The sequence below is a fragment of the Megachile rotundata genome, chromosome 2, assembly GCF_050947335.1.
Source record: "Megachile rotundata isolate GNS110a chromosome 2, iyMegRotu1, whole genome shotgun sequence".
NCBI lineage: Eukaryota > Metazoa > Arthropoda > Insecta > Hymenoptera > Megachilidae > Megachile > Megachile rotundata.
In genome coordinates, this window is record NC_134984.1 from 16,804,243 (window position 1) to 16,948,421 (window position 144,179).

Here is a 144,179-nt window from a genome sequence, read left to right on the forward strand (position 1 = left end):
TCTTCGTTCAATTTTAATTTGTACAAAGAGCTACGTATCTGTTAATGAAAATCATTTGGGGATAAACAAATGTATTACCCTTTTCTAGTTATCTTAGTCAAAATTTTTTATGTAATAAATATTTTCTTCTTTTATATTTTTGAAATTTTTTTTGTGATTGGATAGGATTTAAAAGATTTTTTTGTGTGCAATAATTTCAGATTTCTGAGATTTCATAGATTTCTTATATTTTTCAAAGTTTCTAAATTTCTTAGATATTTAAAATTTTCTAAATTTCATAAATTAACAACTTTCTCATACCTTATCTTTCTCAAATTCTTAATTTTCTGTACTTTGAATTTTCCACCCCTTAAGTTCACAAATTCCTAAACACCCAAATTCACACATCCAAAAATTTCAAAATCCAACTGTTCCCACCTTCCCAAATTTCCCAGTTCCTAAATCCACAGATCCCCAAATCCCAAACTCCTGAATGTGCAAACAAGCAAATTTGTATATTATCGAATTGCCGAATCCGCATACAGGCCGATAGCGTGTGGTCATATTTCAAGGTTAAAAATTGATGAACCCTTAGTCCGAGTAATTACCAAAGGAAATTAAAAGAGATATATGCATATTACGTTCTGGTATCGGGTTCAGGATGAAGTATTGTTCCCTCCTCCCTTTCACCCTTTCGCAGCACAACCGCCATAGCGATGTTTCCCGATATTTCGACGATTCTCACGGTGGAGTTCGTACTGGCAGGTTATCCGAAGGTGTGATTTACACTTGCCGCGATTCGTGGTGCGTACGCACGTCGCGTTTCGTCGGCCGATTCGTATGAATATTCAGCGTCGCACCCCTAACGGTGCGCATGCGCGCAACATCGGCGCGACGAAATCCACCGAAGACCGTCAGTAGTGTTCCGACACCGACGTCGTCGAGATCGTTTCTCCGTTACCGAAATCTTCCCCGTGATCGCCATGTGACTTCCGTTCACCACACGACTCTCCACACACCCCATCACAATGCACTAAATCCATAACAATCTCTGCGTTCATGTAAACAATTTAAAAGCATCGATTTTTAATGTTATTTATAAGAAGATTCGAATTATTCGGTGAGACGTCACGTGGGTGAACGATGATTCTGAACGCGGGGGAAAGGAGAGCGTCGGTTGACACGGGGAAAATTCAGAGGACTGTCTCGTGGTTTTTATCGTTGTCACGTGGTTAGGGAAAAGTGGCGGGTTTACGCGCATGATTACAACGGTGCGTGATGTTGTTATGCGAGACAATGCGGTGGGGTGATGAATTGTGCGATCTGTTGAGATGCAGGCTGATGGTACTTCTGGTGCTGGTCGGATGCAGCGACGGATACTTGAACATCTTCATCAGCCAGTCCCAGGTTATGAAGCTGATGGGTAAGTTATTTTTAAATTTTAATCCAGTCTGGCTGTAATAAAGTGTACATAAAACTGTTACGTAAAAAACTATTTATTCAGAGCGCGGTTGTAATTTTCAAGTGAAAATGGTTAGGTACATGGTACATATACTTGTATGTACATATTAAGTATACACAGAAATTATTTATTTATGTTCTTTAGATAATTGTTAATTATTAATTATTTACCAGCATGGGATAAATAATTAAGACCTTTTTTGTTGAAATACACTATGAATCAAAAAATTAATATCGGGAGCGTAATTCAAATTATATACACATGGTGGTGGAAGCTTTTTGTAAATAATTATTATTATTATAATTAATAATACAGTGAATGTGTATGCAAGATTACGTTTTCTAAAACGTGAAAACAAAATGAATTACATACATGCTAAAAAATTGAATAAATTACTTATATTCTATAAGATATTTGAAATGTGAGGTTAATCCTCGAACGGCGGGAAATTTAAAATTCATTTAAGACACCCGTTCATTGTCCCTTCTTTTCTGATATTATTTGCAATATATAAGTAAGATTTTGCTAAAATTATGAGTGTTGCTAAAACCATTAATTGTAGTTGAAGTACTTTTGTAAATGTCACATGATTCTTGTAAAAATTGTTAACTAAAAATTACAATAACAGTGTTACAATTAAAAAACAATTTTTAAGTAAAAATTGTTCCCTACAATAAAAACTGTAATATTACTATTGCATTTTGTAATAAATATTTAATAAATGTCCAATCTAGTTCTACTTCTAACCCATAAGGAAACGAACAAATAAAAGTAGCATATTTCAGTGTCCTTTAAAGGTTAATGGCTTAAACTTTCGGCCATTATAAACTTTGGTCATATCATAAATGACCTTTCAAGTTAGTAATGAAGTTTGAAGTTTTTTATTGAAAGTTATACGCATTTTGCAAATAAAAGTTTTGCATTGAAAGAAGTAGTGACACAAATTTAATTAAGTGGACAAGATAAAAATCTTATGTATTATAAAATAACAGGTTTAATGTTTCAAAATTTCTGTTTTATCCATGATAGGACAAAATAGGTGAAAATCCTTTGAACAATCGGAAATGTCTCTCTGTTGAAAGTTTTGGTTTGTACAGAACCGTCGAGAGGTGATTCACCCGCATTGATCAACTATCTCGAACGAAACTTCCTTCGTCCGAGAAATTAGTTTCTATTAACTTTTCCTTCTCCTTGTCAAATTTAAGAACACACGAATCACTTAATTAGTAAGAGGTTATGGCTAACGTAATTATTATTTCAATTATAATTTAGAAATATGGGGTGCAATCAAGTTTTAAGCATCTAAGTTTTTTGTTCTTTTTATATTTCAACAAAAAATATTAATACTTATTTATAATTGTTAGAATCTTTGATATTAAACTTTAGAATGTAAGGAGAATTATTGAGGAGTCAGTAACATGTCATTAATGAGGTAGTCTCGCTATATGGCACTGTATAAGGTTGCAGGAGTGGAAAGAATTAAAATAGATCGCACCAGTGCAAATTCCTTCATTGAACTGATTTCTTATTTTGAAATAACAAAATTTTCAACTACCTCAAATGATAAATTTTACAACTTGAAAATGTTGAAGATTGTAAGTTTCAAAATCTGACAATTTGCAAATTAAAAAATTTCTGAGTCTACAAATATGACTTAAAAATTTGCAAATTCTGAAACTTGAAAATTTTCAAATTTGTCCAAGTATAAAAATATGAAAAAAAAAATAGTAAATAACTATTTTACAAAAACCACAGTGCAATCACTGAAACAAAAGAGATGAAGTTTGAGATGAATCGCAGTCAATTTTTTCAAAAGGAACTAAAATCTGTGAAGCTTCGTAATAAAAACTTAAAAGTACGTTCATGGAAGTAACATTTGAAAAATGCAAGAGTACAATCGATTTTTCGAAATATAACGACTGGAGTGACCCATTGAAATGGCCGGCGTAGCAAATTGCTGAGTAGGCTTGGACGATAAAATGAAATGGGTGTCGACGTATCGTAGACTTTTAATTAGTAACGTTGGCGTGATTGTGTATGACCAGTTAGTAACGAGTCACGACCGCGTAGTCGCGTCACCGTATAATTGTCGAATTAACAATGACCATGATGAACGAGGTTGAATTTAACAAGGCGCACCTGTGCTAATCATATTGATCTCCTCTCGTTTGTCGCTTTCAATGGAATATCAAATAGCGTCCCCAAAAAAAGGGAAAAAATTACGAAGGATTCGTCCCAACTAATATTGTACAGATTGTAATTAAATTGGAATTGGCACCGACGTCGTTTGCACGGCAAATAATTAGTAAATTAATAACTTTGTTTACGTATTCTGTTTGAGATACGGATGCGAATTTTACTTTGATGAATTGAACTTGGGTTATGCTTTTTATTGGTAGCTCTTGGGTTTTGGTGTGGTTAGGAATTTTTAAGATTTTCAGCTGTTGGAATTTTAGGTTTTGAGTTTTTTAAGTTTTGGAATTTTTTAATTTTTTAGTTTTCCATTTTTTAGGTTTTTAGGTTTCCAATTTTTCAAGTTTTTAATTTTACCAGTTTTCAATTTTTCAGGTCTTCAATTTTCCAAGTTTTCAATTTTTCAGGTTTTCAATTTTTCAATTTTTCAAGTTTTCAATTTTTCAATTTTTCAAGTTTTCAATTTTTCAATTTCTCAATTTCTGAATTTTTCAATTTCTCAATTTTTCCAGTTTTCAATTTTTCAGGTCTTCAGTTTTCCAAGTTTTCAATTTTTCAGGTTTTCAATTTTTCAATTTTTCAATTTCTCAATTTCTGAATTTTTCAATTTCTCAATTTTTCCAGTTTTCAATTTTTCAGGTCTTCAGTTTTCCAAGTTTTCAATTTTTCAGGTTTTCAATTTTTCAATTTTTCAAGTTTTCAAGTTTTCAATTTTTCAATTTTTCAATTTCTCAATTTCTGAATTTTTCAATTTCTCAATTTCTCAATTTCTCAATTTCTCAATTTCTCAATTTCTCAATTTCTCAATTTTTCAATTTCTCAAATTTTGGAAACATCCTAAAAATTGCAATGGTTCCTCTTTATCATAAACGTATAACATCTAAAAGTCTCCAAAGCACATAAATTTTTAGGTTATGCAAAATCCAAATGAATCCACATCTCACAAAATGGCGACTACCCACGTGATACTCAAAGAACGCTCTAAAACTACCCCAAAACTATTCCATGAATATACTACAATATAATCTAGATAATTCAGATAATCTCCCTAAAAAAAAATAACAACACCCTAAAAATGACAACAACTTCATCATAAAAATAATCTAAAAGTCTGCAAAGCGCACACAAATTTTTAGGTTATAAACTCCGAACGATTGCACATAAAATGTCGACTAAATGATTGATTTAATTTATACACGATGTCCATGTAACGGTCATTACCACCGAAAACCATAGGAAATCGCATAGATATCCATCCGTAAGACCACTGACACCAGAAAACGAGCGGTGAAGCCATTCCAGCCGGCGTTACGCCGAGATTAGCTCGATTTTCGAAAAGTCACGAACGACCGTTCGCTCGTAAATACAGCTATTCCGCTTTTTTCTACTCTCTCCTTTTTTTCCCGCCAGCAGAAAACTGACGGATCCGAGTCGCGCGCACACACACATATACTGCCGGTTATGTACGGACAGACGGAAGCGTATGAATCATGGAACCGTAAAGTGATATCGAATGGAATAGAGACTAAGTACATATACGGGTGCGTAAACGACACTCCGTGTGCAGAGCTGTTGACCGTTAAAAATGGACTACCCGTTTCTGTCAGTTGACTTTGAAAGTGTGAGAAAAAGGTTCGAAATTGTGTGTTAAGGGAGGTCTACAAATTCAAATTTACTGCCAAAAGGAACTAGTTAGGTAGATAGGTAGATAGACTTTAGAGGGAGTAAAATTTAATGACTTCATGTGTGCCATAGAGGGTTGAAAGCTGAAGTTCTATCTCCTTTCATATGAGGTGAAGTCATATAATTTTTATTATAAAATTTCATGGTTATTTGTTAGTGTACAGTATTTAATTACTATGAGGTGTATCATATGTACTTGAGGATACAATAAAATATCTTTCATCAAACATCATATGTAGATTCTATGTATAGATCACATCATAATCATCACATGAATTATTTCTTAACCCATCGAAAACTTCAGTTCCACATCATCAACCCCAAAGACCCCCAAATTATGGTATTCATAAAAATCTATCGGAACAAAGGTAGTAAAGTTTGATACGTTCTCGACTATTATATCCTTCATTAACAGGTTTCCATCTCGCATTCATAATGAAACAAATGAGAGTCACTCGATCTATAGAATCCACCCCTTATCGAATAACAAAAGTGTAGGTTCGGCGTTAAAACGTGAAAGCTTGTGCTGTCACGTTGAAAAATGTTCGACAAGAGTCGATGCAACTAAAAACCGTTAGTCTTCGTTCTCCCGCAGGTCCAGAATGATCCCAAGACATCTTAGGAGAGTGACGTGTAACCGTGGAGCCGTCGCCGGAAAGAATGGTGGCTTTAGAGTCGATTTCTCAGCTAGCTAAGCACCCGTGGAACCTAACGGACGACGTAATTCTCGTTAGATCTCGAATCCGTGACCCCTCTATCCGTCGCTAAACTTCCCACCCTACCAGAAATGAGCGGGAACCGGTGCCGGGAGAGAGAGAGAAGGCTAAAGGGTTGATCGCATCGTGCGAGAAGCGAGCCACCGCAGGCGAGTTTAGTCGTCCGGGGCTCTCGAAAGTCACTTAACTTAGATTGCACGAGCGAAATGACTTTAGTTCCCCTGGAAAACTTCGTTTCGCTGGCAGAGCGTTGCTTGAAAGCACCGGCAAAAAAAGGGGATGAGCTCGGGTTCGGGGAAGAATGCAACGGCGACAGAGAGCGAAAGGTAACCCCCGGGAGAAAGAGGCGGGTCCGACGGTGACCTACGAATTAAAAATTTACCTAAACAATTAACCCGTTAGGACCTTCGTCGCTGGCGATTTAACGAAGAATGGCGACGATTAAATATTAAATTGAAAAGTGGGAATATACGTGGTAAGTGGAAGAATTATAACAACTTTCTAGGTTGCTCTAACTATATCTGGGTTCTCTGAGGAAAATATGACGATCTCACGCTCGTTGGCTTTTAAGGATTTTGGAAGATTTTAATATTTGGGAATGAGGATTGGGATCAAGAATTTGGGGTTTTAGTGAGGATTTTCAGAATTTGAAGATATGAGTATTACTATTTCTATGTTATATTTCTAAACCAGCTCTAAATTCCTGAATTAAAAAATTTGAAATTTCGATCACTACATCGATCTCACCCCACCCTAACCCTCTCTGATGCACCCTAACCCTCCCCACGATCAAATGTAGTCCTCCAATGCTCTATCATTTCATAAATATTTCACTTCCCAACTGGAAATAACGTTCGAATCGTTTTGCATCCCTCCGTCTACGAAGCACATAAAAACCGTCGCTTGAGTTTGTGACACGCGTTCTTCCGGAATAAATAATTTCCCCCCTGTCGTTTCCAGCGGCACAGGTCTCGGCGAACTATCGACGGGAGTTGTTTTACGAGCTGACTTCAACCATCGAACACGGTATCGTCTGTTTGCCGGCCCGTTTCGCGGTCCAGACGAGACAAACACACGCGAACCGATTGCGTTGCACGCATACGCCATCTCTGCGAGTAAATTAAACATTCAGGCGGCGGTAATTCGAAAGTGTTCGAGCGACTGTTGTTTCTCTGAACGGAGAATGAGTTTTAGTCGGAACGTAATTTGCTAAAAGTTTGAATACAGTTCAGCCGTCCTCGTTCTACGCTGGTTCGAATGCCGTTGCGGAAATACCTGTACATGACACAGAAATAATACGCAGGCAAGTGGGGTGAGAAATGGAAATCACGCGGGGTGAGATATGGAATTAGACCGGGTGCAATTTGTCAAAAAATTTGAGACATTTTTATAATTTATTGTTGTGTGAAATTTTCTTTTTATTTTGTTAGGGAGTACATTTAGTTTCACCTAAAAAAATTATAGTTTCAAATGTAGTTTTAACCCTTTGCACTCGAAGATAATTTTATTGTTACTGCAACTTTAAAATATTAATTAAAATGTTAAATGATTTCTTTTGAAATTATTATTTCTCTACTATGTCCATTATTGGATGTCCACTACTGTTTATTTCACTATGTTTATACATCACATGAACACTATTACAGAATTAATTAAATAATGCTTATTTTAAATTATTGTATTAAATCGAATGGTGCCTGAGAAGCACCTCTCGAACGTAAGAGGTCAAAAAATTTCCTACAAAGAGTACAGTATTCTTCCCATCAGATGTCGATGTAACACATGTGTACAGTAGAGTATTAATTTTGTCTGCAGAACATAATCCTCGCCGTGCGTCATTAGACGTCACAAATCCTCCTTGAATATCAGCCGCCATCAATTTCCCCGCGACAGATTCTGCATATTTATCAATTACATATGGCACAGCAAACATCGAAATGTTGGCAAACATTTGATCTTCCCGTGCGTTGCTCATAGATTATTTAAGACACCGATGCAACCGGTACGTGTGCACACACGCGAGGTCCACATGTCCGAGGGTAGTTGTATCAACACGTAATATATTTGCGTTCGCGTCTACGCATGCCCCGTATTTATGCGAATATCGGCGGAATATGTGAGTCGCGAATATAAACGGGCGTTCATACGTATTCAACCGTGCGTGTGCACAAACACTAGACAGGGCAGATCACTCGGCCATAAACCATGGCGGTTTACGTTATCGTCTGGCCGGATCTACCCGTCGGCAAACTGCAGCAATTTGGCTAACGTTCCTTGCAGTTCGTGTGCCCGTGGAAATTGATAGGGCAGAAACGACGATCTTCCATCCAGATCTCATCCGCCAGACACCAAGTGTTTTTGTCAATATTCTTTCCGACGCGTTCGGATGATAAATCACCGCGGAAGATGTCCCCGTTGTCGAACTCCCGCGTTATCTACTGGGTGTATCGCTAACATGGTTGTTGGTAACTCGGTTACAACCTGCTATGTCCTTTTTAGTTCTAGAAAAAAATATCTAAAGCGTAAATGATTTGGAGGATCAAATATTGTGTTGGAGAATAATTTCTCCTCGGGGTCACTTTTCGAAATTTTTAGTTGATCGATGGTTTATTAAATAATAGCCTAGTAGTTTAGATAAATAGTAGCCTGGCACAGAACTTCTCAAGGTCGTATTTTTGGAGATTTTTAATTTAAAAATTGTTCTTTAAATGGGATTATATGTCATCGCCGAATAGTAGCTTGACAAATATTGCTGTGAAGAACTTCTCAAGGTTAAATGATGAACTACAACACCATGGTGCATCATACGAGATTTTTCATACTACAAAAGCAGAATAATAGTGACCAATAAGAACATCAAATTTTGCACACCCTTTTTTACTTTCAGACTTTGTAAAAATATACAAAATTACATTATAGATCGATAAAATATGTGCATCCAATATTAAAAATTAGTTACGCAGATACAAAATTATACTCGAAAAATGATATTTTAATTAATAATTCAGTAACTTGATTCATGGGAATACATTGAAAGGACCGACCGCCTACCCGTATAAATAGAGATAAAAATTCGTTGAAAGCGCGGCAATATTTTAGAACGGTTGACCATTTTCTCATTGTCTGTCGAGGAACGGTACAGAATGGAAAGAATTAATTTGACATGGTCTGGATCGTTATTTATCGTGACAATTCCATTGCACGGTAGCAATCCTCTAGTAATAAATAACAGCATCGGTCCGGGTTCCCTAAGACTGGAAAATCGTCGGCTGTCAAAAATGCAGAATGAAAAACTTGCAAACGTCAGAGGCGAAGAGTGAGCGGATATCCGAACAGTCGCTTGCCAAGGAGCTCCGATTTTATGGAATCCTCGTGATCGATGGAGTACATGTACAGTCGGGGGAGAATCTCTCGATTTCCCTAGGGACAATATGACAATCAACGGAGAACAGACTGCGGTTTTTATCGCTTGATTTTTAGGGATTTTTAGATGTCGGTATTTGGGAATGGGAAAATTTAAGGATGGGGGTATTTTTGGAGATATGGGAATTTTTGGGTTTTGGGGTTTGGAGATATAGGAATTATGGGAGGGACGTATTTGGGGAGATAGGGATCTGGGGATGTGGGGATTTGGGGATGTAGGGATTTGGAGATGTAGGGATTTGGGGATGTAGGGATTTGGGGATGTAGGGATTGGGGGATGTAGGGATTTGGGGATGTAGGGATTTGGGGATGTAGGGATATAGAGCAATGTAGATTTCCAAAAATCCCCAAATTCCCCAATCCCTAAATTCCCCAATTCCCCAATTCCCCAATTCCCAAATTCCCAAATTCCCAAATTCCCAAATTCCCAAATTCCTAAATTCCCAAATTCCCAAATTCCCAAATTCCCAAATTCCCAAATTCCTAAATTCCCAAATTCCCAAATCCCCAAATCCCCAAATTCCCAAATTCCCAAATTTCCAAATTCCCAAATTCCTAAATTCCCAAATTCCCAAATTCCCAAATTCCCAAATTCCTAAATTCTCAAATTCCCAAATCCCCAAATCCCCAAATCCCCAAATTCCCAAATTCCCAAATTCCTAAATTCCCAAATTCCCAAATTCCCAAATTCCTAAATTCCCAAATCCCCAAATCCCCAAATCCCCAAATCCCCAAATTCCCAAATTCCCAAATTCCTAAATTCCCAAATTCCCAAATTCCCAATTTCCCAAATTCCCAAATTCCCAAATTCCCAAATTCCCAAATTCCCAATTTCCCAAATTCCCAAATTCCCAAATTCCCAAATTCCCAAATTCCCAATTTCTCCAGAATCCTCAAATCCTCAAATCCCCCAATTCCCCCAAATCCCCAAAATTCCCAAATTCTCCAAATTTCCCAAACTCGCAAAACTCCCCAGAATCCCCAAATTCCCCCGAAATCTCCAAATTCCCAAAATTCCCCCAAATCCCCCAAATCCCCAAATTCCCAAATTTCCCAAAATTCTCAAAATTCCAAAAATTCCAAAAATTCCAAATTTGACGACCTCGAAAATTGAAAATGGTCCTTCGTACCAGATCGTATAACGGGCGTCGCGACGCGTCGCTCAGTGAAAACACGATTAATACGTCGGTCAGCAAGTATGCAGGTGATTTGCAATCCAATCGACGAACGTCGGTGGTCGGTTTGCACGGGAAATTTATATAGGAACAAACACGAACACCCTCCGTTCCGTATCTATGATTCCGTACATATTTACACGTGTCTTGCATCGACGGACGTGCGTGATTTACGCAAACACATACGCGGGCGTGCGGAAGACGCGTGAAAATTTATTCTCTCCTCGATATGTCGATGAAACTGGTTAAGCTTAGCGATCCTGTGTTTGTATGGTAAATTCATAATACGTTCGTCAGTCGGTGATGTATTTACAGGAACAATTTCCTTGTTTGCTGTATGTTGTAATGGTACATCTGTATTTATGTGCAATGATGTCAACATTGATACGCATTTTAATATTTATAACATGTGCATATAAATTCGAGTAAATAAAATTTTGTTTTAATAATACTGGTAAGTAATAAGATTTATTTTTAGTACAGTTGACAAGTTAGGTTTTATAATTGTTTGAGAGAAGTTGATAAAAAAATATACTAAACTATATGGAAAATATAAACAGCGAAATGGATAATTGTTTATGAAAGAAATATTAGTTTAAACAATTTTGTGGTTCATTTGAAATATTATGTCCTCCTATTTTTTAATCATTCTTTTTAGATTTGTGAATGAAATAATAGAAGAATGAGTAGTGAAAGAGTAAAAGTGAAAAACTTCTTATGAATTTTCAGGTTTATTTGATCAGAGTTTTATTTGCAAGTACATTTTGTTCGATGTACTTGGAGGGTTTGATTTTGTCGTGGTTAGGTGCTTGAAAGGGGCTTTTTTCTGAAATGCTCATACAGTATTTGGTTGGACAATGGGTGAACCTATTTGCGAAGCACTTGAACCCATCAGTAGCCATGTGACAAAGTACTGATGTAGAGTGCTCGCGAGTGTCTCTCTAAGATCTTCTAGTGACATTTTTCTTTGTCCACTCTAAATGGGGATCAAAAATCGGACAATAGGTTTTGTCGAATTAATGCGAAGATATTTACCAAATTTTAGAGGTTCAAATTTTTAGAGGTGACTTTTGAAAGATGAAATTTTGTGATAGTCAAATTTTATAATTGTCAAATCTTAAATTCCTAAAATTTTGAAAATTATTAAGACACTTAGTAAATATGTACATATAAAATTAGTACCCACAACAATAACCTTGTAGTTAATAACAATAACAACTAACAACAACAACCTATCTTGACAGTAACTAATGTATTATATTTAATGTACTTGATTCTATTTAAAAAATTTTCTCCAGAAAATTTTCTACAGTACAGAAATTTTTCTACAAAATAATATTGTCTCAACAAAAACAAATAAACTGAAAATTGTTTGGATATGTTTGATAATATAAAATCAATTATAATCATACAGTTGACAGTTCAATTGATAAAAGTATTGCTAAACCGACACGACATGTGTCGGTGAACGAATAGTGTCAGCGAAATCCAATCGACGCGCCACACCGCGTCCCTTTGAAACATGAATTGTTATATACTATCGTTCGAAAGGGTCTTACAAAGAGTTCACCAATTGCTGGGAATTTGCGTCCACCCACTGTAACGTTTGCGTGGAAAAATACGTTTTATCTGATTCGGAGGACCTAGTTCGATCGAGATGTACACTCGGATGCAGTCCTCCTTCCGATTGGGGTGCAAACGCTACAATTCTCCAATTTTTAAATTTATACATTTTTCAAATTCCTATATGTCGAATTTTTCAGATATTTTTAACCAGTTTAGATTACTGTACTTTTATAGTTTTTTAAATTTTCCAAGTTTTCTAGTTTTCAAATGTAAGATCTTCTAATTTCTCAAATTTCTCAAATTCTATATTTCCAAATTCTTATTTTCCCAAATTTAAATCCCTAAATCTTCAAATTCTCATATTTCCAAATTCATACACTCCCAAATCTCTACATTTCCCTATCAGTACATCTCCAATTCCTAAAATCACCCAAATCCCAAATCACTCAAATCTCAAATCACCCAAATCCCAAATCACCCAAATCCCAAATCACCCAAATCCCAAATCACCCAAATCCCAAATCACCCAAATCCCAAATCACCCAAATCCCAAATCACCCAAATCCCAAATCACCCAAATTCCAAATCACCCAAATCCGAAATCACAAAAATCCCAAATCACCCAAATCCCAAATCACCCAAATCCCAAATCACCCAAATCCCAAATCACCCAAATCCCAAATCACCCAAATCCCAAATCACCAAAATCTCAAATCACCCAAATCCCAAATCACTCAAATCTCAAATCACCCAAATCCCAAATCACCCAAATTCCAAATCACCCAAATCCCAAATCACCCAAATTCCAAATCACCCAAATCCCAAATCACCCAAATACAAAAATCCCAAAATCCTAAAATCTCCAACTCCTGAACTCCCCAAAGTCTCCACTCACCCAAAAATATCCAGACTCTCAAAACTCCTTAAAAATCAATTCGTGACAGACATCGTCCATCTTGATGGTCATATTTCCTCTACAAAATCTATATTTGGTGGCGACTGTACCTATAGGTTCATAGCGCCGTTCTCGGTCGAATACATTAAGATCCTAGGACCCATAAACCCTCTAATGGCAAGGAAAATGATATTAGGGATCTCCCTTTAACCCGCAAACCTCACCTCATCGCTATTAGAATACGCGAGTTATAGCGCATCGTTTTCATCTAATAGCCTCAGATATTTAATTTAATTGCTTTTGCTGATTTGAGTGTTGCGAATCATTCGGGAGATGGACTCTGTATAAATTAATTTTCAAACTTTGCAACAGCTTCTCTGTAATTAAAAAGGAAAATTGTGCAATGATGCAGTAAAAAGTAAACACCTTATAAAATAATATAAAATTGTTAGTAATATAAAAAAATAAAAAATTGTGACTAAAGAAAAAAAATATAAAATTGTTACTAATATAAAAAAATAAAAAATTGTGACTAAAGAAAAAAATATAAAATTGTTACTAATATAAAAAAATAAAAAATTGTGACTAAAGAAAAAAATATAAAATTGTTACTAATATAAAAAAATAAAAAATTGTGACTAAAGAAAAAAATATAAAATTGTTACTAATATAAAAAAATAAAAAATTGTGACTAAAGAAAAAGATATAAAATTGTTACTAAAATAAAAAAAAAATATAAAATCGCTGTTAATATAAAAAAATATAAAATCGTTACCAATATAAAAAAATATAAAATCCTTACCAATATAAAAACATATAAAATTGTTACTAATATAAAAAAAAATATGATCAATGGTTAATTTGTTTAAAAAAGCCCTTCCAGTGAAATTTCCCGTAAAATTCATTACGGAGAAATATTGGAATGTTCATTTGAGAGAAAGGTTCTTTTGACTAATTCGTTAAGAGGAAGATATGATATAATTCCGGTGCTTCAACAATTTGATTGGACCTCTCAGTTAACTTCTCGTCTCGTTTCTTCTTATCCCTCTCGATTCGAGCGGGAAGAAATTGTTCCGGACGAGTATATATCCCAATTAAAAATTCCGACCGGCTGAGCTCGCCTAATTATCGCCAGTTCCGCGGATGGTAGGTTGGGCTTCTTAATCAGCGGCCGTTAATTAAGAAGCGGTGGTAATCATTGGTGAATTTCAACGACGAAACGGACTATCTGAAAAAGGAAGCTTTTGTACACACTCCCACCGTTGTTTCATTGTTCTTCCGTTCATCGATGTTCAACAACTTTCTTCCCGCCATTTTTATGGGTTTCCGCTGGAACGATGTGACAATTAACTGTGGGGGAATTAGTAGGCTGAGAAGTTTAATTTTTAAGAATTTGGTGAGTTGGGAAATTAAAAAGTTAGGAATCTGGAAATTTGTTGGTTGAATAATTTAAAACTTACAAAATTTGAATTGTTACGTTTATTTTGAAGGGACAATTTTACCCAAAAAGTTTGAAGAATGAATTTTTTTTTATTTCGAAGAATTGCGATCTACTATTCTGCAAAATCACTATAATTTACATATACAATAACCATATTAAATTTGGTCCAAATTGATGAGTCAAAAGTCATAACTCATCCTTCCTTCTTATCATAAATAAATATTTAAATTATTCAAAATTCCACATATTACCTACATACTTAATCTTAACTACAACTTCATACTTAATCCTAACTACACGAAACATCAAAGAAATCCTTAACATTCTCTTTCTAATTGTCTACATCAAATCAACCACGGGTCCACGAATGACCCCAGCAGTTAACAGTTCATATTAAACCGTGTCGCAGAACACACAGCAATTTCCACAGTGACAGTCATCGTGTTAAATATGTATAAATCTTCCCTTTTTCTCCCCCTATTTTCTTTCCGCACATGTGTGCGTGCAAATGTGCTAAACCACTTTGAGCGTCATGCGTGTACTGTGCGTTTGGCACGTACCATATGTCACATGGAAATCGATGGCACCACCATGCTCCTAAAAACTTGATATTCCAGCTTGAATCAATTATAATCCCTAATATTAACTCTACTATCATCTTTTAAATCTGCATTTCTGTTGTAGTAGAAATGTCTATCGTTCGATTGTTACTAACGTAAATATTTATATGTTGTCTCGCGCATCGACGTATGTTAAACAAACTATTTACATTGCAAATTGCCGGGGCTCGTGCATAACATTTGATGTTTGGTATTTCTGTTTTTTGTACGGTGTACCTTGGTTGCGTAACATTGGATAAACTAGAATGGAGTGTGTAATGTAAGCGTGTGTGGAACGTGGTGCTACATGTGGGGATTTTTTGCAAGGTTACTTTAAATTAGGTACACTATCGGTGTGATTGGCATGAATTTATAAGATTATAAATAGTGACATTAAACTAGGAGTTGGAGAGTGAAGAGGCTGTCATAGGTGTTTAGAGCTATGGCTCATCAAGTGTTCATATACTTGAGTTCACATATGGCCAAACTTCCACATATGTAGACGTATAGTTAAATAGCTATATACCTGAGTTACATTCCCGAATCCCTACATTTCTAAATCTCTACATTTTCGAATCTCTCCACTCCCAAATCCCTATATTTCTAGATTCTTATACGTCCAAATTGCTACATCTCCAAATCGGTGCATCCCCAAATCAGTATATCTCCAAATCGGTACATCCCCAAATTACTATATCCTCCAATTCCTACATCCCCAAATTCTCACATTCCCAAATTAGTACATCTCCAGATCGATACACCCCCAAATTACCATATCCCCAAATCGATACACCCCCAAATTACCATATCCCCAAATCGGTACGTCCCCAAATCGCTACATCCCCAAATTCCTACATCTCCAAATCGATATGTCCCCAAATTGCTATATCCCCAAATTCCAACATCTCCAAATCGATATGTCCCCAAATTGCTATATCCCCAAATTCCAACATCTCCAAATCGGTGCGTCCCTAAATCGCTATATCCCCAAATTCCTACCTCTCCAAATCTCTACATCCCCAAATCTCTATCTCTCCAAATCAATACGTCCCCAAATTGCTATGTCCCCAAATCAACACATCCCCAAATCTCCACATCTCCAAATCTCCACATCCCTAACTACTTCCACTCCCAATTCATCTCACTACAAAAATGGCCGCCTAGCGTCAACCTTGTTTATCCACACTAAACCCCAACTAGCACCCACAGCCAACAGCTCCAAAGTCAGAGAAGAACGCTCTAGGTTAAAGCACCTCGGTTGAGATGAAGCGTGAAGGACACAGTATTCGCAAACTCGAAGATTTCGCACGGGGGCTGTTCAGGATCGTGTTTAGCTGGTGTGTATCCATAAGCGAGACAGATGTGTTCCTGGACGATAAATCCAACGTCAAAAGTCAGACGCTGGTAGCAGAGGAGTATCGTCAGGAGGATTGTACGCGGTGTAGGTGCATCGTCGGCTGCAGTTGGCAGGATAACGACGTGCCGGATGAAGAAGGACGAGAAGTTCTTGACGTCTGCGAGAGGATCCTTTCGACGCAAATCCAATTCGACAAGTCTCGTACATAAGCTCCGAGGCGTCGTCGGGGAAATAAATCCACTGACGAATGTCTGAAGCAGGACCGTGCTTAGAACAGTCGGAGAACAGACTTATGAGTAGGCATCTATTGTCGTTTAATTCTGAAAAACGATTTCGATGAAAATGGATCTGTGCTTTTCATTTTGATCGACAGATATTAGAACAGTACTTTTAAGCATAGGACAGTACTTTCAACCTCTGAAGGTATTTTGTACTGTATTATATTTTTAACAACGTATATTATTAAGGTACTTTCAACCATATTAGAAAAATACTTTCAATTAAATATATTAGAAAGGTAATTTCAACTGAATCTACTGATCTATGCTTTAAAATAAAAAATTATAAATGGAGTTTGCTATTAAAATAAACGGAGGGAAGTTGTACATTTTATGAAAAAAAGTAATCATCAGATATTGAATATTCATTCGAAAGCGAGCAATTATTTCTTTTCCGAATGCGTCGCATTTTTCGGCAGTGGGTACAATTTCAAGCAGGAAAGTCCATTCGATATTAACGATTTATGGAAAGTCATCGAGTTTCGCGTAATTACATTTCATGTTCACAGAAGGTATCGATGCAAATTTCAGTCATTTCGGTATCGCTTTTTCACACAACCGACGGCAATATTTATCGACACCGGGAGGAATTAAAATAATTTTTCGGTACCTTTTAACGCGATCGCTGCAGAACTCGGTTGAAAATATTATTAACGGAGCGTCGAAATATAGGAATTTATTGCAACACGTTAATCGAAACCTTGTTATACTTTTTAATAATTTGAACGAATTTACTGCCGGTTTATTCACTGCTTATCCGATTTATAATGTAAAGGATTTTTTATTTACTTGGTTGGTCGTTTATAAATTATTTTATTACTTTGTTACTTTGTAACTTTGTAACTTTGTACTTTGTACTTTGTGCTTTGTACTTTATTACTTTGTTACTTTGTACCTCACAGATTTATAAGTTTTTTAAGATTTTTGAGGTTAGAAAGTTTTTTACTGGGTTTGTCAAATGTATGAGTTTGTCAATTGTTAAATTTTTTAGTTTAGAAATTTTTTATTCAGGTATTTGTTTACACAAATTCTCTACCTTTCAAATTTTACTGAAAAGTGCTATTAAACCTAAACTTGCGGCCATCTTAAGACTGTGCGTCCTACGAGCACAAAATGGACGTCACTCTGCTCCAAAAGCGAGCTCTGATTGAAAAGAGGTTAGGAAGCTACACAATTACCTTATGGTATAAATTCCACAAAACCCCATTATAAAATAAAAAATTTCAACCATGCTAAGAATGTATCAAATTAAAAATTACAATCATCCTAAAATTATTTCTCGACAAACAGAAAACATATGTATGTTCATTCTCTATCATAAAAGTGACTTAAAAGAGGTTAGAAAAGTACATAATTATATCATGCTATAAATTCACAACTTCACTAAAATCATTACAAAATAAAAAGTTGCAAAAGTTCCTAAGAATCTCGACAAACAAACCTCCTATCACAAAAGTGTGAAAAGAGGTTGGGAAACACTGCGTTATAACAGAGTTCGACAGGTTTAGCAATATGTGCAGCTGCTGGTCATTCCACGATTTTCTACGCATTCTGATTTCCGTTCCAGCCGGGAAAGTAGCGCTTTTTCGACAACGCGGTTCTCTGTCATGGTCGCGTTCTCTCTATCCTCTCTGCAGCCTCTATCGTCCGCCATCAGCTGTGTTTATACGAACATTATAGCGCCACCACTTTGTGCACGGCAAGTCTAATATTTTACCAGCGAGAGCACTTCGGCGTTCCATTTGTATGGGCTACGCTAGTTTGCACCGTGCACACTGAAATACCCGCCGGGAAATAGAAGGAAAAAAAATGTTTCGCGTAAAAATTCGTCGCTCGAAACGTTATTTGCTCTATCGCGCGTTCTTTTCTCGCCCGGGGTTTTTTTCTCTCGTTTTTGCTTACGGCACTGTTTACGACCGGAATGACAAGGATTCGCAATTTTTACCGATCGATGGATATCTCATATTTTGCGTAGCTTCCTTTTTTTTAACTGGAATTTATCAACGGCTTTGTTGTAACTTTTGGGTGTTTTTTAAAGACACCCAAGGAAAAATTATTTATTTTCGAAACAGTCGATGATGACTGATATTTGATGGTTAGGTTAGGTTCGACGTGTTCGCATTCGGGGGGAACCATCTAGAGTTTCTTTGTGATAATTTAATGTACGAATAATTTTTGCACCACTAATTGGTCTTTAAGTCCATTTGAGGTTATGCAACAACTATATTTTTTTTTAATTTTTAAGTGTTTACAGATAAATTCTTCGAACACAAAAATTGTAATTTGCTCTACCTTTCTACTATTTTATATAACAACACATTTTTGAAAATAAATTATTACAAAAATTATTTGGAAATAAATTAGAAACTTTCCATACGAAAGTTGTAATCCGAAGAACTTTTTAACTAAACTGTTTGAAAAATATTTAAATGTTCAGAACTAAAGTAGACACATTCCAACAATTTAAAGTGATGAAAAATACCAGAAGTAAGTTTTTTCTAACAAGAAATACGAGAAGTTTCATTACACCCGAGAGAAAATTATTTCATGGCACTGCAGCTGTGCGCAGACATACACGTATGTGCTTCACTAAAAATCCAATAATAACGGAGACACGTGATTCGTTTCAATTAAAAGTTAATTTGCCAGCTGGGAAATATTCGTTACATAATGGAGTTCAAATGAAAATATTAATGTTTACGTTCTGGACATGCAATTGTGCGTCGAGTAACGAAGTTATGTGCCATCAGACATTCGTTTTTATTTCATTTGTATTTTAGAAACGAAGGTAATTAATATTATTTAACTGTTTTATTATTAAACTGTATTAGGTGTAATTTTAGTAAACACTTTTCATGATGTTATTAAAATAGTAAATTTATTTATTTGCTTTTTTTGAAAGATTTAAGTTTTAAGTTTTTCTTCCTCAGGAAATAAATTGTGACATAGGTAACAATATTAAACAGGAAAATGATTAATAATTATTCAGTAACATTTATAATTATATTTATTAATTTATACATTCACTCTTGAACTGATGAAATAATTATTAAAACTGTCTCCTTTTTTTTCTAATAAAAAAATAATCTTATTATCATCTTAAAAGATGCTGCATTTTAATTTTCTCAAAAATGAAGCTTGATGAACAAAAATATAATTTTATATTTTTAACAAATTTTTATTTATAGAATTTCTTTTTTGTACAATTAATAGCCTGTATATTACTCTGTATACACATTTTATCAGCACTTATTTATAATCAATTCTAAAACAAGATTAATAAATAATTTGTCTTTTCGAATCATTTTTGACTTTCAAAAAAAAAATAATCATAATGGAATGTTTGTTCACCAAGAACCTAATTGGATAATTCTTGCGAGTCGTTTCTATTTACACCCCGCGTTGAAACGATAAAAAAGATCCTCTTTTCATCTTTTATCCGGAATTAAACAAAAGCCGTTGGTTTTTCTTGTTGTCCGTGTTTACAACCGCCAGTATCGAACAGTAACCGATTGTTGTTCCCAACAATGAATAGCAACGGTTTTATCATACAGCCAGGCGACAAGAAAGACCCCAGGCACCGCGTGGAAAACGAGGTTCGAGCACACGCAAGCTTGTGTTAAAGCTTGCTGCAAGCGATGAACGTGACTAATTGAGAAACTTGAGGGAAATGTTCCACGATACAGCGACTCCTTTGTAACAGGATTGCTTTCTATCGCTGTTATGTAGCTGCGCGTTAATGTAAGAGAAAATTTTGTAACCGTCGACGACTATGATGCTGGCTGAATGGCTGTTGAATTAAGAACACGTAGGCGAATTGTGTCTGTTTCTATGCGAAGCGAAAGCGCTTTGTACGGATGAAAGTTTAACGAACTGACGTATTTTCAAATGGACCATGGATTCTGCTTGTATTGTGTTAAATAGTATGGTGTACGACTGTGATATCGGTTCTGAGGAACGGAATAATGGTTTATGGTTGTTGATTTGTAAGGAGTTTGGGAGTAGGGTTGGGAAATTCGGAATTTTGGGATTTTGGGAATTTTGGGAATTTTGGGAATTTGGGGTTTTTGGAATTTTGGGATTTTTGGAATTTTTCGAATTTTGGGATTTTGGGGATTTTTCGAATTTTGGGACTTTGAGCTATTGGAACTTTGGGATTTGTGCACTAAGGGATTTTGGGACTTTGAGAGTTTGGGACCCTGGGAGTTTGGGACTCTGGGAGTTTGGGACCTTGGGAGTTTGAGATCTTGGGAGTTTGGGACTTTGGGAGTATGGGACTTTGGGAGTTTGGAATTATGAGAGTTTGGGACCTTGGGATTTTGGGACTTTGAGAGTTTGGGACCCTGGGAGTTTGGGACTCTGGGAGTTTGGGACCTTGAGAGTTTGGGACCTTGGGAGTTTGGGACTTTGGGAGTATGGGACTTTGGGAGTTTGGAATTATGGGAGTTTGGGACCTTGGGATTTTGGGACTTTGAGAGTTTGGGACCCTGGGAGTTTGGGACTCTGGGAGATTGGGACCTTGAGAGTTTGGGACCTTGGGAGTTTGAGACTTTGGAAGTATGGGACTTTGGGAGTTTGGAATTATTGGAGTTTGGGACCTTGGGAGTTTGGGACTTTGGGAATTTGGGGCTCTGGGAGTTTGAGACTTTGGGAGTTTGGGACTTTGGGAATTTGGGGCTCTGGGAGTTTGGGACTTTGGGAGTTTGGGACCTTGGGAGTTTGGGACTTCGGGAATTTGTGGCTCTGGGAGTTTGGGACTTTAGGAGTTTGGGACCTTAGGAGTTTGGGACCTTGGGAGTTTGGGATCTTGGAAGTTTGGGACTTTGGGAGTATGGGACTTTGAGCTATTGGAACTATGAGATTTGGGGACTAAGGGATTTTGGGACTTTGAGAGTTTGGGACTTTGGGAAATCGCAAAGAGTGTGATATCTTCAATTGATTCACAGTCCTTAGGATTCAAAGTGCAAAATCCCAAAGTCTCACTATCTTAAAATCCCAAAGATCCAACGTCCCAAAAACGCAATATTAAAAACCTCAAACTTCCAAAACCCCAAAACCCCCATACACCAAACCTCCAAAATCCCCCAAATCCCAAAATCTCCCAAACGAACAAAAATCACCCTCTCTTTCAACATCGAACCCATCTACCCTTAAAATCAATTTCCATCAAAACCGGTAATCGAAAGTAATTAAAAACGCGTACAAGCGAATGCGCGACAAATTAAAAGCAGCGCGGAATAATTGAATATTAAGAATTCTGGCCGACAAACCGGTAAAGTGGCTAAGCGAGATAGAGGGCTGACAGTGCAAAGGGGATGATTGTCAGAGCACGTGAAACGGGTTGCGACTGATTTTAATTAAAGACAAACATCCCTCTAACTCGACGACGCTCTTTTGTGGCCCACTCGGGGAAACAATAGTTCTCCCTTCACCAGGATGGTTTGTTCTTTCTCCTCTCTTCGTCTCTCATCCCACACTTTACCCGATTTCTCGCGGCACTTACTTCGTTTTTTTCCTCTCTCTCTCTCTCTTTTCTGCTTGTTTTTTTCACTTTTTCCACAAACGATCTCGACGTAACTGCAGCCTGTGCAACCTACTCGAACGAGAAACGGAAGAGAAAGATCTTCAGGGTGTAAAAGGTACAGAGTTGTTGATGGCTGGAAATACTGTCTGCTATGAAAATATTTAAACACTTGTGTCACTTTTTTTGTGGATAATAGACGTGTTTTTTGGAGGGGTAAATTACTATGACTTTTGAGATCTTTTTGGTACTTCATTTTGATTTTTGTGGTAATATTGTGGTGAGGGTGACGTGTAGGGTTTGTATTGCAGTTAAGGTAATATTTAGGAAGGATTTATGTTACAGTTAGGATAATATGTGGATATAGTTTATAACATAATTGCAATGATATACAGTTACAGCTTATTGAATTTCAATATTTACGTTTGGTATAATATACTTTGAGATATACAAAATTGAAGTTAATAGAGGGTCGTAAATTTATTCTAACATGTATAAAATTATTAATAGATGTTCCTAATAAATTTGCAGTATATTTTAACAAAATATTCTAACAAGTTTGTAAACAATATTGTAAGTAAATAAATATAAGACATGGCAGTAACTGCAACTGAGGTTATGTTAGCTACGATAGTTTTAGGTTATGTCACTATAAAATTTTCTATTACTGTATTCCTAATAACTTTACAGTGTATTTTAACAAAATATTCTAACAAGTCTGTAAACAATATTGTAAGTAAATAAATATAAGACATGGCAGTAACTGCAGCTGAGGTTATGTTAGCTACGTTAGTTTTAGGTTATGTCACTTTAAAATTTTCTATTACTGTGTTCCTAATAACTTAGCAGTGTATTTGAACAAAATATTCTGACAAGTTTGTAAACAATATTGTAAGTAAATAAATAAGACATGATAATAACTGCAACTTTATGAGGTTATGTTAGGTACGTTACTTTTAGGTTATGTCACTTTAAAATCTTCTATTACTATGAACATAATTATTCATTCATTTCTTTTATTAATATATAATATTTTAAATTGCATAAAGCATTTTATGAATCATACAAAAAAAATTTTATAAATCCACTTTAAATTGTTACCAAGAATACTTAAAATTACTTCAGATAAAAACGGTGGTAGATTTAACGTAAAAGATGGGTCAGTTTTCGCATACGAAAAGAAGTTGAATTAACATTCACATTCTTTTGCCCATTTTTTGACGGTATTAAAATCCACTGCTTTCATTCTCCATTTTACTAAAATTCACGCTTTCCAGTTTCTATTTTCTTAAAATTCAATCATGCCATTTTCTATTATACCGAAATTCACTCCTTCCATTTTCAGTTTCATTAAAATTCATGCCATCCACTTTTTGTTTTATCGAAATTTATTCCATCAGTTTTCCACTGAAATTTTACTCTTTTGATTTTCTGTTAAAATATATCTCTTCTATTTTTTACTTCACTGAAAATTTTTATTTTCTATCTCGCTGAAATACGTCACTTTCGTTTTCTGTTTTATGGAATTTCCCTTGTGTGTTCGTATTTTTTATTTTATTAAAACTCTCATTTTTTAGGTTACTGACATTTTTGGGTATTTTAGTGATATTGAAGCGTTTTCTATTTTATCAAAATTTAGCTTTTGCATTTTCTATTTTATCGGAAACCGCCCCTTTCATTTTCTATTGTGTGAACATCCAATTTTTCTAGTCTATATTTTAACAAAATCTACTCTTTGCATTTTCTATTTTAGTCTTTTCTATTTCCTATTTTATTTTATCTCATTTTGTATTTTATTAAAATTTACTTTTGTCACTTGTGGTTTTACTAAAATCCATATTTTATATTTTCTCATATTATTTGAGTGTTTAAAAAAATTATTAACTAAAGATACACTACTACATTTTTAAATACTATTATTAAAGCAAAATACATTATTTCATTACAGAACATTATTATCAAAAAATACATATTTTTTATATCGAATCAATAGTTTTGTTTAATGGTTTACAGTAAAAATTAAACGTCGAAAGAATTTGTCCATAAAACTCGATTCCGAAAGGTGTAAAGCTTACAACCATCCAAGATTATTACAGTTCCACGCCAGATATTTTTCAAACGAAGTGTTCCGACGAGATAATTTGCGAAAAGTAACAGCCAGCTTGCTGAAATGACTTCTCTCTTTGCTAGCTGGCTGAGAGTAGATACAAGCGACTAAATGGGCCACTTTGAGAGCACACTCCACGTCAAAATAGACCGGCAGCTCGTAAAAGTTTAAGAGGGATTATGAAAATATCGTGGCGAGATTATGGCGGATTAAAGAAATCTCGCGAAAGGGTGAAACCGGAGAGGAATATTGAGTACACGGGAATCTTCGCTATCCAGATACAGGCTAAAGATTTCTTCCTGCTATCTCAATTCCGTCGCTTCTTCACAATTTTTCCCAACTTTCTTGCAGTTTATGCATATTTTACTAAACTTCGATACTCGTAAATTGTGTGAGTATACTTTTGTAAAGGTGGTGGAAAAAGTTGATATCTTTTTATAGTTTGTATGCTTTTCTAGCTTTTTTGGGAAATATGGAAATTTTGGTACCTGTGTATTTTCTTTTAATTTTCGTTTTTTATTTTAAATAGGTTTTGGGAGGTTTTTTCTAATTTATTAGATAATGTTAGGTAATATTCACTAAATATTTATTAGGATTATTATTATAGGATTTATATATTATTAACACCATAATTTTCCCAGGAGAAATAAATTCTCAAGCATTTTTGGGAAAAATATGGAAACTTGGTAGCTGTATTTTTTTTTTAATTTTAGCTTTTTATTTTAACAGACTTTGGTAGTTTTTTTCTATGTTATTTTATTAGATAATATTCACTAAATATTTATTAGAATTTTTTATTATTATTGTAGAATTTATATATTATTCACAAAACCATAATTTACCCAGAAGAAATAGATACATTATAAATTTCTTTCACAAAAAAATAAATAAAAATTATCTAAGTAATACCACACATAACTACAATTTAAAATGTCCATCTAAATGTATTTTTTAAATATTTTTTTATGTGTTATAAAGTTCGTGCGAGTTGTTTAGAATATTTCAGTCTCTAAACGAGTTCCATAATTGTTTTCGGTGGGTAAATCTTAAAGCGTAATGAATTCCTTTGTAATCGCGGTTCTAATTTGATTTCGGTCCTATGAAAGCACTTTACTGTACGAGATTATGTACAGAATCCTTTGCGGAAGCTCCTGGAGAATGTAAAGAGGAGCCATTACTAATATTTCTGGGATAATATTATTAGTTTCTCTGAAATACAGCTTCAAGCCTGTTTTGTCTTTGATCGCTCTCGGAAAGATAATATATTTAATGGAATAGACTCAGTTGAAATCTGTTGAAAATCTTCAAACGATTTTCTCACACTTTTGTGCTTTTATGTTTATTTTAAATAACATTATGATTCAAATGAAATTTATATTTTGTTTAGTTAGATGAAATCTTAAAAATTCATATCAACGTAATAAATCTACTGTTGTATATAAAACATTAAAATTTTAATTCATTTTTAATGTTTCACAGGAAAGATGCTATATTTTCATACTAAGCTTCAATGTACAACAAATTGTACAAAATAATATAAACTCCATAAACATAATATAAACTTCGCGTTATTTATTGAAAGTAACAACCAATAATTTTCAACAAAAATACTGTTTGTGCACATAAAAAATTTTTTATTACACTTGTTATTTTTTCTTGAGATAAAATGTGTGAAGAAATTGCAATTTAATATTGCAGCTCAATATCACATTTTATTAGTATCAATTCGTATCACTGAGCAAAAGAAAGTAAATCAGTATTTGTTAAAATATTTGACAGAAGAAGAAAAGCATATTTGGAGAACGTATCCGAAGTCGTGTCGGTCGGAAAATCAAAATGAACATAAATGAGTAACGAATGAGAAAGGAAAATGATGAGAAACGTAGGAGTAAAATACTAGCTGGCATTCCCCTCGTTTCATTTATCTTCTTTATTGCAAATTCGACCAGTCAACAGGATGTCCTGGCCTGGACACTAAATTGCAACAAACGAGTACCTTGAAGTTCCATTCACAATAGAAACGTAAATATGAATACAAAGCAACGTGAAAAAACTATTCACTAATTTTATCAAACATTTTATTTCTTCAATAATATAATCAACTTTGAAGGAGTATAAATATACTATAAAATAAGTAGCAATATTCAGAAAGTAATTAAATCATTGAAATATTACATTGCTTGTTTAGATAACAGATCTGACTTGATGTGTACAATTGATTAAAATCGACAAATGACGAAGTGTGCAATTAATTAAACTCGACAAATTAAAGTAAACCAGTGATTAACTTTCGAAAACACGTCCCGTATTTCCAACGCTCCAATGTTCCTCAATAGCAAAGTTAATTCATATGGTACACACGGTAACGCAGATGAATCACGCGGCAAAGTTGCTCGTTGACAGAAACAAAGTTGACAAACGATAACAAGATAAACGTGAAACTCGTTGCTATCCGTTGGCAACGATTGCCGCGATAACGAGATTTTCCAGAATCGGCCCGAATGAAATTAACATCTATCGATTACATGCGACGAGGAGTTTCGTTGACTCATGAAAATGTAACGGCTATGGTTACGCGAACTCCGATAGTTTTCTCGAAACTTTGTCAGCCGTAACTAAATTTCATCGAATCAACGAAACTTTCCCACCGTATCCCGTCGTGTTCCGTCGTCGAGTGAATCGTGGAATTCCGGAAAAGTTTCGAGATCAGCGTTCGTGATCGCGTAAACGGTTACGACCGAGAAGAACCGAGCCATAGTTGAATCTGTAGTAACTACATATAGAACGGGAACTGGTGATTTCGATACTCTGATTGCTTCAAGCATTATCCTACGGATAAATTTAATCTCTGACTGTAATACCGCGGAAACGGGGATTATATTCTTGTAGTCAATAAAACTTTCGATTGAATTTTCTACGTTTTCAATTTTACTTATTGGAAAACCGATACGTTTCACAGTTCGATATCTCTGAAGATCGATATCTCGATAGTTCGATATCTCTATAGATCGATATTTTGAAAGTTCGATATCTCTATAGACCGATATTTTGAAAGTTCGATATCTCTATAGATCGATATTTTGAAAGTTCGATATCTCGAAAGTTCGATATCTCGAAAGTTCGATATCTCGAAAGTCCGATATCTCGAAAGTTCGATATCTCGAAAGTTCGATATCTCGAAAGTTCGATATCTCGAAAGTTCGATATCTCGAAAGTTCGATATCTCGAAAGTTCGATATCTCGAAAGTTCGATATCTCGAAAGTTCGATATCTCGAAAGTTCGATATCTCGAAAGTTCGATATCTCGAAAGTTCGATATTTCCAAAAGTTCGATATCTCGAAAGTTCGATATCTCCAAAAGTTCGATATCTCGAAAGTTCGATATTTCCAAAAGTTCGATATCTCGAAAGTTCGATATCTCGAAAGTTCGATATCTCGAAAGTTCGATATCTCCCAAAGTTCGATATCTCGAAAGTTCGATATCTCCAAAAGTTCGATATCTCGAAAGTTCGATATTTCCAAAAGTTCGATATCTCGAAAGTTCGATATCTCGAAAGTTCGATATCTCGAAAGTTCGATATCTCCCAAAGTTCGATATCTCGAAAGTTCGATATTTCCAAAAGTTCGATATCTCGAAAGTTCGATATCTCTATAGATCGATATCTCCAAAAGTTCGATATCTCGAAAGTTCGATATCTCGAATGTTCAATATCTCGAAATTTCGATATCTCCCAAAGTTCGATATCTCGAAAGTTCGATATCTCCCAAAGTTCGATATCTCGAAAGTTCGATATCTCGAAAGTTCGATATCTCGAAAGTTCGATATTACATCAATAGTTCAATGATTCGATACTTCGATAGTACACCAATAGTTCGATACATCGATATTTTAAAATTTCTAAATTCCCAAAAAACATAAACCATCATAATATGTCACAAAGAAATGAACACTCTATTTCTCAAGTTTATTTGTTTTTATTAACGAATACATCTCAGATTTTCATGCAAACAAATTGGAAATTTAACAAGGTTCCGGAGCGTTTCACTTTCCCCTCGGGCCAAAGAAAACGCTCGGATCCATTTACGAATGGATAAACAAAAGGAAACAGAGTTTACAGACACAAGATTAGTTCCAGAACGTGTAACGGCGCCAAAACCCCCATGGAGTTTTTCACCCTCGATTCTCAAGACTCTTCGAATTTCCGTGGTAGCCAGCCGTATCGCGATCCGTTCTCCCATTGGCCAGGATACGTTTCCTGTTAGGGATGTTATGTCCTTAATGTGTTTGCCTTGGCTCCTGACCCTGATTGAACCGCTTTCCGGAGCCGCTTTTTCGAATATACAACGAATATTGCGTGTTTACCAGACCTTTTTTGTTGCTTTGCATTTTAGATTCTGTGTATGTGTTTTTAAAATGTGCTGGATATGGAATTGATGATTAGGTTCATAATAATCGATATGGACTGTGATAGTTTGTGATTATGTATCGTTTTAAATATTCTCTTTTCTTGTTTTCTATTTTCATTGAAAGAAATGCCTTTTTCATTGAATTTTGAAAAAGTCTAATGAGGTTAAATTTTGCTTCGTTTTTTTTTTCTAAATGAAATATTTTATTTTTGAAGTTGAAACAAATTTTAAAATATACATATCATTTTCTCTTTTTAGATTTAACCCTTCAGAAATGCAATATACAGGTACAAGAATTTAAAATGTGATTATTGAACTATGACACCGATAAAATATTCGACGCATGGAAGATCAAGCTATTTTCGGTAAATTCCTGTCAACCGAACATAATTTTTGTTCTGTTACGTGAAACTAACCGATCAGCCGTTGATTCGATATCGATGATTGTTATCAATATATTGTTCGCAGATAGAGGTTCATAACGGTACCTGTCAATGTCCAGCACAATGTGTGTCAAATCCGCAGCGTTATCGCTTTTGCGCAGACAATTTATAGACAGATGTCATCTGAACCATTCCGGTTCCGCAACGACATAAACGCTAATAACTGTCAGACGTTATATTAAAAATCCTGACCTCCACCTTTGTTTATCGCCAATTTCGAAATTTTTCTTCTCAAGTTTCGGTATTTAAAATAGTTAAATACCAAAACAACCAAACAGCAAAATACTAAAATAAAATAATATTAAAATACTAAAACAAAATATTACAACAGAAACGTAATAACCCTCTAAAAATAAGTACAAGTCTCGCACATGAATTTCATGATCGCAATAACAATTGTAGCATTTACTCAGGTCGTAAAACCATGAATTAAAACCACACGAACGTCGCAAGGTACCAGAGTACGTAATAGTTTACACGGTCGCGGAGAACAGCATCAGTCAGAATTGCTAATTCGAATTAAACGGCGCCTTTGAGTTAGTTTGATGTAACTTTGAGAAACACATCGGGATCGTCTTACTTGCTTTCAGCATACATTTAAGACACCATCCACTTTCTCGACATTAGCAGTCCGATGTGAGTGCCAGTAACTACTGGCTGTTCATACGGTAGACATGATTTTCTACTTAGCACTGTCAGAAGAGCCAGCCATTGGACGATTTACCGAGAGTAACCCATAACCCATCTTCTTCGTTGCTTACCCTCCTCCTATATGCGGTTTCAAGTCTCGTGGGATCACGTGGCAAACCTTTTTACGGATTTTTTCTGCCATGATCTTACTAAATTGATAGATCGCTTTTTGATACTTCGAAATTTCCTCTTTAAGAATTCTTCGCTGATTTTATTTTCATTCGTGTCTTTTATGGAATTGTTTCAAACTTTTTTTGTTATTGCTGATGTTATAGGATTTTTATTTATTATTATTTTGTTTGAGTATTATAACATATTATTGTATCAAGTATTACAATTGTCAAATTTATTTTAGTTAATTCATTTTTTCGTCTTTTTTTTGGTGGAGCAAGTTTGAGGGTTTGTAAGTGTAAAATTTTTGTTTTAATATTTGTCAATTTGTGGTGTGGGGCATTTAGGAGTCCTGGGAAGCTCCACTGGATTTTAGATAAATTAGTGTGTGGTGTTTTGGGGGTATGGGGCACTCCACTAGCTTTTGGACAACTCTAGTGGTGTGTTAGCATTTTGGGGGTATGGGGCACCACTAGGTCTTGGGTACCTAGTGGTGTGTGGCATTTTTGGGGTATGGGGTGTGTTTAGGAGTCAGCGCACTCCAGGGTTTGGGACAGTCAGTGTGGGGCACTCAGGGGTTTGTGTACCTATTGGGTCTAGGACGGAAGCTTCCATTGGGATATCACCATGGTGAGTACCTATCAGGGCGGAGAACAAAGTGTGTATCATCGGTGGTCAGCAGCAGAATGCTTTCCATAAATGGAATCATCTATTAGAGATTCCCTTAGGGGCGCGGGTATGAAACCAACTTGCTATCCCCTAACATAAAAATGCGAGCATGCTTCCGCTTTCAACGTATAGGTAAAGACCATATACGTGAATCGGAAACATGCCGTCGCCTCTTTCTCGCGGTCCTTTAATATAGGCGCGGGGGCCTATTAGAATTGTGAGAAAAACAATTCGCGGCTGGCCACCTGGCGGTCGCGGTGCCTAGTTCGCGATTCGTGGCCCCCGCGATACGCGCGAAAAAAGGACCAGTGGGGGGGGAGCCCCCTCGCGACACCGTGAAGCTCGAGCGCCGAGATGTAACCTGATCCGCGGTTCCAGCGTATCCGTGAGACTCTACCAATGCAAATATAAAACTTTTTTATTTTTGACTTTTTCGTTGTCAAACTTTTACCAATTAATTCTTGACATTTTTCCGATTAAAATGAGACCAAACACGGTATAATTTCGACTACGTTTACTGGTTTAATTGATGGTAGGATTTGAATAGCGAATAACGAAAAGAGAAGAAAGACGCTGCGATTGAATCGGTCAAAGATGAAGAGTCTGTTGTATTATGACAAAATTAAATTATTACAAAAAGAAATTATTTAAATTATTATGAAAGAAAAAAAATTACGAGACAGAACTCTTAACCACTTAACTAATTCTTCAGTTGAACGATCGTCTTATGATCTAGAATATAATCGTATATTTTTTACTTCTTCATTTTCTTCTTTCTCTAGAAGTATAAAAATTTGTTGACTTATATATTTAATCATTTGGGAACGCAGAAATAATTCTTTCTGCAAATCCATAGTCTTAAAAACCTTAAATTACCAATGGAAAGAATGACACCCCATAAAAAGTTTATCTCCGTTCAAGCACGAAACTGCACGCGAAATGGCCACCTTTTATAATTTCATTTAGCCCCGGGGCGAATTTTACGGCTACAAGACTAACCTCGCCTGTAGACATGCCCGATGCAAAATCGTCGACATATTTACACGTCAGTTTATCAGCCCTAGCTATCCGGAAGTACCTGCTGGAATGCTGCACACGTAGAATCAAGAAACGGGGTTGGGTCTCTCTGCGTGCGTATGCAAAAACGGCTAGCATAGGGGGGTGTAAAAAGTGTAAGTGTAAAGTTGGCTGCACTCTACCAATTCCCTGGAATACGATCGTGTGTTGGTAACACCCCACGGGAAAATATTTCAGGAAGATAAATCTTGGGTTATCCCTCGAGGAACACGTGCAGCTAACTCAGGTGGATTAAGTTCCACGATGGCGACGAGGGTTGCGAGAGGCCAACAAATGGACACAATCAAAGCATCTGGCTGTTATGAAACGCTCGCTTGCATTACTGTTACAGAGATTATGGATAACCGTTCGAACCGAATTTGTCTTGTGGATGTCGCTTACAGCACTCTTATTATTTCCTCTTTTCGAGTGCTTTGAATATTTCACTTGGTGGTTGACTATTTTATTTTTTAATAATTCTAAAATTGGCTTAGAATGTAAACTTCTGTCATTAGTTTTGGGTTTTTAAAGTTATTATTTTGTACAGATATAATTTTATTATTTTATTACCACAGTGTAATTGTACTGATTCTATATTTTCACTAACAGCACTCTTTATTTCCTCTTTTTGAGCGTTTTGCATATTTTAGTAGTTGGTGCATCATTTTATTTTTCAGCAATTTTATAATAGATGTAAAATGTTACTAAACCTCTGTTATCACAATAACTAATATCTTTAATTTATTAGTTTGTATAGAAATAATATTAATATATTATTATCACAGTAATATATAAGCAGTCCTTCAGTAAAACATTGCATACTTTTCAAATTTTTATTTTTCACAACTTTCGATGGAAAAATCTGAAAAAATTCTGTAATGTGTGCCACTGTAGTGTCAATGTTTTAGAATTTTTTCAGAATTTTTAGACATCATTAAGTACGAAAAATAAAATTGGAAAAATTGGAATATTGATTGCAGCTTCTAACCACCCCATAGGTGTTGAAATTTGGTACAAAACATTATTTTTAAATATTCTATCGAATGATAATATTCAATTATGCAAGTTTAATATAGTCTTGCAAGTTTCATTTGATTCAAACACCACATTTGACCTTATACAGCCTTGACCTTACACACCCTAAAAAAATATGCAAATTTATGAATTAAAAAATTTGTAACTATACAGCCCAAAAAATTTGCAAATTCCCAAAACGAGAAACTTCCCAAACTTTCGTTTAATTCAACCAAACAGCGCCAACAAATAACAGGAATCAGTAGAACAAAAATTCAGTAGTGCAAATCAATCACCGCGTCGGCACAGTACTCGAGCAGTCGTCTGGTGCTTTTGTTTCGCTAACCGAATGCATCGTAATGGAACGGAATATAGATTGATTCCAGCAACTTGTTCCTATTAATACTCCACAAACTGTCATTATCAGTTTCTGTTCTTGATGTTGATCTTTCCTTCGTAAAAGCTTGGGCAGTGAGTAAAAAGTTAGCTAATCTTCTTACTCCTGGCGCCTTAACTTGGCGCTCAAATATTTCACCGAATATATAACCCGAAAACGTTGAGCTAATATTGAACTTCGTGTTATAAATTGAACTAAGTTATTTGGTAGTTCGAGTGGAATCTCTTCAGTTACGTTGTGCATAATTATTTTATTGACCGAAGGATATTTATAGAAATTGGTATATTAATCGTAAAATTAAATAAAAATATAATGAATCTCTGTTCTTGACATACAAAACGCAAGTCTAATTTCAGTACCATAGTTTAAGTATCATGGCGTATATCGACTGAAGGTTGTCACGAGCAGGATATTGAATCGCGTAGTCATACGTGAAGCCAGACAGATGATGCACCGATCGCCGTAGGCAATTCGGGTCTTCTTGTACCCGGCTTGTCTATGAGATTTACCGTTGAACGAGACGGTAGAGCCGGGTCTACCAAAGGAATTCGTAGATCGTGATCGGGAAGACAAGAATGGCGGAAGGAAGAAGGGAAAAGGATGAGATGCGAACATCTCCTGTGGATTCGTGTTACAAAATCCGTCCGTGAAATATCCACGGTTATTTCGCAGTATATAGCCGGCGGGATCTTATCGTGTGACAAACGTAGCGACAATAATCGTCGGATAAGTTTCCAACGGGAAGCAGATTGTTAGTGGGTCGATTCCCGTGGAATCCTTGGCACCCAACGATCCTAGCCCCGGATTAAGGAGCGAATGAAACACAGATTAAAATGAAACTCGGTATGCCGTGTTCGGGATAATTACTCTGTTCGAGGAGCGAAAATTGAGGCGAGGAAGGTACGAATTTACTCCTGTCGCGTAATTATGCGCCGTTGTATCGGGTTACAATTAGCTTCGCCGTGTCGCCGGTTAAATTATTATGATTTTCTTCGGTTTCTCGGGTAACTGAAATGATCCTCCCTTGTTTTCTTCAATGGAGAGAAGATAATTGCTCTCGTTAGGTTACACTGAAGTGACGGACTACTGTTTGTTTCAAAATTGGCTCTTGCGATTCAAAGTTGGAGGACCATGAAGTTATTCAAAGTTGGGGGACCATTATGTGATTCAAAGTTGTACAACTATTATGAAGTTTATAATGGTTTTATTAAATGATACTTCTTTTCAATTAAGACACTTGGTGTTGCGTTCTGAAACACTCTTTTGTTAGACTAGGGAGAGCCTGGGAAAGTCTAACAAGAAAAATTCAGTGAGGAAATTGAAAAGATTCTAGACAGAATCTGGTGAGAATTCAGAGGGACAGTCTTTATCTAAACGATTATAATTATACTACATAAAATATTATATCAGCAAAAAATTATTAGCTTGAAGTATTGTTTCATTAACATTTAAAATGAACATAATTTATACTGCAATAATAATATAATAAGTACATTATATAATTAAATAAATAATAGTAAAGAAATGAAGTAACAGAACCAATAATAGCAGAAAAATAATAAATAATACAAACAGTAATAGTAAAAAGTAATTAATAAGACAAATACCAACAATAAAAAATACTAATAGCAATATTACAAAAAATAATAAAAATAACAGTAAAAAAATAATTTCAGAAAAATAGTAAGTAATAGGAATAGCAATTGTACAAGTACAACAGCTGTACCTAAACCAGAATTGATGTAAGGGAAGGATGACACATGACAGAAGGGAAAGTTAGTACTGTCAGGTCGTTCGTGTCGTCGACCAACTATTGTTTCATAATTAATCGGACAAATCGATATACATCGCTACGTATTCTGCTTTCAGGACTCAAAGCTGAGTTGTACTACGTCAGAGAAGGGGTGGTCAACACGTACGCCATGAACTTTGTGGTTCCTGTTCCTCCAAACATTGCGGATCTTGAATTCTCCTGGCAGAGTCTTGCTGGGCACCCGGTAAGTAATAACTAAACATCTAACATGTTTAACGACTTGCAAACTATCTGTCATTACTGTTCTTTGTTACTGACATTGTTATCATATATCTGTCTGTTATCGTATTACCATTACCAGTGTCTATCAGTATATTGTCTATCATCATTGCTATTACATAGGCTATTACCTTTGCCTATTATCAGTTTGCAATTACTATTGGAAGTATCTGGAGCGCTTTATGGTGAAGTGTCCTTTGACATCAAATATTAGGACTGTACCATTTCATTCTACATATAGTATCTGTATATCAGATACTGTAGGCAAACCTGTCTCTGGTAGGAGGCTGACATAGGTTCAAGAGACACACCTATCCAATCTTGAACACACCCAATGTAATCATTCGTGATCATTCGAAATATTAGCCAACTGTTTGGTTCAATATTAGTCAACTAGGGTTAGTTCAATTCTATGATTCAATGTGATGTGATCACTCAAGTCAGTAATTCTTACCGCTGAAATTACGTATGAGACTAAGTGTCCACATTTCTATTCCGACCACAAGCTGTAAACTTTTCACAGTCCAGTCCTTGGTGCCGCTTCCAGGAACACAATTGTCCACATTTTCCTTCTCCTATATCCTTTTCTCGTATTACTTCGCAGAGGTCCACTCGGAGCTTATAACTGGCTTTCAGGAGTCGGTAGCGCATAACATAGCACGTATCCCCTATAGGGTCTTGGAAAATGCTTGCACCGGCCATTAGTGAGGTGCAACAATGCGGAACAAAGTAAACACGTGACCAGGGTGAAATGGTAACTCACGGCACGCTCGTTTACGTTCCCGGGACTCCTGGCACGGGTGTTAGTGTCGGACCGTCACGGTGGTTCCATGGTGTGGGACGAGTTTGTCGAACCGGAGGGGTTACAGGAGAGCTGTATCAATACTCTATCAATATGAAATACAAACAGCCAGTGTTCAAGAGGAGGAAGGCAGGGTGGCGGTTCGGTTTTGCGTTCCCTTCCGTCGCCAAGGAAACCGAACGCTCTGAAACCCTCTGCAACGGGCAACGGGCTGAGAAATCGTGAAAACTCCTGACCCTTCCATTATTCTCCCTTTTTGGTCTGGAACGTTTCGCGTCAAGGAAATCGACCCTTACCTGCTTATCGTTACGCGCTTCGATTCCCCTGAATTTCCTATTAATTTCTGACGGCATGGAATTCATTGCCAGTTTCGAGAGCAGTTATCGCTGCCCGTGGCCGTACGATATACTCGGCTATGTTATGTTACAGATTTTATGAGATATGTTGTGTAAATGCAAGGAAGTGCTTAAAAGGCATTTGGTACATTACATTGTGCATTAAAAAATTGTAGCAAACATAACATTATTGTGAGATAACGTTATTATTGTTTTCGTGTTTCTTTTTAATGGGTCCTGAAAAATATGAATGCAGAGTGAAATTCGATCGGACAAGAATTCAGTCATATATTATTTTGATATTTTTATTGTAATTTTATAATGTAATATTTACACCTTATATTTATATTTTATATTTCATATTATGTATTTCTGTTTATAGAATGCATCGACACTAAAAATGAAGCAGCCTGTACTTCAAATTTTGCAACTGAAAATATTCCTTACATATGTTCCCTGTAAAAATTCTTTTTACTTCAAGATTTTAAATTATACAAAAAATTTTGATCAATTTTATAAAATAATTTTTCTAAAATCTACTTTACTATTCAACATCATTCCACATTCAAAACGCATCCCACCTAAATTGCAAGAGATATCACTATGAATAAAGTAGTATTATCTAGAAATTTCCGTCCAATTTTATCTCTTATTGCTCACGAATCCCTGCCGTATATCATCTTAATATTAGCATAACGTCCCGTAAATGTTTCACGTAAAATAGAATTTCTTAAAATGGAATATCTAGTTCGAAGTTTGTGGAATCCTAATACGTGTAGATAAAATAATAGAATAACCCTGAGTGCACAGTTTCCACGTCTTATCCCGAGGGAGCATTTTCCATGGCTTCGTTTCATTATCCCATGGATTTCTCCATAGGTTCGTTAACCATATCATTCTCACGGTCACGAAAGCCCCGTTTCGCCTTATCTTCTTTGCCTTGGGACAATTTCTCCCTTTCTACCCGAACTTTGAATCGCGATAAAGAAAAACGGGAATTAGCGCGATGGACCTATTTTCGTAATTGATCTACCAAGAATCGTTTAATGGAAACGATCCTCGCTTATCTATATTATCCTGTAATATATTATTACTCTTGTGAAATTAAGAGGTTGAGAAATTGGAAAAATGGCAATTTCTGTATTCATGGAGTTACGATCTTGGAAATTAAAAATTTTGCAACTTTGCAAATTTAGTTTAATTTTTTAATTAAGAGGTTGAGAAATTGGAAAAATTGCAATTTCTGTATTCATGGAGTTACGATCGTGGAAATTAAAAATTTTGCAACTTTGCAAATTTAGTTTAATTTTTTTAATTTTAGTTTAATTTCTTAATTAAGAGGTTGAGAAATTGGAAAAATTGCAATTTCTGTATTCATGGAGTTACGATCTTGGAAATTTGGAATTTTGCAACTTTGCAAATTTAGTTTAATATTTTTAATTTCAGTTTAATTTTTTAATTAAGAGGTTGAGAAGTTGGAAAAATGGCAATTTCTGTATTTAGTCTAATTTCTATAATTTCTATAATTTCTGTATTTTTGGAGTTACGGTCTTGGAAATTTAGAATTTTCCATCGTTGCAAATTTAATTTAATTTTTTTTTAATTTTTGTGGAGCTGCGAAATTTGATAATTCGGTATTTATAAATTCTTGTGATCTCAAAATTATTGCATTCCCAAATAAAAAATTAGTACCAACACTAATCTGTACCCAACTCTATATTTTATAAGATTACGCTCCGCATAGTCGGTTCGGTGGCCCATTTTCAATTTCATACTAATTTCCTCCACCCACTCAGTTTGTTGACTCTTTTCAAATATTTGCCTCCTCCACCCCTCTTTTTCCTATCAAAAATATCATCTTTTCACTAAATATCTCATTTTCGAGCTCTCACCCGCCAAAACCCGTAAAAACATGCAAAACTGTTGCTTCACAGAAATTCTTGTTGCAAGAGGATAACATAATCCCGTAAAGATTTTGCAAAAATATAGCTGAAATAGGAATCCAGAACATGGAAGATGGGTGAACCGGCACGAAAGATAATTTACATGGGAATTGCTCGGCACGATGGGACGGGAAATACGATGGAATCCAAAATGCGATCGTAGAAAATTGCACGCTCGATGAAGCGAAACTCATTCGATCAACGAGAGAAATGTTACATTCGAGTCAAGATTTTCTAGCACGGTACAAAACTTATCTCGATGCTGCACTCGCGTCCATGGAAAATTGACCAATATCAGTTACATGTAATTTCATTGTAACGTTTATAGAACAGTTTCTATCGTAACTTCGTAACAGCCTTTTACTTTGATCTACAAAATAAGATAATAGGAAAAACTTGCAAGTTATATGTTTTCGTCAATGTTCAGACTTTTAGCAAATTTTTGAACGTCTTTTAATTTATGGGATTTTATGTAATTTAGGGGTTGAGTATTTGGGAAAATTTGAGTGGGAAGATTTTATTGGGAAATGTTGAAAATTTGGTGTTTCTTGTGATTTTTGTTGTTGATGGTTATTTTTATGATTTTTAGTGTTTGGTGTTTTTATAGGTTTTATTATTGTGCTATTTAAGTCATCAGTGTTATTATTTATTTTTATGACTTTTAGTGTTTGGTGCTTTTATAGGTTTTATTATTGTGCTATTTAAGTCATCACGTTGTGTTATTATTTATTTTTATGACTTTTAGTGTTTGGTGTTTTTATAGGTTTTATTATTGTGCTATTTAAGTCATCACGTAGTGTTATTATTTATTTTTATGACTTTTAGTGTTTGGTGTTTTTATAGGTTTTATTATTGTACTATTTGTATCATCATGTTGTGTTATTATTTATTTTTATGATTTTTACTATTTGCTATTTTTGTCAGTTTTATTATTGTACTACTTATATCATCATGTTGTGTTATTATTTATTTTTATGATTTTTACTATTTGCTATTTTTGTCAGTTTTATTATTGTACTACTTATATCATCATGTTGTGTTATTATTTATTTTTATGATTTTTACTATTTGCTATTTTTGTCAGTTTTATTATTGTACTACTTATATCATCATGTTGTGTTATTATTCATTTTTATGATTTTTATTATTTGATATTTTTATCAGTTTTATTACTGTACCATTTATATCATCATATTGTGCTATTATTTATTTTTACGATTTTTACTATTTGCTATTTTTATCAGTTTTATTACTGTACCATTTATATCATCATATTGTGCTATTATTTATTTTTATGATTTTTACTATTTGCTATTTTTATCAGTTCTATTATTGTCCTATTTATATCATCATGTTGTGCCACTCTTTATATCATCTTTATCGTTTTGTATTCCTACAGTCACTTTTACCATCACCCACTTTTTGTACCATTTTCACCATTTTTTAAATCACATTCTTTTTACCACCATTTTCAACAAAATTTAGCATTCTAATCATTCTTGCTAATTACACCATTAGTATTCTTAATATCATTAAGAAATCCACCCACGTTTCCAACAAATGGCAGACTAATTCAGGAAACCTTTCTTTTTCTCATTTAGTTGCAAAACTGGCAATTTTCCTACCATCGTGGTCCATTTGGTCCGTTCTGACTCATCGGAGAATTCCGAGTCATTTATGTATATCCACGTCTTGCGATCAGACCAGAGCATCTCGGAGATTGCGACTCGTTTAATTTGATCCGATCTGGAGCAGAAAGTTCGATCGCACCCCAGTGATTCACCACACTTTGTTCGTTTTATCGAACGATCAGACTCGATGCAGTGCAGGAAATTCGGTGCTTAAGCTTCGATTCCTCGATGCTTATCATAAACGTACTTCTCGTTTGTTATTAGCGGTTTTCTCGCTGATAACGCGATTAATAACGAGAAAATGTCTGACGCAGACGTTTCCTCTTAATAAAACGGTGGGTGCAACGAAAATGATTAACGAGGTGATTTTTACTGTTCATGCGCAAATATTTTTGATTTATTGTGCTCGAGTTTGATTTATTGGAATAATTTAGTGTTAAGAATTATTTGGTTGGTGAGGAAAGTGAGGATTAGTATGGACGCTTTGGAGGCTATAATTTTTTCGGCATAGTCGGTTCGGTGCTGAAATATTATTCTACTTCAATGACGTGTGGATATTTTTATATGTATGTCTTAAGATAGTTAAAATTCGTGTCTTTTATATTCTCTTACACTTCTGTTCAATTTTAAAAAAATTTTAAGAAACAGTATATCATGTATGCAAAATAGACATGCTGGGATAAGTACATAATTACTTATGTACACACTGTAAATGTATAAATATTATAGCAACTTACAGCTTGATTTTATGAGTTACAATTTATACTTTTTTATTAGAAAACCATACGTAATTGCAAAAGAAAAAAATACTATATTATTAATCAATAAATGAAGAGTTTTTTTAACATCATAAGGGAAAGTCTTCAACTTCAAAATTAATTTTGATATGTTCAAAAAAACTGCCAACAAAACGCAGCGATTCAAAATGACATAAAGAAGGGTATGACAAGGGTAGAAAAATCTTGGAAATCTATAGAAAGAGAAAGAAGCGAATTCTCTCCATAATTCTAGAGCGAAATGGCCGACAGCGAGAGTAGCACCCTCTCGTTGTCCGAAGTCCTAGCTCGAGGGGTGGCGAAAGGGGGGGTGAAAGTAGCGAAGAACTTTCGCCTAACAAGTGGATGATTCACAAATCATCCCCAATTCCACCCTGTCTCACCCCACTTCGGTGAAAAACTTCGTTTCAGTCTATAGCGACGTCTACGGCGACCAATAACTTTCTTTTCGCTCGCCTTGGCGAATTGAAAACAGACAGAGAAAGAAACGGTGGAACGAGGGGGTGGAAAAACGAAGAAAATAAAATGCCAAGACCCGATTGGCTGTTTCAAGAATCTGGAGCTTAATCGAGGGTGATATCGTTGGAAATTTAAACCTCCTCTTTTTTCTTTGATTCTTGGATGCTTGCCTTGCAACTTTCTGGCGGGGGAATATATAGTTTGTTCGGTTTTGAAATTCGGAAGTGTTCTACTGACATATTTCTTTTATTTGTGGTAATTTTTGTTATAGTGTTTAATAGGGTAAATTAAGAAGTATTTTGTATTGAAATTTGGTTCTTTTTTATTCTGCTTTAATATGTACATGTGTGTATTGCATATGTGTATAATAATTGACATGTGTGTATAATATGAATGTAGTACATCATATGTATAATTGCATATGTATATAATTATTGACATGTGTGCACAATATGAATATAATACATCATACGTATAATTACATATGTATATAATAAATCATATGTGTGATTACATATGTATATGTATAATAATTGACATGTGTGCACAATATGAATATAATACATCATATGTATAATTACATATGTATATAATAAATCATATGTGTAATTGCATTTGTATATAATAATTAACATGTGTGCATAATATGAATATAATACATCATATGTATAATTGCATATGTATATAATAATTGACACGTGTGCATGATATGAATATAATACATCATATGTATGCATAATGTGTATACAATAAATTACATACATGTGTAATATGAACAGAATAAATTATACATATGTGTGTACAATGTATGCAATAATAAATTCCATCCAAAAGAACACATACGTGTAACATGTTTTTTCTTATTATAACCAATGCACAATTATGAAATATCCGCAAATAAAAATAGATAGCAATCTATAAATATCGGTAGATACTTGAAGGGTTAAATTGTCGAACCTTCTCACTTGATGTTTGCGTCTCTCCCGTTCTTATCGTTTTGAATTGTATCTTCCGTCTCGTTTGAGGGTTGGTTAGCAGCGAGGGGATGAATAGAAGGGGGTGGAATTCAGCATGGCCACCCCAGGGCGACAATTACTTGTAATACCGTCGGTCTCTTGGGGCCGATGGGAACTCGATGGGGCGTACTTTCGGCCAGAAAAAGGATATTACTGTAGCCTAGATCGACTCCCCCCTTCGCATCGTAGGGCGCGATGTGTCGCCCTTGTCTTATCGCGCTTTCACGTGGCTGATGACCCACCAGAAGCCACCCTCCATTCGGATTCCCGTAAATTGCGCGCGTGTGTAAATACCGTGTGACGCTAATGACAATTCTTTAAAAAAGAAATATACGTATTTTAAAATACCAGTATATTCTTAATGGTCAACAAAATTCATGAATAAATTCGTTACAGATTCAGGAGTTCATTATTCGTCTGCGACGCAAAAATGAACAAAAACAGATCGCATTTACATATGTAAATACAAGGCTGTCATCCATCCGTGTTACGATTCCGTTTTTCATAAACATCCCCCCGTTAATACTATTATCTTCATTAAACCGGCACGTAAACCGGCAAATGTAAAGCGCAGAATGACATTACGGACGATTTTAATTGAACGCGTTCCACATCATATCGCGACAAATTAAATCAACGAACCAAGCCATCGTCGCGCGCTGGTAAGTACAATAAATTCTACCAATAACAAAATTATCTTGTCGCCGTGTAATTGATGCTCTTTCCTATCCCCCTAAAACAGTATGAAACCGCGTTGAATAGACATCTCATACCCGGTATTCCGATCGGCAATAACACCCGTGTCGAATCGAATTACCCTAAAACTACCAGCGTGTATCCCGCTGTTACAACAAACTCCGTATAAAGTCCACTCAAATCCTCGTTATCTAGACGGCCGTTCATTTTTCATTTTAATCACTACCTACCCCACACGGTTAGTCGGTTTACGCGAGAACCCGTTAATTAATTAAATTGAGACCACAAACAATTTATTATGTCACGCGATACGTATTCCCAGAAACGCGCGGTCGTTGTCGGCGTTCGTTTTAAGGCGCGTATTCAACTCTTTTGGTTTGTTTGACTGTATTGGGAAAAGTTTCATAACTTTGCGTACAGTGATGTGTTTTATTGCATACATTTTTTTTTTATGTTCAATTTTAGAAAAATTCTGAAAGAAGATACAACGTGTGTAATAAACTTTGTGTGGCTGTTAACAGATGTTGTTCATGAAAATAATTAAATAAATTGTTGACTGTATAGCTAAATTATCTATCTAAGTAATAGTCTAATTAAATATTGAATTTATGTAGACACGTTGACATACGTACATATAGGGCGAACTACGAATTTGAATTTCCCGCGCGCTCCTCCGAGAAATGGCAGTACATTGATTGTCAAAGGTGACTCACACTTGTACTGCAGTTTAATACAGTTTATAATACAATTATATTAACACAATTTAATACAATTTAAAACTATAGTGTCATGCATGTAATGTATATAGTAAAATAGACAATAAAAGCCATTTAGAATAAAAAGTTAACATCTTCACAAAAACTCAACTTCTCAACTAAACAGTTTCAAAGTTACCTATCAAGACTAAAATAAGGTTAAATATCTTCTAAAATATCTTCGAGTACACAGAGTTTAATTTTTTATATCAACAAACTTATCAAAATAGCACATCATGAATTTACGAATTTGAATTTCCCGCCCAGTCCCATTAATGGCAGAACGTCCCAACACGACAATTAGTTCTTTCACTTTGTCCCCTTGTCCCATAACCGTGCAATGTTGATGCAGCTGGGAATGCAGCTTTAGAGGTGTTAAAATGACAGCAATTTCGAATTAATTGCAAATTCACCGAGATCACGGCCGGTGACGTGATGTGATTAATGTCCGCCTGGCTGTTAATCCGAAGACCGACCGCACCCTTTCCTTCGGCCGTTCTTCTCCTTCTCTGTTCGTTGATTCCATGTAGTAAGTCCTGTGGGATAACAGCCCTGCGTTTCGGATAACAGGGAATATCACCCACGGGGACATCCGACACCAACGGTATACACGCACCGGCTAGCCCGTGACAAACGCACCCACCGCGGATTATACGACATAATCGCTCGAAACCCGACCATCCGATGCGATGCGTCGCGACGGATGGACAGATGGACGGACTCGGTGTATTATAATTTATTGTGACTCACTTAAGAAGCTTCTGAATTTTATTGATCGAGGAGGGAGTGTTGGCTTATTCCGCTAATCCTTCAAATTTTTTTAATTCTTCAAATCTCTCGAATTTTCCTAATTTTCCAAATTCTGCATATTCTCAAAATTCTTCAAATTCTCTAAATTTTCAAAATTCTCCAAATTCTTCAAATTCATCAAATTCATCAAATTCATCAAATTCCCTGAATTCCCCAAATTCTCTGAATTCTCTAAATCCTCCAAATTCCCTAAATCCCCAAAATACTTCAAATTCACCAAGTCCTTCAAATTCCCCAAATCCTCTAAATTCTCCAAATCTCTCAAACTCTCCAAATTCCCCGAATCTCCCAAATTCCCCAAATTCCTCAAATTCCCCGAAATTCCCAAATATTCAACTCTGCACGAAAATTTCGCACAAGTTCGTTTTAATAACAGCAGCAATATCAATATTTCCATACAGCGACGCCCTCAGAAAACGGTGCCCCGGGCTGTCGCCCGTTTTAGCCGGTGTATCTCGCCAGCGGTGAACGACGGAAAGGAAGCGGGTTTCAGGTCCTCGGGGAAGAAGCTTCGCGGGGGTTACACTGGAAAATGGGGACTCTTGACGCGACGAATGAAATTATTAAAACGTCAACGCCACGTACCTGGCGATGAAGCTATTAGTTACGCGGGCGCAAGAAAAAGAACCAAGATTCTACCGGTCTGACAGAATGCGAAAACGTGATCTCGACTTATTTCACGGGGACCAAGCCAGCAATTTCATTTTAATCTCCTGCGACTCTTAACGGATGCCTTTCAATCTTCTTTTTCTATGCCACCGTTTATGCTCGAACTTTATGGAACATAAATGTACTACATACATATTTTAGAGCAACAATATGTTTAATCTCTTTCGTTCTTAGTTTGTGAACTTGCCTTTGTTAGTGCAAGTTTATTTATTTATTTATGAATACAAATTGACGTGGCAGGAAACAAATGTAATAACAAACTGTATTTTAAGAATTTAACAAGTAGTACAACTTCATAACCTCACTTATACAGTGAGGTTAGGTTAGGTCTCACTTATTCAGTGAGGTTAAGTTAAGTCTCACTTATATAGTGAGGTTAGGTTAGGTCTCACCTATACAGTGAGGTTAGGTTGTCTCATTTATTCAGTGAGGTTAGGTTAGGACTTACTTATACAGTGAGGTTAGGTTAAGTCTCACTTATACAGTGAGGTTATGTTAGGTCTCACTTATACAGTGAGGTTAGGTTAGGCCTCACCTATACAGTGAGGTTAGGTTAGGTCTCACCTATACAGTGAGGTTAGGTTAGGTCTCACTTATACAGTGAGGTTAGGTTAAGTCTCATTTATACAGCGAGGTTATAAGGTTATGATTTATACATGTAGAGTGAAGTATACACATAAATTATTCAACAATAAATATCAAAAACGAAACACAATCGAATAATTTGTTCACATGATTTTCTTTATTTTAAATCGTTTAATAAATACATACAGTAATAATATTTCCAGCGTTCGAATAGGCGAATTTGTCGAAAACTCTCCAAACAGCGCAAGATATCGTTGCAGGGAAGTTTTCGTGTTGCCATCGCAAAGTTTCGAAACTTAAATGCTTGGCCGACAAGACCTTACGAGTCGAACGTGGACCGCGTTTAAACTGGAAATTTTGTGTATACTGTATAATGCGATCTTATTATGTTAAGGTATACGGTAGGCCGCCACGGTTTTCGAGGGTGAATGTATAATAGAGCCGGCAATCGGCGGTTCTCCTAGACAGTTCGATTCTCGATTTTGCGGCAGATGGGAAACGACGGCTGTTACCCGGTATCCGCTTTCACGATCGCCAATAATAACCCGCTTTCACGCTTTGTTTACGCTCCTGTCTCGCGCGTGTGCGAGAAAAACTGAAGATCACCGCTTTGACCACACTTTCAATTGTCAAATGACTTTATTAAATTTTTAGGGAACTTTTCAAATTTTTACATTTTTAGATTCTTTTTAATTTTTCGGATTTTTATTAAAATTTCTGGATTTTTATTTTTGAATTATAGAATTCTTTAATTTTTCATAATTTATTATCCTCAGGTGCTTAGATACCTTTATTGCTAAATATAAAGGTTATCTTGAATCTTTACATCGTCAGATTTCTAGAGTGTTAAATCCCTAGATTGATAAATTCCTAGATTGACAAATTTCAAGATTGATAAATTTCTAGATTGCCAAATTTTTAGATCATCAAATTTGTAATATAGCAAATTCCTAGATTGCCAAATTTCTACACTGCCATATCCCTAGATTACCACATTCCTTCACTGAAAAATCCCTAAATCGCCAATTTCCTAAATTGACAAATTTCTAGATTATTAAATTTGTAATATGCCAAATCCCTAGATTGCCAAATTTCTACACTGCCATATCCCTAGATTGCCACATTCCTACACTGAAAAATCCCTAGATTGTCAATTAGTCCCATATTAATCTTCAAATCTGAAAATTTCAAAAAATCCCAAATTCTCAAACCTTTCATAAAAATTCAACCCTCTATCAAAAGATAACTTTCAATCCAAATGATCCAACTTGGATGAAACAAATATATTTTCCTACCCAGGCACCGTGTCACCTACGTACATCCCTGGCTCCCCTCACATCGAGACCAAAGGTAAAGTGCACGCAGAAGGAGAAACACTGCGATTTAATTCCGAGCCGATTGTTCGGTAAGCTCGTTAATTCACCGCGGGGGTACCGAAGAAGAGTGCCGCGACAAACGTCGACTTCACCTGAAGAGTTTTTGTAATTGAACCGCGTGACAAGGTGAACGGATGAACAGGCCGAGGTGAATAAATTTCGTCGGTGACGGAAGATACACTTCGGCGAGGCTCATTAACGCCGGAGACGCCGATAGAAAACCAAGTGGATATCTGCGAAACGTTAATCGTCCTCCGGGTAAATGAACGGCCATCCACTCGAAAGAATAAATCTCGGTTACTTCGTTCGTTCTTCCATTATATTTTTTTCCTTTTTCCACCGCCGATAAATGGGATTCGGACGATTTGCTTTCATTTAATTGTCGGACCTATTGAATACGGAATTATGAACACTCTACGAATGTATGCATTTTAGTCTGAACTTTAATTAAATAGCTCGTTTCTTTCGGGATCCTGCTCATTGTTACGTGTATTTCCTTCCGAGACTCGTTATTGATAATTGTATGCATTAATTAACGAATCAGACTTCTTGTTTAATTCATTTTTGGCGCAGACGCTCAACGTTCTTGTCATCGAAGTTTCTTACATTTCGGGTTTATTTGAGGTCTATATTTTGGTTTCGTTTTGGTCTGTTTGAAGTTCATCATTCGGGTATTAATTTATAAAAGTAGACATTTAATTATATGTACAGTCACATACATATGATATATGTACATATGACATACATAACATACATATGACATACATATGACATACATATGACATACATATGACATACATATGACATACATATGACATACATATGATATACATATAACATACATATGACATATATATACATATGACATACACATATGCATATGACATACATACATACATTATTTTGTACAGTCACATACATATGACATACACATATGCATATGACATACATACATACATTATTTTGTACCGTCACATACATATGACATACACATCACATACATATTTTGAAATTTAGACGATCAGAAAGTTTAGAAATGTACAACTTGAAAATTTCAAAATATAAAAGATTAGTAACCCAGTTTTCAGAACTAGAAGTTCAAACACATTAAGTTAAAACATGAATAAATTTTGCAATATGTACATTCAGAAATTTGGAAATTCCAGTTAATGCATAAATTATGTTTCAATTCCCCGGAGGATATTAATTTACCCCCTCATCAACCTGACCGCTGTCAAAAGCAACGAGGCTCGAAAACTTTGCCCGATATCCGACATGAAAGATCCCGAACGTTTTATCGTGTATCAAGAAACCTGCTATCAGAATTTTAGAAAATTATAAAAGGAGGAGTAAAGCCTCCGCGAGCTAGCTTTTCCGAGAGTTTGCCAACTATGAGTGAACCTATCACAACGACAAATTTCCTCATCTAACTTTCTACAGTGAGATGAGATGATCGCTCAATGCCAGCATCACCGGTTCTCCTATCTTCGCTATAACTCCGCTCATCCGGCCACCTGTTCCCCTTCCCCGTTCGTCTACACCTTCGGGAAAATTAATGATGGAATCCGAGAGTTTTCTATAGGGAACTCCGCCATTAGATCCCCCACGGGACGGAAGAAATTCGCGGAGGAAACGGAATGGAAGGCAACGACAATGGATTTTTCCCGCCGCTCGATTCGTGAATGGACATTGCCTTTATCCCCCTTTCTTCCTTCCACTTTTATGTGCGATACAGGGGACGGAATACCATCGAATCGTATGGATTATGGATATGGACTGTCTGGGTTAACCGGTCAGCTGTCGAATGTGAGCTAATTGAAATTGTTTGATGAAGAATTTTGTGTAATAAGGAGGACGTGTAATATAATAGGTTTTTTATTGTTCTTTTATGGTGGAAGGTAGTACGAGAATCAAGGATAATAATTTTGGGGGTATTTTGGGATTTAGGCATTTGGCGATTTAGCGATTTGGGGATTTGGTGGTTTGGGGGTTTGGGGGTTTGGGGGTTTGGGGGTTTGGGGGTTTGGGGGTTTGAGGATTTGGGGATTTCAGGATTTGGGGGTTAGAGAATTTGGGGATTTCAGGATTTGGGGTTTTGGAAATCTAGAGATTTGGGGATTTGGAGATTTCTGGATTTGAGATTTTGAGAATCTGGAGATTTGTGGATGTGGAGATTTCAGGATTTAACAATTTAGGAACTTAGGAGTTTGGGAATTCAGGTATTTGGGAGTCTATGGATTTGGGGGCGTAGGGATTTCAGGATTTAGCTATTTCGAGCTCTAGTGATTTGGAAATGTTGGAATTTGGGAATGTAGAGATTTGGGGACATAGGGATTCAGCGATGTAGGGATTTGGGGGTGTAGGGATTTCAGGGTGTAGCTATTTGGGGGTCTAGGGATTTGGAGATGTAGGGATATCAGGATTTAACTATTTGGAGATCTAGAGATTTGGGGATGTGGAGATCTTAGGATTTAACTATTTGAGAGTCTAGAGATCTGGGGACATAGGAATTTCAGGATTCAGCTGTTTGGGAGTATTAAGATCTGGGGATATAGAGATTTGGAAATGTAAGAATTTGACGACTTAGAAATTTGGAAACATGCGAATTTGGGAATTCAGCTACTTGGGAATGTTACAATTTGAGGATGTAGGTATTTGTGGATGCACGAATTTGGAGACGTAGAGTTTGGTGTCATATGGATTTCACGATATAGTATTTTGAACAGCTATGTACCTGACAATTTACCTATTTAGAAGTCTAAAGATTTGTAGATACAGGGATTTCATGATTTATAAATGTAGGAACCTGAGAATTTAGAAATTTATCTACTTAGAAATCCACTTTAAAACATGTATATGCAGATATGAATTTTGAAGATGACCTGATATGAAGATATAAGTACTTGAAGATTTTAGCAAGAAAATTGCTTCTTCCCCTTCTTGTCTCCTTCTCCCAACAGCAGACTTAATTCTACAAAATCCAAAAACTCATACACTACATACATTACCTAGTTAAGGAAAATCAAGAAAAATGAAACTAAAAGTTAATAAGGAAGTACAAGGTACATCGAATGCTTCGCCCCAGGGTCGAAGGTGTCCAAGCCCGATGTAATTAGATCCTTGGCTCGCGGTGTACGTAATTACATTTACGACGTGCGAACGTATGGATATCGATTGAGACATCCTGCACCGTTTGCTCATTAACGCCTGCAATCGTCATGATGACGGGATGCGTGACTTGCTGTGTTCAGCCACGGTCTATTGTTACCGTTTCGGTGTTCAAAGCTTTGATAATGCAAAATTCAATTATTATTAGATGTCTGCTTGTTTATAGTTGATTGAGTTTTAATAGACATACCAGACTGGTCTGTATGTTCATATGCAATTTATTGTTAAGTGAATTTGATGATGAGAAATTTTCGGAAATTCCTCCGGTGATTCGTCATCTTGAATAGATTTAGTGGTGACTTTATTATTGTTTTTTAAATGAAACTACTGATTAGCAATTATAATAAATATTAGCTGGTTTTGAAACTTATGTAGTTGTTAAGGTTTTAAGTAACACAAAATGGCATTTGTGCTACATAAATTTGTAGCTGCAAGTTTAATGAAGATTCATTGCTGCTTTTTATGTGAAATGGCTGACAATCAATTATAATGAAAAAATGATCTATTTCAAAGTATATAATGTTTGACATAGTTTAATATACAGTTTACAGATGACTTAAAAATATCACAAAATGGCGTCGATCTAATGCATCAACTTGAAGCTTCAATTAGTAACAATGGCTACAAACATTTCATTTTAATATTCCTAACATAAATTGATAGTTTTGCATTTATAAACAACGAGTTGAAAAATAATTCATACATAATCCTTTTACAAAATGAATTTTTTACTAAATTGTTAAATCATCTCAGACAATTACGTCAATCCTAAAATCTTGCAAATTCTCACCAATAACAAAAAAGCCCAATAACAATAAAACATCCCAACAAAAGTACAACACCCATCACAGAAATAGACTTAATCCTAAAAAAGCGAAACCAACAATCCGCATTTATATTCCCATCACGATACTTCGTCGCACGATCAATCACTCTAATCATCACATTCAATCGATACATCGTTCTCTCCAATTAACGATTCCACGATTAATCAAAGCTGCTTTGTTCCTTTCAAAGTGTTGCATCACGGCTAAGATAGGAAAATCTCAGCAGATTGTCGTAACTGTTTAATCTGCGTACGGTCGATCATTATAAATGAATCAATCGACCTTCAATCACGGTGTCAAAAAACTAATCGTCGTTAATCAGCACCGACAGAATCTCCGTAATATTACGTCAGTATCAAGGGACCAGTCACTGCCGGTAGGTGGGTGCTCAATTTGGCGTAAGTCCAAAGCAGACGGATGTCCCTAATTCTTAGTTTGATAAACGACCGTCTGATCCCGATCTTTCTAGCCTGAAGTGCACCCTCCGCTCGAGGAACATCGTGTAATTCGATGTTCAAATCGCGACTGTTAATTGCGTAATTATACGCGAGATGCTGATGTGATTAAATCGATGTACACTGATGGCAATTGAATTGGTATTGAGGTTATACACAGGTTCGGATGTAAAAATTATAATAAGGGTACATGAAGATTTTATGTTCATGAGTTGAAAAATAAGGATAAATTTTTTTCATTCTCAGCTTTATTTTTAAGGGAAGTGCATTTGAACATTTTTTTATTTGCAAGGGTTATATAGTGAAGTTTATCACAAGTAATAATTATTATTACTTAGAATTTATGTCTTTAATAATATTCTACAACAGTCTCATTTCTTCTATATAATCTATTATATAATGTATCTGATAATCTATTATAATCTCTCTTCAATATTTTGTATATTTAATGTGTTCTATTTACGTCATATTTTGTATAATCTATGTACATAAATATTACATACTTAACCACCCCATAGAATTTAACACTCGTCGAACCCATTGACCTACATCGTTGTCCCCAAAGAGGGTTTCCACCCCTCTGACAAAGACGAAGGTAAGAAATTGACTGTACAGGTATGGCGTCCAGGAACGTTTATCGTCGCATTCGTAACGCGGGAGTTGGAAATTACTGAAGTCCTGATGAAGGGTGCCCGGGGGGTGTGGATTAGGAGAGAGGAGGTCGAGGGTACGTAGGGCAATTTTCGCGTAATTCGATGGGGCGTGATCGTCATAGCAACTCCCGATACCCCCGTCCATCCTCTTTGGAAGCCGGAGCCTGTTCAAACAAGCCTCAAACTCCGTACCGATGGGGTCGTATCCACCCTTTTGGACCCCTCTCTGTTTCACTCTCTGTCCACCGAGTCTCTCGTACTTGTTACCTTTCTCTTTCCCTCGCGTTATTTGACAGCCCGTGCCACTAGCCTTTGTCTCTCTTTCGACGATTCCGACGAGAATCTACGAACGCCACTCGACGGAAGTTGCAACAACTACTCAGATTTCCTTCGGTGACGCGACGACTCAATTCGTTCTCGTAATTGCTCGTTGACGGGGCTCCGTTACGCTACACTTGTTTTTGATGGAGTTCTAGGTATTTTGGGAATGGCTGAATACTATTGGCCGTGTAACAACTCAATGGCCACATGTGGTACCTTCATATGTATTTCATAGTATTTCATATGTGGATGATTTGTACTTTACACATTACAAGACTTAATTTTTTTATTTCTGTTTATTGTTCAAATTAGGTACTAAATATTAAATGTTATATATTGTTTGTCATGTATCATATATCGTACTCCATGTATCACATGGTACTTTCATATGTATTTTATAGTATTTCATATGTGGAAGATTTTGTACTTTACACATTACAAGATTTAATTTTTTTATTTCTGTTTATTGTTCTAATTAGATACTAAATAGTAAATGTTGTATATTGTATGTCATGTATCATATATCGTACTCCATGTATCACATATCATATGTCACGTATCATACGTTATGTGCCACATGTAACATATCACATGTTATATGTCATATGTGATATATTATATAGAAAACATCAAGTATCATATATCAGGTATCGTGTTCAGTATCAAGATTTTTTTTTAATAACTTTAAAAAAATCCAACTAAATTTCCATGACTATATTAATACATTATATGTAAATGCAAATATAAATATAAAGATATAGATTTTAATTTTATGTAGATGTTAACAATATCCATTTAACATAATGAATAATAAATAAATTTCTTCACATTTTATTAATCCCCATCACAAAAAATATTAATCTCTCGAAACGTTAATTAATATTCGATGTCGTAATATCGGGTATTGAATACGTTGCCATTAAAATTAGTCATTAAATCTGTCTGAAATGATAGTTAATGTACAAACGCAATAAATTAATCGATGCCAAAGCTGTTAATATCTTTAATAACTGCTACGGGATTATGGGATCAATTATGAACTGGTATTTCGTGTTACAGCCGGGTTATGAACCTGTAATTAATGATTCACTATTACGATCTGTAATTACTGTTTTTACATCCGAAATTGAAAGGAGAAATTTCGTAAAATATGAGAATGAAATTAGAAAGTCTGTTATTTTATGATTGTAGATTTAGATTTTGGAAAATGAGCGATTAAAAGTTAGGCATCCATCTTCCTGGATAGAAGTTGATAAAGTAGTATGCAGATGGCAGCTCATTTAAATTCCGTGGCAGCCATTTACTTCCATTATAATCAGTTTGCTACAGGTTTTCATTAACGTGCTGTATAAATTTTCTATTTTTCAATTTTTTACTGATCTTTTAATAATACATAAATTTTCACATATAAGTTTACTTGTTCGTTAAAAAATACATACACAGTTACACATTATTGTACTAAGAAATCATCAAATATTAAAATTATTAAAAAATAAAGAAGTTTAGAACTTTTACTAAAAAATTTATAAAACTTCTCTTTTCCACAAGATTTTCTGTCAGCACGTTAAAATAATACGTCTGAATTTCTCCGTATCCTAAGTACATTTACTACGGCAAAGTCTTACATTTTCATGGCGTCTATAGACTCGTGTAATCCACCATAAACCTTTCACCTCGACGACCCGATGGTCCGCACGACAGGCCCTGAGGGTCTTTTCCGTGTTGTTGCGTGCCGTTGCTCGGTTCAAATCGCTCGAGATTAACTTTATTACAAGAAAATCCGATTAATTGACACTTGTAGCGCATAAACCACCGTCGTCACGCCGACGCAAACTTCTTTCCTCGATAGCTTGTTCCTTAATGCGAAAACATTACGTCCCTGCGGTACCACAATCTGCCGGATGGACTTTGAGATTGGAGCAAAAAGTCACGTAAAGGGTTGCAGAAAATCCCGCAGGAGTTTCGTGCAACCTCTGGTTTTTACGGGAAAGCCAACAAGCCAACGATATTGGCACAACCTTTTAATACGAATTGCTGTTTACTTCGAAATAAAATCGAACACGATAGTACAAGTTTTAGGATTAAGGTAAATTTTTAGGATTATTGACAAATAAGTGGAATTCTTATAGTTACGATGTTATTTATATCAAGTGTCGATATGACGAATTGTTCATTTAGATGTAGTAGATAAAATTTATTTCATTTATCTTGTTTAGTGAAATAATATTATTAAAATTATTTCAGTATTTGATATAATTGTGGTTTATTTTGTTTTAATACATTTACAGTTATAATATGTATAATCTTTTCATGTTAGAAATAACAAATAATGTAAGTGTAGGCTTGTGCAGTTCGGTGCGCATGCGCAGATCATACGGCGGCCATGCTTGCGCAAAAAGGTGTGCGCACGAGACAGCAGAGAAAATTTATGATATAGGCACTCTTCGAATTAAAACATTTTCGTTTTATTTAACCAAACAATTTTTATAAATTAAACAGTTTCTTTTAAAATACATACACGTGCTGTTTTATGAAAGTATTTTATTAAAATGATTATATTTTATTTGTCAAACAAGCTAACAAGTTACATACTAATATGTAAAACGAGTATACATGAAGTATGTATACATATTTATTTTCTACGACAGTGTATTAATAAAAATAAATGAAGAATAGTTTGAATTAAAATACAGATGAAATAAGTTGCCGTGATTGTAACACGTCGCGTGACTTGTTAAAGAATATAGTTTTGCCGTCATTCGTTTATCTTTTCAACACAGTTTCCTTCCATACATATTATCGTCTTCCAGACGGGTGAACGTCTTATCAGACAACGTATACAATCGTCCTGACAAGTTTCCGAGGGACACTGAGAATCCTGGCAGGACAATGCCAGAGGGTGAAAGTTTCAAGCTTACGGACGCTCAGATTCGCAACAGAGTCTGCAAGCTTGACACTTTATTGCTATCGCGAATTGGATCTGCTGTTTCCGCGTTTGCTTGACACTCAATATGAAGTTTCACGACCGTTGTAGGGGATCGTCGATAATTCCATCGAGTTACAGAGAAATCAACCCCCCATATCGACACCGTGCACCTCGTATCAAAATAAAAATCTCAAAAATCACTTCTCCGTTAAATAATTCCCTGTATAGCAGTAAATTAACTGACTATATTGATTTAAAACGTAGCTAGAAATATATCTAGAAATAGAAACTCAATACGGATTAACTTTATCTCCGTTCTCGCAAAACTCCGAGGATTTGTGCATCGAGAGGAGTATTGTTTTTTGTTTATTTCTCGTTGCGATTTTTCCGTTTAATTTTTTTTACTGTTTCCGTTCCTTCGTATATATCTTTCCGATCCGTTGCACGGTATTGTGGACAACGTTTGCCTCGCGTTCGTTCCCGCAAGAAAAAAAAAGATACTAGAACGACGAAGCTGGTTGCGGCGATGGAAATCCGAACCGCAAAGAGAAAATTAATTTCTTCGATGGTCAAAGGTCGATGAATTGTCCCCGAGCGAAACGTTCGCCAATGGCGTTTCAAGTTTCATTTTCTGATATGGATGGCTGCCATTTTATTAAAGGATTGTTCGAACATTTCATAACAATTCTAGGGAAGTAAAACAAGTTTTTAGAATTATTTATTTTAAATTTTGGATAAATGTATAAATTAAATACTGTATCAAGGTACTAATACTGTATGTATAATTTTTTAATAAATATATTCTCACGATAAATACACGAATTTAACTTGTCTGCTAAAACCATAAAAAATTTTTATTTTTAATACTATTAAATTTTACATTGAAAACATGCACACATACATTTTTTTTCATTATTGTATTTTGCAACGCATAATCTCATAACAGTAAGTTCTCTGTTCTACCAGGATATAATAAACTCTTGACTTGTACAAAGACATTTAACCATACTGATCGAAATCATTTAATGATAGCTCGTATCGTAGACTCAAGATTATTTTCTCTGAATAAAATCTCATCGTTCGTGTTTGTACGGATTAACCTATTGAAATATTCGTGCAATTATCACGTAAAATATGCAATTACTGCATCACGTAATTCCTTGCGCAACCATCCACAAGAGAATATCTTTACTTTACGTAAACGTTACGTAACTTTACATAACTCAGAAAATACATTATCTTTAATGCAAATAACAGAACACTTGTTACTTTTTTCCAATTGGAAACGTTTAATTATTTGCACGAACACATTTCTTGATACTTTGTGTATTTTCATTCACGACATTTTATATCAGTTATCAAATTTTTTTAATTTCTACGTCTATACATTTTTTTAGAAAAAATTTGAAAATTCAATCAAATTTAAAATTCCTAAATTCTCAAGTCCTCAAGTTGTCAAATTCCTAGAGTGTTAAATTCCTAAATCCCTAAATTCCCATATCACCAAAATTCTGGAGCTCCAAGTCCTTAATTTTCCAAAATTTTGAAACGTCAATTCCTTAAATCCCTAAATCCCCACATCAGGAAAATCCTGGAGCCCCAAATCTCTAATTTTCTAAAATTTTAAAACGCCAATTCCTTAAATCCCTAAATCTCCACATCACCAAAATCCCAGAGCCCCAAATCCCTAATTTTCCAAAATTTTAAAACATCAATTCCTTAAATCATTAAATCCCCACATCAACAAAATCCTGGAGTTCCAAATCTCTAATTTTCCAAAATTTTAAAACGTCAATTCCTTAAATCCCTAAATTCCCACATCACCAAAATCCCAGAGCCCCAAATCCCTAATTTTCCAAAATTTTGAAACGTCAATTCCTTAAATCCCTAAATCCCCACATCAGGAAAATCCTAGAGCCCCAAATCTCTAATTTTCCAAAATTTTAAAACGTCAATTCCCTAAATCCCAATCTCCTCAAAATCCTACATCTGAAAATCCTCAAAAAAAACTCAAAATCCTCCCTAAAATTCCTAAACATCAAACAACAGATTTCACCCTCATATTTTCTTTTCACTTAGATTTGCTCTCCACGATCATTTTCACCACATAAACGCTAACGGTCCAATAATCAAGATCGATACCCTCGCACCTCGAAGTTCGGTTCACAATCACAGTATTTCTCTTCCGTAAACTTTCTTTCACCCTCGATTATAATTAACGAACTTGCCGGTTCGTACCGACTGAAATTCTTCTCGCGCAAGAGCGGAAACTACGCTTCGTCTTCTCCCGAAACTTGTTCGTCGGGTTCCGGTTCCCCGGTGTGAATTATTGAAAATTTTCCACAACATCCCAGAGCACCGAACGCAACCGAGGAAACCGGCAAAAGCACAGGGAAGAATTCGGGAACAAGGAAACGGGTAATATGGATCACTGGTTTCGCGAGACGGTTTAACAAGGTGAAACGAGAGAGATGTAAATTATGAGCGAGAGTTACTCGCCGGGTATTGCGAGCCACGCTTAATTATAAAACCGATAAATTCATCCTGTGGGACACGGGACAGACGTCTGGAATCCTGGACGCTTGATAAATGAGACCCTGATCCCGACCTTCTACCTTATCCGACCCTCCTTTTCCTTCACTCTACTTTTAACACCCTGCTTTCTGTAAAGCTTCCATGAAAATCATTTTTTAGAACTTTTAGTGCACTTTTCTGGTAATTGGTCAGCGCAGGATAAATTGGGAGATAAGTTTATTTTGATCAGGGTAGATTTATGGACTGCAAGTTTGTTTTAGAGTGGGGGTAGGTTCAGAGATTGGACTTGAAGACGAGTTTGTTTAAGAAAAAATAGGTGGATGTGGGAATTGGATAGTGTGAAAGAAATTTATTAATGGAGGATGTTCGAGAGATATTATGGAGGAGGTTCGAAGAAAATTAGTATAGGATGTTTGATAGTCGTTCAATATTTTTTCAGGCATTTATATTTTTAAGGAGTTATATGGTGACATAATATTTGAGACATGAAATGTATGAATTTTTCTTTCATTTATGTATTGTTCTTTTCTGGCAAAATAAGGTAAATGAACCCATTATTTAATTTTATTAGAAATGATGATTAAAACAATGTATTGATCAAAACCTTAAAATATTCCAGTAACAGGTGTTTCATTTTATATTTCAGTATATAATAGTGACCATAATTATGTATCAAACTGTATACATATTGATAAAATATGATAATTTTCAAACGGTTACAAAAATGGCTACCAAAATGCATGTAATAATGCATTGTTAAATATAATAATATGGAGCTACCTTGTAGTACAAAATTTTTTTATGAAATCTAATGTAAACGATATTATGAATCATTTCGATAGCTCCCATTGAAGAATTTCAATCATGGTCAGTTGCGTGACCAACGATCGTGCACGATCGCTTTATATCGGGGTTAGTGATCCACGGTCGTGGAACCTGGTTCGATACGGTGCACAAAAAAATTGCGGTAATCGTAATAATCGCGGCCAAGGTGCATTAGGAAATGGTTATAATTACATTCTTAAGAAATTAACATAGCTATTCACCAAACCTCACTGACTGATATTTTCAAGAACAAGAACAATCATTTCATTACTCAAAATGGCAGATTTTGAGACATTTGAAAACGTTCACTGAAACATACTGGAGACATGAAATAAGTCTAATGTGAATTGATATGTTGCTCACATATGTGCAGATTATTATGACGTATCAGTGATGTAATTAATGGTGTAATATTGAGATTAAAAATGATTATGCTGATGTATGTGGACATATGTGACTATAATGTGATTACATACATATGTGACTACATATGTGACTACTCATGTGACTACATACATATATGACTATATATGTGACTACATACATATGTGTCTATATATGTCACTTCATATATATGTAACTACATATGTGACTACATATGTGACTACATACATATGTGACTACATATGTGACTACATATGTGACTACATACGTATGTGACTACATATGTGCCTATGGTCAAAATAAAATTTTTAATAATTAAACTAAAATTATTGTACTTTTGTTGCTTTTGTACTGTTTCATATAGTGTACCTATATGTGCTACAACATAGTACATTTGTAATAACAAATTATTTTTAATAATATAATATTCAAAATGCAACACTGTACCATGAAAGTACATAGCATTAAACAAGTGCATTAACAGTATTAAAAATAAAAGTCTCACTTAAATTATTCTGAATAAAAAATTATTATAAAAATATATCTAGTATGTCATTTGAAAAATTACTCATTCTTTTGTCAATCAATAGCAATCACTTGATTACAAATTTTTTAACAAACTGTGAGTACTTTATTGTTTCACTAACTCCATCACATATTACCTTTTCTCCCCGCTGAATTAAAAGAAGTATACAAAATATGGATATAAGGTACTCTTCATTCTCGTCCTCATCCGCTAGATCACCTTAAGAATGTCCAGCACCATTCTCGTATCCGATTCAATTACATTCCCTCTCGCAACCGAGATTGGTTGAAGCAATCGAAAGAATCAATTGAATCTCGAAATTCCAGCTTTGAAACGGTTCGTACTTTGAAGGGCTAAGCTGGAACTTTGTTCCAAAGTCAGATCGGTATCGGAGAAATTCCCTGAACGCAAGAAGCGTGTTTCTTCGCAATCTCGTTTAATTTATGCCGCACAATGAGCCGTTCGAGTAAGAGGAAAAAATATCGACTTTAAGCGTAAACGCATAACTTTTCCATCGAAACGGTCAAAGAACAATGGCATTTCGTTATTGCATCGGCAAATAAAGAAACGGCAGAACGATTCTCGGCAAGGTCTTTCCGTTGCATTCCCCGTGAGTCCCCCACCGCCCCCTTTTAAATCGATTGCTACGTGACGAATAGTGTTCCACTTTCTTTCTTGTGTACCTTTACTCCCAGTGAATCTGACAATTGATTGCATACAACCGAATCGGGGTTACGCGCGTGCAGGCCTTTGTCAAAGATGAAAAAACCGACGAGAGGAGAAAAACGAGATGCAATTGCTGTGAATTTAACACGTTCGGCTTTATGGAGGTTATCGGCAATTAACTTGTGTGTACGCTTTTCAGCTTGCTGTGTCAGGGACTTTGCTGAACAGCCTCGTTTGTTGGAAACGTCTTTTGACAGCAAGTTTTTCCTATTCAGATATTGAAGTACCGGTTGAGGTTGAGAGGGTTCAATGGGTTGACTGTTGGATGTTAGATTTATATTTTGGAGTTGTAGATTCAGGAAGAAGGGGTTTTCGGACTGTTTTGGGGAGGTGTTGTTTTAGGGAAAGATTTTGAGAGGTGACAGATCTCAAATTCTCTATCACATCAAGTTTTTGAAACGAATTTCTTGATTTTCAGGTTTTTGAATTTTTAGGTTAGGAAGTCCTGAAATTACTAAGTTACCAAGTTTGCAAATTTTATTACTTACAAAATTAGCAATTTTTGGGATACTAAATTAGCAAACTTTGAAGTTGCTAAATTTCCAAACTCTCAAATTGCGATCTTCTGAAAGTTTCAAGTTTATAAATATTTTTCAATATCATTTAATCCTTGAAATCTAAAACTTCTCACATTTTCGAGTTAAGTTAGGTTGCTTTTAGTTGCTTTTCCCAATGTTCAATTTTTGACTTAATTATTAAATTCATGATTGATATTCTTTTACAGTAATTTTTCCCAACATTTCCTAATAATTAATATTCGATTCTGTCATAAACAGAAATAGTGACATATGATTTTTGTACCTCGAAACTTCGAAAGAAATACGGTGCTTTGTCAAATATATTCCAATCACGTCGGCAACATATTTTACTATGTTAATACATTTCGGTAAAAAAAATTAGGATTCATATTTCACTGTCCAATATGTTTTATTCAATTAGAGTATGCGGTCATCCGCAAAGCAAACATGTATATGCATTGTATTTACGTACAGTTCCTCACAAAAATATTTGGACACTGCACTGTTAAAATAATATTTGTAATACCAAAATTGTTCAAACTTTTATTAAATAGTATTTTAACAAATTTTGTTATTTTTACATATTTTTGTTTTACATATTTTACACTGTTTTCTTCATTATTCATATTATTTATATTTTCAAATAATTAATATACAAGTAACTCTATTTAAATAAGTAATTAGATAATACATGTTAATACGTATTAATGCATATAACAATATTTGATAAACATATTTAATTGTAAGAAAATGGAAGCGAATGTTCAACGTTCACTCACATATAGGTTATGTGACAATATAACAATAAGTATATCAATAAGTTAAATAATATTCAAGTTTCATAAATAATATTTTAATCAAAGTATTTTGTGAGTCATCCACGATAATGTATCTCAAGAATAATTAAAAAAAAGTGATTAACTATAAATTAATCTAGCAATACCTCATTTGATGATGTGTGTAGGTTAGGTTCACATGTATGCATTTATTTATTTCTTTATTACTTACATTATATTTTCGTCCTCTTCGTATTATGTATTTAATAATATCATTAATATAATTACATATTCATATTTATTTATGTTTACTCATACATTTATGTTCAATTTTCCTTATTGACTCATAAAACCTTCCTACACTCTAACATATATACCCCAACAAAGAATATATTCTTTTAATGACAACGTCGTATACAAACATCACAGTGTTACCTCACAAAAGCGAATTCATTTATTAATAATTTGGAACGCAAACGTCCAAATACTTTCGCAGGCAGCTGTACATACACGTCTGACTGAAAATATTTAAACCAGACACGCCGATTAATCACCGAAACAGCAATCATCGATAATCTTTTTCTCCACGCTTCATGCCACGTTTATCATTGCACTTTTTGCATGGTTGCACGCTTTTCATCATGCACGGCCCACGGCACACACGTAAATACCCCAATGAAAATCGACCTACCCCGCTTTGTGCATCCGAACAATTTAGGAGACACGTATAATAATCGAATACATTTTTGATATCCTATATTGATACAACCTCTACCACACTCGCAAAATAATCAAAAATGTTAGACGAGTTAACAACAAATATTTATTTGCCACAGAAAGAAAAATTGCACTTGCAATTTTTATATTTTGTCATAAAATTTTATACTGTTAAAATCATAAATTACGTATTTATTTAACAGAAGAATGAATTTTCTGTTATTATAATTTCTTGTTCTCTTTCAAAGCCTGTTATGAAATCACAATATTTTAAATAAATTTTTGAAGCAGAACATAATTTTTCTCCTGTTACCTGTAAGGGATGAAAAATGTCCTCGCAAAATAAAAATTGTGCACGAAAGGAAATATTGGATGCAATAGCACAATATTTAATAATGTAAATCTACAATAAATTAAAAGTCTACCTTGTAAATCCTGAAAAGAAAAGACCATATCTATGTGAACTAATCGCGCAAAAGAGCAGAGAAATAAATCATCGTTTCGTTTTGACTGACGTCCGCGGAGTATTCGCGTAAGCGAGTAATAAAACGAAAGAAAGTAACAAAAACAAGAAATCGTGAAGATCTCGAGGGGGTGCGATAGTCAGGTGTCACGCCATTTCGAACCCCCGCAACGCAACGATTACGCGAGGGGGTTCCGAGCCTCGCTTGAAATCGCCTCGGTTGACATTGCATCACGAACCACTAACCACATTATTTATGCCACCTCGTAAAACTTGTGGCGTGCCTAAACACACTACTCGTTGCCGTACCCTTCTACCAAACAGTTACACGGACCGGAGAACAGCCTGAACTTCTCTATGTAAACTCCGCCACCTTCGGCTACACCTGTCTCGCCAGCTGTTTCTATCTTAGGGGTTGATGAGTAAATGATATGGGGTCATACCATCGTTGGTGAATGTTTTATTTTGGTTACAACAGTGTATATGGTAGTTGTATTGCAGTTTCAGTTTTTGGGAGTGGAACTTTGAGTTCTTGGTATGGGGGTTTCAAGTGTTGGGTATAAGGAGTTTCAAGCTTTAGGGACAAGGAGTTTCAAGTTTTGGGTATAAAGAGTTTCAAGCTTTAGGGACAAGGAGTTTCAAGTTTTGGGTATAAAGAGTTTCAAGCTTTAGGGACAAGGAGTTTCAAGTTTTGGGTATAAAGAGTTTCAAGCTTTAGGGACAAGGAGTTTCAAGTTTTGGGTATAAAGAGTTTCAAGCTTTAGGAATACAGTGGGTTTGGAGTTTATGGTAGTTGTACAGTAATTTCAGTTTTTGGGTGTAGATCTTTGACTACTTGGATGTATAAAGGTTTCGAAGGTTGGTTATGTAGGAGTTTCAAGTTTTAGCCATGTGACAAAATTTCAATTTACTGTTGTACAAAATTAACCTTCACCCTACATCAGGTTGTTTTAAATTGAATTTAAAAAAATGTAAAAACATAATATCATATGAAATGGTCTTTATAATGATATCATAGTGGTCACTATTACAATGTCACAGTAAAATGGTCATCTTAACAATGTCACAGTAACATGGTCATCTTCATGAACATCTTTGGTATTCACAAATATAATATTAATAAATATTTTTTTTCATGGTTTTCTTGCAGTTACCATACTCGATGGAGTTGGACTACGACATCGTAGGTGTACCTGGCGGTGTTTCCGGAGTAATGGCATTGCTTCCTCCCAGGGTGAACGTATCAGCCAGAGGGGAAGTACCAGTCACCTTGCAAGTCTTCAGGATCAGGCTACCCTGTTCAGGACTTGTCAGCGCTGAAATTCCTTTGGCTTTGAGGTTAAACGTCACTGCCCCTCCTGCCACTAAATACAACGACACTATTCTTGTCTTTAAGAGAAACAAGATTTGTTTGAAGGGTAAGTTCATATTAATAATTAATATCACTCATTGCTCCACATCCTTGAATGCATTACACTATTAATACTCTGAGACCCAGCGATGTGTCCTACATCCCTAAATGCTTTTTTTAATCCCGAATGCCTCACATGTCTGAATGACCCACACTACTAATTGCCTGAGACACAGTGAAGTGCTTCTAGCATGGAATGCCTCATATCACTAAATGACCCACGCCACTAGTTGTCCTGTGAAGTGTTCCATACTCTTGATTATCCCATAACCCTAAATGGCAGCACACCACTAATTGTCTGAGACCTAGTGAAGTGCTTCTACCATTGAATGCCCCACATCCTTAATGACCTATCCTACCTGTGGTCAATGACTCAGTGAAGTGCCCCAGATCTCAGAATGACCTATACTCTCGAATGTCCTGTATCCCTAACTGACCCACGTCACTAGTTATCCAGTGAAGTCTTCCAGACCCTTGAACGTCCCATACCTCTAAATGACCCACGCTACTAATTGTTCGAGACCCAGTGAAGTACTCCTACCCTCCAATGCCCCACATCCCTGAATGACCCACCCCACTAGTGGTCTATGACTCAGTGAAGTGCCCCAAACCCTCGAATGCCCTATACTCCTAAATGACCCACAGCACCAGTTGTCCAGTGAAGTGCCCTATAACTTCGAATGTCCTATACTCCTAAATGACCCATACTACTAGTTATCCAGTGAAGTATCCCAGACCCTTGAATGCCCCATAACTCTAAATGACCCACACTACTAATTGTCCGACACTCAGTGAAATGCTCCTACCCTCCAATGCCCCACATCCCTGAATGACCCACCCCATTAGTGGTCTATGACTCAGTGATGTGCCCCAAACCCTCGAATGCCCTATACTCCTAAATGACCCACACCGCTAGTCATCCAGTGAAGTGCCCCATAACTTCGAATGTCCTATACTCCTAAATGACCCACACTACTAGTCATCCAGTGAAGTGCCCCATAACTTCGAATGTTCTATACTCCTAAATGACCCACACCACTATTTATCCAGTGAAGTGTCCCAGACCCTTGAATGCCCCATACCTCTAAATAACCATACCCTTCATTACCCCACACCCCTAAATGACCCACATCACCAACTATCCAAGACCTAGCGAAATACCCCAAACCAGCTTACATCTCATATCATATATTTTATACTTCATATCATTTGCATCTTATATTTCCACATCACTGTACATTACAATGTGTCATATTTATCACTCATATCTCACTTCTTAATTAGTACTAAACACCTATACTATCTCCGTAAGCATTTTCCATATAAAACAAGAATTCCCAAACTCAATAAATTATGTCCAGCATAAAATATTCCACGATTGAACGTATCACAAACGACTTCTGATACTATCACGGCGTTTAGACCGTACCGAAAGCAATTAAAGCTGTAAAATGGTAATTTATAGAATACTATTAGAGGCGTGCCACGGTTTCCTGCATTCTCGAAAACGCGTCAACGAGCGGATAAAAATCCGCTCGTGCGTGTATACGTCACGCGTGGAACGTGTAAACCGTGTCAACGTATTCGCATACAAGTATTTTAACACCGTGCCGGTCTGTCGATAATTACTTGGTTTACGTAATCGCGAATTTAATTAGTACGTTCACCGTTGAATGCCTTCGTTACAGGCGACGCAATTTTCGACGTATTCGCGATTAAAGCGAAGAGAAATCGCTCGAATTCGTTTCGAGACTCTTTCGTACGGATCGTGTGTGCTGTAAGTGCGATTTGTGCACCTTTGTGTAACGCGAAATTGACAACAACGTCGATGCATAATTTGTGAAAGAGAATTTCGTGCATGCGAGTTCTACCCTCTGTGATATTTAAGCCCTCGTGAGAATCGGGTGGTTAAAGCTCGATTTTGTCGACGGGGTAATCTCGTTTGGTTACATGGCTGATAGGGGTTGAAGTATGTGCTACAATACATTTTTGAGATGATAGGATACAGAGAAATATTTTTTAAGTATATAACTTGCACGATGGAAATTTTTAAGGTTAATATGGATTTGGAAATTTTGCACTTGTCAATTTTGTAATTTAATAATTTGAAAATTAATGTAATTTCTAATTTCAAGGATTCTAGTTTTGATGCAAGGTTTCTAGTTTTGCAATTTGTAAATTATTAGGTATAGCTTGTAGTTTTATCTGCTCATCTGCTTTCGCAAAATTCGTGAGAAATTAATTATTTCTACCAGCTCTGTTTAATTATATACAGTAACAGCAGTGTCGAAGAAAATAGCTGCCTTATTATGAAGCGTTAAAATTAACCATGAAGGACGAGGGAAAATAGGTTGTGTGCACCTTCACTATTATAATATTTAAAGAGGAGAGAACATTACCACATCCATAAGTAGCTGTTCATTTTTATTTCACATCATATTTACATCTTGTCAATTTAAATTTCAGTCTTATTTACTCTAAATAATTTTATGATATCTCTTCATCATCTTTTTAACTTAAACTTTCATGTACGTCTCACTGTAAATAATTATAAAATAATGTAAAACATTCTTTCTGTACAAACATATATACTCCATAAATAAATAAATGATTACAAAAGTGTAGACTTACCTCATAAAATGCTCCAACGATGCTACAGTATACAAGAGTATACAATAATAAGCTACAGTACACAATAGTAAGACAAATAAAAGAGAAGAGCAAGAATTAACCGAAATCTTTGTAGAACATTCCACATAAATAAAATACTATTGTAATACAGGAATATACTCGAACGAGGAGTAAACAGAAAGAGGAATGAAATAAGAGAAAGAAGAAGAGAACGAGCAAGAAACAGGGAGAATTAACAGACGCTGATCCGAATCCGGTTACCGGCACAGGAGACACTACAATGAAAAGCAATCCGCCGAATAAAATTGAATCTCGTCAGGAGTTGGTGTATTTAATGAAAGAGAAGAGAAGAAGGATCTCACCGAGCCGAGATCAAGAGGATCGACCGCGTAGAAAAGTGAAGTGGCGAACAAGAAAAAAAGAGGGTCGGCTATGCGGTAAAGAGGGAAGAAAATAAGTAAGCGGCTATGAGACGAGAATCACCGACAGGGAGTTTCCTTCTTCTTTCACTACCACTCTGCCAGGATTTGCTTTTCTTCGTGAACCTGTGCTGTCTCCTCGTGTACCTCGTTGCCGAAGACCTGCTTCTTAAGAGATCTTGCAGAAATCCGAAATCGTCTGGAGACCACTCAAAAATAATCGAATCTCCTGCCCTCTGCGACGCTCGGTACCTTGATAGGATTCTACAGGGTGTTTCATTTATGTTGCAAACTTTATTACTATTTTTTAATACTGGAAGCAGGATCTAAATGGAAGAATATTGAATTTTTGGAATTTTATGAGTCGTGAAATTCGGCTGGTAATTTCTTCAGCTGCTTTTAATTTGGGATTTTCAAGATTTGCGATTACTGTACTTGTAATTTTTTACATTTTTCAAATTTTGGTACTTTTCGAGTTTTTGTAATTTTTAAATTTTTGTACTTTTCAGGTTATTGTACTTTCCAAATTTTTGTACGTTGCAAATTTTTATAATTTTTCAAGTTATTGTACTTTTCAAGTTTTTGTACTTTTCAAATTTTTATAATTTTTTAAGTTATTGTACTTTTCAAGTTTTTGTACTTTTCAAATTTTTGTATTATTAACATTAAAAATTTGGTGTTCGACTATTACTTCATTTTGAATATTGAATGTTTCATGTAACGATGGTATTCTTGCATCAATGATTTTTCACATTTTTGAATTTCTGTAATGTACGAATTATTAACATTAAAAATTGTATGCTTGACTATAAATTGATTTTAAATATTCATGAATGTTTCATGTAACGATCCTTGTACTTATGACTCCATATTTTTAAATTTCTGTACTGCTCGAATTATTAACATTAAAAATTGTATGCTTGACCATAATTTGATTTTAAATATTTATGAATGTTTCATGTAACGATGATACTCTTATATATACGACTTTTCCCATTTTCGAATTTTTGTACCACTCGAATTATTAATATTACAAATCTTGTCTGCTTGTAATTTCATTTTAAATATTTATGAGTAACATTTCGTATAACGATAATATCAAATTCTGTCGAGTGAAACAATGGTAATACAATCTTCAGCAAACATTTATTTAACATTTCATCGCGTTACAGCAATATGGAATTTCATATCGAAAAACAACATACACGAAGCAATAACCGATGATAGAAACGCAGATTAATCTTTTTATAAATGGTGAATCATATTCCCTCGTCGATAAATCAACATTTCCTTCATAAATTCATCGCGACAGATTTACATCAAATGTACAAAAAAATTGATTTATCGTTACGTTATTGAAAATGTATTGCATTTTAACAGATTTTTTTTTAACCGCTATTATTGTTTTATTGAATTAATCGAGGTGTGAAGTAAAATATTGGGTTGCGAGATATATGTATGTTACAGTAATTTCAGAATTTTCGAATTTTTAATGTTATTTATGTACAAACATAATTGTTATTAAAGTTATAATAGAAATGAAGTAACAATAATTATAATAAAAATTAAGGAACAATAATTATAATATAAATTAAGGGACGATATTTACAATAAAAATTAAGTAACAATATTTACAACAAAAATTACACAACAATAGTTATAACAAGAATTAAGCAACAATATCTACAACAAAAAGTAAGAAAAATATTTACAACAAAAATTACACAACAATAGTTATAACAAAAATTAAACAACAATATCTACAACAAAAATTCAGCAAAAATATTTACAACAAAAATTACACAACAATAGTTATAACAAAAATTAAACAACAATATCTACAACAAAAATTCAGCAAAAATATTTACAACAAAAATTACAAAACAATAATTACAACAAGTACTAAGCAACAATATTTACAACAAAAATTATATAACAATAGTTACAACAAAAATTACACAACAATATTTACAAAAAAAATTAAGCAAAAATATTTGCAACAAAAATTGCACAACAATAGTTGCAACAATTATTCCAAAAAATAAGTAAAATTATTAGAAAAGCTTTTAACAAAAATTAAGTAATGATATTTACTTCGGTTACAATAAAAATTGATGTGACAGTAGTTACAAGTATTAAGCACTTAACCTAATTCGTGTGTATTGACCGTGTCAACAGAATTTGTTTCAACAGAGAGTCCACTGTGACCCAGGACGGGTCATTCCATTAATTCCTCTGGAACTTAATTCCAGATCTCACTAAATCTTAGTTAAGGTTTGTTTGATGGGATCGAATAGGATCGTCTGACAAGATTGAATGCAATGGGATACGCTTTTCCTCTCTTTAAGGAGAACTTCCGTTCTGAAATTTTCAAACGTAGTCTCCCATGAATTTAAAACCAAAAACTACCCTTAAAATTTGGGGTTCAAAATTATCTACATCAAGCTTTTGTATTTTATTACTTTATTATTAATTTTATTACTTTAATATACAGAATAACATTTATTACTTTACGTACAAAATATCATTGGTTATAAAACGCCATCTTTTGAAATTAAATAAAAAGTAGTTAAGAAATTTTAATAACTTCAAAAATTATTTAGGAACTTCAACAATTGTCATATACTGTTTATTAATAAAAAAAAAAAATAAAAAAAATAATTACTTTTAAGTTCTACAAAAATATATACATAATTGTACAACAGTGGTGTAAAAGGTTAAACATTATAAAAATAAAAAGTAAAAAAAGTAAGAAAGAAAAAATATGTATAAATTTTAATGTAAATCTGAAATCTTCCTTTATCGCATAATACCGACTAGAGATGCCAGAGACTACAGTTTCTTGCCGGTACATCGACGAAACTAGAGTTCGATCGATCCTCCGCCATTTTGTAGCAACGCAAGCAAATTGATTCCTTTGTCCTACCACCCGTTAACCTTCCCTCAACTTTTTTTTATTAGATACCAAGTGGTGCGGTTTCTTTGAACGTGCTAAACCGTCGGTTTCCGTGACTAATTCTTCGATAGTTGAATCCAGTTGCGGTTCTCTTAGAAGAGCGACGGATTAAAAGGGAACTTAACCTTTAAAGCACGAAACGAGCTCACGCTTTTGTGCGATAAAGTAACCAAAGCAAAATTTCAACTTCTTATAGAATCTTTTGGGTTCAACTTTTTACTTTCAATTATGGGAGATTTTATGGACTCTCGATATATTGCCGATGAAAATATAGCAACTTTTAAAGAGAGTTTTAGTAGGAGAAGGTCTTTAATGTATGAATTTTATGATGCGAATTAATGAGATAGTTTTATAAGGATGAAAGGCCATTGGTTAAACAAGTTTAGGTTAATTTGGCAATATAACGCGAGTCTACTGTAACAATTCATTAGGAGCAAAATTCTTGAGAATATATTCAAAAAATGGCTGTCAGAAGTATACACTTGATGTACATATCATAAAAACAATTAAATTTGATGAAGATTAAATTTATAATTAATTTTATTTGATTTTTAGCAAAGTATAAAAATGACAGTGTAAAATTGATTTTATCAAAAAACAAAATTAATTTCACTCCTTAGTTACTTTATAAAAATGATTAATTTTATTGATTTTTATAAATCATATTGACTTTATCAATTTTATTGATCTTACTAATTTTATTGATTTTATACATTCTACTGATCTTATTCATTTTTGTAATTTTATCAATTTTATTGTTTTTATAAATTTCACTATTTTTATTGATTTTATTAATTTCATCAATTTTATTGATTTTATTAAATTGATTAATTTTATTGATATTATTAAATTGATTAATTTTATCGATTTTATTAAATTGATTAATTTTATTGATTTTATTAATTTGATTAATTTATTGATAATGTGAAAGACAGATTCAATTTTTTGAAGGCAGATAACCTAAATAAAGTTCCCTTTTATTTCATTACCCTGCAATAAAAGAAGATCCAATTATTTACAGTAATAAATAAAGTCTAGTGAAATTGAACGCATTACTCGAAAGCAGCTTGCGCAGAATTTCACGACGAAAGGAATGAAAACTAAAGTTACTTAAAAAGTTCGCGTCGTCCATCTCGGTGAGCATTGTAGCGCGTAAAGAGAGGGTTTTAAGGTGTCACTTCCTCCTGAATAAACAAGAAAAAATTCTTCCAAGAAGTTGGACACAGCATTTTATAGCACCTACATTTGCTGTCAGTCTGCGCAATTTATTTGTTTAACAACTTTTTCGCGAGTTTTCAGTTTTCTACATGCAACTTTCGAAAGTCCGTAAACACACCACTAAATTTAACCCTTCGCGAGTAAACACACTTTTTCGCATTACGTATACAAATTGCGTTCAGCGTTTTACACTTTTAAAAAATTTAAAAACATGAAAAAAATTGTGAAAGACTGTTTTATGTTGTATAACAGAATTGCTGTGTTAAATGTGTGAATTTTTATATCATATTAAAAATAAAAATTTACAAGTGTACAAAATTGATGAGTTCAAAATTAGTGTGTAGAAGAAGTTACATTAAAATTAAATAAAATCGAACGTTGTTGTAAATAAATAATAAAATAGGGGTAGTTATTTCGAAATTTTAAAATTGATGTATAAAAAAAATTACTGCAATCAAATTTTTAAATATTGAGTCTGGTAATAAATAATAGTTCAAAAGAAAATTAATTTGCAAATATAGAAGTTATTAAATGTTGAGAAAATTTAACAAGAAAATAATAAAATGAAGCAGCAATTTGGAAATATCAAAATTGTTACATAAAAATAGTTACATCCTCAATCAAATAAAAAAAAAAAATAAATTGACAAGATTAAAATTGTCATATAACAAAAAATTGTTATCTAAAAATGATTAAAGAATTGTCAAATATTAATTCTAGCAATAAACTAGAGGAGAACAATAAATATTAAAAATTAAAAATGATATAAAAATATAAAAATAGTTTTTCAAAGAAATAACTCCGCAAAATTACAGCAATCTGAAAAGCAGCAGTAAAGAAATAATAATTAAACCGAAAAGCGCACGATTACAGCAGTAACTTGTGGATAAAGCGTATTTTCTTCAACCGTTATTTTACCGGTTCTCTTTTACAGCAGCATCGCCATACAGTTTTTCCTGCACTTTTTCCCGTGCACATCTCAACTCGGAGAAATTCCTCCACTATCGTGTGTGCGATCGTGTAAAGCTCATTCATTTGCTCGGTGTTATTTATCCTAGCCACGCTGCGAATCCCATTTTTCTTACCACCTTATCCAAAACAAAACGAAACGGTGCAGACGGACAAAAAGATTGTGTCTCGTTAGAGGAAGGACCACGAATTTACATTATTCTGGAGGATATAGCGAGTCACGACCCAAAATTCATACGTTGCGTTTACATATTTTAATTTTTAACGTGTATTCAAGGTTTGTAGGATAGCTGTTTATCATGCATTCACATGTGTGCCACTTTTTGGGGTTGTGTGTAGAGGGAATTTGATGTTTTTTTAATGTAATGATGTGGTTAGGTGGTCGTTAGATTTTTAGGTTTTTGAGGTGTTGGATTAGTAAGTTTAGGTATTTGAAATTTTTGTAGTTGAATTTCAAGATTGTTAATTTTACAAGTTCTCAGTTTTCCAATTTGTAGATTTTCTAATTACCTGCTTCCAACTTCCCACATTGTCCTATTCCCATATTGTCCTATTTCCACATTGTCTAATTCCCACATTGTCCAATTTCCACATTGTCCTATTCCCACATTGTCCAATTCCCACCTTCCCCAATTCCCACATTATCCAATTCCAACATTGTCCAATTCCCACATTGTCTAATTCCCACATTGTCCAATTCCCACATTGACCTATTTCCACATTGTCTGATTCCCCCCTTGTCCTATTTCCACATTGACCAATTTCCACCTTCCCCAATTCCTACATTGTCCAATTCCAATATTGTCCAATTCCCACATTGTCCAATTTCAACATTGTCCAATTCCCACATTGTCCAATTTCCATTTTCCCCAATTCCCACATTGTCCTATTCCCACATTTTCCAATTCCCACATTGTCTAATTTCCACCTTCTCCAATTCCCATATTGTCCAATTCCCACATTGTCCAATCACCACCTTCCTCAATTCCCATCTCTCCCAACTTCCACTTTCCCAAATTCCCAAATTCCCAAATTCCCAAACCCTGAAATATCGGAAAGCTTGCACGTCACTCGACGCCATCACTACCACTCTCTATAATCATTCAACACCGTCAAAATCATGTATTCTCACAGAAAGTCAACATCACAGGCCGTCAAACGTTCAAAGATTCATAAGTCGTATAAGGTAAACTCATATTCCAAATACGTCGGCGATATTTCAGCGCCCGCGCGTGACTTTGACAGCATAATAACGTAGAAATGTGGTCATCAACATGGATTCTCCTATGCAATTTAATGAACGGTCTTCTCTACACCAGTAAAATAATTGTATTACGGCCACAAAGCGTGTTCGAGCCGCATTACGCTATCGACAACCCATTTTGTCGATTGAACTGCTTCCTAGTCAATGTGTACAACCATCATTTTCCTGTGTAGTCATTTCCGGTGAAAGATATACATTAAATTACAGTTGAACTCGTGCTATACGTTTATTCTCTATATTTTTAATTTATCACTAAAATTACTTGCTTCAAATTACTTTTAAATATTATAATATTATTTTTACTGTTTAAACTTAAAAATTAAAGTGTAAAGGTAAATTAATAAATACTCAGTTTACTAGTATATATGTATAATTATTCTTTATGTGAACAAAATATGACACACACGATAACTTGATTATATTATGTACATTTTTATATTACATATGTGATATTGTATAGTCATATGATTGTATGAACAAATATGTATATGACAAATTGCTACAAAGTTTTATAATATAAAATTTAATCATGAAATAGAAGTCACAATTATAAAAGTACGAATATTCAACACTTGCATATTTCCTTATTCAATAAGATAATAGTATTTCAATGTTCAATTTCCATGAATAGAGAAACGATATCCCATATTAATTTAAGAAATAGACAGTAAATTGTTCTTTTTTAATTTCAGGAGTAGAAGCACCACCAAGAAACGATTCAGTACGTCTGGAACCAGGACCGCTTGTGAATGGTGCTGGAACACTTTACGTCGCCGCGACATGTGCTTGCGCCTTAATATTAGTCGTCGGTAGTGTAGCCAGCGCCTTGTACATTCGCAACAGCAAGGCTCGTATTCAAGAGTCGCAGTAAGTTCAATTTCACAGATACACTCACTCGCTCTACGAAATTACTCTCTCACCACGGAATTCTTTGAAAAGTAATATTAACTGCGATTGAAGGGCGGAAACTGGCTGTGAGCGCCATTTTGTTCGACACTTGCTGGTCAGGAAAATGGCGTTCACTTCAAAAGAAATATCATTATTGATATAAATATTATTTTTAGAAAGATACATTTGTTTTTGAAATTTATTCTTCAAATTTATTGTTGTTTGCTTGATAATTATTCTTCCTAATAATTATAAATTATTGTGAATTATTTTTTTGTTTGTAAAAATATTTACAAGAAGCAAGTATTAGTATACTTTTTCAATAAATAATATGCTTATCAGTAAATATAATTATAATTAAATAACAGTTTGATGAAGACCAATTTTTTCTTCAGAAACTTTTTTATTATAATTATAATTTAATTTGTTTATGCTCTTCCATTGCAAGCAACGTTCAAATAAAAATGTCTCCAACGAATGAAATAGCTGGATTTGAACTATGTAATCTTGATTAATATAATGATTAATATAATTTTTCTTCATGAATATTCTTGTATTGAATGTTTGAGAATAAACATTTGGAAACATGGCTTAATAGAGAAAATTATATTTATAATACGCGTAGTACGTATTAGTATAATGCATTAGTCGAGAGCTTTGCTCATGTCGAACAAAGTTAACGAGATATCGATAAATAATCCAATCAACGAGACGGCGAAACCAAAGTGACGAGATTTCATGAAAACGAGATACGTTCGCTAATCTCCCGCGGGAGAAAGCTTCACGATTAAGCATCGATCGAACATTCCGCTTATTAAAACGATAATTTCATATCGTGCCTCGAGCACAATCGCGTTCATTCGCGTATAAACCGGAATCGTCGACAAACGGCTCGTGGTTCTGTAGAGACACAACTTGTTCCATATCCAGCGTGATGGCTTTCCCTCGGGAAAATGTCGGTGCAGAGGAAAAAGAGAAGCATCATCTAACTCTCGAGTTTAGAGACATACTTTGATATTTTTATTGATAGAATTCTAAATGGTATTTAAATTTGATTTCAGGTGGTTTAATTTGATTGAGGGTAGTTCAATTTCATTGTGAAAGGTAGTTTAATTTGAGAATGAAAAGTGGTTTAACACTAAAACTATCAAACCGGTCAAATGACCGCTCCATAAGTATCTTAAGGAACACATTTTGTTAAACTACATTCCTTAAAATCAGCATTGATTTTCATCAAGATAAAGAATAAATGTGCGTACAATTCGTGTTTGGTCGTTTGTTTATTTATTTTTCAACTTCATTTTTAATTTCAAATTAAGTACGTATTGTACGTCGGTAGATTTAGTGTTAATCAGATACTGAAAGTAGATTAATTCAATATACGTCTCCAAATCGCTATGTCTCGAAGTCGGTACAAACCTTAATCGCTATGTGTCCAAATCAATACATTCCCAAATCACTACGTGCTTAAATAGCTACAGCCCCAGTTAGTCATAGTAGAAAAATGGCCGCCATGAGTTATCCGTACTAAACCCTAACTAATGCCTACATGTAGTCTACCTCTACTCTCCGTATCTCGCAAGAAATCTCATCAAACGGAAAAACTGTGACATTCCCCGTCTCAAAGCACGACATTCCAGTAGAAGTTCGCATCTACTAATTAGGTCCATACAATTCTATGCATCTACCATTTGCATTTAGGAGCATGCTCGTAGAAACTGCCGTAATCCCCGCATTGTCCCGGGAGACTTCTTTCAAGGCGCGCACAGTAGAACATCGGATTTTTTCACGTATCGCCGGTCTCATTTCCCACGAGCAGACAGAGCGAAAAGTCGCGAACGTATTCCAGTGTCGTGAATTTCCCGTTGGATAGAGAAGATGTACCCGGGGTTCGCCTAAGGGAGCGGGATAGCAGAGAAAGATTTCTGCACCCCCGCGGGAAATTCGTGGGATAAGCTGGATAGGAACTCGTCCGCATGAAATATCCTTTCAATAAGCCCCGGTGATCCGTCGGTCGCTCGCAACGGCAGCCGACATTTTATTGCGCGTTCCCGTTTCGAGAGGACTTTCGCGCTAGAGAGGATGTAAGAAGCGGATCCCGGCAAAGAGACAACCACTCCTCTCTTTTTACCCTTGTTCCCCCCTTTTTTTCCTCTCATTTTCTCTACTCTTCGAGAGCGGACTTTAACGCGTGAAATACTTCCTCGAGAGCTAAACGATTCGAGCTGATACTCCTGCAGGAAGTAGATGATCTGTTTTGCTGGTTTCAGGTTGTTTCGGGTTAGAAATTGTTGATCTCTGTTCTCGTTCGAGTTTTTATCTACTTTTTTTATTTGATATTAACTTTATTTTAAATTTCATTTATTTAAGATATTAACTTTATTTTAAATTTCATTTATTTAAGTTTAATTTATTTGATTCAAGTTTCGTTGAGTTAATTTCAGCTGAAGTTTATTTGGATTTTTTTATAAAAAGTGTAATTAGGAAACAGTTCAACTTTTTCGACTCTTTCAGAATTGTATCAGTTCTATGGTTAAGACGATGGTGTCTTTAATTATTTAGTTTCTTTAAATTATTATAATTATTATTGAATTGTTGAATTTATTAAAATTATTGAATTTATTGAAATTATTGAATTATTGAATTATTGAATTATTGAATTTATTAAAATTATTGAATTATTGAATTCATTCAATGTATATATTGAATATATACATTTAATATATCAATTATTGAATTTATTAAAATTATTGAAATTATTGGCATCATTGAAATTATAGAAATTATTGAAATTATGGAAATTATTAAACTTGTAAGATTTAATTATTGGATTGAACTACTTTGGTAAATCTTCGAGTTTGCAAGTATACTGTGTCCCTCACGTTTCACCAGAAATGCTTCAACGTAGAGCGTGCTTCTCTAACTTCAGATATTACTGTTGTTGCAGTAGGCTACATTAGTTATAGTTTAATATACATAGATAACCCATGAGTTATGTGACCCAAAGAACTTCTATCTACATTTCGGCAAGAAAGAATAATATTAACAATAACAATTGCATACAAGTTGCACTGTGTTAGACAAGTAACAACTGAGCACAATTCACTCTATCTCACTCACTCTGAAGACGTTTGTCGACTGTCATTGTTTTTGGCCTAATTAGTATGTGCGTGACTGCAGGAGCCAATTGCCGAAAGAAACTTCTTGGGAGTATAATAGGTATTTGCTCTGAGCAAGCTTGTTATTTTCATATAACTAAACCAGTTTTCGAACAGTAATTTCGAGCTAGTTTCGAACAATAAGTTTTGGACAGTAATGAACGTAATTAATAATATTCTGTGCTTAAAATAATTAGCTGACGAGAGTTATCCTTTCATATTTCTTGAGAGATACAGGTAATAAACATCTACGTTAATGATTTATTTTTTATTTTCACATAAACTTGTTTTGAAACAGCATCAGCAACAAATAAAACTAGTAATATCTTTTACTTTGACAAATCAGATTCGTGATGCTTTCATAAGACTTCTTGTAGGGCGCACAATATTTTTCTACCCTTACCATTTTTATATTAAATTTTGTATTTTAACATTATCTTTAATTTTCAATCATTTTTAAATTATTTTCTTAGCAATAACAATAAATATATCGATAATATAACTTTCCATTGATTATATATTTAATTACTTGTATTTATCTGACCGTTTTTGTTGAAGCCTTTGAGTACCGTGTCAAAATGGCTACCTGTTTCTGGTTAACCATTTCATGTACAATTTCAAACGAATCTGTTCGGAATATATGTAAACTACGTGGGTCAATCGAATACAGATCGTTTTATATCAACCAAACATGCGAACGAGTTTGTTGCCACAATTTCGGGAAATTAATGAGCGTGTTTACGTTTCCTTTGTACAGTTTATTTTACCGTGTGATCAGTTAATGACTTCTGTTAACAACTAACTCTGGATTTGTGTATAATCGATCTCTGGAATAATTTGCACAATCCATTATTTATATATATTTGTTTGTCAAATATAGTGTGGATGTAGGAATGAAGGGATGTAGGAATGTATAAATATAGAGATCTAGGGATATTTAGGTAGAGAAATAAATATAGGGATTTAGAGACATTGAGGTAGAAAAATTTATGAAAGTAGAGATCTAGGGACATTGAAGTAGAAAAATGTATATATGTAGGGATCTAGGGACATTGTGGTACAGAAATCTATGAATATAGGCATCTAGGGACATAGACATCTATATGTATAGATCTAGAGATATCGAGGTGCAAAATTCTAGAGATCTAGGGATATAGAAATCTACAAATGTAATCTAGGAATATAAAAATTTAGAAACGTAAAAATCTATGAATCCAAAAATCTAGAAATATAGTAATCTAGGAATATAAAGATTTAAAAACGTGAAAATCTATGAATCCAAAAATGTAGAAATATAGTAATCTCGGAATATAAAAATTTAAAAACATCAAAATCTATGAATCCAAAAATCTACAAATGTAATAATCTAGGAATATAAAAATTTAAAAACATCAAAATCTATGAATCCAAAAATCTACAAATGTAATAATCTAGGAATATAAAAATTTGAAAACGTCAAAATCTATAAATCCAAAAATCTAGAAATATAGTAATCTAGGAATATTTAATTATTACAGAAGCGTTTAATCGTTAATTATAAACAGTCGAGACCATGACGACCGCGAGGCATGCGTCTAAACTTTCCCATCGAGCTTTTATAACCCATTTCATGACGCATAAATTAGTAGCCATACTTAGTAACAAGATCTTATCCAAGAAGATTCGAAGTAGAGCTCCAAGCAGGAGAGAGAGATTTTATTTCTTTTACCCCTTCCGCATCTCCTTACTCAGACTTGTCGTATTTCCTTTGAATATATTAGCACTTCGGAAACTTCCGGTACGCGATTTTACGAGCGATTTATATAAAGTATGGCGTCATTTAAATTCTGAAAATGATAACCCGTCTCATTTCGGTCGTTCGCAACTTTTTCCTACTCTTTTCGGTGTACTTTTCGCTCTTAATTATTTTTTATGCTAAATCACGTCCTGAATTACCAGTTAAATCACTTCAAATGTTTCTTTATGAGATTCTACAAGATTTCTATAGTAATTCATCGCTTATTTTATTAGAAATGTTTTGATTTATGTAATTAAAACATTTGCGTGCGATGTTTGTTCGTTTTATGATGGCGGCGTTAAGGGCGGGAAATTTGAATCTTCCCAATGTTTATTAAGCTTAATTACAATAAAAAATTGAAGAATCTAATTTAAAAAATTAACAGACAATATCAATATGTTTAAACAGTTATTCTTTATAAACAAAATTCAAAGTTTGAATTTTTATCACACATTTAAGTGCAAGGTTCTTATTTCCGATATTAATGAATTAAACGAATTTTTGCACGATTATACTATACCAATGAAACGAATTCCGGCATGGTCGAATTATAGAAATGAGATCAAACGCTAAGAGCTTCTCTTCACCTTTCATTTTCATTCCCTTTGTACACCGTCTTTCCAATTTCTCTCAAAGTAGACCAATTGTCTCTTGACGAACGTTATTAAATCTTTTGATGTTCCTCATCGTGAATTTTTCTTAAGATGGAAATAGTTCAAGATCCTTCTTTGATGATGAGTTATTACCGAGATGCTAATTTTAATACGTAAGTACTTGTCTGTGTTTCTTACACGTTAAATTCCTACTGGTGCTTAACGATATTGAATATTTTAATTGTAAGATGTAGGAGAAAACATTAAAATTATTTCCGCTGTTTATACATATGAGTCTTTTTTTACAGATTGTTATTGAGAAAATATTATTTTTGAACTTTTCAAGTTTTCAATTTTGTTATTTAATATTTTTTATAATATTTTTGATAATCAAACGCAGTAATACAATTTTCATACTGCATTCAAAATTTTCACTAAATAAATCCAAGTAGTATGAGTCCAACATTGCTCTGGCAAATTTATAGAGTATTTCAATAAAAACTGAATAACATCTTTCACTGCTACAGATAAAATAATATTCTCCACTAGACGTTCAAAAAATTTATAGTTCTATTTTTTAAATCACTATACAAAGTTCCAGCGAAGCTTGTTTTTATTTATGTCAGCAAGGACGCAATGTTAGGAGCTTTTAACCAAGACCCATAGACGCACTTTCCCACGTAATAAAAACATACGAGATACTGGAGGACACCATACGATATCATATTTCAAAACCAGGCCATAGGACTCGCTTCACAATTGTTTGCGAACAAGTTTACGACGTATCATTTTTCACGTAAACAACCTCCATTATTTATGCACAATATTTACAGCGAAAATAGAATATAAAAATACGTAGATGTATACAAACATAGAAAAGGTCAAATAAGACAGAAAAAAAAAAGAAAAAAATTATTTCACCACGAAGGGGTTTGCACTCATAAAATGATTGAAGAACCACCCTTGCTATTGCAAGAATTTTAATTTAATGAAGTACTACACAGTGAACCTTTCCTACAAAATAATTTCAAAAGGAAAAAGTGAACATATGTCGAAAATTTCGACAAATCTCGAAACGCTGGGTATTCGTCGATAGAAAGTCGACAAACATCCCGTTCCTTCGACACGCATTCCAATATACAGGAAAGTTTGCGAGCAGATCCTGCAACGGATATCCCGTGTGATCGATCCTGTGTCGAAGGTCCTCGTAGCGTGTGAAATTACCGCTTAGCCTGCGGGAAAAATTTTCAAAGAGGGTTCGTTCCCCTTTGAAACGCAATACCGGAGTCGCCCGAGAGAAGAGGCTCAAAAGCGGCCGTAGACGGGAGACAAGGAGAACGTGGATAGATGGAAATGCTCGGAAAGAATTCGTCTCGAGGAACGGTAATTCCGATATTTCGCCGGATTTATTGGCCGTTTCGCGCATGCAAATCCGTCGACGAGCGATTCGACAGGGGAGGAAAAAAAAAAGAAAAAGTCGGAACGAGAAACAGCGACCGGCGTCAGCCATTTTCGAATATTCCACGCTTCGGTTTTTCTGTATCGATGCTCGAGGACTTCGGCCCGCTGTACTTTACGGCTCGATGCCGGTTTCCATTTATCATGCTCGATTTATTTTATTCCGTTACGATTGATACAGTCTGGCGCGAATTACCATCGTACTTCATGCGGATGACGCACCTGGTGCGTCATTCTGCAACGGTACTACAAAATCTTTCATTAGAAAATTTTTGGCTTTTAATGTTGAAGAGATATATTTCATGAAATAAAAAATATTTGATATAGTTCAAAATAGGAACACTTCTTTTTTGATATTATATAAGGGTTAGTCAAAAGTAACATCTGCAGTCAGTTTATTATTGGTTCAAAAAACTTTTTGTGTACTATGAAATATGTTACTGTCATATTTTATACAAAGACAAGTAAACATATAATATATAAAACATAAGAATATATGATAACATTCCAAGAAAAAATAATATACTCATAAGGAATATTTTTAACTAAAATTTTAACTTAAAAACAATATTGCTAAGAGTCAACATAGAGGAGTGATTTTGTGTCCCATTTCATGTCAAGTTTAAATAATCACTTTGAAACTACATTTCGAGGTTCACACGCAGCGATTAAACAGAAACTGTACGACAGAATTTTGCACTAAATAAATTTCGCATCAAAGTGAATACGAAAGGAGCATTCGGCCGCAAAGGTTCTTGTCGAATTCTAGAATCGTCCTTTGTGCGTGAAGATCGAGTCTGTAAGAGAGAAGAGGGTGCAAAAGGGGTGGGTGCTGTGTTTACTCGAGCGAGCGGATGTAAAATCTGCAGTCTCGCCCCCGGAGGGGACGTATAAGGGGCAGAAGAGGATCCTGAGCCTCGTTTTCCCGCGCGTTATCAGACTGGAGAGCCTCAAAAGAGCTAATATATCCCCCGGGAGACAATTGGCCCATGCTCGGGACTTCCCCATAGCGGAAGACGTTACAGGAACGAGGAGAAACCGCTTCTATCCACTCCTTCCTTCTATCAAAATTACATCTAATAAAAAATATTCCTCTTAGGGTACACACTCGATATCGTGAAATTTAAGATTATTGCGCTGTAGGTTGAAACACGGTTGGCTATGAAATTTGTATACGAAATGAAATTCTTTGGGAAATTTATGGTGGATTTGGTGGGGATAGGGTGGTAAGAACCGTTTAAGGGTTGTGGTTGGGGGATATGGAATTTGGTGGTTGACAGTGAATTTGGGGATTTGGGGATTTGGGGAGTTGAGGAGTTGAGGGTTTGGAGACTTAGAGATTCAGGAATTTGGGAATTTGAGAGTTTGGGAATTTGGGAATTGGAAGATTTGGTAATTTGGGGGGTTGGAGGTTTGGGAACTTATGGAACTTGACAATTTGGGAACTTGGAGAGTTTTGGAGTTAGAAGTTTGAGGATTTGGGAAATTGTGGAACTTGGAGATTTGGAGATTCAAGGATTTGAGGATTTGAGGATTTGAGAAGTTGTGGGTTTGAGGGTTTGGAGACTTAGAGATTCAGGAATTTGGGGATTTGAGAGTTTGGGAATTTGGGAATTTGGGGCGTTGGAGGTTTGGGGAATTATGGAACTTGACAATTTAGGAACTTGGAGAGTTTTGGAGTTAGAAGTTTAGGGGTTTGGGAAATTGTGGAATTTGGAGATTCAAGGATTTGAAGATTTGAGGATTTGAGAAGTTGAGAGTTTGAGGATTTGAGGATTTGAGAAGATGTGGGTTTGAGGATTTGAGGATTTGGAGATTTAGGAATTTGGAACCTTATAGCATCTGTCAATTTGGCAACTTGATGAATTTAGTATTTAGAAGTTTAAGGACTTGGGAAATTGTGAATTTAGAATTGGAAGACCTGGAAATTTGTAGAAAAACCTGTGTGATGCACGTATTAAAGGATTGGAGAACTTGAAGACTCTGAAATTTGCTGATGTTTAGGTTCTACATATTCAAACTCAAAATTTGTAAATTTTGAAACTTAAGACTTCCTGAATTTGGTATTCTAACCTTCAAAGTAACCACACACTGCACCTCATCACAAAAATAATCCCCCCATAACCATACATCAAATCGCACTATCGACAGACCCATCGCAGTTCCATGAATCAAAGAACTTTGTCAGTAGAACAAGTAAACGATAAGACCATAGAGAATCTATTACAGTCGCAAGGGTGGTGGTATAACGGTAGTTCCCCATAACTCAGTCAATTATTCGTGGTGCAGGTGGGTTTTGTCGGTGCAGAGAGCGTGTCGTGCATTACAGAAATAATTAACCCCAGTGTATAATGATTAGATACATAGGTACAGGGTCGTCTGTCCTTGCAGGAAAACACTGCCCTGCTGCAGCTATTCGGCGGCAGACACCGGTGGCCTGGCCAGAAGTTCTGTTCTGGTTAGGGTCGACCCACGACCCGGAAGCGCAAATTCCGGAAGTTACGCGACCATTGCCGACCTGGAGCCACTCTATGCGAGACCCTGCGGTTCCAGAGCGAGTTACTACGCTTCCAGCCATATGACGCATCTGAGTCAGGTACGGTGCAAAATGATTTTACGGCAACTTCCCTAAGATATTGCATTAAGTGCTTACGGTGCTTTCCAACTATGGCACATGAAACTCTCGAGGAGACAGCCACTGCGAGAAGCTTGTAAAAGTTTAACCAATTATGCTACCACTTTGTACTTCACGCAATATCGTGTCGAACCGAATTTTGGTCTAATATCAAATTTTCATATATTTTTTATAATTTGTGTTGATAGGGAAAGACAATACTTAATTAGTTTGCAATGATGTCTATGACTTTTTGTGATAACTTTGTTTATTTTATTTTTTGAATTCGTTTGAGAACAATGTTGTTTATTGTTCGTTTACTGACTACTTATTGTAAGTTTGATACTCAAAGTGAAGAAGTATATTAATTCCGTCTAACACATCGATCTAACTTAAAATTTAATGTGGATGGTGTCACAAGTCATGTGTACGTCTGACAAGTTGGCAGCTGGAAACAACAGAGTCTTCATTGGTCCATACACCATCTTCCCAGACGTACACGCTACTAGGGCCATCTAAATTAATTTTAATTTTAACTTCATTTAATCTCACAGTAGATGTACATTATGTGTGTCTGGTAAGTTGACAGCCAAAAACAGTGTAGTCTTCATTGGTCCATATGCCAACTTTGCAGACATACACACTACTAATGTCAGCTACATTAATTTCAACTTTAACTTCGCGTAATATCACAGTATATGCTATGTACGTCTGGTAAGATGAAAATTAACAACAATCATATGTGAACTCTCCAGACATACACACTACTAGTGTCACCTACATTAATTTCAAGTTTAACTTCACGTAATGTCACAGTAGATGTTATGTCTGGTAAGTTGTTAGCCAAAAACAGCATGTCTTCATTGGTCCATATGCCAACTTCACAGACATAAACACTATTAATGTCACCTACATAAATTTCAACTTTAACTTCACCTAATCTTGCAGTAGATGCTATGTACGTCTGGTAAGTTGTCAGCCAGAAACAACGTAGTCTTCATTGCTCCATGTGTCAACTTTCCAGACGTACACTACTCGCCTACATTAATTTCAACTTTAACTTCGCGTAACCTTACAGTAGATGTTATGTCTGCTAAGTTGTCAGCCAAAAACAGCGTAGTCTTCATTGGTCCATATGCCAACTTTGCAGACATGTACGCTACTAAAGTCACCTACATAAATTTCAACTTTAACTTCATCTAATCTTGCAGTAGATGTTATGAGCGTCTGGTAAGTTGACAATCAAAAACAACGCCATCCACATTGCTCCACACGTCAACTTTCCAGACGTGCACTACTGTCATGTACGTCAATCCATCTTCGATTACTTCAAAATTTGTCGAGCGTCTAAAAAGCCAGTTACAGCGTATCAGTTTTTCAAGAACCTTTTACTAACTCGTTCGGCAGAAAATGTCAGGTCATTGTGTTCCTCCGAATGGCGTCATGAGCTTAAGGCTAGCGAAACAGTCCGCGAAACAAAGTGGAAGGTAGACGAGAAACTCTCATTGCATGTCAGGAAATCCGATTTTCTCTCAACCGTTCATTCCTCTCCTCCCCTTCTCTTCTTCCTGTCTGTTCATCGCAAACTCTGTCTCTCCCGTCTCTCTCTCTCTCTTGTATCCTTCTTTCAGCAACGGAAACGGAGGCTGCGAGCTTTCGTCTCGTTCGGTCTCGCGTGCAAAACGAGAGGCGTGCTCGAAACTTTATCGAATTTGCGACGGTACAGGCCGCTTTCTACCGACAACTTTCTCTTCCATCGACCCTTTCCAACCCTTCGACTCTTTATCCAGCTATTCCAAACCCGCCAAACCGACAACCTACGTCTAATCGACCGAGCACGTAAGAAACTGGTACAGCTGTAAAACCTGCTATTTTTCTTCTTTTTACTGGGAACAGCTTTCTCTTTCGTTATCGGGAAACACTTATTGTTGGATTTGGAAGGTGTTATCCACACTGAAATAGGATCTTGGAGAGAAATTTTATTTTATTGGGGGTTTGAGTTGGGTGTTTAGTAGCTGATGTTTTGGCCTTCACACATGATTCATTTGTGAGATACATCAAACATGTGTCTATTGATATGATGTTAAAATAAGTAAAGTTAAAGGCTCTACTACTTGTGGATATCAAGATGTTTAGTCAGAAAGATTTTGATTTAATTATACACAGGATAAAATCATGACATGTCTTTAAAAAATCCTAACTCGACTGAATACACGTTACTTGTGTGTCTATACAGAGATCAGCTTGACGTATTTATACAGAGAGGAATAATATAGTGTCACAACAATATTATAGTAAAACAGTAAAGTAATAAAGTTCCACTAATTTCTAAACCTAACAACCAAGTTAAAATTTGCACCACACCCCGCCGTACATCACATACATCACATCACACCACATAGAATATGTGGCAGGAATGGAGAAGTAAACGTTGAGAAAGAAAAATCCGTGTAAATCGAAAGTTACAAGTGTAAAGAGAACGTTAAACAAGAAATAGTTGGTGGTATTGGAATAACAGAGCACAATAGCTGTCCGTTGGCAAGCGGGGCTCGAGAAGCTGGAAGTTTCAACGCCAGAGTACATATCCGAGAAACACGAAATAACCAGAATAATAACCTCTCTGACATTCCGCGGTGCTCGTGTTCCCGTTGAACGGGACAAGATAAAAGAGGAGACGGAGGGGACCGAGATCGAGCAAATGTCGAATAAATATGCAATGGAGTTTCGAAAAAGCAGCCGGAGCACTTTGCAGCTCGAGACGAGCGTTTTACATTAATTTCCCGGGGAAAAAGAAAGGTGGCAATACCAGCTGCGTAACATCCAAAGAGATCGTTGAAAGAGGAGGAGGAGGGAGAATGTTATACACGCGGTTGCCTTCCCCATCGCGATAGAGAAGGTGGAGGAGGAGAAGCTGAAGAGAAACTGCAAGTGGGTCCTGTGATTGTTTCGGCTTTGATCTTGAATCAATTTACCGGGTATACGCGTATGCTTGAACCCTCGCCACGGTGTCCTCGTCTGAAACGCCACCCTCGTCAACCAACACGAAGAAGCTCGGAGAGAGGAGCGTGTTTGCACAAACGCGTGTCAGCCGAACGTATGTTACAGGTGTACACATGTAACCGCGAACCTTGGGGAAAACTTACGCTTCTACTTGGAATACGGTATCGCCTTCTCTTTTCGTCCTTCTGTGTACTCTGCACGAATTTATCCGCCAGGGACGTTCGGTAAATGATACACGACCTTTCTGCAAATTCGCACGAGCTTCCTGGGATGTTTAAGTAGTGCAGCAGGGTTACTGCACTTTTAGTTTATTTATCTTTTACTTCAATATTTTAGTATTCTTTACTATTTCATTAGTTTGCTATTTTGGTAGGTTACTAGTTTTACTGTTTCACTATTCGGTTATAGTAGCAGTATTCCTATCTCTTGGAGGTTCCTAGATTCCTTAATTCGTAGATTCATAGATTCGTAGATCTGTTGAGTTGTAGATCAGTAGATTCGTAGATCAGTGGATTCGTAGATCAGTGGATTCGTAGATCAGTGGATTCGTAGATCAGTGGATTCGTAGATCAGTGGATTCGTAGATCAGTGGATTCGTAGATCAGTGGATTCGTAGATCAGTAGATTCGTAGATCAGTAGATTCGTAGATCAGTGGATTCGTAGATCAGTGGATTCGTAGATCAGTGGATTCGTAGATCAGTGGATTCGTAGATCAGTGGATTCGTAGATCAGTGGATTCGTAGATCAGTGGATTCGTAGATCAGTGGATTCGTAGATCAGTGGATTCGTAGATCAGTGGATTCGTAGATCAGTGGATTCGTAGATCAGTGGATTCGTAGATCAGTGGATTCGTAGATCAGTGGATTCGTAGATCAGTGGATTCGTAGATCAGTGGATTCGTAGATCAGTAGATTCCTAGATCAATAGATTCCTAGATCAATAGATTCCTAGATCAATAGATTCCTAGATCAGTAGATTCCTAGATCAGTAGATTCCTAGATTTCTAGATACCTAAATTCCTAGATTTCTGGAATGTCTCTCTGCCTCAGCACTCCTATGCCCCTATATCTCAAAATTTCTAAATTCCTTGTCCTACATTAAACCAACTTTCCCCCTAACTTCCCAGTAAACATAACAACAAAAAATTCTAAACAAATAAAAAATACTAAAAAATAGATGGAAATGTGTAAGAAGTAGTGACAGTGATCGTTGGTTATAACGGTACTTGTATCATGATATTTTCGCTACATGGAAGAACTAGCCGTCGCGTCGATGGATCGGTAAATAAAAGTTTCTGAAGTTGGCAGCAACGTCGCGTCGGACGTATAATTAACAAGCGCAGCTATTAGTCTGAAAAAACAGATTCGTAACTGGCGTGGCAAACAAATGGAAAGGGGAATTGAAGCGGCGCGGCGATGAACGTTTTCATTAGAATGAAAGTAGACTGACGAATCGCTTTTATACGATCACAATTGTGCTATTGATTTAAGTGCGTCACGAGCGAACTTTCTGCCGGATACGCGGCAAGCAGCAATTCGATTTATTTATCGAGAGGACTTGGTGAAACGTCGCCCGTTTGTTTTGCGCTGAAAGCACTTTAAAAGCTTCATTTTGCAGCTTGACGATCGGCCGTACTCCGCTCGGAACTTTTAATACGGATTCGGTAAATTAATAACAATTTTTCGATTTAATCCATCGTCGATTCCTTTCGTTTCTAGCACTCTTTTGCATTATTTTAGTATTTTAGTATTTCAGTATTTTACTATTTCAGTGGTTCACTATTTCAGTATTTCACTATTTCAGTATTTCAGTATTTCACTATTTCAGTATTTCACTATTTCAGTATTTCACTATTTCAGTATTTCACTATTTCAGTATTTCACTATTTCAGTATTTCACTATTTCAGTATTTCACTATTTCAGTATTTCACTATTTCAGTATTTCACTATTTCACTATTTCAGTATTTCACTATTTCAGTATTTCAGTATTTCACTATTTCAGTATTTCACTATTTCAGTATTTCACTATTTCAGTATTTCACTATTTCAGTATTTCACTATTTCAGTGTTTCACTATTTCAATATTTCACTATTTCAATATTTCACTATTTTAGTATTTCACTATTCTGCTATTTTACCACTTCAGTACTTCACTACTTTACTGTTTCACTACTTCACCAGCAAACTATTTTATTACTTCACTATTTCACTATATCTATATATCAGTATTTAAACATTTCACTATTCATTACTATTTCATTCTTCAACTATACTACTACATTAATACACTATTGTACTAATCTACCATTTCACTATTCAATTCTTCAACTAAACTGCTTTACTACACTGCTGGTCTGCTACTGTACCACTATACCAGTATACTACTATATCACTATACTACTATACTACTATACTACTATACTACTGTACTATTATACTGCTATACTGCTATACTGCTATACTGCTATACTACTATACTACTATACTACTATACTACTATACTACTATACTACTATACTGCTATACTACTATACTGCTATACTACTATACTACTATTCTACTATACTACTATTCTACTATACTACTATACTACTATACTACTATACTACTGTACTACTGTACTGCTATATCACTATACCACTATACTGCTATAATACTATATGATTTCACAATTTCCATTTCTATCCAACTCTTCCACAATTACATTGCACCACATCAACAATAAATTCCAAACATCATACGAGAACATGAAAATCCGTTAATTGAAAATTTGTAAATTTTGTGACGCGCAAAATTGTACCTCTCATCCGCACGTTGTTACACTCACGTAACTTTGACGTCACACGCCGTTATATTGAATTAAACTGTTGAACGCGAATAAAACAGCCTGTACAAAATAACGCAGCAACGATGCATAAATCGTTGCATGATTCAACGGGTGTCCCGGCTGCGCATTTCATCTTGTTACCGTTCCGCGAGTATTCCAATTAGAAGTGTCGATTATCGCGTTTTAACCGTGACGGAAGCGGCGTTAAAGCATCCGCTTTGCTTTTCATAATAACGAAATTATTGTACTCCGTCAACTACCGGCAATCTCGTTCGTCGCGGTCCCGGGATTACCGGTTAAACAAAGCGTCGCTACTCCGCGACTATTTATATTTATAAGCTTATTTCGCCGCTGAAATTCCGCTTTATCCGCGCGCCAAATGTGCTCGGGCCGATTTCAAATTGTCTCATTGCATTTTCATTAACGAAACGGGTGAAAGTGGCGGTGCCAGCGCGAGGGCGACCAAGGAAAAAAGAACGGGGGAGAAAAAGAGAGGTCGACAGCGGGGATTCGACGAGCGGAACGAAATGTGGTAATGAAAAACCGGTAGTGAAAAAAGGTGGAGGATAATCAGCTTGCGAGTAATCATTGTGGAGAGGAAACTTACGATGATAAATAGACTTTGCGTATTTATGGGGGTAAAGTATTTTGTGGAGGTTAAGTGTGTTACATGAAAAATGTGCATTGCATATGTTAAGTGAATGGATAGGCTTCCATATTTCTAGGTTTTCACATCCCTAAGTTTCTGTATGTCTAGGTTTCCACATCTCTAAGTTTCCATATCTCTAAATTCCCAAATCTCCAAGTTTCCATATTTCTAAATCCCCAAATCTCTAAGTTTCCATATCTCTAGATCCCCAAATCTCTGAGTTTTCATATCTCTAAATTCCCAAGTCTCCAAGTTTCCATATTTCTAAATCCCCAAGTTTCCAAGTTTCCATATCTCTATATCCCCAAATCTCTAAGTTTCTATATCTCTAAATCCCCAAATCTCCAAGTTTCCACATCTCTAGATCCCCAAATCTCTTAAGTTTCCAAATCTCTGACTTTCCATATCTCTAAATTCCCAAATCTCCAAGTTTCCATATCTCTAGATCCCCAAATCTCCAAGTTTCCATATCTCTAGATCCCCAAATCTCCAAGTTTCCACATCTCTAGATCCCCAAATCTCCAAGTTTCCACATCTCTAAATTTCCAAATCCCTAATCCCTAAATTTCCAAATCCCTAAATTTCCAAATCCCAAATTTCCAAATCCCAAATTTCCAAATCCCAAATTTCCAAATCCCGAATTTCCAAATCCGAAATCCCCAAATTCCAAAAATTCCCAAACTCCCATATTTCCATACTAGCAACCCCAAACCAAATTTCTAAAATTTCTAAATCCCTAAATTTCCAAATCTCTAAATTTCCAAATCCCAAATTTCCAAATCCGAAATCCCCAAATTCCAAAAACTCCCCAACTTCCATATTTCCAAACTTGCAACCCCAAACCCCAAATTTACAACCTCCTATTACTAAATTTCCAGATGTATAAAATCGCCCCAAAAGAATAGTAATTGGGTGGCTTTTCGCCCTCAGGGAAGTCAAATTTGCTCTCGACTGTACATCGTCCGGTAATTTGCGTCGCGTTAACGTTCCTCAAGCTGCTTTTCGGCTGTTTTTCATCTCTCTCTGGTTTTTTCCTCGCCTTCTCTGACGCACGCGCGTGCACGTGTCGCGAACACGCAAATGGAATAGGAGGGTCCGAAGGCAAAACTCCGGAAAATTGAAATTAATGAATAACCGGCCGTCTTCTGTCCCTGCACTCCCCGCGACGTGCAACCCCCATGAACCGGTGAAAAACCATGGCCGAACAAAAAGAAACGCGGGTACAATGGGAACGATGATACGTGGGAACATGATGAAAAATGATAGAAAGAGCATTTGTGAAGATGAGACTTGTAGTTTGAATTTTAAATAGGCGATTGATAGGAAAAGAATCTTCTTATGTATGGAATTGTAATGACACTGTAATATTTAGCTTCACAGAGATATTTAACTATGTTTGGTTAAAAATTAACCTGTTCATAGTAACTTCTTTGACCACAAACTAATTTGTTCAAATTAACTTCTTTGATTAAAAACTAACCTCTTCAATGTAACTTCTTTATCCACAAACTAACTTGTTCAAATTAAATTCTTTGATTGAAAGCTAATCTCTTCAATGTAATTTCTTTAACCAAAAATTGACTTGTTCAAATTAACTTCTTTGATTAAAAACTAATCTCTTCAATGTAACTTCTTTAACCAAAAATTGACTTGTACAAATTAACTTCTTTGTTAAAAAACAAACCTATTAATCCTATCTTCTTTTATTAAAAACAAACTTGTTCACACTAGTTTGCTTGGTTAAAAGCAAACTTGTTTTGAGCTAACTTTTTTAAAGTAACTTGTTCGTTAAACTTCGTTAAACTAACTTGTTTGATCAAAAACTATCGTGCTGTTTGTGAAGCTAGATGAGGTTAGGTTCACAAGGAGTCACTGTATAGTCAAAAAAAATTGCAAAAATATATGAATTAATATGATCATGTCTGTTAATTTGCAGTCGACCGATCCTTGTGAAAAAGCCAGAGCACTCGCTGTATCGAGGTCCGCGTTATATTGCCGCAACCTCGTGCAAGAAGGCACCTTCGGGCGCGTTTACAAAGGCACTCTGGAACTGGCAGGTCGAGAGCAAGAAGTTATCATAAAGACTGTCACAGGTACGTTCAGTACTTGTTAGTATAGAATTAAATTCTAATATGTATTAATTATTTTAGTCTTGTTTTATTGTTTATGTTTGTTGTTCTAATTGTCCACATTGTCCATGTTATCCATATTTTTCATATTGTCCATTTATGTCCATATTATCCATGTGTGTCCATATGTGTCCATGTATGTCCATGTGTGTCCATATTGTCCATGTGTGTCCATGTTGTCCATATTGTTCATGTTGTCCATATTGTCCATATCAATTACTTGCACACATATGTACATATGTATTACTTGTAGACATATGTACATGTGTATTACTTGTACACATATGTACATATGTATTACTTGTACACATATGTACATATCTATTATTTATACACATATGTACATATCTATTACTTCTTCACATATGTACATATCTATTACTTCTACACACATGTACCTATATTTAAAAATATTAAATTATTTTGTCAATAGTTCAATTTTAATTTTCTAACTATCCTTAAAAATTCCCTTCTCTAAATTCTAATCTTTCTAATCTTCCTATAAATTCAAATCCAACATACACATAGCGAATGAAGTTAAATTTGAACTCCACTTGTTTGGTTTTGGTTTCGCAGTAAAGAACTAAAATGTCCGACTAACACTGAAAGTTTGAAATTGTAGAAGTGGCATCGGCTTATCAGGCGTCCTTACTGGTGGTGGAGGGTTCCCAGTTGGCGGGATTAGTGCATGCAAACATAGCTTCTCTCGCGGCTGCTTGCCTGGATAGTTCTTGTCCATTATTGGCATACACCAGTACTCCGGGCGTGTTGAATTTAAAGCTGTACCTTACCGACGGGACTCATCATCCTGTCACCAGGGATTTGGTGCACGTTGGAGCACAAGTAGCCAGGGCAGGGGCATTCTTGCACGGTAGAGGGCTGCTGCACAGGTGATTATCCACTTTACTATTTAACGCACCCATCAATTATACTTCAACCCCTACGTTAGGGAACATGCACGCCATTAAAAATTTCTGACGGGTTGGAAGTTTCTTACTTGTAATTATTTAGTTAAAGAAATTCATTTGTAAAATTTGTTCTATAAGTAAAATTATATAATATCACATATTACATATTGCAGCATTGTGCACAAATATAGAATAAAATTGTAACTACAACTCACAGAATAATTACAACAGAGGGAATTATTTTATATAACTTTTTTGGTGATTCACTGTGAGGTTCTATGTTTATTAAAATTTAGGAGTTGAATCGTAAAAGTAACAAAAATTAAAAGGTAACAATTGAAATACGAGAGTTAAAGTAGAAGTTAAAAATGAACTCGAGGGTTGTAAATAAAGAAAAATAAAAGTAGAAGTTTGTAAGATATTTTCTGTACCGTACAAAGCAATGAAAAGTGAATTAAAAAACAACTGATAACGATGTCTTTCAATGTCTTGTAGTCATTTAATTGTACATATTTCATTGAACAAAACTTTCATTTATCTACCTCCGTCGAATCGATTTTATAGAGGTGCAGGTGTTGCTTTTCACACCATTCTCCACTTAAGTTCCCGGCCATATTTCTACATTTTTACGTCCTTAATTCAACATTTGCAATACTTGTAACATCTATTTTAGTACCAAAATCAATAGAATCTGACATTATTTCTTTCTTAGATTTATAAAAAATTGCATGGTTTTTTGATCAATATTTGTTCAAGAATGATTGCAAGAATAGGGTATAAAAAGATGAGTTAATAGAGAAAGCGTATAGATTATAGATGACTATGTGGTTTTAGGGACATCGCAGCAAGAAACTGCCTGATCGAGCCAAGCAGCCTTCACGTTCAATTAGCTGATACAGCTTTGGCGCGAGATCTTTTCCCTCAGGATTACCACTGCCTCGGTGATAACGAGAATAGACCCATTCGGTGGATGGCTTTGGAAACGCTCCAGCACAATCAGTACAGCACTGCTACGGACGTGGTATGCTTATAATTTCCGTTTAACGTTGATATTATTTTCATGCGAATATTGCTAACCGAACCGGAGTATGCCATCTGGTGGGAGATAGACCTGTCTACCTTTTTCTCAAGCTATATTTTTATCTGGGTTTTGTCTGCATTTCGTCTAAAATTCATTTGGATTTTATTTGGATTTTGTCTGAAATTCATTTGCATTTTATTTAGATTTGAATTTTATTTTCAATGGGGTTTTATTTGGAGTTTATTTGGACTTTATTAAGATTATATTTGGATTTCACCTGGATACCTAGGTTTCATCTAACATTTGGATCCCATCTAAATTTCATGTGGGCTTGGTCTAAATTTTCGTTTGGATTTCACCTAAATTTTATATAAAGTGGATTCCATCTTTCCATCTAGGTTTGATCTAAATTTTTATTTGGATTTGACCTAAATGTTATGTGGATTGAATTCTATCTTTCCATCTGAGTTTGATGTAAATCTTCATTTGGATTTGACCTAAATTTGGGCTTGATTTAAATCTTATTTGAACTTTATCTAAGTGTGATTTCATCTGGATACCTAGGTTTCTAACATTTGGATCCCATCTAAATTTCATCTGAGTTTGATCTAATTCTTCGTTTGGATTTGACCTAAATTTGGGCTTGATTTAAATCTTATTTAGATTTGATCTAAATATGAGCTTGACCAAAATTTCATTTGGACTTCATCTGGGCTTAATCTAAATTGCATGATGATTTTACCTGACTTATCTAGATTTAATCTATTTTTATCTACTTTCTATTCACATTCATCCTCTTTTATTCATTTTTATCTGCTTCTATGTACTTTCAGTCTACTTCCCATATATATTTCATGAATTTTTCATTCTTATACATTTTCATGTACTTTTATTTATATCTCATCCACATTCATCATTTTTAAAAATATGAATTCAATCATTTTTTCATAATATGAACAAATTTGCATGAATAGAAAAAATGTTCCTCAATATCAAAAATGTTCCTCAATAGCAAAAACGTTCCTCAATAGCAAAAATGTTCTTCAATATCAAAAATGTTCTTCAATATCAAAAATGTTCCTCAACAGCAAAAATGTTCCTCAACATCAAAAATGTTCCTCAATATCAAAAATGTTCCTCAACAGCAAAAACGTTCCTCAATAGCAAAAATGTTCCTCAATACCAAAAATATTATTCTACCAACTACAAGCACTGATTTTCTCCTTTCTGTTTAGTGGTCCTTCGGAGTGTTCTTATGGGAGTTAGCAACGATGGGTCAGCAGCCATACGTCGAAGTGGATCCATTCGAAATGATGGCGTGTCTCCGAGACGGTTATCGACTGGTGCAACCAAGACCATGTCCAGACGAGCTTTTCGCGGTGATGGCCGTGTGTTGGTTAGGTTTATCCAGAGATCGACCAACCATGCCCCAACTTCTCGCCTACCTACAAGACTTCCACGACGCCCTGGGTGGCTTCATCTAAACCGAACTTATCCTACGATTACACACCGGAACCACATACAAACACCAACAAAATAAAATCACGAGAAGAATGTTTCCTGTCGAGGTTAACCGAAGTTCAACGTGCAAGAGAGAGACTTTGAAGAGACTTGATTTCACGGGAGATGAAACAAGCACGTTCCGAGGGTTGCGGTTTCTGAGAATCAAAGAAAACGGGAATCAAATTGTATGGAAATGAAAATACTGCCCATTTGCGACTGTGATCGACCCTAGAGATTTGAACTCGAAACGGTGCTGGGATATATTTTATTTAATATTGATTTATATTTGCTATTTGTACTTTGAGGTTTTGTTTGAACTGTCGCTATAGAAATAGCTGTAAGACTGGGTAGATTAACTATTTCTATTTTATCAAAACTTTATAGCATAACTCTGCAACTAAGTCATTGATGATCACATGAAACACAGTGTACTTATTTTTACAATTTGAACATTTACTAGTTACTATAGTTTTAGGTTATAATTGTACAATTTTATCATTTTTATCAAGATTATATTTTTACAATTTTATAATTTTTACCAAGATTATAATTTCACAATTGTATAATTTTTACCAAGATTATAATTTTACAATTTTATAATTCTCATCAAGATTATAATTTCACAATTTTATAGTTCATATCAAGATTATAATTTTACAATATTATAATTCTCATCAAGATTATAATTTCACAATTTTATAATTCTCATCAAGATTATAATTTTACAATTTTATAAATCTCATCAAGATTATAATTTCACAATTTTATAATGCTTACTAAGATTATAATTTTACAATTTTATAATTCTTACCAAGATTATAATTTTACAATTTTATAATTCTTACCAAGATTATAATTTCACAATTTTATAGTTCATATCAAGATTATAATTTTACAATTTTATAATTCTCATCAAGATTATAACTTCATAATTTTATAATTCATATCAAGATTGTAACTTCACAATTTCATAATTCTCGCCAACGCACATTGACTCGATTTTCATTTCCCATAAAAGTAAATACATTACAAAAAAGGTATTGAAACATTGTAGACAAAAATAGAAAAATATTATTATACGAAATCTTTCGCCCACCTCCGTTTCGAAGTTCAATAGCAACAGAGAATCAAAACAGAGCACGGTTGATCGAACGATAGCGCAATTTCGTGGATCGAAATGATTCGATTCTGGACAAATAAACGAACAGCGACCGGATCGGTCAAAAGGAAAAAAATATGAAAAAGGTCGACGCGGATACATCCGTCCATAGTAATTAAAAGTATAACTCGAAACGCATAAAAACACTTTTTATATCGCGACAGACAGAACGCCTGTGGCTTTGCAACCGACACTGCCATGCACCTTCAATGTCATCGCACAGGCGCTCATTTTTACACCTCTTTGACTTTTCTCTTACCTTTTTTGTAATTATTTTGACTACTGCAGTGGTTCTCAATGGATATTTTTTAAAAATATTTTATATTGGTTGAAGTTGAGAATCACTGGGGAGATTTTATATATTTGTTTTTTGTCATTCGTTCAGTTTTAACAATTTTGTTAATTTGAAAGATTTTTTGGTTGCTGTTGTTATTAAGAAAGATTGTATAGCTTCGTAAAAGTATGCAGTTTTTGATGATGTTTATGTATATTTTTTTGTAAATACTTTGTAACCCTTCTTCGGATCATGGAAAAGCAATTCTTTAAAATTTAATCTTTAAATTTGAAATATGTGTTTATATAAATATCTGAAGATTTATGTAATTATCTATTATCTTATCAAGTATCAAGGCAGTGTAAGACAAAATGAATTGTATTTAATAATTCACTACTATATTATTTTGTGGAGAATATGAAATTTCTCTGAGGGCAATGGTCAAGTTTTTTAAATATTCTAAAACAAAATTGTACATTCTAATTTGACAAAGTACTATTTTATTTAAAAAAATATAATTCTGTAAGGGAAAATGGCGACGCAAAAATCCTACTATCGCAGACTAGAGACAGCAGCGACCTCTATTGACACGTCGCCATTTTCCCTAGCACTTTCAATCACACACTAAAATGCATGACGAATTAAATGCACCTAATCTGATGATTTATCTATAAATTCAACATATGAAAATCATCTTGAAATATATAAAACTTCCTCTCTCTATAAGTTTTAAAACACAATCAAGATTGAAAGTGCTCATATAAATAATTAATAAATGAATTAATATATGTATAAACCATAGTATCCGAATAAGGGTTAAAAAAGGGTATTTTTCAGATACTTATAATCTTTCGTAAATACAGCGTGGTTTAAATATTTGTTCATGTCTGACTGTTTAAGACAGTAACACGATGGCGAATTTCCGGATAATTCGAAAGCGGAAGCAAAGCTCGGTACGCGTATATCTTATTGTGCTTGACCTTCGTTAGGCATATACTGTTGCGTAAATGGGCGGTCGAATTGTACTGTTAAGAGCAAATATGGTTTTCTGGGGATTTTTAGGATTTTGGAATTTGGAAATGTGAGAATGTGGAAATTTGGAGAGTTGGAAATTTGAAGAGTTGGAAATTTGGAGAATTGGAAATTTGAGAATTTGGAAATTTGGAGAGTTGAAAATTTGAAGAGTTGGAGCTTTGGGGAGTTGGAAATTTGAAGATTTGGAAATTTGGAGAATTGGAAATTTGAGAATTTGGAAATTTGAAGAGTTGGAAATTGGGAGAGATGGAAATTTGAAGAGTTGGAAATTTGGGGAGTTGGAAATTTGAAGAGTTGGAAATTTGAAGATTTGGAAATTTGGAGAATTGGAAATTTGAGAATTGGAAATTTGAGAATTTGGAGATTTGAAGAGTTGGAAATTGGGAGAGATGGAAATTTGAAGAGTTGGAAATTTGGGGAGTTGGAAATTTGAAGATTTGGAAATTTGGAGAATTGGAAATTTGAGAATTTGGAAATTTGAAGAGTTGGAAATTGGGAGAGATGGAAATTTGAAGAGTTGGAAATTGGCAGAGATGGTAATTTGAAGAGTTGGAAATTTGAAGAGTTGAAACTTTGGGGAGTTGGAAATTTGAAGAGTTGGAACTTTGGAGAGTTGGAAATTTGAAGAATTAGAAATTTGAGAATTTGGAAATTTGGAGAGTTGAAAATTTGAAGATTTGGAAATTTGAAGAATTGGAAATTTGGAGAGTTGGAAATTTGAAGAGTTGGAAATTTGCAAATGTAGAAATTTGCAAATTAGGAATTCGAAAATGTAGAAGTTTGGAAATTTACAAATTTCAAAATGTGGAAATTGCAAAAATTAGAAATCATCATATTTTTCCCAAGGGAAACCAAATTTGCTCTCAAAAGTACGAGTAGTTAACTACACTGTACAAGTCACTTCGAATACCCGCATCTCGCGTCATATTGCACGACCAATGCAAACTACGAGACTGTTTACGACAAGTGGTGATTTAACCCTCTGCGATCCAGCGTACTCTTCCTACAACTTTTGCTAGTTTAACAATTCTGTTAATAATCAAACTTACTGCGTGTGGGTTCAATGTAAGCTTCCTTAGCATAAATATTAGGTACTTAATTAGTTGAACTAATTTTAATTTTGTACTTTTGTATTAATATCGTGTGCAATTTAGGTTAGTTTTTGTTAATAGCGTAGGGAAAAAGAGGGAGCAAGATATACAAAATGAGGAAACTAACCTCTACGAGTCAGGTTCTAAGCTCCCTTTTTCCCTAGACCCTTCTCGAACTAATGATGTACTAGAAGGAAGTTTACAATGCATCCTAAATCGTTTGAGCAACTTCTAGTCAGAAAATGCCCAAGAATTTCCTAGATTTAACTTGGACAAGACGGTGTACAAATATTTTACTTCCCAAAACGACGTTCACACTGAACAAACTTTTGTCTAACAGAAATGTCAGAAATGTTACACTATTAGTCTAATTTGTCACTTTTTGTCTAATAGAAATGTCACTATTTTGTATACAAATTTGCTCAAATTTCTAGTGATTTTATTCGACAAAAATTTTGTCAAAAATTGACAAAAGGATTTACTAATTTAAAACAAACGATGATAAAGAAGTATAATAAACTAACAAAAGTAGACAGCCACAGAGAGAAATAAAATGTGAGAATTGTCTCTCGTTTAATTGCATAAATCGATTTATGAGTTTATTGAAAAGTTGTGTAGTGTGAACGCGGCTTTGGATAAAAGAAGGTCCTCGGATTCCTCGAAATCTCACGAAACGACGCGAGATGGCACGATACACACGTTTTTTAAAATGTACTCGATGTGTAAATGTCGCATGTTCCTGACTTTACGAACATTAACCTTTCTCGCACTCTCTCACCCCCTTTCTCATCCCCCATTTTTCGACTAATATCCCCCCAACGCGTTATAAAAAGCTGAATCTATGGTCTCACTTTCATAACTATCGCTACGAGCATTTCACTACTACTAATTAATATTACCTATTTAAAAGTAACTATCTCTCGCCGCTATTTACTTGCGACGTCTCTAAAAACTCTTACTTATTTTTACGAAATCGTCGTCACTATGATGTATAGCCGGTATTCGTGGATTTATTCGTATTGTTTTCATGTTTAATATGGAGGAACAGGGTAGGCTTAGCGCTGCACACTTTTTCGCTATTACTTGTATAGTACGCGCTGTATATTTCCAATGGGGAAAATGGCAATATATTGAGAGGATACTCTGTATTCTATGAAGGTTTAATCACGATTAAATTCAAGGATTTTGAAACTTGAATACACAAGTTAAATATGCTAGTAAAATATTTTAAAACTTCAATACATGAAAAATTAAAAAATTGAGGAATTGAAGAATTGGAGAATTAAAGAATTAAAGAATTGAAGAATTGAAGAATGGAGAAATTGAAGAAATGAAAAAATAAAAAGTTGAAAAACTGAAAAACTGAAAAATTGGGAAATTGAAAAATTTGAGAATTGAAGAATTGAAAAGTTGAAAAATTGGAAAATTGGAAAGTTGAAGAGCTGAAAAATTAAATGATTGAAAAATTGGAAAATTGAAAGATTGAAGAATTGAAAAACTAAGAAGCTGAAAAATTGAAAAATTGAAAACTTGAAAACTTGAAAAATTGAAAAATTGAAAAATTGAAAAATTGAAAAATTGAAAAATTGAAAAATTGAAAAATTGAAAAATTGAAAAATTGAAAAATTGAAAAATTGGAAACTTGAAAAATTGAAAAATTGAAAGATTGGAAAATTAGATAACTAAAAAGCAGAAAAATTAAAAAATTGAAAAACCATGAAAATTAACAAATTAAAACCTTGAAAATCTCTGAACCTAAAAAACATGAAAACCTAAAAACCTACAAACTTAAAAAAACTTGAAAACTCACGAAATTCCACAACTTAACAGTCTATAAATAAAAAATTTCAAGTCCGATTCTGTCAACCTGACAAACCCATAAATCAAAGAATTAATTTCATTCACTATTCCCCGTCAGTCCACCACGAACATAAACCAATTGATAGCACACGAACATCATGTCGCCATTTTCCCTAGGGAAATCTATCGCGTCGTACTTGGAACGATGGACGCCTCGTGTTTCCACGACAATGTTAATCCTAATTTTTCCCTGCTTTCCTACTAGGATTCTCGCAGAGAAAATCAATGAAGGAGAGGTTGGAACGTTATCCTTTTCGATTCCTCCTCTCGTTGATGAAACGCAACCAAAGACCTTATCGACAGACAATTTCAAGTCACTGTAAATATCTCTAGCGAATAATAGTGGTGCGCCGAGTGAGTTGATTTGTGCAGATTCTATTATTTCCTACGACGATTTATGGCATTATTTTTCAACGGAAAGTAAAATATACGTGTTAAAAAAAATTATTATAAACCTGTGTTGTAATTATTCTTACATTTCCTTTTAGTTTTTCATATTTTTTAAATTGTGCTTTTGAATAAATTGTACTTTTTTCAGGTGATATTGTACTGTCTTGTGCATGGGGAAGATTTTAGTGATACGAAGAAGTTATGTTAAAATATATTATTTATGAAATTAGTATTATAGTTGAAAATTGTTCAGAAGCTAAATATTTAGTAAAAATTAATATTGTGATAATTGAGCTTCTTGGAAAGGGAATGTTAACTCTAATTTTTTAGTCCTTTTCAAAATTAGTGATGGAGGATTTCAATTTAATATCACAAGACTTAAGTGCAGTCTCTTTAGTATCCAAAAACTCTAACTTCAGCATGAAAGCAATTAAATTTAGTATGAAGCAAATCTTGTATCAAAATTTCTAAATCTTACATCAAAAGTTTTAAATTCAGTATCAAAAGGTCCTAATGATAAATACAAGGCAAAAGAAGCAAAAATAATTTTATTCTATTAAGTGCTTTTACAAATGAATGACCGTCGAAAAGAAAGTTCCACGATAAACTGTGTCAGAGGTCAAAGTAGCCCCAAGAGCGTCAAGTTGCCCGGACCTATCCAGAAAGTATCATACGGGCTGCTGGTTGATTTCTAAAATTACAAGAGTCGGCCGGAAACGGTGTTTGAAAGAGAAACGAAGAGGGACAGAAAAAGAGCGCGAAGAGTGACTGGCTGTAATACGTTGATGGAGGGAGAGAAACGGAGGTGAAAAAGGGGGGCCAGAGTCGAGCAAAAAGGTGGGGTACGCACTATTTCCTAATCGAAGCGGGAGAGAAGCGAAAGAGGTGAGCAGCCAACCAACGAAAATGAAAGTGACGGAGAAAGTTGGGGCATTGTTGCAAAGCGTAAAGACCGGCGTGTGACGAGCGTTGTACCGGGTGTCCGTGAAACAAAAGTTCTTTAACGATAACGATACTCATTTCAATTGGAACGCTTTCAAAATGGGGGCATTTATTTCTAGCAGTGGAACTAATTAGTCAAAGATTTTAATTCAAATGGTTTCAAGTTTCACATTTTAGGTTACGAAGTTTTATTTCCGTACTTTTGTCGAAATTTTTGTAGTATTTTATGGAGGTAAAGAATAGTTGTATGTGTTTGATGCTTCATTGTACTTCTTCTTTATTTTCGACTTACAAGAATAAATTGGTACTACTAGTGTTAGATTGTGGTTTTGATTTGAGTCAACGAGGTGAAATAGCAAAATGGTGAATTAAAATATTAACTTGTAGATCCATAATTAATTTCTCAAACTTTTCATGTGGGAAGAGTTGTTTCAGGATGGGTAATATAAAAGTTCTTTAACGCTGATACTATCAATTCATAGTCAAATACTTAAATATTGAAAGTAACCTGAAATAAAAATTATTTCTGCATATCGTCAGAGTTTAATTTGAATCGATGAGGTGAAATAAGGAACTGAAGCATTGTACTGAAGTATCAATTTTTAATTAAATAATTTATATTTAGAAAGAGCCATATATGGTTCTAATGTTCTTAGGTCCACCATGAGGGTAAACCGTAGAGTATAAGAATATGGAGCATGGAGCGTAAGGTTAACCTAACAAAGATGGCGTCTCGCCGCTTGAACATCTTTCATCTTACTTCTTCAAACTTCAGTCACGATTTGAATATGTGTACAATAAGTACATAATTTATTACGGAATTTTGAAATGTAGTATTCAGATTGTATTTCTGATACAATAAAGCAATAACATATTTTATTTTAGTGCTTTGAACTTCATTGGTCAAGATGAGAATATATGCTCATACAATAAGTACATAATTTATTACAGAATTTTAAAATGAAGTATTCAAATTTTATCTGTGTCGCAACATAGTAAAATATGTACAATATATTTTTAACTTATTTGCACATTAATCATAATTTTATAATAATCACTAATATTCAGATTCGAATGGTTGACCGTCTTTTATTGACCATTTAACAATTAAAGTTTGATGTCTATAAATTTTGTTACTCTAAGAATTGAATTGTTCGAACACGAATAAAGTGTCTCTTTTATCTTGATCTGATTTATTCGAACTTTACACGTTTTCCGCATAGGAGTACGCTTCAAGGACATCTAACGCCGAAGATTTCTAAATTATCGGCTACTTCTGTTTAACGTGCTTGCGAAACTCACGTTTGCTAACCGAGAAGAAATTCTGCCGTTAAATAGAAATTTATCTCTATTTCTAACCCGTTTTCGACCATATACGTGCTCGATTCTTTCTTTGACACTGTAACTCAACGGTGATACTTTTTCGTTTTCTATTCTCTGTTTCGTAACGTTGATGTAATATTTTCCACACGATTTTTTATTTGGTTTAGGTATAATTTATCCGAAAATTGGTGTTATCTCACGATTATTCAATAATGTATTAATACATTCACTTATACTTATAATAAGAAAAAATTGAGGTTGGTATATAATGTTTGATTTATTGCTGATGAGATTGCTTTCATTTAACGAAACCAATAATACGTGTATTAAAATTTGCACTAAAATGATTAATGTTTATACGAAAAGTTTGATGCATTATTGAATGATTTTGTTTTAAAAAATTAATTATGTATAAACTTGTATGCATCATAAAATCCACATGAAGAAAAATTAAAATTTGTATACAAAAATTTGATACAGTATTTTTTATGAATATTTTAACTGAACAAAATGAATGACATGCATGTCTAAAAATATTAATTATAAATTCAACTTAACTATCTTACTCTGCAAATTCGACTAATTTTTATTTAATAATTGCACCACCAAAATTAAATATTAATTATTAAACTTTGATTATCAAATTTTAATTAAATATGAAACATCAAATAAATTAAATATGAAGTACGCACATGTAGGTGTGTGGGTACAAGAATGTAAGTTAGAAATGTTTGGTAGCTTTCAAAGAAAAATTTCCACTGCATCGAAAGAAGTTTATGAGTAATTATGTGATTTTGATGTCGAGGCTACCGTTACCAAAAACGTCGGACGAATATTTGGCAGGGTGAAAGCCCCAACAGTCCCCTTGCCCGCCATGCTAGTTACGCCATTCACTATAGATCATTGGTATTACGATATCTCGAAACTTTCTCTTCGAGTTAATAAATCGTAATAGATTATTAACTACCATTGTACCGGAGAGAAATTTCCATGAAACAATTGATTATTTCGTAACACGAATTATTTCCAACAATCGTCATTGTCACAAATCTTGCGCAACCTCAAATTTTAATATTAACCTCTTCTGAAAAACAAACACCTTTCAAACTCTCATGAAAGAAATTATGCTATAATTAATTACATATAACTGAACTGTTTGTGAATGACTAAAATTGTGAAATTGAGTAATGGCGCCTTGATGGAGCACTATGTGAATACCAAATCAAAATGTTTTATTTATTTCTCGAATATCTAGTCTACATTGTGAACATCAGCAATGAACATATTTTCATATCACATTATATTTTAATATAAAAATAGATTTTTAACATGTATGTGATATACGTCATCAATAAATATACTCTTACAGAACTTCACATTTTAGTCACCTACACAATTTGATATACTTATATGAAAATAATTATTTTTTATATTATAAATAGCTCATATTCCTGTAAATCCTCATATAACACAAAAAGTGTAATAGAATGTAACAGAAGTTACTAAAGAATTGCAGAACGTATAAAAGTGAGGTTATGTGATTTTGATCCGAAAGATAAATTGATCAAAATCGAAGTAGAATTTCTTGCAGCATTTCCAAACGCGCGAAAGTAGCGTTGCAGAAACACTCGGTCAAGGTACAACCATAACGGAAATACGGACAATAAAACGTTTCTTAGATAGCCTAACGAGAAACTCTATTATATTTTTTCTTCCAAGGAACGGTAACAAAGTAGAAAGGTTTCTTTCCCGGGTTACTTAATTTCCGTTTTTGCTCGCACGGTGAACCCCGTTGCCGCAAGGTTTGCTTTTGCGATGTGGCTGTCTTTCGAATTCTAACGAAATCCATGACGGCCATATAACGAGAGAGAGTACTTTACTCAAACATACACTGATTAGTCGAAATTTCACGTTGTTTTATAAAATTTACATTGTCTACAATTTTCTAAAATTTGTTTACATTGTCTAAAATTTTGTTACGTTGTCTAAAATTTTTTAACACTGTCAGCGGTGTAAATATTTATCAACAATTTTCATTGCTTATTTAGGTATTTTTAGAGTATAATTAATAGAAGAATGTAATAAAGAGTTAACTGTATTTGCAACCGATTTTCAGTCAACTCCAACAATTTCAAAATTCAAATTTCACGACAGAAAATTTTACCAATGCGTTAAGTGTATTAACATACGATGATACTAGAATAGAACTTGTTTCATGCAAATGGCCTTCCAAAAGAAGAGATAAAAAGAAAATAAATGACAGTCTTCAAATTTAGAATTGGTCACGCGGTGTTAGTCACTCTTAACCAATCCCGAAAAATAAACTTTTGCCTTCTGATGAATATAACGATGAAATTAACGTCACGTGCATTACGTGTTATTTGCACGCCAACAAATATTCAATTATTCGGGTGAAAAAAGATGGCTCGATCTTTTGGAACACTATTCAAACCGCGCGAAGGTGTTCAATTAACGTGTTTCTTTTATGAAATTTAACTGTTTAACACGTTGACGGGCTTGTGGTAAAGATGGACATGTGAGACACATTGAGAACACTAATTATTAAGCACACGAAGATGATTTTTGCATTTATATTTTCAATTTGATACTTTGTGTTGCCTTTCGATTATTTTGCGTTTGTGTTATATTATTATATTTAATTATAGTTACATTTACGTTACAATTGTATGATATTGGTATATTTAATCATAGTTACAAGCATGTTATATTCACAATTAGTTAATTACATTATATTTACATTATAATACTGTTCATCACACTGTATCAAAAAATCATTATACTGCATTAGGTCACAATTATATAGCAATACATCAAAATTACATTGCATTAAATTATTATTACAGCTATGTTATAATTTCACAAATAATGCAAGTATTAAAATAAAAGTGTTCCACAAAATTTAAAATAAGAAGACATGACAATAAAAATGTCGTTCAGAACATTTTTATAGGTCACAATTATATAGCAATACATCACAACTACATTGCATTAAATTATTATTACAGCTATGTTATAATTTCACAAATAATGCAAATATTAAAATAAAAATGTTCCACAAAATTTAAAATAAGAAGACATGACAATAAAAATGTCGTTCAGAACATTTTTATAGGTCACAATTATATAGCAATACATCACAACTACATTGCATTAAATAATAATTACAGCTATGTTATAATTTCACAAATAATGCAAATATTAAAATAAAAGTGTTCCACAAAATTTAAAATAAGAAGACATTACCACAAAAATGTGGTTCAGGATAAAAATGTCCTTAAAAATAAAAACGTCGAAGAGTAAGGAAAAAGCAAGATCGATCCTTAGGTGGAAAGAGCGATTCCAGTGGATATTTCGAAAAATCGGTTTGAACATAAAAGGTGACACAGCTGGACAAACAGCATGGCGGACAGATCCAAGATCTAATCATAGGGAGACACCGATCGAACGGTCGTGATCGAGCGAACGGTCGGGTTAGTGAAACACTTGGAAAGGCGGCTCAAGGCTCGGCTAGCCTTGGACGCGTTAGATTGCCTAATATTCAGGCTTGGAGCAATGCTGCGTGTCGCCAACATGGAGCAAAAATGGACCAACATCGAGCTACACGGTATACACCATGATCCACGAACTCAGAGTTACACCTCGAAAATAATTACCTTCGATATTACCGCCATTATCAGAGCGTTGAAATTTCGCGAAAAAAAGATATTGTAATACTGCTTTTTATTCTGAACTTTTTCCTCACATTTTTAACGCGAGGCGTTTCGGTATTTTCCGTCTTTTCTGACTGTTTTTGTTTAACTTTATAAGCATTTTCAGTATGTTACTTTACGTATTATTTTATTACTTATTTTAGAGTCTTAATTAGTTTTGTCTGTGGAGTTTTCTGATTTCTAATTTTCTTTTGTTAACTTTTATGCATTTTATTTTAATCGAGGCTTTCATTAGTTTGCTGTTTTTATCGCAGTTTTATGATTTCTAAATTTTTTATACTAATACTGTCAGTTTTTTTATTGTTTTGTAATGGTTTTCGTTGCAGAGTTGCGTAGGTAATTTTCATTGTGAAATTTTATGTTTCCCAATGTTTTTCTGATAACTTCGCTCTGATGCTTTCTAACATTTTTCTAATTAGAAAACTTCAGAAATTCTTCAATTTAGTGTAAAAATTTTTAACAGTATCTAATCAGTTTTGTGAAAAAATTTGCTAATGTTTCGTAAGTCTTTTGTAATGATTCTCACTGCAATTTTTGTAAGAAGAGAGATATTACTGCGAATAATGTACCATGTTTTTCTCTTTGTTTTCTAATCATTGTAATTGTAAATTTTCGTAACATTTTCCAACAATTACCACTGCGAATTTTTCTGCGAAGTAAGGTCAAGGTAGCTGCTTTATAAAGCAACGTACTTTTTTAGACGCTTACTTTATCGGTAAACGCAATGCTGAAAGTGTTTTAACACATTGTTAATCGATCACGAGTATTCTCGTATTTGCACATGCATCAACTTATTAGAGATTATTAAACTTGGAAGGTTTCCGCGTCTTTTACTTTCAGAGTCTTTAAAGGAATTACCTAAGATCGTTATTTTATAACTTTCAAAGTTATATAATTTATCTCTCAAAAATTTCTCATGAATTTCTAACCTCAAATAATTGTTATGATTTATATTTCAAAAATGGCTATTCATGAATTCCTAGCCTCATATAGTTGAAATGATTTGTATTTTAAAAATGGCTATTCATGAATTTCTAACCTCAAAAAACTATCAAAGCACATAAGCTTTGACATGACAGATTAAATTGTTTAAAAACATATCCATACATGTACTATATTTAATAACCAATTCAACCCTTAAATACAATAGTGAGTTTAAGTTTGATCCTCTCAAAATTAAACCTACACTGTTTAAATAAAAAATTAAATAATTGTATATGAAAACTAGACAATGTGTATTCAAGAAATTATTTAATATTCTTCAACACAATAATCATTATAACATATGTGTAAAAGCTTCAAAATCAGTATACATATTTTTGAGTCATACAATACTTAATTACCATTTTATAGAAGACTATATTCACTCTGTTATCATACAGTCTATTAATAGACATATAAAGGCTATTTATACAGTCTATTATCATAAAGCAAGAGACACTAAAACGAAAGTATAACATGATCGATAAGCTGCCATATGTTCAACCTATTTACAACTGAATACCAAATATGAGATACAACATCGTTTAATGTGCATAATCGTATCAAGGGTAGCCTGCATATGTTGAGTGTTCTTTGTAGCATGTGTGAAGTGAATTTTTTGTAGCACATGTCAAGTATATTTTGTAATAACATATGTCAAGTGTATTTTGTACCACATATCAAGTGTATTTTGTAGCACATGTGAAGTATATTTTGTAGTATATGTCAAGTGTATTTTATAGCACATGTGTAGTATATTTTGTAACATATGTCAAGTGTATAATATAGCATATGTCAAGTGTAATTTTCTAACATATACGAAGGGTATTTTGTACCACATATCAAGTATAATTTTCTAACATATGTGAAGTGTATTTTGTACCACATGTCATGTATAATTTTCTAACATATATGAAATGTATTTTGTACCACATGTCAAGTATAATTTTCTAACATATATGAAATGTATTTTGTACCACATGTCAAGTATAATTTTCTAACATATATGAAGTGTATTTTGTACCACATGTCAAGTATAATTTTCTAACATATATGAAGTGTATTTTGTACCACATGTCAAGTATATTTCATAACAGACATCAACTACATTTTACAGCGTTGTAGCAGTTGCTTCATGCAAGGTGTTGCATGACTCCATCCCATAATAAAATTTGCCCGAAACAGATTGAAATGTACCTATGATTCGACAAAATGTGCTCGATAGAAATAGAAACTGATCTTTCCACGATGACGCAACTCACTTAACCTTCCATGGAGAAATAAATTTCCCCTCGGGACGTTCGATTCTGATTAAGATTACTGCTCGCATATCACGAAGGTCGTGAACGACGTCCACACCGATAGCGTCCCGATGCTTACTCGGACGTCCCTAGACGCACCTGTTCGCATCGCAAACCATGTACTTACATCGAAGCGTGTCAAACGTGTACGCAATGGCGTGCAGGTGCTTCGTTTTAACGACTGTAATCTTGTGTAGCCATAAGATTTAATTATAGCGCTGGAGACTTAAATCTAACCCCATAACATTGAATATTTCATTAGTTTTATATGACACGTATGGGTGGAAGTATGTTACGTATGTTGGGTATATTTATTGGTCACAAGTGTGTCAAATATATCGTTATATATCACAAACATATTATGCCATATATTAGAGGTATATTAAGTATATTATTATACATCATGAGTACATTATCATACATCATATATTAGGTGCATTATTATACATCATATATTAGGTACGTTATCATACATCATATATTAGGTGCGTTATCATACATCACATATGATATGTTAGTGCACAGTGAATATGTCAAGTATATAATTATAAACAGCGTCAGTATGTTAACTATGGATTTGTACATCACAAGTATATTATGTACATCAGTATACATCACACACATGTTAACATGTGTTTACCTACTAATCTTATTTACACATGTCAACATGTATTTACGTACCAATGTCACTTACACATGTGTCAGTATATGTTTACTCACTAATGTTATTTACACATGTGTGAGTATGTTAGGTGACTTATGACGCATAACAATATGTCTATAATATGTAACAATTTACATCATTAGTGTATCATAATTGTTAGGTACATTGTTATACATCAAACATGTATCATAATCATTCTATTATTATCCATCACAAGTACATCCTCATAAGCGTATCAAAAACCACAATAGCACTACATTATTATACAAGTACATTAAATAAATGATTATACAAAATAATGACAAAATAATATACCAAAAAATTGATAAGTATAAAATACGAACGAGATACAAAATATGGGAGAGCAACATCTGAAAAAAAATATAGCATCTGTCACGATAAAGTTTGGCCATCGTAATATACGAACAAACGGGTGTAAAGACGCGTTCCGTGCACGCGTGTCTTACAATGTAAAAGTCTGTGAACCGGTGAAAGTGAACACTGCTTTCCCCCGTAAAAGAGTCTCGCGTCTCCTCGATGGTCTCCTTTAAACGCATGCATTACACGGTTATGTCATAACCGGGCCAGTATACGAACGAGAAAACGCAGCCCGCGTGTTTACGCACGTGTTGCGCCCTAATATCTTTTACCGTCAATTAATTCCTTTTAAAAATAGACTCGTTGCGCAACCATTATTGTTTTCGTTCGACATTTTATTCTACATTGAAACGCTATTATTGTTCTTCTCAGTTTTATCTATTTTTTTGATTTTATGGAATTCACTTTTAAGTGAAAGGAGAAATGTGAGAGGAGAATGTGGGAATTTGGAGATCTAGGGAATTTTGGGTTTTGAGGTTTGGGAAGTTGGGGATCTAGGGATTTGGGGATTTGAGGTGTCGGTAATTTAAGAATGTGGGGATTTGGAGAATTGGGGATCTAGGGATTTGGGAACTTGAGAATTTGGGAATCTAGGGATTTGGGGACTTGAGAATTTGGGAATCTAGGGATTTGGGAACTTGAGAATTTGGGAATCTAGGGATTTGGGGACTTGAGAATTTGGGAATCTAGGGATTTGGGGATTTGTGAGTGTTGGAGATCTAGGGATTTAGGGATTTGAGGTGTTGGTAATTTAAGAATTTGGGGATTTGGAGAATTGGGAATCTAGGGATTTAGGGACTTGAGGATTTATAAATCTATGAACTTGGAGATTTGTGAGAGTTGGGATCCAGGGATTTAGTGACTTGAGGATTGGGGAATCCAAAAGTTTGGGAATTTGTGAGTGTTGAAGATTAAGAATCCAGAAGTTTGGATTTTGATGGAATTTGAATATTTGAAAGTTTGAGAACTTTGAAGATTCAAATACTTGTAAATTTAAGAACTCAACAAATAAAGTTCAACAAACTTAAAAAATATAAAATATCTACTAATTCCTAAGATTGGAAACTTGATAAATTACGAATGTTCAAATATCTCCTTACAAAACAAATTAAAAAATTCCTCTACACAAGAAGCCACCTACAAAAGAACTCGACTGCATTTCACCGATCCCCAACCGATTAAAGGATACTTTCCAAAGTCCGTACACAAGAAATTACCAATTTCTCCATCGTCCGTTACATAATCGAGTAAGTCTCGTCTCCATAATCTAACGGATTATCGATCGCCGAAGAAAAAGGATTTAAACGATTCGTTCGTTGTTAAGGTTTCGTAAAAGCCGAATGAATGGTGATCCCTTCGATCGCACGAATCGAAGCCAGCTAGCGAGAGGCAAAGTAAAAAGTTAACGCGTTTATTTATAACATTTAAAGAGAAGCAGGCAGACAGTAATGGGCCGTGTGTGTACGTATGTGGTATATGTCTACCTACCTACATTTCCCAGGTAGGCTCTCGACAGCTTTCTTCTGACATAACCGAATGAAGGCGCGGGCCACGGTTATGCAATTCGAAAGTGCCCGCCTTTACGTATTGCGGCGAGGATACGCGGTATCTTATGAAGCAGCGTACGCTTAACCTCGTGCTTTTACCTGCTGTTCAGTGGGGGGATACGAAAAAAAAGAACAAACACGGTTCGAAAGAATTCGACAAATTTTTTTTTTTGAAAAGAAGAAAACTTTTTAAATTTTCTTTTAGGGCGTTTGAAATTCCCGCGCTTTCGACTCTCGTCCTCCATTTTATTTTTCGTATAAGCTTTTGATGTGGTGCGATCTTTAGACTGGGTTTTTAAAGATTTTCTGGTTGATGTTGGATAGAAAATAAATTTTGTAGGTTATGTAATAGCTGTGATAATAAATTTACTTTATGAAGCATCGAGTTTTTATATTTCTTAATTTATAGGTTAACCTATAAATCTAACTTATAGGTTAACCTATAAATTAACCATAATTTATAGTATAATATTAAATATTTAAATATTTAAATTAACCATAATTTATAGGTTAAATTTTGACGTCTCTGAAGGTCCATCTTCTTGAATTCTGAAATTGCTGCATTACTTCGAACCTCGATTTTTCTTAAAAAATTAAAACATATCCTAAGTTAATTTTAAATCTAATATATCTCAATGCAAAGCTTGAAAATTGAAGACCATAGAAATTTTTTTAAGAGTGTCCTACAATTATTCGTACTCGAGAAAGTTTCTCGGTCCGCTCATTTTCCAAATCCTCAAAATGGAGGTTTCAAGCCCCGTTCCAAATATGGCGGAACAATGAATTGACCCGTTAAAATATGCATTCCCGCTGCGTCGTTGACACCGTTGACCTTGTTTTCCAGCGAAATCGTTCGCAAGAAGAAGTCTTCTCGTTTCCTGTCGCTTCTATTTAACAATTTCACGCTGCGTAACGGATCGCGTCGGTGAAAATAGAGGTAAAAGGGCCTGGAAGGAGGGCGGGAACCGGAGTGGAGTCCGTAACAGAAAAGGTTGGAAATAAAATGCAAATCGGTTGTAAATCAGGTCAGACGCGTGGCACCGATGACAGTTCCTTTGCTTCACAAAAAGAGCTGCACCCCTTCCTGGGGGGTTAATTGTGTTTGGGTCAAACAGGTACCCGGATCGAATCGAGCCTCAGGTGCTTACCTTCGAAACTACCCCTACTTCTAAAGTGTCTTCTTTCACCTTCTATTTGCATGACAAGATTCTCGATTTTAACGTTGACATCTCACAAAAAAAATTGTTCTACAAAATCTGAGATATTTTAAGAACATTTTAAATGAAGTGACTTTGAGAATATTTCAAATGTAGTGACTGATACACTTTGAAATTAAAATGGAGTTGGAATAAGCAAAATAAAATATGAATTAATACATTAACCCTCAAATGACAACAGCTAGCAACTACACAACTTTCTCATTGGTAAAATTCAATGAATTTTTTGAACTTGTTATTTTGTCATATTGTCTCACAATTTAGTTAAACTATTAGCTAAATAGGGTGAATGTGAGCCATCTTCCAAGTGCAGTTTCTTTACCTTAAGAATTATGTATACTCGAAAAGAACCTGAACAAATTTTACAAAATAAAGAATTTGTAAAATGGTTTCATCGTTAATAATAGTAATAAAGATCCTCAATAATTTAGCGAATAATTTTAATGAGAGAAGCAAGGAACGTGGCCCTGGATTCTGAAAATAGAGAAGTAAATAAATTTGTCTACGACACCCAATGATTCGTGTTTGATCAATTCTGGTGCACCTAATGCTGTGTAAACGATCTATCAGATTCGACCTCGCACAATGTGTGAGTAGTTATTTACATCGATTCCATTTCCATGACGTTAACTGCACGCCAGGTTTTCTTGGCTCGATTATCATGGAACGGGCAAATGAAATTATTAATCACACCAAGTAATCCATTCGACACGACGTTTTTCCCTCTCACGCTTTTACCTGTGTACATATACGAGCAGGTATAGTTACTTCGCCACGATATTACCGATACGTGTTGTGTGTCTTAACCGTGTTGATTTAGCGTTACGGAAAAGCAGTTTCTGTTTCCGTATGTTAATTGCTCCGATGATAAATTTCATCGCGATTTTATTTATAGCGTTTGTGTACCGAGCTCGTTACTGTGTGCAGATTAGTCTCCGCGCTCTTTGGTTAATGATTCAATGAAGCTTGTCCACCTTATGAGATGTTAATTGCTCGTAAATTATATATTTAATTTAATTTGTTGATGTTTGAATTTTAGTGTGCTTTGGTCGTTGAAGGTAGGTGATGATTGTGGAGTTGGGGTACAGTGGTGAGAACTGGGAGATTTCTAGGGAAAGTGCCAATCTAGGGGAGTTTAAATTTAGGGTGAAATTGAGAATTTGAGGATTTAGGGATTTGGGGATTAGGAGATTTTGAGATTTGGGAAATTTGGGAATTTGGGGATTTGGGGAATTTTGGGGATTTGGGGATTTGGGGATTTGGGGATTTGGAGATTTGGGGAATTTTGGGATTTAGGGGCTTGGAGATTAGGAAATTGGGGGATTTGGGAATTTGGGAATTTAGGAATTTGGGTATTTGGAAATTTGGGAACTAGGGAATTTGGGAACTAAGGAATTTGGGAACTAGGAAATTTTGGAACAAGGGAATTCGGGAACTAGGGAGTTTGGGAACTAGGGAATTTGGAAACTAGAGAGTTTGGGAATTAGGGAGTTTGGGAACTAAGGAGTTTGGGAACTAGGGAGTTTGGGAACTAGGGAGTTTGGGAACTAGGAAATTTGGAAACTAGGAAATTTGGTAACTTGAGAGTTTGGGAACTAGGGAGTTTGGAGATTTGGAAATTTCGAAAACTCGAAAATTTGAAACCTTGAGTCCTAAAAACCCTAAAAGCTTGAAAACCAAAAATTCCAAACTTGAACAACCCAAAAATTTGAAAACCTCCATCTTCAATAACATTAAAAATTGTCTCCTGAATCGTAAACGATGAAACAACTCGGTCATATCATCCTCCTGTCGCTCAAAGAAGGCATAAAATTTTAACAGCAAAATAAAACAGCCTTTTTATTGTAACATTACGTGCATTTAGCATTAAGCGGCGGCCATTTGTCGGACGATTGAAATCAATTATCGAAATGATGTTACAAGTCGTAATAATAAAGAGCAATTAACAGCGAACGTCGCAGGAAAAAATGAATGTTAACAAACCAAAAACGTTTGTCGCTCATGGTAATTACGAAGTCACTTTCAACTTGCGCTTGTACGCGTGTCAAATGCGATAGCGATGTAAAATTAATAAAGTATTACATTATCGTCGAAATATCATTATACATGAGTATACTCTGTCATTCGTGGTCAGTCATTGTTTCTTTATCGGCTTTATCTTTCGAGTGTTATTAATTATACTTCTATTACCAATCGTTATCTGACTTTTCGATTTTCATTTGTAACCTTGTTACTACTTGCATTTTTTTGTTACTTCTTGTTTATGTAACGTATGCACTATTTAATTTTCGTATATTGCTGTCTCGAATGTTTAGGGAAATTACTGCTCTGTATTTAATGCTGTAGATATCGTTTAACTGTTTGTGTAATTTAGTTTAAAGACTTAATTTCATTTCTTTTGTAATTTTGTATATTTTCTAGTTTTTATATTTTTTGTATTTTCATGTATTTTTTCGTTCTCATATTTCTACATTTTCTGTATGTTTTATATTTTTTGCGCTTTTTATATTTTTTATAATTTTCATATCTTTTTCTATTATGTATTTTTTATATAATTTTTATTCTACACTTTTGTACATTTTTTGTATATTTTTTACATCTTGTGCATACTTCATATTCTTCATAGTTTTATATTTTTTATATATTTTATATTCATCACATTTTTAATATATATTTCATGTACTTTACATTCTTCATATTTTACAAATTTCATCAAGTTTACACTTTACACATTTATATCTTGTTGCAATCAATATGACAAATGTAATATCTCACAATTTTTCTAGTAAAAGGCTAGGGTTATATAAAGAGCTCACTTCTAAGCGAATAGTTCAAGTTGCACTAAATTATCACAATACATTGTTGTTATATTCCAACCGTGTTATCATCGTTATTGGATTTCAAAAATATACGCATACGCATTGGGCAAAGTTTAACGAAGTCCGTCCACTATAAACAAAATACAGAGTCATAAATAAGTTAGAGAGTTCAATGTTTCTCACCGTCAGTAAAAATTAATCAACTCATTACACAACATTTCAAACTAACTTGCAACATAAAGAAAGTCACCATTTACATTTTTAAACATTAATTGTATTTAACAGACCTAAACTTGGACATATATTTCAATTTCTTGACTAAATATACTCAAGAACTATTTTATATTGCTGCAATATAATTTAACATATCTTGAATACATATAATATAAATACATGTTCATATATATGTTAAGTAAGGTTATGTATGTACACATAACTTTAACTATATACATACATAACCTTAAATTAAATATATACATACATAACCTTAAATATATAAACCAACAATGTACACTAATATAACCTAATCCTATTATAGATCCTTTCCATGAACCCCAAAAACTTAATTATTACCCAAAATCACGAAAGACCAAACGCCTTCTCCATCGCAGAAACGCGCGGGAAATTCAAACGCGCCACCGGCGGCGCTGCAGTCGCAAAGCAACAAAAGTGCGTGAGAGATTATTGCGCACAGGAAGTGGGTCATAGAGCTGGAAGCATCGATGTCGAAAAGAATCGAGGACGAAATGGGTCAGCGCCGGAAACGATGTCGAAACGGATCGCTCGTCTAGCCGCGCTTTCTTCATGACCTTCCTCCTAGTCTATAAATAAGCGTGCGTGTAGAAGTGTAGCCATGTGTACGGGTTAGAAAGACACGGTGCGTGCGAGCTTACGAGCGCGTATCGTTTGTGCAACAATTGTCCCGAGCGGAATATAGGTCGGCGCCAAACAGTAGTCTAGGTACTTTCGACTCGATTGCGCCGCACTCTCAAATCTTTGCCCAGCGAGCCAAAATTTGAACGCTCTTTCGACATTTCTTCTAACGCTTGCTTCGCGGAATTTATTTGTGACGGAATCTTACTGGCGTTTTAACGGTGCTTTTAAAGGTTTATAGACTTTTGTTATCACTTGATTTATCTTTTATTTTGCTGAACTTTGTTTCTGTTCATTTTATTAATTTAGGTTTGAATAAATTTATTAATTTAAGTTCAGATTGTTGCATTAATTTAGGATTTTATTGTATTGTTCCATTGATTTAATTTTCAATTTATTGTTAATGTTATATATACACATTAAGTCATCAATGTCATGTTCTATTAATTTACTTATTTATTCTCTGAATAATTTATATTTGAATTTATCACTGCAATGTGAAGTATAAAAATTTTTGTAACACTAAGTATAATGTTAGTGCAATATTATTTCTAAATTCACAAAAAATAAAAATGAGAATATAAATAATATTTTGTCTAACAACAAATACTTTCATTCCTCAGAAAAAATCTTGAATCACCCTATAGATGGTACCAAAAATGGCGATTTTCTGAAACTGTTCTCTGACCGCCTACTTTGAATCACCCTTATATATATAATACATAATAATACATATAATTTCGTTATTAGATCGTGGGCAAAGTAATATAGTTTATGTCCTTATTTGCAAGGAATAACGTTACACAACATGGACGATATTATTAGTGACCCGTCCGGATGATTGCTCGGCAGCTGCCTCTGCCAAACGGTCAAACGGTCTAGGCGCTTTCTTCCCGACCTTCCTCGTCTATAAATATACTTACGTATGCGACTGCGTTTATGCAATTGTCTGTTGTAAAATAGGTCAAGCAATCGTGGATAAGGCTACTTTATTTTATCGCCCAATGCCATTTAACTATCCTCCGATTTTTCTTCCTGTTTACAGAATGAATCGGCTCGGCCAAATGTCAACAGATTATTTTCCCCTCGATTACCTTACTGCCAGTGTATGCGCATCGAGCTCTAATTCTGCTTTATTCTAGATTACTTTATCCGTAAGAGAGAACTCTTATCGCTGGAAGAATTTAATGTTTAAGATAAGTGTTTAAATGAGAAGGTTGAAATTTTTAGGTTAGCGCGGGAAATTTGAACGCGCGGAAAGCATGTGCGACGAAAGCGCGATGAAAACAAATACTCCAGGTGAAGTGGAGATTGGAGTGGAAAGAAAAGATGTGTACACGGTGTTCGAAAAGAACAATATAATTCAAGTTACATAGAATATAGAAGAAAACAGAGTGAAAGATTAAAAAGTTCTTAACAAACATAGAAAGGTTCTCAGATAAAAACATTGACCATTTCTTTAAAAAAATTTCTCAAGGTTTCTTAATATTTTTTAATATGTAAAAAAGGTATTCTTCGCAACAGAATTTTCTCGAAAATTCCCTGACATGTTACATAATTCTCTCAAGTTATTGGTGAATGCAATCGGTAAATGCAAGGTCCCGAATTCGGAATCGAAGCACAGTTTACGAGTATCCACAGTGGAAATATACTTTGTGTATATGTATCAATGGTGAGCCGAAAATAGGTCAAAGGCCAGTGACGTCGCCAAGAAAAATTCGGGTCACCAGAGGCTTTCTTCACGGCCTTCCACCTTCCTTGACTCCTTGCTTCTAGTTCGTTTTCGGCTACTCGCCTATATATACAGGGTGGCCACTAAACATCGAACATGTAAATACTTTTTCAGATACAACATTACTTTATGTAACAACATGACTTTATATCCAAAATAATATAACTTTACTATAATTACATATTCTATGTTACAAACTTGCTTATATACTGGATGGTCATTAAAAAAAATAATTTTTTAATGCCACATAAATATATTTTGACTTTATTTACAGTGAAACTGTTTCAAAAAATTCATCCTCTAAAAAAGTATAAATTTCTTATACTTTTGACGTGTACGAATTTTATAAAATTAAAAGATCTTAAAATTAAATTTCATCAAATAAATTACTAATAAATTACTTCAATGAAGTTATACATAGTACAATAGAAATTAAATTTCATAACAAAATGGAGTACCATGGAATTATTGTTACAACCTCACACTGAAGTTGAACTAATAAATTTAAAACGAATGACTAATAAATTACTTCAATGAAGTTATACATAGTACAATTAAAATTAAATTTCATAACAAAATGGAGTACGATGGAATTATTGTTGCAATCTCACACAGAAGTTGAACTAATAAATTTAAAACGAAGTTAGACTTCAGCGTTACACTCAATTACATAAGTTAGCATAACTTCCATTCTCTATAACACATTGTGTAGTTTTACCCATCTCATGATGGATCACATACCTTCATTGTTCCTAAATCATTAAAATTGAAGCTTGATGATGCTGAATTATGTCCGCGGTATTTATAGTACATACACGGTTACGTGTGCAATTTCTCCCAAGAATCTATTTCATATTCTACTGAATCAGCGGTTCTTCGGATTTAGTTGGTCGTCGTTTTATATCTTAACCTAGCGCAACGCTATTTCGCAGTTCGCTTTTTTGCCTTCTTTTTATCACTCTGTTAAATAAGTTTAAGGAAAATTCGATGCTATGTGTAAATATAAATATTTATGCAAGATTTGTTACATGTGTAGGGGAAAAAGTTCGATATCGCTAGTGGGAGAAATAAAAGTGATAGATAAGAAAGTAGGAAGACATTTTGTGCGCCATCGTGGCAGACATTTTAACGTTTTTAAAAGCGTAGAAAGTAAACAATTTTTATGTACATTTTGTACAAAATCAAATTACTCAAATATGTAGATTATGAATTTTTGAATTTGTTAATTTATAAAACTACATATTCGTGTTTAAAAATTTGAAAATTTTCAAATGTAAAATCTTTTCAAAATTGAAGTCGAAAATTTACAAACTTATAAATTTACAAATGGAGAATTTTTTAATACATGAATTGTTGAACTTAAAAATTGATTCAACTTGAAAAATTGATAACAAAAAATATTTATAATTTGACTTAAAATTTTTATAAAGAAGTTATGCTATTTAAAAAAATAAAAATATGAGTCTATACATGATAAATGTATACAACTACAAAAATATTAAAAAGTATGTCTACAACAATTGGAAAGTGCGCCAATGATATTAGAACGTGAATGCAGAGCAAAGTGTATAAATATTTTCACGAGACAAGTGTAACGTGGCATAGATGGTAACCTTTATTGTATTTTTCTGGCGATGATGATTGGATACAAACAGACCAGATAAGGATTCGATGTATCGCGAGATAAATTCGATCACCAGCATCGTACATGGTCACAGTCGCACATGACATTTCACGATTTGAAAGTACATATAACTTGGAAAGAAATCGTTCATGAAACCTATAACGTTACAACAAATTCACAGATTTTAATTTGCGGATGGTCTATTTAACCTTTTTCTTGACATTTCTGAGGTAGCAGTTCTCAGGATTCTGTAACTGCACTAACAGTTAATCTGCTGGTCATCGTGTATCTAGTTTTATGGTAGTGATATTCAGGTTAGGTTAGGTTGATATTCAGATAGGTAGGTTTGAGGATGCGAAACTTTCTTTTTGTTACTTGCATTGTTAGGGTCCGTACAATTTTTAGTATGGTATGTATATTTTTTGGGTTTGCAATTTTTAATTTTGTCAAGGGTACTTTTCTCAAGATTCAAATTGGCAAATTTCTCAAGTTTGCAAAATTCCCAATTTTTCAAATTTCAAGCACTCTAATTCCCAAATACCCAATTCCTAAACCTTCAAATCCCAACTCCCCAGTTCCCACTCTCCCAATTCCCAAGTCCTCATATCCCAAATCCCTAATTTCCAACTCCCCAAATTCCAACTCTCCAATTCCCAAATCCTCAATTTCCAAGTCCCCAAATTCCCACAACTCCAAAATTTCCACGTCCCCAAATCCCAAATCCTCGATTCTCAAGTCCCCAAATTCCAACTCTCCAATTCCCAAATCCCCAATTTCCAAGTCCCCAAATTCCAACATCTTCCAATTCCATATCCCCAAATTCTCACAACTCCAAATTTCCACGTCCCGAAATTCCCACGTCCCCAATTTCCAAATCCCCAATTCCCAAGTCCCTAAATTCCAACTCTCCAATTCCCAAATTCCCAATTTCCAACTCCCCAAATTCCCATATTCTCCAACTCCCATATCCCCAAATTCCCACATCACCAAATTTCCACGTCCCCAAATTCCCACGTCCCCAATTCCCAAATCCCCGATTCCCAAGTCCCCAAATTCCAACTCTCCAATTCCCAAATCCCCAATTTCCAAGCCCCCAAATTCCAACATCCTCCAATTCCACATCCCCAATTTCCAAGCCCCCAAATTCCAACATCCTCCAATTCCACATCCCAAATTTCCACAACTCCAAATTTCCACGTCCCCAAATTCCCACGTCCCTAATTCCCAAATCCCCGACTCCCAAGTCCCCAATTCCCAAATCTCCAAATCCCAAATCTCCGAATTCCCAAGTCCCTAATTCCCAAGCCCCCATATCCCAAATCCCCAAATGGCCAAATCTCCGAATTCCCAAATCCCCAATTCCCAAGCCCCCATATCTCAAATCCCCAATTTCCAAACTCTCCAATCCCCAAAACCCCAATCCCTAAATCCCCAAATCGCCACACCTCCACTCACACACATCTCCACTTCCCCAAATCTGTCCCCTCCCACACAAATCCATCACCCACTCCAATCCCACTTCCACTCCAAAAACCAACTCTCATAACTATCCAGACCCACACAATTCCCAATCATCCAAACATCAATAATAAACATAACGTTCGGAGAGATGATTGCATCAGCTTGCATATTTCTAACGTATCGGCGACACAGTTAGTTAGTTCTTACGAAACAGGGGTGTAGAAGGGGAGGGGTAGTAAATGTTCATAAATTCGTGTGACACCGGCGCGGTAACTGGTCGCGCGACCGTCAACAGAAAAATGATCGTTTCTCGCGAATCTAGCTACTCAATGTGCGTATTCTCTTTCTTTTTCTCGAAGGAAAATCGACGGCACAATTTTCGACTCGTTCGGTAAAACAAGGTTAATTCAGTCCGTCGGTTCGTGGCGCTACTTGCGATACCGCCCAGCGAATGACGCATTTAGAAACGATGCTCTCGTTTCGAGACTAAGTAGAGTTAAGGTCGACTTCGATCGTGATTCGTTACGAAAAAACATGCTGTTCGAGTGCATGTACCACTTTCGGCAAGCGTTCTAACCTTGCACTTAGATTTTGCGGCGATTTTTGTTTGTTTTGATATGGCGGTGCGGAGGTTGCGCCATCTGCGTACACCTACGCAACCCTTGCTCGGTTTGGGATTTATATCAATAATATTTGTGGTGTAATTGGATTATGTGGATGCTTTAATGGTGGATGGTTGAGTGTGAGCTGTGAGAAGAATAGAAGGTTAACTTGTTCTGACATATTGGGTTTTTGGAAGGAAAATGGCGATTCGAAAGGAGTTGCACTATTATTACAGTACTGCTATTACACTATTTGTGTAATATGTAGCTTGTGCAGATTGGAAGAACAACTATAGAAGTTTTGAAATTTGTTTGTTTGTAAATTTCTAAATTCTTAAACTTCTGAATTTCTAAATTCCTAAATTCCCAAACTTCTAAATTTCCAAGAAATTCCTTATTCCTTATTCCTTAACTTTACATTCCTCAACTTCTGAATGCTTCTACCATCAAACCCCTAAAATCTCAAACCCCAAAAGTCCCCAAAATCCTCAAATTTCCAAATCCCAAAATTCTCATAAAATTCCTCTTTAAATTCCTCCACCAAAACCTCAAAAAATCCTCAATTTCCAAACATTAAAATCCCAAAAGATTATCCAAAGATCCCCACACCAATATTCTCCCGCTAGCGTCCCGAAAGTCTCTTTTCCAGTCAAAGAGGAAGTTATCATCCGCGGAAGCACACATTTACCAAACAAAGATTCCCCCTTCTCGGCCATCCGGCTGGGTCTCGCTAATGGTAGCTGTTCTGCGGCCCAAGGAATGTTTGGTTACTTTACTTTCATTTTCATTTGGTCGGCGTCCGAGGCACGCTGGCGGTCGGGCAAAATTACGTAAGCAGGGAACGCGGGCTGCCGCAGTGTTGCTCGACCCGAGCCATGTCAAAATAATAGCGGTCATTCTTATTATGTATCTGCCACCGGCTGTTGCCGTCCTCTATCGAGAGCATCGCCATACTTGCCAAGAAAAACTCGCCGAAATCGCCCATCAAATATTCGCAAACGTTCACAATGCTTGGTGGGTTATTCGGTTGCGGCGATATAGGGAGCGCGTCCTAGTTATGGAGGATTGGAATACGGTGACTCTTATTGTTATAGTACTCGGACACTATAGCTTCTAACAATTATTAGACTCACACAACAATTATTAGACATAGTCGAGTTAAGATTATTATTTACTTTAGAAATATATGATAGAAATTTAGGAGTGTAGAAGTTTGCAAATTTTTAAACTTGTGCACTTCTAAATTTTCAAATGATCAAACTTGCAAATTTTTTAATTTTGAAATTTCTTAAGTCCCTAAACCCCAGCTCTTCAAATTCCTATATTTCTAAATTTCTATCACTAAATCTCTATATCCCTAAATTCCTATTTTCTCGAAACTCGACATCCCCAGATTTCGGTGACTTTAGATCTCTACATCCCCCAATTCCCACATTCCCAAATCCATAAATCTCTAAATCCATAAATCTCCAAATTCCCAAATCCCTAAATACCAAAATCCCAAAATTCCAAAATTCCAAAATTCCAAAATTCCAAAATTCCAAAATTCCAAAATTCCAAAATTCCAAAATTCTAAAATTCCAAAATTCCAAAATTCCAAAATTCCAAAATTCCAAAATTCCAAAATTCCAATATCCCAAAATCCCAAAATCCCAAATTCCTAAATTCTTAGATCCCTAATTCCCTGACTCCCTAAATCCCTAAAATTCCAAATTCGCAATTTCCTAATTTTGTAAACTCTCTAAATTCCTAATCTCCAAATCCCCAAACCCCAAATTCCAAAATTCACACACTTGATCCCTAAACCACCCCATCTCAATCTCAACACCACATTTGACCCGCGTCAAAAAGAAAACGTCGTAGTGGAAGTGTCAGGTTATTTTAAAATGACAGTCTCCTCTATTATTTTTTGAGCGGCGGGAAGCGTCTCGGTCGTTGAAAGAAGGATACCTTCACCATCCCCTCCTCGATGGTCCTTTTCTTTCGCCCTCGGCATTTCTGTCGTTGCTCTGGTTTCTCATTGCCCTTTACTTTCATTGTCTACACGTTTATGCTCGTTTCTCCTCGCGACTAAATTCGTGAAAAGTGGTCGTGTTCGACATTTATCTACACCACTTACTCCATTCCGCCCTATTCGCTATCATAATTTATGCATTTCGAAACGGTATAAATGTAACTGAACAGTTTTGCACCTTTGTAACAAGCGAAATCGCGCTGCCATATTTTTGTTCGTACGAAAACGCGAAAGAAAACAAAATATACGTTTCGTGTTGATCAAGATTTTTAGAAAGTTTCGCGCAATTCATTTGCGTTTCGAAACTTTATTATAGCGTTTATATATTCAAAGCACCCAGCAGTTGCATACGGGCTACATTTTAACTAGTTTATCGAATTGCAAACAAGCGAAACGGCGAATTAGTGGGCCTGAATTTAATGCTGGAAAATTTTATTGCTGCTTTATGTCATAGTCTTTTCAGCAACGTTTCCTGGCTATTACTTATGCAGTTTCAATTTTAGCTACTTTCGTAATTAACATTGTTGATTATACTTTTAATTTTCAGGAAATGTGGTAATTAATTTGAGTACATTTTCTGTCATTTTTAAAATTATGCAAGTCCTTTAATTTACCCTAAATTATGTTCACATTTTGTAGGTCTGTGAACAGTTTGGTGCAACACTGCTAAATTATTATTTGTAAATAAAGATCAAATTTTTTTTAATACATAGATACCTCAATAATTAACATAATGCATGTGATATATTACACAAGAAATATAATTAATAAATTTTGTATGTCATACATGACAAAAGAAATTAATTGATAAATGTAAAATTAATTATTAATAAATGTGAATTGATTTATAGTGTCATTTCGTAGAGTCACAACAATTCATAAGTATCATTTACTTTTTAAATTTGTATATTCATAAGAAATATATTTTTGAACAATTACATGAATCTAACTTAACCTAACCCCTCGAATATTTTAGCAAGCAATGGCAATGAATTTTTGTGGGGATCGTTCGAGTAAATTGACAGTAAGGTATGTGCCATTTCGGACGGTTCGAGTAGCTATTTCACGAGATGTGAATCTATTTACACGGCATCACCTCGACTAGAGAAATGGGAGCAAGGTCCGGAAAGTTAGGAAGAGGTTGCTAAAGATGCAATAGGTGGCATAAAGCCAACTGCTTGGTCAACTGACTAACTTTGTAAGAAAATAGATCGGTCCAAGGAATATCGTCGCATAATTCTTGCTCCGAGTCATTTGCGACTTCCAACGAAAGTTGCATTTGTTATGCAACAATTCCTCGAAAAGCGATGAAAATTTTTATCGCTATTTACCTTCGGAAACTCTATTTTCGCTGACACAGTTTTTCCCCGAACAGTAAAGCGTTTCTCCCTTTTTTTCAGGATGCCCTTAGACGCCTTAATGCGTCTACGCGTCGAAGGCCAATTTCTAATCCCCTCTACGGCTCAAGGATAAGAGAAACGCTGCTCCTTGTGCTCCGTACAAAAAGGTATCTGAAAAACCGGCACGAAGAAAAGAACGAGTGAAAATCGTCTTGGATAACGCGGTGGTTTCCTTCGGCGACGGCGAGGGAAAAAAAGGAGAGGAGAACTCGTTCTGAGGTAACTTCGCAAAAACTCCGGCAACTTCCTTAAACCTCTTTGACAGTGGTAACAATAAAAAGGAAAAAAATTAAGAGAAAGAAAAATAGACAGATGGTTGGGGAGGAGGCAAGAGCGAAGAGGGTTGGGTGTATAAAAACTCTCATAATCTCGGCATTGTGACCGGTAACGGGCCGAATAATTTCCAACCGGTCGCTCGTAAACGCCCTCGTAAACGCCTCGTAATGCCCGCGACCGTGGCACTTCTTTTTGGTCAGTCCTTCGGATCTACTCGGGAAAAAAAGGGTTCGCAATTTTCTTCCTTTAAGTTGATACTTCCTTGCAGACTTTTACTCTTCACTCTTTATATGGACTCTCTTCATACATTCTTTATTTGGTTAACATTTGGGCCGGGTGGAGGTTATGGGGACGCCATTTTGATTTTGCTATTTTATGATATTTTGACTAGGCAGAGGGTTTGCAATTTTCTTTTTTTAAGTCTATAGGTAGATACTTTCTTGCAGACTTTTACTCTTCACTCTTTATAAGGACTCTCTTCATACATTCTTTACTTCGTCAACTTTTCGAGTTGGGTTGAGTGGAGGTTATGGAGACGCCATTTTGATTTTGCTACTCTTCGAGATATTTTAACCAGGACAAAGGGTTTGCAACTTTCTTTATTTACGTCTATTCGTAGATACTTTCCTGCAGACTTACTCTTCACTATTGATACAGATTCTGTTTACACATGATTTGGTTCATGATTTTTTATTTGGATAACATTTCGAGTTGGGCCGATTGGAGGTTATGGAGACGCTATCTTTATTTTGCTTCTCTTTATGATATTTTTGCTTATATTTGATCTCGATTTTGTTGTCTGTTATTTTTCTATTTTATTATTTGCAATATCCTTTCATTGTTCTAAATGACTAATCTAGAACAATATACAATTACTATATATTATATACAATAATATACAATTTCATGGAGAGATCTTCATAGAACAATCAAAAAGATATTTCATAAAGTTTCCCTCGTATCAAATTTTCATATAAGATTCTTGATAATTTTCACGAATAAAAAGCAAGTATTTTCTTTCTTCTCCTTCCATTTTCCGTCTATTCTCACTTTGCGGGTGTATAAACGATTACGAACGTCATTTATGGCCATGTCTAAGTTGGCCGAGGCTACATTTTACGGCGTTTCTGTCTCAGATGGTTCTTCGGTATCTACGCTTCGTTTCTCCTATCTGTTCCCTCAAGGTTGCAACTTTGTCGCGCGCTGATTCTTCCAATGAGCTTTAGCCCTGCCATCAAGGAACCGTTTTTATGTTCCTGCAGTATATCAAGACGGAAAAGTCGTGAACGATAGAGGCAACCAATTCCACGTTTTATGATCCTGTGCAACGCGTCAACCATTTATTTTTATCTTCAATGAGATTTACTAACTTTTTTTCTTGTGAATGTCTACTTTATTTATTTAACCTTATTCGGTCGATTTTATGAAACTGTTATTTCATTTTATTTAACTATTTTATTTACTTTGATGACGTATAATTTTTTTAATTTGGTGATTTTTAGTCTGATGTTTAATTTTTTTGATCTGGCGATGTTTAGTTTTAGTCTGATGTTTAATTTCAGTCTGGCGATATTTAATTTTATTTTGAATTTGCATCAGTTGAAAATAAGGAGTGTATTGCAGAAAATTTTCTTTCGAGGTGAGTTTATGCAGCTCGAACAAAGTATGTTTACATTTTGCGTGCATTACGTCACAATCGATCGAACATCATTTGATGGCGAATGTTTCATAACAAGCCTATACAGAGTGTTTAAAGAATCAACTCATAAGTTGTAAAGGATATAATACTTATTTGGTAAATAGGAGACTCGACAGTAATTCAAGGTTGCTAATTTTTTAATTTTTCAAGAATTTTTGTGGGAAATTTGAGGACTTAGAAATTTGTGAATTCAGGGTTTGGGGATTTGGGGATTTAAGGATACGGGGAATTAAATAGTTGGGGGTTATTTGGGGATTTGGGGATTTAGAAATTTGGGAATTTAAGGATTTGAAAATTTGGAAAATTTGGAAAATTGGAAACTTGGGGATTTGGGGATTTAGGGACTTGAGAGGTCGAAAGTTTAATTTGGAAATTTAAGGATTTGGGGATTTAGTGATACTGGGAATTAAACAGTTGGAAGTTATTTGGGGGTTTGGGGGTTTAGAAGTTTGAAAATTTAAGGATTTGGAAATTTGGAGAATTCGGAAAATTGAAAACTTGGGGATTTGGGAATTTAGGGACTTGACAGTTTGAAAGTTTAATTTAGGAATTTAAGAAGTTCGGGACTTAGGAATACGGGGAATTAAATAGTTGGGGGTTATAGATTTGGGGATTTAGAAGATTGGAAGTTTAAGGAATTTGAAATTTTAGAAATCAGTGAATTTACAGATTTGATAGTTTACAAATCCCTAAATCCCTAAATCCCAAACTCCCCAAAATATCTCCACTCCCAAATTCCCTGAAATCTCTCCATCGAAGTCCCTAGATCTCTAAATTCCATCCTCAAATTTCATTTCCTACAAATATTCCCAAAAACACTTAATCCAAAGTCCCGAAAAATTCATCGAAATCAACAAGTGGTTTCTTCATAACCTGACTGTCATATTTCCCCTAGGGAAAGCAGATTTGCCGGTGACTGTACATAGCGCAAACGTCAGGAATGGTCGAAACGATTATTTCCGATTCGGGTGTCGTAATGCGCACGTAAATCGTAGGTTATCGGCTCGGGAAGGCAAACAAAAATTTTTTCCCCCGTTGTTCACGCATCGACTCGCCGATAATCGATGGACTCGGTCGATCAACGAAAGAATAGGCGATTCGATAGTTCCTAGTGGTTGGATCGTAGCCGTGTGCATACACCAGCGAGCTCGTACGTACTTACATACGACGAATTGCGAAATTGGGTCGGCCAGAAATTGAAGCTGATCCGCCTGTTCTTCGTGGATCGACGATGACGGCAATTGCGAACGCGACACATGAAATTTCATCGATAACGGGGATATTTAACGAAATCAAATGATTTTTGTTCTTTTATCGGCTTTTGGTTTAATATACTGAGTTTAATATATTGGGTTGTGATTGTTAATATAACGTCATGTTGTGGTTGCTCGGAATAGGGGTTGATTTTGAGTGAAGATATTAAATCAGAATGTCGAATGTCTAGTTTTAATTCAAGGTCTTGAATTTTTTAATTTCTAAATGTCTGCTTTTATAAATTTACTAGGTACAGTATAATATAACAAGGTGACATGGTGTTACCGAAAAGGGGTTAATTCTGTGTGAAGTAATAAATTGAGAATATCGAATGAAATTATTTTTAATTTACAAAATATCCAAGTTTCTAAATCTTAACAATTCTAAGTATCTACTTTTATAAATTTACAAAGTATAGTATGATATAACAGAGTGTAATATTGTTACTGAGAAGGGGTTAATTCTGTCCGAAGAAATAAATTGAGAATATCAAAATATTCAAGTTTTTGAAGATTCAAATCTACAAATCTCTAAATCCCCAAATCTGCAAATTCACAAAATTTATTATAATATATAGGGTGTCAAAATAGTTTAGGGGTTGATTCTGTCTGAAGAAGTATGTCAAAAATATTGAACGAAGCTATTGGATATTAACTATTAAATAACCAAATATATTACAACTGATGAATTTAGTGATGCTTCTATCAATATTAATAACGTTATAATAAAAAATTTCCTTACAAATAATTTGACAAATTCTCAAATTCAGTTTCCTCAAAAATCAAGTTGTTGTCGTTAATTTTGTTAGGGTCTTAATTCCTTTGACCATTGGCCCATAGAGGTATTATGTTATTTCAAGTATTATGTTATTTTCATTTTATCATCGGCATATCAGCAATGCGAGAATTTAATCAAAATCCCTTAAATTCCTATATAATCAAGATGTCTAAGAATGTGTTGAAGTTACGAATTATTGGAAAGTAGAAGAACACATCACCAAAAAATTGTTACCTTATCTGAAGAGGATTGATGAAGAGATAGGAGCTACCGAGACTATATCGTTTACTGAACAAATTCGTTGGCACGTTCGTTGGTAGTTTGTTCTTCTAAAAAGAGGTCAAGACGTTTAAGTTAGACGATAAACGACGAAAATCATTTCTTGTGAACTATCGGTGAGTGTGATCCAGAGAATAGACTTCAAAGGACAAGTACGGATGACTATACAATTGTGGATCTGGGGATTTAGGAGTTTACGAATATAGTAACTTAGGTGATAGAATTGTAGGAATTTTTGGATCTATGTGTATGGGAATCTAGGGATTTTTTGATCTATATATATGGGAATTTAGGGATTTTTAGGGATTTAGGAGTTTACGAATATAGTAATTCAGGGTAATAGGAATTTATGGAGATAGGAATTTAGGAATTTTTGGATCTACGTAAATGGGAATCTAGGGATTTTTGGATCTATGCATATGGGAACCTAGGGATTTTGGGTGATTTAGAAGCTTACGAATATAGTAACTTAGGATAATAGGAATTTATGGAGATAGGAATCTAGGGATTTTTGGATCTATGTATATGGGAATCTAGGGATTTTGGAATCTATGTATATGGGAATCTAGGGATTTTGGAATCTATGTATATGGTAATCTAGGGATTTAGGAACTTGTGCATTCTGATATCTAGGGATTTTGAAATTGGCAATGTGTGAAACTGCAAGCTTGCAAAATTGAGAATTTGTAAATTTAATTTTAGAATTTCAGAACCAGTAAAATTACCAATTTGAAAATTTATGTATTTGTAAATTAGAAAATGTAGGAATTTAAAAATTTTGATATTGTTACAATTAAAAATTAAAGTTTAAAAATTCAAGAATTTAGTGTCTTATGTCTTTATATTAAATTTCATTAATTCAAAAATGTTGATATTGTAAAATTTTCCAATTTGCAAATTTGTAACTTTTAAATTATAAATTTGTAGCTATAAAAGTGTGACCGTTTGTAGCTTCGATAATTTAGATAAAAAGATATGAATCATTTCAACAGAAGAATCGTAAGAATTAAAAGAATTAAAGAATTAGTAAAAATTAAAATAAGAAGTCACTCGAACGAGTTCCATAAATCCGCTGTTAACACAGTAACTAAACAACGTCGCCTGTATAATAAATGCGAGATGCAAATTAGATAAAAGAGAGCTGAATGGTGTTTTACATAGGATGAATCGAGAGAAGGGACGCGATGAAGGAGGAAATGGCAGCCTCGCTTCAGGATGCTTTCATTCACGCGCGGCGGTAGTCTTTTCAAAGCTTCGCTTCCGCGCGTGGGAAGGGTTTTTATCGTGTGTGCAGCTGGCTCAGGGTAAAAACTGAAGGTCCAATGAGAAAAAGGGACGAAGAAAGTGAAATCGCGGAAGCGAAATATCAGCTCGATTCAAAAGACGCTTATTACGTAAATAATCTTTCAATAACAGTATTGTATAACGTAGAAAAATTCTATTTCTAAAGCGTTATTTATAAAAACAATATTTAACCTTATATTTCTACTTTGAATAATTTTAATTAAAACTTGCATAATGAATACTACTTTGTTTTTCTTAAATTGCAAACTAATCGTGTTATTTAATCAACATTCATATGCAATCGTGTCGAGGACTCTTGGTATCAATGCAGTTTCAGGCGGGAAATTCAAATTTGCCAAAAGTGTTATGTGGTAGGTTAGTTCAAATATTTTTGGAGTATCTCGTTATTATTTTTTTAAATAATCAAGGTTTTATATTTTCAAATAGTCATGTTAGATTTTTAAATAATATTGTTTTTATATTTTCAAGTAATAATATTTTTGTATTCTTATATAATTATTTTATTGCATTTTTCAGTTATATTATATTCTTGATGAATTATTTTCTTGCAGTCTTACATGATTATATCTTTGTATTTTTAAATGTTTATATTCTTTTTAAACAGTCACATTCTAAATAGCATAATACACTTATTACAATAATAAATTTGACCTCAGTTAAAACAAAGTAGTCACATTCTTATTACCTTCAACAACCACACTCCCATATTAAACGATCACTTTCAGTTTTTAAATAATTCTCACACTCTTAAATAACTATCCATCATAATCACTGCAATAAAATTTTTTCCAAAACCAGAAAAAGACCAAAACACCAAAAACAGTAAAACAAGGAAACTAAAATATATCAACCTAACCTTGAAAACTATAATACGTTAAACTGTTTGTATCGCCGTCCGCTACGTGGCTCTCCTCGCCACCCGTTTCCCGCTTGCACCCACCATGCCATATACCTAGCTTCCTCGCAATTTATCACAAAAAAAAATAAATCACAAAACATGAATAGAAAGGGTTTAGAGATAGATTGTACTCGAAACGACATAAACGCTGACGCGTGATTGCAGTTGCACGACAGAACACGCGTATGCGAGTGTGTGATCACACGTGTCGGTGTGTTAGAGACGCGTATAACCACGCACCAAGTGTAAGTAGGCCACGGTGCTTTCACACGATAAGACCTTATCAGAATGTACGCGTACGGTTTTGCCTCTATCGTTCTTTTCCTCTGCCTCTCTTCGCATTTCCTTTCCATAAGTGTCCCCTTTTCACTCCTTTATTCGATTCTCCTTTTTCTACTTTACCCTCTCTACTTCCTTCCTCCACTCATTTTTTCGCCGGCGAGCTCTCATCCGCCTTCCTTTTGTTCTTTCGCCGGTTTTTGTTTTCTTTTCGTGCAGCTGTACCTATCTGTTTTCCGTAAGAGCATACTTTTTAGGAGGTTGCTCTTTCCTTTCGGGCACTTTATTAGAGAAATTATGTTCCAATTCAAAGTTTTTTGATGTTTTGAGAGATTTTTTTGACTTTGCAGTTAATGAGTACATAATATTCATTTTTCCACTGACAGATCTTCCTAATTTCTAGGTACGTAAATTTTCAAATTTCTGAATCTCTAAATCCTAACATTCTGAAATATGAAAAAATTCCAATTTCCCAAGTTTGAAATCCACAAATCCCCAAATCTCCAAACTTCTAAATCACCAAATCCTCAAATTTCCAAATTCCCAAATCTCCAAATACCAAAATTCTCAAACATGAAAAAATCCCAATTTCCCAAGTTTGAAATTCCCAAATCCCAAAATTCTTAAATATGAAAAAATCCCAAGTTTGAAATCTCCAAATCTCCAAATCCCCAAATTCCTAAATTCCCAAATCTCCAAATCCCCAAATCCCCAAATCCCAAAATTCTTAAATATGAAAAGATCCCAAGTTTGAAATCCCCAAATCTCCAAATCCCCAAATTCCCAAATCCCCAAATCCCCAAATCCCCAAATCTCCAAACCTCCAAATCCCCAAATCCCCAAACCTAAAAACCCCAAATTTCCAAAATTCCAAAGCCCAAAATCCCCAATTTCCCAAATACCCAAATCCTCACTCAAAAATTCCAATTTCCCCCAAAAATCACATCTACTCTCCCCAAAACAAGAACAGAATTATTTTCCAAACTAAACGTCGATAAGATCACCCAACAAAGATCCTCGAACGTTCAAAGACAATAATTCACAGAACTGCGACTAACAATAGGAAAATCCTTGTCGAGAGTGCAACCCTTTACGAACGGGTTAAGTTTACAACGGTACAACGGTTTCGGAAACGGACGATCCCTTGGTCATTAACCCTTATTTATAACCTGCTCGAGTAATTAACGTTTACGATCCTACGAGGGAAAGTTTTAACCTCGAGGAAATTATTGCTCGACTGTGTCTCTTTCATCTTCCGGCACTTTATTGATGAGTTCGAGCACCAGTTACGACGAATTCGTCTGAAGAAATTTAAGGAAAGGAAAATGTTTCAACATTTCAAGGTTGTAGTCCAAGGTTGTAGTAGGGCTATGGTTAGACGTTTTAACGTGTCTTTGAAGTTTTTTGTGAACATAACCTCTCAAGTGAGGCAACTGTCCTGATATTTATATTGTCCTTATATTTAGTTTTATTATTGTCCTTATGTTTATTGGACTTATAGGATCATTTTTTGTGATTGGTTTTGTAGGGACATTTATGTGATTGGACTTCGAGGATCATTTATATAATTGGACTTCTATGATCATTTATGTGAGTGGACTTCTAGGATCATTTATGTGATTGCTCTTATAGGATCATTTATGTGATCAATTTTAGTTTGAAGCTTTCTAAAAATTTCTGTAATATAAAACAGAGGAGATCTGCAAAAAATTGTTAAGATCAAATACAGATGTTAAATGCAATAATTTTGATAATGTTTTTAAGCCAGACCATTAATTGTGAGAATACAAAATGGCTTCTTTGAGGTTATGGTGTCAAACTTCATCAAGAGTTCAATCTGGAAAAAATATGTTGAAACAAACAGATGTTAATTGCAATAACTTTAATAATGTCTTTAAACTAGAACATAAATTTTGAGAATAAAAATCAGCTTCCCTGAGATCAAGAGATGTGTGGAAACAAATACAACTGCTAATGCAATAATTTTGATAATGAATGTCCTCAAACTAGAACACTAATTTTTAACCTAAAAAATGGCTGCCTTAAGAGGTTAAATTCCAACAGTTCAATCTAGAAAAAAATGTGTAGAATCAAATACAACTGTTAATGCAATAATTCTGATAACAAATGTTCCCAAACTAGAACACAAATTTTTAACATAAAAAATGGCTGCCTTAAGAGGTTAAATTCCAACAGTTGAATCTAGAAAAAAATGTGTAGAATCAAATACAACTGTTAATGCAATAATTCTGATAACAAATGTTACCAAACTAGAACACTAATTTTTAACCTAAAAAATGGCTGGCTTAAGAGGTTAAATTTCAACAAGAGTTCAAACTGTAAATATGTGTATTAAAAAATACAGATGTGAATGCAATAATTTTGCTAACGAACGTCCTCAATCTAAAACCTTAAAGCGTTAATTTTGAGTATGAAAATGATCTCGTAGAGTACATATTGAACTTGATCCCACGACGAGGCGCCGCTAGGATTTTCTCCGACGCGTACGTCCCTGGATCGCATCGACGTGTTAACTCGTACAAACAACAATGTAAAGACCTTGAGACCGTAATGGTGCAAGGCATCGAATGAAAAACGTTCACATAACGTTATGACATTACATAATGATCTGTAATGCCGCTGCAATGCCGTGTCTGCCTCGGCAACTAGGTGAGAGATCAGAGTTGTCTATAAAAAGACAAAACGAAAAAAAGAAACAATGAGAGAGAAATATAAAAAAAAAAAAAACGGAAAGAAAGAAACACGAATATGTGGTGTATCTCGCGTGGATTTAACGACGTGTATCAGTCAAGGTAACATCTCGATCTGTTTGTCGCTGTTTATCGTGTCCCGATTGACCCACGAAACGTTTAATTAATGTACAGTCGTCGTTTCGTTCGAAAATCTTCCATAAAACCTTGCATGAGGTACCCTCCACGTGTTGATGGTGTTACAACACTTTTTAAATGCTGAGTAAACATCTTTTTATCTGTACGTAATCAACGATCTTACAGTTACATGAGAAAACACCATAACCGATACATTCCACGCTCACTACCAAAGACATGGGATACTGATAGCGGTTATTTTTGTTCTAGATGATATGGGTTCTGAATTTCATAATACCGAGTGTTTGGAGATATTGGGGAAAATTTTAGATTATTTTGTGTAGGGAGATTTTTTAATATTTGAGATGTGCTTTGATGAGCTTGCGGAGGTATCGGTATGCAGATTTTTAGGTTAGACAATTTTTAGGGATGTTAATTGGAAAGTTTGTAAATTAATAAGTTCATGAATTTGTTAATTAAATTTGTGAATTTGTAAATTTGTGAATTTGTGAATTTGTGAATTTGTGAATTTGTGAATTTGTAAAATTGTAAATATGAAAATTTGTAAATTCCCAAATTTCCAAAATTCTCAATTTCTAAATTCCCCAATTCCCAAGCCTCCAACTCCTAAATTCCCCAATTCCAAAATTCCCCAATTCCAAACTTCCCCAATTCCAAAATTCTCCAATTCCAAAACCCCCAATTTCTAAATTCCCCAATTCCAAAATTCTCCAATTCCCAAGCCTCCAATTCCTAAAATCCCCAATCCCTAAACCCCCAATTCCAAAATTTCCCAATTCCAAACTTCCCCAATTCCAAAATTCTCCAATTCCAAAACCCCCAATTCCAAAATTTCCCAATTCCCAAGCCTCCAATTCCTAAATTCCCCAATCCCTAAACCCCCAATTCCAAAATTCCCCAATTCCCAAGCCTCCAATTCCTAAATTCTCCAATCCCTAAACCCCCAATTCCAAAATTCCCCAATTCCAAAATTCTCCAATTCCAAAACCCCCAATTTCAAAATTCCCCAATTCCAAAATTTTCCAATTCCCAAGCCTCCAATTCCTAAATTCCCCAATTGCCAAGCCTTCAATTCCAAAATTTCCCAATTCCTAAACCCCCAATTCCTAAATCCCCCAATCCCTAAACCCCCAATTCCAAAATTTCCCAATTTCCAAGCCTCCAATTCCTAAATTCTCCAATCCCTAAACCCCCAATTCCAAATTTCCCCAATTCCAAACTTCCCCAATTCCAAAATTCTCCAATTCCAAAACCCCCAATTCCAAAATTCCCCAATTCCCAAGCCTCCAATTCCTAAATTCTCCAATTCCAAAACCCCCAATTTCAAAATTCCCCAATTCCAAAATTCTCCAATTCCCAAGCCTCCAATTCCTAAATTCCCCAATTGCCAAGCCTTCAATTCGAAAATTTCCCAATTCCTAAACCCCCAATTCCTAAATTCCCCAATTCCAAAATTCCCCAATTCCTAAATCCCCAATTTCCGACACCATAAATTAAATCTTCCCCAAATAAAAATTAAGTATTGCAAATAAAACAAGTGCTCATACTCCCACATATGCACCTTTCACATATGCCCACAATTTATTCCCAGTTTCATATTCCATCATTTCGATATGAATCAAATTCAAGCATCGAATTAACACAAAGATTGTACAGACTACCGATTCCACACAATAGCCGATGTTCGAAGAAATTTGAGTTTCAAATCCGTGTAAGATCGCATCTAAAGAGATTGCATCAACATAGCCGTTCCCGTTGACTTTTCCCCATTTTCTTTCATAATCACTCGACTATTGTTTAACGGTTCGGCCTATTCAGTGGCGTTGACGGTTTTTCTTGTTTCCAAGCGAAACGGAAGACTCGATGCGTGCACGTGCACGCGTACTTACTTTCCGCTTTGGAAAGTCGCAGACTTCCAGCCATTATTTGAACACGTTCGTGGAAAAGGGACTGTTATCTGGAGGCTGAAACTCGACGTTGAGATTCGACACGAATTCCATTCACTGAGTTGTTTTTAAAACATGGTTGGTGAAAATTAAATGTTAAAAAAGAAAAATCATAGATCGATTGAAAAATCAAAGAACGATTGAAAAATCAAAGATTTACGATTGGAAAATTCTTCGAACAAAGATTTCTCTGCGAAAGAATAATCTCCCAACAGATTGTTATGTAAGAATACTTCCTCTCAACATTCGAAACAACAGTGTACACGTCGCATAATGCAATTTGAAACATTCTTTTAAGTAACACTCCTCGTCGCCGGTGTTTTCCGTGTTTCTCGAGGACAACATTCGAGGATCTTGCCGGTTGGTAATGGAAGAAAATCCGAGCGCGTTATCATCGACAAGAACGAAGTAATAGAGTGTAGTAATAGCAGGGGCTGATGTCATACGGTAACCTTCTACTTTGCACGTACAGTTGTTCACAGAAATGCATGCCTGCTGTTACGCCGTTTCTACTGCGGAATACAATTCGTCGGAATATTTTTCAAAACCTCTTTCAATATTCACCTCGAAATGTTCAGTGAAATACTCTTCTTTGGGCGTTGGCTGCAGAGAAATTTCTATATTTTTCATTTTTACGTTTTTATTTCTTGATCAGTTCGAGAGTTAATTATGTAATCATAGGTTACATGTATGTAGGTTTATTTGTAGATTTTATTGGAGGATGTCTAACAATTTTTTATATAAAAAGTTAAATTTCAATTTTTATATGTATATGTATATGTATATGTTCATATGTTCATATGTTCATATGAAGATACATGTGTAAATAGAGGTGCATGTATGTAATCATATATGTGTGTGTATACAAAGACGCACATATAAATATACATGCACATATATATAGGAACATATGAAGTTGCAATGATACATACATAGATGTGTTCATACATATATACACATATACGTACACACATACCAAGACACATTCATAGGTTCATGCATACGTCACACATATATACACACATACATGCCAAATTATATTCATAGATGCATGTCACATATGTGTAAGATGCATACACAGATATGTTCATATACAATGTACACATATGTATACATATACATACATACATTCATACATGCATATGCACATGTGCATAAGATGCACTCATACATATCTTCATACATGCATACATATGGAGAAACGCATGCATATGCACATGTGTATATAATATATCGCACATGTGCATAAGATGCACTCATACATATGTTCATACATACATACACATGTACAGACACACATATAGAGAAACACATGCATATGCACATGTGTATATATATTCATAAATATGTTCATACATACGCACATATGAAGATGCATTCTCAGCTGCATATCTATATGTGTACGTACAAAGGCTCGATAAGGTGTACACGTTAATTTGAGAAAATTTACAAATATGTACAAAAGAAAACAATTTTTTTAAACCAACCTAAATAAACTTCAGAAAGAAATGAAGTCATATTTCCGCCATTATGAAAAATCTCGATTGCTCACTTCGTGCCATACTTGTGTAAATTATATAATCTATATCGAATCGATGATACGATAATTCGTCGAAAAATGATCGTAAAAAGAAAAAAAAATGAGAGAAGTGATTCGAAGAAAAAATATTTCCATGTTGCTTCGCGGCTTACATCATTTATGGCGCTTCGGCTTCCTGCTGCAGTCTCTCTCTCTGTTTCCCGTAATTGATTACGGAGTTTAGCATAATACCTCGTGGTCGGGTAATTTAATTATGCATTCGCGTATCGACGGTATGAAAATTGCGCTCGGTTTAATAGAATCCGCGATCCAGGAACTCGTGGTACGATAATGCACGATATATCGAAACGGAACGAAAGAGAGAGATTCTTCTAATCGGCTGGCAATGTCACGATATGCATCGTGCCGGCTAATGAAAAAATGCTTATGTTCCTCCTGTGGAAAGATACGGCTCGGTTCTAAAACCAGAACAAGGTTGTGCAAGCGTGTGCACCGAGTAACTAACATTGATAGGTAACTATTTTTACCCCGTCGTGGACGCGTCGTTTGATAAAATTTAAAGAGATTCGTGATGACTTTTCGGTGCGATATCGGGGTATTAGGAGACGATAAATCGATTCGAACTTGATGCTCGGGTTTTGGAAACTTTCACGGTCTGTGGCAACGGTTTATTTGTTTATGTTGACTCGGTGATTGGGAAATGGCGTTCACGTCGAGAAAATGGTGGTTGCAGAAAATTTAAGACCGGTGCAATATTGGGAATTTTTATTATTTTTGAGATTGAAAGTAAGGAAAGAGTTGTGAGTTTAGACATTTTTGAGTTTGGAGGATATGGTTTAGAAGTGGATGAATTTTGAGGGGTTGAAAATTTTCAAGTATTGGGATTTTCACAAATTTTTAACACTTGGGAATTTTAGGTTTTTCAGAGTTCTTGGAATTTTAGAATTTTTGGTACTTCTGGGAATTTTATGTTTTTTGGAGTTCTAGGAAGTTTAGAATTTTTTCGTTCTTTTGGGAATTCTAGGAATTTCAGAATTTTTTGCACTTCTACAAATTCGAGGAATTTTAGAATTTTTTGGTACTTCTGGGAATTTTAGGAATTCAAAAATTGTTTAGGACTTTTAGGAATTTTAGAATTTTTTGGGATTTCTAGGAATTCTATCAATTTCAGAATTTTTATTAATATATCATTACAATTTTATTATTTTATTAACAATTACAGGGAATTTTACAAATATTGGTCACTAAGGGAAATTTTAAACTTACAATAAATAACTTCATTTTAAAAAAATTTAATCCAAACAAGAATAAAAGTAGAAATCGTCATAAGTGAATACGGAAGAAAACCTAAATACACAAAAAAATAAAAAACTGTTTGAATAGGTCGAAAGACAATGTAACAACGGTAAAGAAATGAAACGACGGTGTACAACGAACCGTTTTACGATTTACAATGAATCTATGAATAAATAATTGAGATGACTCGATGGTGTAACGCTTAGCTATTTGGTTAATTTTTGCCACGAACGAAGAACGAAACAATGAGCATGCCACTTGAGAAAGAAAAGCACTTAGCATGATAAAAACAAACCGGGTACACAAATAGCGTTGTCGCTATTATTGGAATGCTTCGGAATAGCCGCACACTTCGTATATGTCATCAAATTATTTTGGTGTGGATAATATTTGAGGTGCGGGAAATTATCGAACTCTTTGATTTCTTGTTTCGATGACAAATTATTTTGATGTGGCTGATATTTGAGAAATGGGAAATTATCGAACTCTTTGACTTCGAGCTTTGATGACAGATGTTTAACTTCATTTTTATTCAACTTTTATTTCATGTTCGATAATCGTTTTATTTAGCCATTTAAACTATAAGTTACTAGGCAAATTACTAGGCTGCGTCCACCATAAATAACTAATTATTGCTACAATGTGAAGACCAATGAAGAAAGTTAAAAAGTTTTGCTTCTAAAAGGAATGTTTTATAATCAATGATTTTTGTTTATGAAGACTGTAATGAGAAGTGAACTCAAAATTCACCCGTGATGAAAGTGTAAGTTTGGTGCGTGACGTATGAAGTGTAGTCACATGTGTGATGTATTATAGGACAAGAGGTTAGGTTGTTGAGGAAAGTTGGAAGAGTTGGGAATTTGGAGGTTTGGGAAGTTGGTGAATTGCAGAGTTGACAATTTTGACATTTGAAGAGTTGGAAATTTGAGAATTTTGAAATTTGGAGTGTTGGAAATTTGAAGAGTTGGAAATTTTGAGAGTTGGGAATTTGAGAATTTTGAAATTTGGAGAGATGGTAATTTAGAAGTTTAGGAAATTGGTGAGTCGGGAATTTGAAAATATTGAAATTTGGAGAGTTGGAAATTTGGAGTATTGAAAATTTGAAGAGTTGGAAATTTGGAGAGTTGGAAATTTGAAGGGTTGGAAATTTGGAGAGTTGGAAATTTGAAGAGTTGGAAATTTGAAGGGTTGGAAATTTGAAGAGTTGGAAATTTGGAGAGTTGGAAATTTGGAGGGTTGGAAATTTGGAGAGTGGGAAATTTGAAGGGTTAGAAATTTGGAGAGTGGGAAATTTGGAGAGTTGGAAATTTGGAGAGTTGGAAATTTGAAGGGTTGGAAATTTGGAGAGTTGGAAATTTGAAGGGTTGGAAATTTAGAGTGGGAAATTTGAAGGGTTGGAAATTTGGAGAGTTGGAAATTTGAAGGGTTGGAAATTTGGAGAGTGGGAAATTTGAAGGGTTGGAAATTTGGAGAGTGGGAAATTTGGAGAGTTGGAAATTTGAAGAGTTGGAAATTTGAAGGGTTGGAAATTTGAAAGGTTGAAAATTTGAAGGGTTGGAAATTTGGAGAGTTGAAAATTTGAAGGGTTGGAAATTTGAGAATTTGGAAATTTAGAAAGTTCAAAATTTGAAGAGTTGGAATCTTAAAGAGTAGTAAAATTACAAATTTTGAAATTTGAAAAATCCGATATTCTAAACCTCAGAAATTTCCAAATTTCCAAAATTAAATTTACACCCCTAAAATAGCTAAAATCCAAAATCTCCAAAACAAAACACAAACCCCTCCAAATAATTAAAAACAATTTATTACGTTTTCGTATAAACCTCACGTAACACAACCTTTACATAATCCAATAAGCTATAAATACATGAACTTCCTCAACCTAATCGTTCACAATATCACTATAATCCCCAGCGGTGTTCCAAAGCGGTATTCCATATTCATTATTAATCGGTGCAATCGTTAAAAAAACATTGTTTTTCTCGCTTTCAAATTAAACTCTATCTTAAGGAAAGAATTAATTATTTGCATCATGTAAAAAAAATAAAGAAACTAGTAATTATAGTTAACGCAGTCGATGTTCGAGATGTCTTTACGTAGGCGAGTGATTACATAATTGAAAGCGATAGAATTTATCGATGACGTCCGGTGTTCGATCAGGTGCAAAACTGACTTCCTTAGGGAAAATACTATGATTAGGGACGAACAGGTATTTTCCTCATTCATCTTCAATGATTTTTGCAATTTTATACATTTATGAAATTGTGGATATGGTTAATTATATGAAATTATATGAAATTATTTAAATGAAGGTTAAAATACAAACTGTATTTTACAGCTTGAAATTTGAAAAATGTTGAAGATTGAAAAATTTAGAATTTTTTAATTGGAAGACCTGAGAAATTTGGAAAATTGAGAAATTATTAAACTTTGGAATCTATCAATTTAGAAAAATGTATCAGTCTAAAGAGTTGATAACTTGCAAAATTGAATTGAAAATTTGGAAACAGAAAAATTTGAGAATTCTCACAATTGAAAATGCAGAGGAAAATTTATTAAACTATGGAATCTATCAATTTAGAGAAACGTATCAATCTACACAGTTGAAAATTTGAAAATAGGAAAATTTGAAATTTCTCAAAATTGAGAATCCAGAAACTTTAGAAATCTGAAAATTTAAAAATTTCTCGCAAAAAATTCAGAAACTTTGGGAATCTAAAAATATGAAAATACTCAAACTTAAAAACACAGAAACATTGGGAATTCGAAAATATAAAAACACTCAAGTTGGAAGATTTAGAAACCCTAAAAATCTAAAAATTTAATAATAGTCAATCTTGAAAATTTACAAACCTTCAGAATAGAAAATAAACCCAGAAAAATTAAGAAAATTAAAATTAAACTTGAACACTCAGTACCATTCCGAATGCATAAATTAAACCTAAAAAAAAAAATAAAAAAGTTAAACATATGCAGTTTCACACACGTGTCCAACGCAAAGGAAGGCTAGTACCGAGTGTCTCCTGGGAGGAAATACTGGAACCTGGCAGAATATCGTAGTCGAGACATCTTTGAAACGTG

The 144,179-nt window shown here is 34.7% G+C and overlaps 1 protein-coding gene and 1 long non-coding RNA gene across 2 annotated transcripts; both read left to right on the plus strand.

The window, feature by feature from the left end:
- The first annotated feature begins 910 nt into the window (after nucleotides 1–910).
- On the plus strand, nucleotides 911–96,872 carry LOC100879837 (tyrosine-protein kinase Dnt). Its single transcript, XM_003699673.3, has 9 exons — nucleotides 911–1,402; nucleotides 35,052–35,179; nucleotides 64,038–64,305; nucleotides 74,448–74,622; nucleotides 84,021–84,225; nucleotides 92,658–92,814; nucleotides 93,473–93,740; nucleotides 94,593–94,779; nucleotides 96,015–96,872. Exons 1-9 carry the CDS (start codon nucleotides 1,258–1,260, stop codon nucleotides 96,261–96,263), a joined length of 1,782 nt encoding a protein of 593 aa, XP_003699721.1. The 5' UTR covers nucleotides 911–1,257; the 3' UTR covers nucleotides 96,264–96,872.
- Nucleotides 96,873–102,450: 5,578 nt separating this feature from the next.
- On the plus strand, nucleotides 102,451–103,912 carry LOC143263983 (uncharacterized). The gene is made up of 2 exons (XR_013037295.1): nucleotides 102,451–103,265; nucleotides 103,690–103,912. It is a non-coding gene; the product is annotated as an uncharacterized LOC143263983 (long non-coding RNA).
- Nucleotides 103,913–144,179: the final 40,267 nt, after the last annotated feature.

What these genes read in the sequence shown, in the direction of transcription:
- LOC100879837 (XM_003699673.3), top strand. Translation starts at nt 1,258, where the DNA reads ATGTTGTTATGCGAGACAATGCGGTGGGGTGATGAATTGTGCGATCTG. An exon ending in AGAGTCTTGCTGGGCACCCG is followed by an intron (nt 35,180 to 64,037) that starts GTAAGTAATAAC and finishes GTTTTCTTGCAG; the next exon opens with TTACCATACTCGATGGAGTT. An exon ending in GCTCGTATTCAAGAGTCGCA is followed by an intron (nt 74,623 to 84,020) that starts GTAAGTTCAATT and finishes CTGTCCTTGCAG; the next exon opens with GAAAACACTGCCCTGCTGCA.